Source organism: Artibeus jamaicensis, unplaced genomic scaffold (assembly GCF_021234435.1).
Source record: "Artibeus jamaicensis isolate MK-2021 breed Jamaican fruit bat unplaced genomic scaffold, CSHL_Jam_final scaffold_660, whole genome shotgun sequence".
NCBI classification, from domain to species: Eukaryota; Metazoa; Chordata; class Mammalia; order Chiroptera; family Phyllostomidae; genus Artibeus; species Artibeus jamaicensis.
Window position 1 is genome coordinate 10,892,010 of NW_026522052.1, and position 142,644 is coordinate 11,034,653.

The 142,644-nt window shown below is 44.1% G+C and overlaps 5 protein-coding genes and 1 pseudogene across 9 annotated transcripts; 2 read left to right on the forward strand and 4 right to left on the reverse strand.

Moving 5' to 3' along the window:
- Window positions 1-27,800: 27,800 nt before the first annotated feature.
- Window positions 27,801-41,277, reverse strand: SPA17 (sperm autoantigenic protein 17). Its single transcript, XM_037134203.2, has 5 exons — window positions 41,175-41,277; window positions 39,941-40,121; window positions 32,568-32,638; window positions 30,722-30,790; window positions 27,801-28,120 (listed from the first exon to the last, which is right to left on the reverse strand). The coding sequence occupies exons 2-5, from the start codon at window positions 40,092-40,094 to the stop codon at window positions 27,977-27,979; spliced, it is 438 nt and encodes a 145-aa protein (XP_036990098.2). The 5' UTR covers window positions 40,095-40,121; window positions 41,175-41,277; the 3' UTR covers window positions 27,801-27,976.
- A 146-nt stretch (window positions 41,278-41,423) lies between these two features.
- Window positions 41,424-83,497, forward strand: SIAE (sialic acid acetylesterase). Of its 5 annotated transcripts, none has more exons than XM_037134208.2 (10): window positions 41,424-41,530; window positions 44,382-44,543; window positions 50,426-50,601; window positions 59,568-59,706; window positions 63,095-63,272; window positions 64,641-64,750; window positions 65,324-65,457; window positions 77,072-77,229; window positions 78,309-78,504; window positions 80,372-83,497. In XM_037134208.2, the coding sequence occupies exons 2-10, from the start codon at window positions 44,420-44,422 to the stop codon at window positions 80,621-80,623; spliced, it is 1,467 nt and encodes a 488-aa protein (XP_036990103.2). In that variant the 5' UTR covers window positions 41,424-41,530; window positions 44,382-44,419; the 3' UTR covers window positions 80,624-83,497. The 5 variants fall into 5 exon arrangements, with proteins under 5 accessions (XP_036990103.2, XP_036990107.2, XP_053515403.1 ...); XM_037134212.2 differs by lacking the exon at window positions 41,424-41,530 and adding an exon at window positions 41,540-41,633; XM_053659428.1 differs by lacking the exon at window positions 41,424-41,530 and adding an exon at window positions 43,132-43,176.
- A 1,135-nt stretch (window positions 83,498-84,632) lies between these two features.
- TBRG1 (transforming growth factor beta regulator 1) lies at window positions 84,633-91,337 on the reverse strand. The gene is made up of 9 exons (XM_037134215.2): window positions 90,939-91,337; window positions 89,249-89,319; window positions 88,398-88,630; window positions 87,692-87,828; window positions 87,258-87,404; window positions 86,589-86,686; window positions 86,205-86,315; window positions 85,673-85,815; window positions 84,633-84,983 (listed from the first exon to the last, which is right to left on the reverse strand). The coding sequence occupies exons 1-9, from the start codon at window positions 91,086-91,088 to the stop codon at window positions 84,838-84,840; spliced, it is 1,236 nt and encodes a 411-aa protein (XP_036990110.2). The 5' UTR covers window positions 91,089-91,337; the 3' UTR covers window positions 84,633-84,837.
- Window positions 91,338-94,582: 3,245 nt separating this feature from the next.
- On the reverse strand, window positions 94,583-100,961 carry PANX3 (pannexin 3). The gene is made up of 4 exons (XM_037134259.2): window positions 100,781-100,961; window positions 99,403-99,545; window positions 96,933-97,147; window positions 94,583-95,222 (listed from the first exon to the last, which is right to left on the reverse strand). Exons 1-4 carry the CDS (start codon window positions 100,959-100,961, stop codon window positions 94,583-94,585), a joined length of 1,179 nt encoding a protein of 392 aa, XP_036990154.2.
- Window positions 100,962-107,075: 6,114 nt separating this feature from the next.
- Window positions 107,076-108,008, reverse strand: LOC119049885 (olfactory receptor 8A1). The gene has a single exon (XM_037146019.2). The coding sequence runs from the start codon at window positions 108,003-108,005 to the stop codon at window positions 107,076-107,078; it is 930 nt and encodes a 309-aa protein (XP_037001914.2). The 5' UTR covers window positions 108,006-108,008.
- A 31,637-nt stretch (window positions 108,009-139,645) lies between these two features.
- Window positions 139,646-140,609, forward strand: LOC119049884 (olfactory receptor 8B12-like; annotated as a pseudogene).
- Window positions 140,610-142,644: the final 2,035 nt, after the last annotated feature.

Here is a 142,644-nt window from a genome sequence, read left to right on the forward strand (position 1 = left end):
TCCTACCAGCCTATCATCCAGCACGGCCAAGATGTAGGGGAACAGGTATTAGAACTCAGCCACTGCAGGGCCCGGTGGCAGCCACCTGTAAGAGAAAGCGCCTTTAAGAGCACCATCAACGTGAAAAGCCCATCACACACCCTTGGGACTAGATTAGGATGCAGGAATTTGGTCATTTGGTTAAATGTCTTTGAGTAGTTCTACCCAGATTAACCCTGCCTCTAACCTTGGGAAGTGATGTTTGTTATGTTTGCCTTTTTTTTTTTGTCAGACTGAAGCACTGGAAAGTCAGGGGTTAATAACCATGAACTTTTGTTCTATTGTCATTTGGGTGGAGCCCTTAAGTTCAGGGAGGTAAGTACTGATGGTATTTAGGTTGATACGCTTTTGTTATTTTTGCTTTGCCTGCCGTGGGATTGTGTGTTGGAGTGGGGTGAGGGTGGGGAGTGCTGGAACATGAGCCGTTTTTGGACTGGGTTGTTAGTAGAAATGTTCCTGCTGCTTAGGGAGAAGGCAAGCCGGGTAAAACCACCTTGTCCTTTTGACCCCGAAGCCTAAGGTACTTAAACAGTCTTTCTGCAGGTGATCAGTTTTCACATATCAAAGCCAGAATCAAATATCTATCCAGCAGACATGGTCCTATGTAGTAGGTGTTGTTAACAGAGAAAGAAGACAAGGCTTGGCCTCTAAAGACGAGAACACTTTCTGTTCTACTGGAACCGGGTGGCTGAGCTCTCTCGGTTTCTGGTTTGCTAAGTGTATGTGAGCAACAGGGAAGTTCCATATTTGGAATACTATATGAAGATCTTTGTTTTTAAAGATTTTATTTATTTACTTTTAGAGAGAGAGGAAGGAGAGGAAGGGAGGGAGGGGGAAAGAGAAAAGGCAATGTGCTAGAGAAACAATTGGTTGCCTCTTGCATGCCCTCACCTGGAGACCTGTCCCGCAACACAGGCATGTGTCCTGACAGGGAATCAAACCAGCAACCTTTTTCAAACCCGTGACCTTTTAGATTGTAGGCCGGCACTCAATCCACTGAGCCACACCAGCCAGAGCAAGATGTGTAGATCTTACAACTATGAAGGCAGGCACTGCTGGTTACCTAACCAATATGCATGCATTCCATTCCCCCTTCTTGCTTGCTCAGAGAACTGGAATTTTGCTGGGGCAGTCATGCATCTATACCCGACAAAGCTTTAGAATCAGAGACAGAGCAAGCCTGTCTCCCATTTCTCAGCTTTGATGACAGCAAGGATTAGTCACGAGACCCAGATTGGCCAATGAGGTAGAAGCAGATTTCTACTGAGAACTCTTCTTCTCCAGAAGAGTTCTAGATAGAAAGGAGGCAGATGTGGCTGGCACCACTGGTTCCCCTTCTTTCTGCCTCAAATACCTGAAGTCTAGAGCTGCATCAGCTGTCTTTTGACATGAAGCGACAAGTCAAATGCTAAAATTATGAGGAAAAAACTTTTATATATTTAAGCCATCATCATTCAAGCTTTCTACAAGGATTACACAAATGAATTCCTAGTATGCCGTAATAATACAAGAGAGGTTCTGGTGCATCAGACTGACGCACCTGTTATTTTGACAAGATGGAGACTGCAAGTTATTCGATGGCAGACCCTGAACATTCTAAGTTGGAATAGTTGACGATTCAGACTAGCTAATGTGATCTCACCCTGCCTGCCTTCCTGATTGGTTGTCCTAGGTTGGCTCTGCTTAATTGGAGGCACCAGTGTAGGATTCCAAGTGACCATTTGTGGTTCTTGTAGTCATGTGCAAAGCCTTTGTCCCCGGTCTCTCTCAGCCCCTCTATCCCATCAACCTCACCCAGCTGTTACACATCTGGTGTGCAGGCTTGCTATAATTAGATACACTGATGATTAAGGAAGACCTCTTTAAGTCACAGGTAAGCCCCGGCTGCTGTGGCTCAGGTGGTCGGAGCATCATCCTATACACTAAAACGTTGGGGGTTCCATTCCTGCTCAATGCGCATACCTAGGTTGTGGGTTCAATTCCCAGTTAGGGCACATGTGGGAGGCAACCAACTGATGTTTCTCTCACACATCGATGTTTTTTTCTCTCTAACTTCCTCTCTAAAATCAATAGACATATTTTTCCTTAAAAAAAAAAAGGCAGAGATAAGGACTCAGAGGCAGATGAGAACTGGGTGGGTTTGGGCATTTTATCTCTCATCAGATGACTGATCTATATTGGTTTTTAAAAGCGGTGGGTGGCAGAGGCTCGATCCCTTACAAAGGGCAGTGGCGGCTGGTCTCCATCCACCCAACACGTAGGCAGGAGTCATTAACACATAAACCTATTCAAGGCAACTGGGATGAACCCCATCAGACTACCCAGTGAAGAAACTTCCCACCTCTTTTAATAAAAGTAAAACCCTCCCAGGTTAGTGATGGAAGGAGAAGAGTCAAGGCAGAGCAGATTTTCATCCGGAATGCCTCGCTGAATAGCCTTCCGGGTTCTTTCAGGGCGTGGCTCCCCCCTCCATCACTCCTCAGAGAGCAGGTCAGGTCCCCAAGCAGTTGCCCGTCCAGTCGCGCTGATGTTCTGAAGGGTTAGAGAGATATACTCAGGACAAAGATTTTCTGCTAGTTCTTTAGTTAAAGTAGGCTTGTCTCCTTTAATATTGTCATTACTTCTAACCCCGACATGGAGTTGGCTTGTCCCGATAAGCAGAAAAACCTCTAGGACACTGGGATGCTATTATTAGTACTAATTTAATCATTAATGCTATTATTAAAGTTTATCATGATTGTAAACAGTACATATATATGAGGATTTCTGAGTTTACCTTAAATTAGACCTTTCATAAGCCTGGAAGACTCCCAACCATTTTCCTGGGAGCACCTCTGTGCCAAATTTTATTCTTGGCATTATTACGTGCTATTGGCTTCATATGATATGGGTATTGATCAAGACTGTCAGTTGTAAGGAACAGAAGCCCAACTCACATTAGCATAATCTTAATTCACGGCAGGGGCAGAGGCGGAGCTTCAGGAACAACCAGGTCCAGTTGTACAAAATCCGAGCAAGGCTCTGTTTTTCTACCCTGACCTGTGTGGTTCCACTCTGACCTGTGTGGTTCCCCCCCACCGGTGTGGTTCAGTTGGTTGGTGTGGTGTCATCCCACAAAGCAAAAGGTCGCTGGTTCCACACCTGGTCAAGGCACAAGCCTGGGATGCAGGTTTGGTCCCCAGTTGGGGTACCTATGAGAAGCAGCCAACCGATGCTTCTCTCTCTTTCTTTCTCCCTCCCTCCCTTCCCTTCTCTCTTAAAATAAATATAAAATCTTTTTTAAAAGAAAAGCAGAACTTTTAAAAAAAGACACTTTTTCCCTTTTTATCTCTGGTCTCTGCCTCCTTCTGCATGTTGTCACGGTCCCCACAATAATGGCACTGTGGCTGCAGGCAGCTCGGGGACCACAGAGGAAGGATCATTCTTCAATCCCAGCTTCATTAATAATCCTTGCAAACTTCCCAGGTGAGCCTCTGACCAACCAGACCTGGACCATGTGCCCATCCCGGCAGCAACCCCTGTGGCCCTGAGCACACGGTGTTATAGCTGACCAGCTGGTGGCACAGCTGCGTGGGCAGCCACCTTATGTGATGGGAAGTGCCCTCCAGAACCACTTGATTAGAGCGGCCAGAGAGCCGTTCCACAAAACAAAGGGGGTCGTTTCAGACCAGGTTGACTGAGTATGTATGCCTGTCTCAGACTTTCATGTCATACGAGGCTCACAGTAGCCCTTGGATACTTTTTTTTTAGATTTTTATTTATTTATCTTTAGAGGGGAAGGGAAGGAGAGAGGAGGAGAAACATCAATGTACGGTTGCCTTTCATGTGTCCCCTGCTGGGAATTGGCCTGCAGCAGGGAACCAGCCTGCAACCCAGGCATGTGCCCTGACTGGGAATTGAACTTCGATTGTCTGGTTCGCAGGCCCGAGCTCAATCCACTGAGCCACACCAGCCAGGGCTCGCCCTTGGATACTTTTATCCATGTTTTACAGGCAGGGAACATGTGGGCAAACAGAGAGGTTAAGGAATTTGAACACAGTTTCACAGCTGGTAGGCAGAAGAGCTGGGATTCCTTTGGAGTCTGTTTAACTCAAAGCTACTCCATTAACTGGCCCCCTCTCCTGCCTAGAGGATTTCTCCTCCGTCCGTATCTATTAATTAGGGTCATGAAACCATTAAGTGACCACCTTCTACCCCTCTTTTCCACTCCAGGAAAGGCCACCTTGGTATTGAGGACTCTTTTTAGGCTTCTGTTTTCTCTTGGAGGTATTAACTTAAAAAGAAAACAACGGGGATTTCTTGGGCTGCTTAACTGGGTCGGCACAGCTGAGCCCAGGGGTTCAGAACCGTGCTGTTTTGTCTCTGTCCCCGATCCACCGTTCAGCAGGGCTTCCCCCCGTGTCTCTCTGGGTTAGGCTGACCCTCAGATTGCTAAGAAGCTGGCAGACAGGCCGAAAACCCCTAAAGAAAAGGAGACTCTCCATCTCCATGTATCCATATCCCAAATTGTGTAAAAAGGGCCCAGCCCAGCCCTTCCCGGGTACGTGCTCACAAAACTGACTCCAGGACAATGCATCGGGCCAACCCTGAGACGAGCTGCTGGCCATCATAAATGCATCCATATCGGTGTCTAGTAAGTGGAATCATGACTGGGGAGAGTTGCGGACAGTCCTGTCCTCGTCCACATCCCCTGGAAGTTTCTGTGCGTTTTCCTAGCAGTTACCACACTGTCCAGTCATGGCTTACATCTTGTCTTCCTCCCTAGGCTGTGAGCCCCTGCAGAACCAGGATCCGGCCTTTCATTCTGACATCTCAGCACCTGGCGTTGTGCCTGACATACAGCAGGAACTCAATAATACTTATGGAATGAATGAATGAAAGAGAATGGATGGTTTGCAATGCTATGGCGTAGAAACACGCGCTGTCCACAGAGGTCTGACAAGCACCACATAATAAAAGTTACTCTTTAGACACTACTGCAGAATTACAAAGCAGAGTAAATGATAACTACTTTGCTGAAAATGCTTTATATGTGCATCTCATTTAAATCTAAACACAATGAAAGTATACGTACCACTTCTCATAAGCCTTGCACTTAGCTGGGTATAGAGGAGAGTGAGGGAGTTCTCAGAAGTAGAGGACGTGACAATCTAAGAAGAGTTTGGTCTTGCTGTGAGGCAAGATAACTAAGGCAAACAAAAAACCTTTCAAGACAGGGTGTGGTAAGTTCTCCCACTCAAATTGATGCTCAGGTGCCCTCTGGAGAATGTCTGAAACGGGAAAAGTCGGCGTTCTTGCTGCCTGTCACCCCCAGAACCAATAAGCAGAGGCAGGGATGGCGCTTCATCCAGATGGCCAGAGATCTAAGAAGATGATGGGTTACGTACCCTAAAAGACCATCTTACATTTCACTTCAAGCCACCCTTCTTTTTTTATAAGGAGAAGAGAAGTGTAGGTAAGGGGTTTGGAACTCAGGAAAAAGGTTAATCAGATGAAATCTGCAGTCTGGTGATTTCCCAGCTTCCTCTCATCTGTCGACCAGTGACTCTTTATCTGTCTCCTGGGCATCTGTCTCTTGGGCAATGCTTTATCTGTGTCCTGTGTCCTGGGCAGCGGGGATGTCTCTCCTGGGAGCACAGTGGCTCAGATACCACTCGATCACTTCCTGTCCCCCTGGGGCACAAAGGTGGCTGTGGTCTCCTAGAGTCAGACTGGGTCCTTCAGTTCCCGAAACAATAGCTTTTTACATGCACTAATTACTAAGTTTATTAACTATTACTTAAAGCTAAAATTTTCCAGCTTTCCATTTCCCCATCAGGTCCAATGCCTGTTCAGCTTTCAAGGAGGAACCTGGGAATATATTTAGAGCGAAGTCAGAGGAGTGACAAGGAGATGAACTAAAAACATGACACGTGTGGAAAGGTTAAAGGAGCAGGAATGACTCAGAGGCTGGAAAGGAGAAGGCCCAGAGGAGAAGAAGGGCTCTCCAGCCGGGGGGTGGCGACCAGCTGTCCTCCCGTGCCTCTGCGTGCAAGGGGAAATGGGCTTAGACCGAAGGCAGAACTAAGATTAGAGAGAAGGAAGAACTTGGCAGTGAGGGGTGTTGTATAACCTACTTTTCCAGCCGCCTGGGGACTGAGGAGACTCCCACACTCCTGGTCTGGGCCCAGTGGCTGTGGATTCGGGGATGGTCTGGCAGGCCAGCTGGGAATGGAGGAGGGGGTCCTGTGGGCCTTCTGTACATAACCTGATCTTTCTCCGGTGTCCTCAATTTCCCCTTGGAAGTTAAGTTCCCAAATTTTGGAGCTGGCAAGGCAGCACCTCCCCCACCCACCACGCGCTGCACCAGTGTTCTGGGCTGGGTAATAATGCCTGTCATTTCCTCTCCCGGGGGAGTGGGGCTGCAACCGCCCTGACAGCCCCAAGGGATTGAAGGCAACTAAAAATAGAGCTTTATATATAATGTGTCGAGGGGCACATTTGCATTGCTTTCTTTTTTTTTTTTTCTTTCGCCAGTCTCTTCATCCTTTAGGGCAGGCTAGGCCGGGGTCTAGCTCTGGGCACTGGGAATGGGTTCTGGGCTCCAAGTGCTCTCATTCAGTCCAGGAGGGTTCTCTACACAAGACATCCAAGGAAGCAAATTCATAAAGTGCAACTGAGGGCCCTCGGGGCCATTCTCTGCCTCTCCTCCTCACTTCCCATCGGGCTGCGTCTCTCAGAGCCTGGAGGTTCAGGGAGCTGGAAGTGGGGGAGGCAGCCCAGGCCCTGTTCTCCCATCAGCCACTTCTGTCTACAACACAATCGCCCTGAAATTTAATATTAATTAAGAGCAAAATGACAGCCCTGGCTGGTGTGGCTCATTTGGTTGGAGCATCATTCCGTAAACAGAAAAGTCTCGGGTTCTAGTTCCCAGTCAGGGCACATACATCAGTTGTGAGTTCGGTCCTCAGTCAGGATGCGCGTGAGAGGCAACTGATCAATGTTTCTCTACCTCTTTCTTCCCAACTGTCTCTAAAAAAAAAAAAAAATAAATAAAATAAAATAAATAAATAAATAAATAATTTTTAAAAAGAGCAGAATTACAGTGAGAGCTGGACAGTGTTACTTTCTGTCCGAACACAAATGGCTAATTTCCTTCCTGGTATTAAGTGACTTTGGCGTAGGATTGGCAGCCCAGGAAGACTAGTTGGGGGGTGGGGGTGGGAGAGGAGGTGAGGGAGCCGGGCAGCCCTGCTGCCTCAGAGCCATTCCAAAGAATGAAGAATGATGGAAGGACAAAGGTACTGAGGCTGGAAATCCAGGGGGGAGGGAAAGCGCGGGTCAGGTTGTGGAGGACGGTCACACCTCGATCCTAGTCTCTCCCCACTTTAACAAAAATGATCTAAGAAGTCAGGTGGAGCTGGCTCTCCCCAGGCCTCTAAGGCGGGATTCTTAACCCGGGTTACGTGCACTGGTTTCGGTGCTCCAGAAGCCCAGGAAGCTGTTTGCAAAACTGTGCGTGTGCACGTCAACAGCATTTTGGGGAGAGTTATGAACTTCCTTCAAAGCTGGTCTGATGGCCGACAGTGTCACTCCCAGCGTTGATGCCCATCTTTGAGGTCACCTCGTGGTGCAAGATGGCTAGAGTCTTAGCTGAATAGCTGTCTATCCTCTAGGTAGGAAGCAGGAGAAAAGCAGGGTGGGGGAGTGGGGCAACATAGCTCCGCTCCAGTTTTCTGTCCCCCTATCAAAGAGCTGTCCCAGAAATCTGCCCCACCCTACTGTCCACACCCCTGCACGAGAGGGTGGGAGATGCGGGCCTTCAGCGAATCATACTGTAGCCTCACATAAAATCAGTGTTTCTGTTCGTGAGAAGAGAAGAGAATGGCAGACAACTGAGGATTTCTGCTGCAGTCTCTGTCACAGTAAAGGTCAAGTTCATTTTTAGAGAGAGGAGAAGAGAGGGAGAGAAACATCTGAGAAACATCAATTGGTTGCCTCTCTCACACACCCAGTCAGGGACTTGGCCCACAACCCAGGTATGTGCCCTGATCTGGAATCAAAGCTGTGACCTTTTGGTTCACAGGACAACGCCCAACCCACGGAGCCACGCCAGTCAGCGCCACTCAGGGCTCCCATGGTGGACTCGTAATCCTCTTCATGAGTTAGCTCCAGGAAACCATCCTGGTTCCTCTTTTTCATACTTTATCCCAGCCCCACCCCTGCCTCAGGAAACATCTTACAATTCTGAACATGTTTTCATTACAACATTCATCACGTTGTTTCAAACTGTTTGTGTACTTGTCTTCCTCCACTGGGCTAAGAGCTCCTGAATAAGAGAGATGGTCTCATGGTTTCTCTGGTAGATACCTCTTGGTGGGCTCAACACAAGTCTGATGCAGATGAACAAAATTTAAAAGGTGTGAATGAGCAACTACTGTGAGTAGAATTTTCTAGAGGTAAGAAGGGGGTTAAAAACTAAAAACTATGTAGACACTGGCTTCTAGGAGTCTGTCTTTTAGGGGAAACAGAAAAACAGCCTGCTGATCGGAAACACAGGGACTGGGGATAAATGGGCAGATATTTTGAGAACGGGGACAGGAGATTAATAGAGAAGAGGGATCTGGGAACGTAACCGACTTGTTTGAGGTCTTGAAGGAAAAATCAAGGCCGCACCTGGGGGGCAGTGACTGGGAGAGAAGGGGCAGGGAGAAGGGAGAAACATGAGCTGTCTGTGGAGGTCCAGCCCTTGGCATGGCTGAAGAATTGCTGAAGAGTCTGGACGTTTTTCTCATTGTTTGTTTTCACGTGGGGAAACAGAGGTCTGTGTTGTTTTGTTCCTGTACTTGTAGGTGCTTGCAAAGGCGTCGGGACTGGGAGATGGTGCTGTTCAGGGAAGAGGAGGCAAGAGGCCTGAGTGGGATGAGTGTCTGGCTGGCTGCTGCCTTTGTCTGAGTGTTCCGAGGCCTTTAGGAAGGAGGTCTCATGCCAGGTGCTCCCCTCACCCTTTCCTTTTCCGTCTTTCTTAAAATACCCTGTGTTCCCGAAGCAGTGGCTGCTGATCTAAATAAACGCAGCGGAAATGCAAATGGTCAGGTTCTCCTAGCAACAGGAGCCAGCCCACGTAGGCCGTGTAGAGCAAAGTGAAACTGTCCTGGGGCTGAGATGCGGGTGGATTGGGCGAGGATCTCTGAGTGACAGTTTCACCCCTTTACCTTCAGAGAGGGACTGTCTGGTGGGCAGTCACCTGCTGTGAAGAAGAAGCCCTGCATGAACTGGACCAGGGCAAAGGACTGTGTGCTGGGGAGAAGGTTCAGGGTCGGGGAGACAGTGGCTGCCCTAGTTTAAGACGTCCCCTGATGGCAGTGGTCAGAACACTGCCTCTGAGAAGCTGACACTAGGCTTCTAACCCAGCGCGTGATTAGAGAGGGCCTGGGTTTGTGCACGTGTCTCTGTGTGTCCATTTGAATCAGCCTGTGGAGCCGTGTCCTTCCTGAGGTTATGAAATAAAAGGAAGTACACAAAAATGCTCAGATTCCTAGGTAAGGGGACCAAAATTGAGAAACTGCAAAGACTCTTAGATACACCTGGTTTAATCCCCTTCTGTTACAAGTGAAGAAACAGTCCCAGGGAGGTAAGTAACTTCCCCAGGATCCGATTAGAGACAGAGGTGAAACCAGAAAGCAGGTACACAGGCCAGGGCTCATTCCATTTTAAGTTGAAGCTGCTGTTGACCCTGCTTGCCACACAGCTAGAGAATTAGAAGCCATGATAACCTTGCTGGGCCCCTGGGGGTGGGGGGAGGAACAGTTGTCTTAGGCACATCAGATAACTTGAAAGATGTTTGAGGGACAAACGAGAGGCACCCGTGGTGTCCTATGGAGAGTGAGCACCCAAAGGTTAGAGAGCTATGGGCAGAGGGTAGAAACAGGATGTCACTCAGGATGCACACAGCTCCTGGTAGCCTCTACACTGTCTTTCCATGGAATGTCTCAGTGGGGAAGGGGAGGAACAGTGCCACCCTGTCGAGGTTCCAAGGGAGGAAACTGGAGAAGGGTTGGTGGCTAGCTCAAGGGGGCATATCTAAGTGGCAAACTTGGTACAGCACCCTGGCTCTCTGGTTCCCTGGCTTCCTGGGTCTAGAGCAGCCCGGGTCCCGGACCATGTAGTTTTCTACGACAGAAGCAACTCTTTTATTAGTCACACTCTGCTTCCTCCTGTGAGTCTCACCTGGAAAACAGCATCTCACCTGGAAAACAAGCAGAGGAAAAGGCTTCGTAGTTCCAGCCGAGTCTTGGTGACTGGAGTACGGGGTCTGTTATAAGGATTCCAGGCTAGGCAGCAGGGTGGTTACAGCCATAGGCTGCATCCCAGAAATGGCTCCTGTCCTCAGAGCTTCGTTTCAGAATCACTGACTACAAAACATCTATGCAGGCCCCTCATATGGTTTAACAGGCACATCAAGAAAAAAATGGGCCAAACAGAAGAACAGATCAAAACTCCAGAACAAATACAACTAAGTGATGAAAAGACAGCCAACCTATCAGATGCACAGTTCAAAGCACTGGTGATCAGGATGTTCACAGAATTGGTTGAATTTGGTCACAAATTAGATGAAAAAATGAAGGCTATGCTAAATGAAATAAAGGAAAATGTACAGGGAACCAACAGTGATAGGAAGGAAACTGGGACTCAAATCAATGGAGTGGATTAGAAGGAAGAAACAACCAAACAGAAAAGAATGAAGAAACAAGAATTCAAAAAAAAAAATGAGGAGAGGCTTAGGAATCTCCAGGACATATTTAAATGTTCCAACATCCAAATTATAGGGGTACCAGAAAGGGAAGAGGAAGAGCAGCAAGTGGAAAACTTATTTGAACAAATAATAAAGGAGAACTTTCCCAATATGGCAAAGACAATAGACTTCCAAGAAGTCCAGGGAGCTCAGAGAGTCCCAAAGAAGTTGGACCCAAGGAGGAACACACCAAGGCACATCATCATTACATTACCTGAGATTAAAAGGAAGGAAAGAAGCCCTGGCTGGTGTAGCTCAGTGGATTGAGCATGGGCCTGCAAACCAGACAATCGCGGTTCGATTCCCAGTCAGGGCACATGCCTGGGTTGCAGACCAGTTCCCTGCAAGCCAATTCCCAGCAGGGGACGCATGAAAGGCAACCATACATTGATGTTTCTCTCCCTCTCTCCTTCCCTTCCCCTCTAAAGATAAATAAATAAAATCTTAAAAAAAAATAAAATGAAGGAAAGAATCCTAGAAGCAGCAAGAGAGAAGGAGATAGTCAGCTACAAAGGAGTTCCCATCAGACTGTCAGCTGATTTCTTGAAAGAGACCTTACAGGCAAGAAGGGGCTGGAAAGAGTATTCCAAGTCATGAAATCCAAAGACCTACAACCAAGATTGCTCTATCCAGCAAAGCTTTCATTTAGAATAGAAGGGCAGATAAGGTGCTTCTCAGATAAGGTCAAGTTGAAGGAGTTCATCATCTCCAAGCCCTTATTATATGAAATGTTAAAGGGACCTATCTAAGAAAGAAAAGATAAAAAACACGTCTAGTAAAATGACAGCAAACTCAGAATTATTAACAACAACAGCTAAAACAAAAACAAAAACAAACTAAGCAAACAACAGAACAGGAACAGAACCACAGAAATGGAGATCACATGGAGGGTTAGCAACAAGGGAGTGGGAGGAGGAGAGGTGGGGAGAGGTACAGAGAATAAGTAGCATAGATGGCAGGCAGAAAATAGACATGGGGAGGGCAAGAATAGTATGGGAAATGTAAAAGCTAAAGAACTTATGACACATGGACATGAACTAAAGGGGATGAATGTGGGTGGGAGAGGGTGTGTAGGGGGGAGGGGAATGAAGGGGAATAAAAATAAAATAAAAATAAAAATAAAAAAGCATCTATGGGTCTGCACACCTCACTTCCCTGTGGCTCATTGGCACCCGGTGGCCAAAGCCCCGGGAAGGTGCCCTGAGTCCCCACCTTCCCAAACTACTCCACTCTTCTAGGCCAAAGCCCCAACTAAGGCAATCAGTTGATGACTAGAAGAAAGAACATGGGCTTTGGTGTCAGCAGCCTGGGCATCTGAAGCAACTTATTTAGCTCCTGAAAATTGGATTTTTAAAATCTAAACTGAGAGCAACTGTGTCTCCCTTATGGAATCAGACCTTGGTTGTGTGTGAGGCGCTCGCACAGATGCACAGCAGGCAGGGAACACACAGCACTTTCTGCGCTGCTTCTCTGCGGTTGCAGAGCTCGGGGACCAGGTGGGAACTGCAGCTGCTCCTCGTCAAGATAGGGGATGCTATTTTCCAGGTAGCCCAAGATGGAGCTCAGAATGTAATTCTCCCACACAAAGATCAGTCTGCCTTCATTATTGATGAGACAGCTTCTTAGTGAACCGATTTGGGAATGTGACCTCTAGGTCTGTTTTCACCATTGTGTTCCCAGCACCTGGTAGAGTGGGCACTCAATGAACAAGGGCTGAGTGTGTGGACAAACGCATGTTGTTTATGGGAGAGAAGGCATTTTGAATGAAAGAGAACTGGCTTATGAAAGAGTATTTGAAACATAAGGAGTTCCTAAGTTTGGTCTTCTTACAGACTGTCTTGGAGGCCAGGCTCAGAGAAGTCTATTCAGCATTCAGGGAGGGTGCCTGACCTGCTAGTGGGTCCGTCCACTCAGCCATGCTTGACCTGGATCCCAGGTCTGACAGCTTCCTGACTCAGGGAAACGACAAGCTGCCGTCCTTCATAGAAATGATTCTGAGGGGGAAGGTCTTCCAAGGAGATCTCTGAGGGGCTGTTGGGACTAGTAAAATGGAAAATCAGCTTTGACCTTGGCAACTTCATCCCTATCCCACTCTTCCAGCCGCTGAGGACACATTCGGCTGAGGTCTCCTCCAAGGAGCGGTTTGTTCTAGCCTTTTAGTTGTGCACACTGCTGCACCATCTCACTCCCTTTCTCTGCTTTTATCCCTGCACCTCTCTCTCATACGCACACACACAGGCATGCATATACATATGAATTTGGATATTAATTCTACCATTTTAACTCCAAAATCTGTTTTTAAAAGTGAAGGGGTCTGGCCTATTCATTGTTGTCTCGTTGCTGGAGTTATCGTGAAAGTCAGTTCTCTGTCGCTGAGACAGTAGCTCCTCGTGTCTCTTGGGAGCTTGGCAGGGATGGGGGCCTCCCCATTGGACCTCTGGGAAATCGCGGAGGCTGTGAGAGCTGTGGGCTCAGTCTGTCAGGGCCCCGGGGCATCAGCCCACTCCTCCTGGGGAGGGTCCGCCCACTGAGCTTGTTTGCTATCACCTGGAGTTCCAGACTCGTTGCAGCGTTCAGATCCTCTTGCTTCTTACCTCAAACGCACTGAAGACCTACGAGAGGAATCAGAATTCAGAATCCCTCAGTGAGAGAAAAAGTGTTTGGCCTTAGCTTTTTCATGTCTAAAACAAGAATCTTCACTTCCCGGAATCAGGCTGCCTGATATCATTATCTGTGATACAGGTGGAGAGTAAGAAAATTGTATTTCTCTTCATGGGTGGGAAATCAGGTCATTCTCTCCAAAGGGGCAGAATACCTTCCTGGACTGTGGAGAGCAGGCTCCGGTTTCTAACCCCCTCCCCAAACCTGCAGAGGAAAACTGCAGCTGCCTACTATTGAGTATCAGGGGGGAAAGCTGAGATATTTTTAACATAAGGAATATCAGTGAACAGAATGCTAAGGGAACTAAAAACCTTATTCCAATAAATATGAAGCATATGCTCAGCCTAAAGCAGACCCAGCTTTTGCTATATACAAATTTCATAAAGGAAAAAAAAATGTCGGAAACTACAGAAATATCTGGCCGTAAGTGGGCTACAACCACTTGCTCCAGGAGACCTGGAAGGTTGCAGAGATGGTATGGAAGAAGTGACCCAGGCACGTGGGGTCCTTGGACATCCGGTCAAGCAGGTCTGGGGATCATCCGGAGCCTTCTGGGGTCCTAGGGGCACAGGCTTTAGATGGACATCCCTCCCCCCCCCCCCATCCTTGTTTGCAGTGCCACGGTGTGTGTGACCAACCATTGAGCACCGTCATCAGCTTTACTACCCGGAGTCCTCCAACAGGGAAACCGCCCATCTCAGGGGTAGAGGTTCCTGGGAAACACCACATTGTGGGTTTTGTGCGACAGGCTCTTCCTTTTGCAAACAGAAAGGCACTTTGTATTCATCTCATTAGCTAGGTTCTAGTAATTGGGGATATTAGTTTTATTGCTAAACCTGACAAATATCTTACTCTTTCCCGTAGTGGGTAATTGCACCCCCAGCAGCCTCTCGTTTTGTGCTGCCAGATGGGAAGGATGTGGTTTGCCACTTTCATTAATACAATGAGTACCTCGGCATCGCCTCCCCTCCCCCGCAGCAGTCTCGGCGGGGATGGGTAGGGAAGAGGAGACCCAGTGAAAGCTTGCGGGGGGCCCAGGTCCCTGCGGGCCGGGTCGTGGGAGGGCTGCCCAGGGGTCCAGAGAGGGAGGAGAGGGCTGCCACGTGCTAGCCACGACAATAAAACAGCCGCCGACAACAACAACCGTGTGGTTGAGGAGAAACGTCATTATACTGCTTGATGCTCCCTTCTCCCCAAACCGCATCTCGGTCCCAAGCACAGGGTGCCGCCCTCGCTCTCCGGGACAAGCAGCCCGCCACCCCTCTGTTCCCACTATCCCTCGCTGTCACCCAGCTATCTACGCTGTCCCATCTGTCTCCCATCTGTCCTCGCTGTCCCCTCTGTCCCCTGCTGTCCCCGCTGTTCCCATGCCAGCTCTCCCTCCAGGGCGGCGGCCCCGCTGCCAGGGACCGGGACCCTCAAGGAAGAGGACCCTGCCAAGTCCGCAGGTGGCGTTGGAAACCGTGCTCTTTTCCCTCGGAGCTGGAGCTGGGAGGACGCTCAGCCACCCAGCCCCTGCTGCTCTCCAAACCCCCCACCTCCGCCCCCTCCACGAAGGGGGCGCTCTGCCAGGATTCACTGCGTTCCCGCCTCCCCGGCCATCGCAGCACCGACTGGCAGACGGGGTTCTGATCCGTTTCTCCCTGGAGAGATCCCGGCACGGGCAGGGGCGGTGTGGGGGTGGACTGCAGCTTGTGTCTCCATCCCCTTCTGCTGGTCCCGAAATGAGACCTGGGATACACTAACAGCTCGCTGGGCGCTCCCAGATGTCAGGGAGAGGGCGGGCGCCGGCCACCGCAGCAGCTGGGGGAAGGCGAAGCTAAACAGGGCGCCCTTGCCACTCTTCCCGGCTCTGGCTCGCAGAGCCAACGTTAAGGACTGGTCCAGGGAGGAACCACCTCTGGGATGGCCGTACGCTGCTCCTAGGAAGGAGTCTATTGTTATAATAGAACAAAAAAACAATTTTTAAAAATCATCCTTGGATATGTCAGGCAGGAGTGGCCAGAACCACGACACCGGGCAGATTTACCCAGGACATCACGTTCTTCCTCCCCATTTTGTCTCACGGCCTGATACCGTTTTGGCCAGAGGTGGCGCTGCTGGCAAAGACTTGCTTCAAGACAGACCGATACACCGGGGTTTGGAAGACCTTGGGTAGCGGAAGCCTGTGGTCCCTAACACTGCTGCGTCACCAGAGGACCGGCAACTTGAAGCTTCATGTAACCTCCCTAAAGTAAGAACGGTACTTCTTCCTGAGACTGGAGTTTTTGAAGCAAAGCTAATGCAAATACACGAGCTTTTCCCTGACTAGAGTGAACTCACCCGCCCTTCTCGAGGTCTGAACCCAGACCTCTTTTTCCCCCAGTAAGATTTCCTTGGCCATAGCTGTGCCAGGTAATCGTGGCGAGTGCACTACCTGTCTCATTTACTTATCACTAATTAGCGTGGTCCTGTACAATCGAAAGTGGCAGGATTGCTCCCTCAGGGGCCTGCTGCAAAGTCTTTTCTTGTTTGGACCTCACTCAAAACTGACAGCCTTCTTATGAGTTCCTGAGAAATGGGTAGAAGTAACACACTCTTATGTGGTATATGTTGCCTTTAGATCCAAAGAGTCCTGCCAAGCACTTTTTGTTTGTTTGTTTGTTTTGTGGGTAGATGCAACCAATTGTCTTCTACTATAGAGAGTATATCCTGACATGCACTAGACCACTAGGTCCTTAGGAACTGCACTAACGTGGCCAGCCCTGGAGCCTTCTACCATGGCACCAATGTAATGCACTACTTTGATGTTCTACAGGGTATCAAGACAATCGAGGTTTCTCTAAGGTTATGACAAAGAGCAGAATTAACAGGGAGGGAGTGTTGTTGTCCCTGCCATGGGAAGACAAATTGCTTCTGATTATCTCTGGCGATAGGAATGGGCAGTGGGAGAGAATTCCTTAGACCAATATCTGGTCTAAGGAAGCTGTATACCAGCTTCCAAGTGTGGTGGTTGTTTTGCTCCAGCAAAGTTACCACCCACAATCAGCTGCAAATGGCACCACTGATTAAGTGTGTGATACTCTATCTGCATCCTTTTTCCAAGACCACCTGGCTTTTGCAAGAGCCAGGAAGGAAGTTAAACCAGAAAGGAAGGAAGTTGGACTCGCTCCTCTGCCTCTTTCAAGTCTTTAATGGTGGTACTAACTCCGTGATTTCTCTAAAATAGTGGGTTTGCTGTTGGATTACTAGCTTGGCGGGGTGGGGAGTGTTGGGGTAAGGCAGTTCTAGGCCATAATTGCCCTTACTCTGTGGGTCAGGGAACCAGCATGAGGATTCTTCTAGTTTCTAAGTATCTCTATTCCAAATATATGAAATAGATCCCTAGTCCCACTAGACTTGGATGAAAACTATATCTCTTAATTGACTTTCATACTCTGACTAGTGAACCAAGGTGGCATGTCAACTTTTACAATTAGAATCAGTTCAATTTAGTTCTTAATGCCTGGAAGAATACAACAGCATCCTCTGAGACCTCCTGAGGGGATATGGCTAGGGGGAGGCTTGGCAGGTTGCTTGTAATAAATCCATTTTGTCGTTCATGTTTTTTAGCATTTAGACTTTTTGCTCTGTAATATGCTAGGGAAGTTCTGGAGTTTTGCTCCTGCTGGCTGTAGCTCACTGTTGAGATTGGCCAACCTTGCTGACTGTTAATACCATTTCCCAAGTACTCAAACCATAACATTAAAACCCAGTTCCCAGTTGTACACCCATTTAAAAATTAGCTAGTCAGCCCTGGCTGGTGTGGCTCAGTGGATTGAGTGCTGGCCTGTGAGCCAAGAGGTTGCCGGTTTGATTCCCAGTCAGGGCATATGCATAGGTTGTGGGCCAGGTCCCGGGTTGGGGGGCACATGAGAGGCAAGCACACATTGATGTTTCTCTCCTACTCTTTCTCCCTCCCTTCCCCTCTCTCTGAAAATAGATAAATAAAACTCTGGGGAGGGGGGGAAGATGCCTAGCTGAGCCAAGCCAGTTCAGCCTAAATCAACCAAGTTCTAGCAGACCTGCAGATCTAGGAGAGCAAAGGGTTGCTCTAAGATATTAGACCTTGGAGCGGTGAATATGCAGCATTAATGTTAGCTATTTTTTTATGCAGCATTAATGTGCTAGCATTAAAAAAAACCAAACAAAACCAAAAACCAGGGGGCAGAACCTGAGTTGCTGGCTTACAGGATCGAGGGGAGGAAGAGGTTAGTAGAACCAGGAGAGACTAGCTATAGGAGAGGCTGTTTGACAAGATCTGTGGCCTTTGTAGAGGATGATCCATTCCTCTACCAGAGGAATAGATAGTCCCTCCCTATGGCCCTTATTGTCAGCGCCTCAAAGAGATCCAGCTGACGGAGGAGAAACACGGTGTTCAGAGCCCGATCCCAGCATCACTAAGCCAACGAGAAGGTGGGCTTGAGGCTGAGGGACAACAGCTTAATGGGCACAGCCTTCCCTTTCGGCGCTCGGGGCCACGTGCATCCACTGAGCGTGTTAGGACTTCCACACAGCAGCAAAATCAGCTCCACGTTGCCACCTTTTTGCAAAAATCATTCTCACTTCCAAAAGGAGGAGCCATAAAATCCAAATAGCAATTGTATTTGTGGGACATAGTCTCACTATTTCTGAAATTAATTACAGATCAAATTTCGTTGTTGTCCCATCAGAATATTCTGTTTTCAAACACTGTCATTTGATCCTAATTTTTTTTCCCTTAGTTTCCCTCAGTTGGTTCAGAATTTGGGTTGGGATGAGAGGGGTATTATACATTGGCTTTCTTGAACATGAACAGTATGCTTATCCTCCACAAGTTTATCAGCCACTGTGTCAATTACATCCATTCTTAAGAGGAGTGTGAGTTCCAGCTGCTACACATCATCCACTTATATTGTCAAACTTTTAAATTTGCCTATTTACAGATGAGAAATTGTGTCTCACTATTGTTTAATTTACATTTTTTTGTATGGAAGATGCTGATTGTCTTCTATTGGATTCAGGTTTGCTCTTCTGCTCATATTTTTGCCTATTTTTCTATTTTTTTCTTCTTGATGATTTGCTGGAATTCATTCAAAAATTTTATCAAACACATTTGAAACATATAGCTAAGACTAGAGGACAACATAAAAAAATCTTAATATGCCTACCACTCAGCCTAATTAAATCGTCTTCTTCTTTCACTGTTGAATTTCCTTCAGATTTTTAAAAAGAAATAAAACATCTATACTTGATATCCTTTTGGCCCCTTTCCCCAGTTCTATTTCTCCTCCCCAGTAATCACTATCCTAAATTTTGTGTTTATCATTCCCATGCAAAGATTTTATACTGAGTAGGAGTTATATTCTGAATACTAATCCTTTGTTAATTTTATGCATTCTGAATTGCAAATACCTCCTCTCATTCTGTGCTGTGTTTTTCGCTTTGCTTATGGTACATTTTGATATATGAAAGTTTTACATTTTAATGTGACCATACTTATCAGATGTTTCTTTCGTAGTTTGTGTTTTTTGCATTATATTTTTAAAATCCTTCTTCTATCTTTGCTGCACTCTTCGTGATTGCATGTCTTCTCATCTTGCCGAAAGTCTATGCTCCCTTGGGGAAAGGGTCATGGTTTATATACTTCTTTCGTCCTCTGCAACGTTAGATCCAGTAACTCCCAATGGGTAGGTCAAAAGATCAGAGTGGTGGAGAGCCCCTTGTCTCTCTCTGCATCTCTAGCTCTAGCTGCTTCCCACTCGAGTCACTAGCTTTTGTCCTTCCTCTCTTCTCCTCTCTCTTCATATCTGTCTTTTTCCTTACCATGCAGGACTCAAGTTTAGAAGAATATCAGTTACAGCTAAGAACTATTAACAATTTAGGGGATTAATGGACTCACACAAGTGGAGAATCTTCAGACTTCAGCTTTGATCAGCAGCTCATCGACATGATCATAAAGGGACAGACATGGTGTCTCTGTCTTTCGTCCTGCTTCCTGCTGGGTCAGCTTTATTCTCTAAGCTTATCCTCCCTTGCAGCCATATTCAGGGTTTGATGCCTAATTCAGGGTTGCTCAATCTGGCAACAGTGACCTTGGGGCTGAAAAATTAGTTTTATCTAATTATCCTCACCCAGATGAGGTCCTGAGGGTGGGACCCTCACAGTGGAATTAGTGCCTTTACAAGAAGGGACTCCAGAGATTCTCTCTCTTGGGGGAGAGGGGCCTGTCCTGAGCATTGCAGGGTGTTAAGCAGCACCCCTGGCCTCTACCCATCAGTCGTCAATAACAACCCTCCTTCCCACCCTGAGCTGTGACAACCAACAGCGTCTCCAGACATTGCTGAATGTCTTCTGGGGGAAGGGTAAAGTCACAACTGGTTGAGAACTTCTATCCTAATTGCATGAGCCTACATCATCTGTCTGGTCCTGACACAATGAGGGTCTGCCAAGGTTGAAAAGTGCTGATTGGCTTAATTCAATCGGGACTTATCTCTAGAGCTGTGTCAACTTCTGGTCTGTGCTTACAAAGGGACAGAAGCACAAAAGAAAAGCTTTGTGCTAATAGAAAGAAAGAAGATGAAAGTGATACTGGATAATCAAGAAGTAGCCACCCCAGAATAATTGGATATTAGGCCCAAGGTAGCAGCTAAGTGACCACTTTGCTTCTCTCATTTTCTCTTTCTTTCTTTCTTTCTTTCTTTCTTTCTTTCTTTCTTTCTTTCTTTCTTTCTTTCTTTCTTTCTTTTTCTTTTTTCCAATACCCACTCCCTCATTCCTCTGTGAACCCCTTGAAGTAACTTTCTTACTCATTTTTTGTATCCCAGTTTTTAGTATAGTAACTGGCTATTGATAAAGGTTTTATGGATCAATAAAGTTACTGTATTCTCCAAATACCATGATCTCTTTGTCATTCTCAAATGACCTTCCCTATGGAAAAAAATGTAATAAGTAGAATTCTCCAGTTTCTTAAAAAACATTTTTTATTTAGTTAGTTTTAAAGAGAGGGGAAGAGAAAGAGAAAGAGTGGGAGAGAAACATCAATGTGTGGCCACCTCTCATGTGTCCCCCACGGGGGACCTGGCCCACAACCCAGGCATGTGCCCCGACTGGGAATTGAACCAGCAACCCTTTGCTTCACAGGCCCGCGCCCAATCCACTGAGCTACACCAGCCAGGGCTCCAGTTTTTTAAAAAGATTTTATTTATTTATCTTTAGAGAGGAAGGGAAGGAGAGAGGGAGAGAAATCTCAATGTATGGTTGCCTCTCATGCGTCCCATGCTGGGAACTGGCCTGCAACCCAGGCATGTTCCCCGACTGGGATTCAAACCTCGATCCTTTGGTTCGCAGGCCCATGCTCAATCCACTGAGCTACACCAGCCAGGGCAGAATTCTCCAGTTTTTTTAATATGTATATTTTTATTTTTCAGTTACAGTTTATATTCAGGATTAGTCTGTATTAGTTTTATTTTATTTTTATTATTGTTCAAGTACAGTTGTCTCCCATTTTTATATATGATAATCAATGAACCCTTAGCTCTTATCATTAACTCTTCATTTTAGTGGAGAGAGAGAGACAGAGAGAGACAGAGAGAGAGAGAGAAAGGGAGAAGATGGTGGAGAGAGAATCTCTGGGGTCCCTTCTTGTAAAGGCACTAATTCCGCTGTGAGGGTCCCACCCTCGGGACCTCATCTGGGTGAGGATAATTGGATAAACCTAATTATCTCTCAAAGATCTTTTATACAAATACTACCACATTGAGGGTCAGGGCTTCATCATGTGAACTCTGGAGACACAGTGCAGTACATAGTATTATTTTTGGGGATTTTGGTGAATATAATTCATTTACAGAAGAAATAGAAATGCACATTTTTCTGTTATAGATTGGCCCCTGATCCGCAGGTATTCCCATCACTGAATTTTTATGTAGATGACATTATAAGAAACAAAGAGTTTTTAAATGTGCAGGCATGTCAGAGATTTTCGATTTACCTGTTATAGGTCAGGTCCCTGGGAATGGTTTTTGAGACCAACGTCTTCGAGAGTTTGAGTAGAGGTGGTTTACTGGAGCATGCACCTCCAAGAACAACACCTGAAAGGACAGTATGGACTGGACAGCAGGACTGGGCAGAAGATGAAGTTGAACTGCATACATCCTATGGCTGAGAGTAAAGCTGTCTCCACCTGAAGCAAGGGCTCAGGCCCTTTTACGAGGCAGTGACTAGTCAGCAACTGCAAGCTGCCTCCAGGGTAAAAGTCAGCAGAGGCAGCTTCCTAATGCTGAAGGCAACTCCTAGAAAGTAAGTAACCTTTAGTCCTGGAAAAAAGGGGCGGGGTGAGGGCAGGTCTGGGCAACGCACCACAGCCTTCGTGACAATGCCCACGCTATCTAGAGTGGGGACTCTAAACTCATTCTTGGGATAGCAGGGCAGTGAGTAGGCTTCTCTACCAAACGTCTCCAGACTAGCAACTCTTCTACTGTTTCAAGGTTTCAAAGCCTTTTTTTGATACCTTTCAAAATTGGTTTAATGTCTGCTTTATCACACTGAGCCCTACTTTTTAGTAGTAGAATGTTTAGTTGGTCAGAAACCTCTGAGACGAGTGTCTTTAGGGACAGAATAATGGCAGACTTCACACTTTCTCCATTGTGTCTGACCTTTGGGGACAGGGTGTTTATCCACTTCCTGTGGTGATCTCCTGGTGCTGGAGTGTTGACCGTCCTTTGCTAAGGTGACCAGTAATGAGTGTGGCAACCCTTGAGACTTCAGTTACCGTGCCAGCAGTCCTTTATCTTTTGGCTCTGCACAACAAACCCTGCTTCTCCCAGACACATTTCATTCACAAAAATCAGTTCACATTTTGAAGTATTGTATTTTGCATGTTCGGTCTCTCTTGAGAGCTTTCCAGATATAAATAATTGTCAATCTCAGTAGCTATATTTGTCAAAAGCACATCAGCTTGCAAATGAGTTTATCCACATCATAAATTGATACAAAATGGGTCATCATGATGTGTTTATTATAGAGACAGAGGAGAGGAAACACAGGAGTAAAAATGAAGGGTTGAGTTCCTGACTCTGTGTGTGTAATGTGCTCTTTAGAAATATCCTCAGGTCGGGAGAGCTACATGCAGGAAATCAGTACCTGCCTCCTGTATAACCTTCTCTCCCTCCCAAAAGACAAGAACATGGGAATCATTTTACAGGAGAAAACCCACAGTTTATGAAAAGACGGTACCCAGTGAAATGTTTCCAAACGTTAGAAAACTCAGGACAACTTGAGGAACAGAGAGAGACTACTGGGCTAATGTTAGTGAGAAGTTCGGGAAGTCGCTGTGGAGTGGGCCTGAGAACAGCAGCGGTGAGCACGGTCCTGTGTTTAAAGGCCACAGGGCCGCAAGGGTTCGGATTCACATCTTGGGTTCACCTTCCGCTCAGGCACTGACTGAGCTGCTTCCCCAGTGCAATGGAGAGCAGGTCCCTCCACCTGATATTTGGCTTCCATTTACTAAAAAGGACTGATTGATGATTTTGACAGAAGACTCCTTTTCTATAGCAAGTGTTCATAAGAATGTTTTATGAAAAATTCACATTAAAAAACTCTCACACGTAGCCTCCCACAGAGTAAATGTTGCATAGATTTTAAAAACAGTTTAAGTTCTGCCCTGGGTGGTGTGGCTCAGTGGGTTGAGCATCATCTCACAAACGGAAGGGTCGCCAGTTTGATTCCCAGTCAGGGCACATGCCCGGGTTGCAGGCCAGGTCCCCTGGTTGCAATGTGTGAGAGGCAAATGGTGGACGTTTTTCTCCTTCTCTTCCTCCCTTCCCCTCTCTAGAAATAAATAAATATTTAAGAAACAGTTTAAGTTGTTCCTCACGTGACTTTTCATATTCTCCTAGCGTCCAAAGCTCTTTCTTTTGAGACATTTCCCATTTACACTGCCCAGCTCCACACAGTACCATTTATGTAGCAGGCTACTCAAATCTCCACAGTCCCGTGTTTGTTAACCCCTCATTTGCTGTTTTAAGTTTTTCCTTTCATGCCTAATACTTTCCTGGCCTCCGGTTCTGATCAATAATTTAACAAGCAGCACAGTATAGTGAGGAGCTATGTGGCAGGTGTTTGCTGGTGGCCTGCCCAGTATCCACCAACCCTTCCTCCTGTCTAGATTACTCTATTTTCCATAAGGAACTTTAAAGTTTCTTGACATTCGGCTAGGTTTTTTCATAGAATGGACCCTCTACTCCACAGGTGGATAATTAGCATATTCTTTCCTCCTGGTCTCAGTGATTTCTTAAGCAATGGGCATCTAACCCAACGAAGCTAATTTGATGGAAGAAGTTACTTGTTAGGGCTCCTCCCACTTCTGTATGGGCTACTAGAAATGATTCAGTCTTTCCTGCCGCATGTGAAAAAGGCGCGAGGCAGTGAGCAAAATCGCAAATCTCTGTCCTCGGAGCGTACATTCTAGGAGGAAGGAGCAGGCAGTAAAAAGATACATTAAGACCGTGTTCAGAACCAAGGAGAAAAATTAAAAGATAAAGGAAAGGGATTTGAGAGGTGATGGCAGGCAAGTTCTGCTTAGAACTTTGTAGTCCGTTACGAAGCCTTTAGCTTTTACTCTGGATGAGACGAGGAACCAGTGGGGGTTTCAAGCAGCGTGACATGGTTGACTTCAACTATAATAGGACACTCTGGCTGCTGGGTTGACAGGCACAAAGGGTGGAAGCAGGGAGACTATTTATGACAAGTATGAGGCTTTAGGATATTAAAACATTGGCTCTAATTTGTCACTCTTAATAGAATTAAATCTAGAGAGAGGGACACATATCTTGAAAGACATCATGGGTACAGCTTTTGGCACATGGAGCTGACTGGAGTCAAACGCAGGGAAAACCCACAAGCTTTTAAAAAGTCTATGGGCGAAAGCATTACTAACAATGAAAAGAGACTGAAGGTGTGCAAGATGTAAAGAGAACTTTGGGCTCTCAATTTCCTATGGGCAGGAATTGGGGTGAGAAACTCATTTATCCACCAAGAAGGGCATATTAGCCCTTTCCAAATGACTAGGGAAGATGAAGGAAAAGATAATTTTCTAGACTGTAGAACCAAGAACTATGGAGAGTAGACTGGAGAGTTATTCATAGGGAGGAGAACCAATGCTGATCGTGGAACATCATCTCCCCTCCCCACGTAGAAAAACTTGACAATCTTTGCTCAGTGGGGTTTAATGATGGTATGATCCAGTAACTGGTATTTGCTTCTATTATTCATTCCCCTTTTTAAATGAAAGAGTTGTTGTTTTGGTTGCATTGTCCCTGTCCATCATTTGTTGTGTGTTGGGTGTATGAGAAAATGCTTGCTCTTCCAATTTGTAGGTCTGTATATCAAGAACAGCCACACCTGGACCTAAGGTAGATCCACAGTTTCAAGCATTTGATGGACCTTTTAGGGGGTCTGGGGATAGGAATGAACATATTTCGCCTGTGAAAAGGATGTGAATGATTATAACCAGGAGAGCAGACTGTGGTCAGCTGAATTATTGGTGCTTCACAAATTTCCACCACCCTGTAAAAGCATCGTGCGTACATGAGGTTTTTGCTGTGATCGCATAGTAAGCAGTGTATTTCCTTACCTCTTGACTTCAGGCTTGGTCAGATGGCTTCTTTTGGTGAATAAGATGTTGCTGGAAGTGTTATGAGCAAAAGCTTGAAATATTCTTTCATCATGGCCTTCCCTGCTTGTGTTCCTGTGGCCACCATGAGAAGAGCAGCACTTTCAGCACTGGCTCTGAGTAGGATGCATGCATGAGAGGCGCCACAATTCACCCTTGGGCTCACGGCCGGAAGCAGACCTTCCCCAGCTGACCCACAAACCCTCAGCTTAGAGCAGACCTGAGCCCGAAGCGTGGAGTCTAGCCTAACTCCAGGTAAAGTGCTTCTGATCCACAGACTCATGAGAAAAAGAAATCAGACTTTGGGATGGCAATGGCTGACTGACCGCTGTAGAGGTGACTGCAATAATTCACGAGAGGCAATGGGAACTAGGACCAGGGTAGTAAAAATAGAAGTGGTCAGATTCTGTTAATAGAGCACACAGGCTTTGCTGATAAATTGTAAATGAGGTGTGAGAGAAAGAGAGGACTTGAGGATGAGTTCTACGTTTTTGGCTTGAGCAAACAGAATAGAACAGTCGTTTTCTGAGATAGGAAAGTGAGGGAATTTAAGATTTGAGGGGTAATATCAGGAGCTGTTATCTGAAGCAGTAATGTGTTATTGGACTTGTTAACTTTGAGTTGCCTACGGACATCCAAGCAGTCAGGTTAAGTAGGCAGATGAACACACAAGTCTGGCGCTGGAGTGGAGAATGGCCCACTGTGACAAGGACATATCTTGGGGTAATCGGCGTGTAGATGGCTTTTAAAGCCATGAGATTGGATGAGATCAACAAGTTAAGTTTGATTGCTTGAAAAGGAGTCTAAGGACTGGAACTGGGGTCACTTTAGCATTTAGTGGTTGGGGACTTGAACAGTTACCAGCAAAGATTGAGAAGGAGCAGCCAGAGAGAGAAGATGAAAAGCGGTGAGTGCTAATAGTCATATTCCTGTGTTGTTATAATACCACATTCATTCCTCCCTACCTTCTCCTCTTCCTTTTCCTCCTTCACCAAAAACTTCATTACTGCCACTAGGTCATTAGATGTGTGTGTGCACACATGTGTACTGGAAAGCAGTGTTAATCACTTTACATGTATAACAGAATTATTGTAAAAGTTAACTGGTTCCTTCCTCTCTCCCCACCCCCGTCCCCGCCCTGCCATGCTGTATCCTCACTTGGCGGGAAACGTCTTTTTCCCTCTGGTCTGCTTCTCAGAACTGAGGGGCTAAGTCTCTGCATTAATTCTGGGTCCTGTTGATAACCCCCAAGCAGGATGCCTTTGAGAAGTGGAGTTGGAGGCTGGCACTATGAATGCAACTGGAAATGAGCAGTGGGAATGCTGTAAGAGTTGATTTTTTTCTCTCTCCAGAACTGGAAAAATGGAGTTACAGATGGGAGGAAGGAGTCCAATGGATATTTGAGATTCGTGTTGAGCTGGCAAGCAGCTCTCGTGCCAGCAGGACCTCAGAAAGGGGATGGCTGTCCAGCGGTGAGTGGAGATTAGAGAGTGAATGCCGCTGTCTTGAAAGCATTGGCATAAGTCACCTGTATTTCAGTGGCAGTCCCTTGGGTAAGTAAACTGCTGTGGAGTCTGACAAGGGCTCAGTGCCCAGGAGGGGCGTGGGGCACCTGAAGTAACACTGCTTTGCAGAAAGACAAAGTCTGAGCTGAAGACGCAGATCTGAGTGTTTGCCACAGACCACTTGTTATGCATACACCATGGCTGCTTGTGGAAGCTCCTCAAGACCAAGCCAAGTAGACGTGTTATTGAGCTTTGGAGAAATGGCTGTGTGGCTGCGAACTAGGAGAGGTGTGATGCTAGAACCAAATGTGCTGCAGACAGGAGTTGGAACCAGCCAGGATATGACCACTGGGCTGCCTCACTGTGGGAGAAGGCATCAGCATTAAATGGTAAGAATCTACTTTCTCTCCATTTTCTTTTGGGATGGGAACTGCAGCTTTTGGTGTAAGACAAAACCCCTGCAATTTCTTGAATATTCCCTTTCTGAATATTCAAGGGTAGGAAGGCCTCAAAAGGAGAGACGGAACTTTCTAAAAATTAGGCAATAGGGCTTGAATGGCTTACAGACAAAGAAGTCTGTCAGTTTGTGATGAAGGTACTACCATTGATACATTAAAGAAACACAAGAAGTTTTTTAGCTGGAGAAGAGTATACTTGTATATGATGTTATCAAAGCTTTCATTTTTTCCAAATATATTAGTCTTATTCTGTGTCATTTTGGAGAGCAAGATAATAAAAAACTGTCAGTTGCATAAATATAAGAACAGATATTCATTACTATATCCCGGCACATGAATTCTGCACAATACATTTTTCAATAAATGATTGAATGCAGACATGACAAACGAAAACTTACAAGGAGGCAGATTTTTTGACTCAGCTCATCTAATAATTCAAGTTACTCTAAAATTAAATGGGCTACTCTCGAAAGGCAGTGGAGATCTCTCTCACTGAGTGAAATGGGAGCTAAAAGACCGCTTTACAGGTTTGCGATAGAATGTGGCCATTAGCTAACGGTTAGGCCGCATGCCCTCTGAGATCTGAGAACCTGAGGTGCTCCCGGTCCTCCCCTCTAATCCAAGGGTCTCTATACATAGACTCAGGAGAAGTATAAATAGACTGATGATCTCAGAGGCATCTTCAAGAAGCATGTGTTCAATGGCATGTTTATTAAACAAACGCTCACGACAGATTTTCACAACAGCAACAAATGTTACTTCACTACATCGAATCTCCCTTACTAAGGAAAAAAAAAAAAGACAATCACACAAGTTTGATGGATTTGAATTCTCTTTTCATGCCTTTTTGGGGGCCAAACCAGTCTCCTCAGTTGTCTTCCTGTGTTTTCTCTTCTTGAACTTCACCATCTTTCATCTTCTTCACCTCCTCTCTGGCTAAGTGTCCCCGGAAAACGGCCTGGATTTTGATAGCAGCGTTCTCCTCTTTCTCCTTATCTTCTTCAGGAAGCTCCTTCCCGGAAGGGAGCAAAAGAGACTTGGTAAACATTCCGTACAGTATTTTGATGCCATACAAAATAATGCATAACTTTAATAAATTTAGTGCTTGATGTAACAATCGAGTTCTGCTGCTTCCCGAGGAAGTTTTACACAGGTGTTATGTTATCTACACACCCGTGGTAATGGCCAAAATGGCAGGCGTTTTGTTTTGTCATTTTTTAATATGTCTCTGCAATAAATCAACATTGCCAACTTCTTCCCTCCAAAATAATTCCTATTTCAGCCCTGGCCAGGTAGCGCAGTTGGTCAGAATGTCATCCCGATATGCCAAAGTTGCAGGTTTGATCCCCGGTCAGGGGAGAATCAACCAGTGAGTGCATGGCTGGGTGAAACAACGGGTCCATGTTTCTCTCTCAAGTTAGTCAATAAAAATTACAAAACGAAATAGCTTGTATTTAACAGTTTCCTGAGCAATAACACTTTTGGGGGGTAGAGAATAAAAAAGAATCCTTGAAGCATGGTAAAAATGTTGAGAAGATAACAAATGTGCTGTTTCAAAATAATCATGACTACATAAAATGAATCAAAGTGTTAACTTCTTAATTTCTCAGTAACGAGCTAACCAAAAGCACACATTTAAAGTGGAGTGGCAGAGAGAAGCCTACTTAGTCCAATAATGTCAGAGGTTTTTTAGAAGATTTTATTTATTTATTTTAGGCAGAGTAGAAAGGAGGGAGAAAGAGAGGGCAAGAAACATCAAGGTGTGGTGGCCTCTCGTGTGCCCCCTACTGGGGACCTGACCTGGTCCACAACCCAGGCATGTGCCCTAACTGGGAATCGAACCAGCGACCCTTTGGTTCACAGGCCAGCACTCAATCCACTAAGCCACACCAGCCAAGGACAATAATGTTAGTTTTAACATGATTGGTTTAAGTTTTGTGTCTAGCTTCCTTTAAAAAAATTTTACGTATGATTTACAGAGGGTGAAATACACAGTAAGTGTAAAATTCAATAGGTATGTAGCTTTTAATATTTTAAATTATAAAAGTGATACATATCCATTAAAAACCTTAAGTATCACTGGTAATGGAAGTTTTCCTCCCCCTTCCCAAATCCTGCTCCTAAGAGGTGACTATTATTATGGCTGAGTGTACCTAATTTTCCAAAACCTCTGAAGAGACAGAGTATTCATATGGGTACCTATCTGCCTTTTTATTTTAAGAATGAGTTCTGTTACTACTTTTTCCATGTAACGATGTATCTTGGTTCTCGTCATCTATGTTATTATTCAGTAGATAGCTCTGCCCATTTTTTTCCCATGACACCATCGAATTACACTGTATTGTTGGGCTTTGATTTATTTACTCTGCCTCCTATTGACAGAACTCTGGGTTGTTACCCCCCACCCATTACAATAAAGAGGCAAAGTTAGCTCTTAAACTTTTAAATGTAAACAAAATAGTATAAAATCCTCCAAGATGATGCTCTGATATGGGCAAATAAATTGTCCTGAGGTTGGAAATCAATGAGATCTCAACTCACACACATATGAAAACCTGTGTAAGGGCAGCTATTGAAGTTGAAAGGAAACAATCCCCCCTTCTTCCCTGATCTCCCACTGTCTCTTATGTCAGGCTGACTGAGTTGTACTGATATGATTCGGGAATAATTTATAAAGTTTCTAAGGAAAAGTTATGCCCCACTGGGTAGGAAGTAAGGTGGTCCCTGAGGGCGATGTCCATTTTAGGTGTTGATTATTGGGTGGCTGCCTGGGTCATGAAAAGGAACTCAAAAGTTTGGCCTTCAGTATTACGGAGAGTTAAGTTCTTCTTTCTCATTAGGACCATGAGGCTTGGTCCTCTTGAGTCTGGACTATGAAAAATATGGGTAGTGATATGCTGGCAAATGCTTTAAAAACTGGCTCTCTTGAAAGAAAGTCCTGATTTATAGTATTTTCATGGTCTCAATATTCCTTGTGTGGCTGATTTCAAGCTACCACAGTGCCCTTACTGAGCATGGGGCTGTGTAGAGATGTACTCAGCCCTCTCCTGAGAGCTGCAAGCTGGCTCTAGCACACAGAATACGGAACCCGTGCAGGTATCTACCCAGGTTTTACTACTTAGATGCAGGCTGTCAGGCAGGAGGTCATTTTTGCAGAGGGCAATGCATGCACGGTGAGTACGACACAGCGTGTGAAGCCATTTCATTTGGTTGTGGGTCATTCCCCATGAGTTTGCTTTTGTTGTCTGAACCTTTGTCACTGTGTGGTGGTAACAGCCTCAAGCAGTGAAAAGCTCCCAAACTGGGAAGCGAATCTGAAGGATGGAGAATGGGGCTGGTGAGTTCTGCCTCTCTTCCTCTTGAGGAGATGTATCCATCTGTTGACAATCTTGGAAAATAAGATTTTATTTTTGAGGGGAAATGAGTTTTCCTTTATAAATGGCATGGCCAAAAATAATCCACCAGTTAAGTGTCTCACTGATGCTAGTTATCTAGAAAGCAAAATAATAATTTTAACAACATGGATAACAAACTGGATTTGCATTTAGGGTATAATTTTAGATGGAGTGACTTCTTTCTAGGAATCCAACAGTATATGGAAAATATAACTTACCACGACTGTGACCGGTGTCTCCTCTGTCACAGATGTCTGCGACTTTTCTTTCTCAGGTGGCTCTTGCTCCTGGAGAGAAGGGAGAGACCAAAGAGGCAACGTTTCCAAATAGTAAAGTCTTGGATCAGACTCCTTGAAAGTGATTCAACATTACTTTTAAGATATTGAGGAGAAGGAGAAATTTAAAAAATACTGATTTTTTTTAAATAAAGGAAAATGGGTGACAAAAGAAGAAATAAATGAACACTCTTAAAGGGATGTGCATAAACAAATGTTAAAAATGAAAGAACTGGTAAACAAAATGATCACTTTTTTGCTTTTCAAATGTATGAAACATTATTTTACATTAAAAACAAGTCATTGTCTTATATTAAAGGTCAGTAAGATGCTGTAATGAGTCCTGAACAAAGTGTAAAGAAGAGGTGCCGATATTTTCTAAAGCAGAAATGAAATAAATGTCATTGTGTTTTATAGTGTGAAATCAAGGTGACTTTTTAATGAAGTTTGTAGATTAAAAACTAAGTCAAAAAAGTACATTTTCTTGTGGGGAGTGATGCAAATAGAAAAGGGGAAACCAGCCCTGCCTGTGTTGACATGTTATCGAAATCTTCCTCCGAAACAGAGACATGGCTAATTCACAACTTATGGGAAGGGCTTCCTTAATCCACAAAACAGAAAGGACATACAAGCTAATGAAATCAAGTCTTTAGAATTCAAAAGAGAAGGAAGAAACAGCTGATGTCACCCAAACGTTTAAACATTTTCAACATTTTTCCTTTGATTTCAATAAAGCGTGAACACAAAGAATCCAGTTAAATGGATATAAACAGATTCTCTCCTCCTCTTATCTGGCAGGCACAAATGGGTGGAAATTCACTTTTGAATTCGGAATAAGTGACAGATATTTCCCCAGGAAATTCCCCAAATCTACTGTGGAAACACTATCAAAAGTTGAACTTTGTTAATTCCTTCTAATTCAAATGCCTGCAGGTTCTTTGTGGCTAGTGTTTTATCACAGTTGTCTAGTGTAGTGCTTTCTCAGGCTTTAAGTGGACCTAACATTTTACTTTGGGGATCTCGCTGAAACTCGACTTCTGATCTGTAGACCTGGGGGAGGGCCTGAGACTGAATTTCCACCAAGCTCCCAGCTGATGCCAGTTATGCTGGCATTTCTCAACCAGTATTCCTGATCTGGACCACAAAACAGAATACTTAGACCATTTTCCCAATTCTCCAAAGGATGATCCATAACTAGAAGCATTCTAGATGCAAAGGAGAGACAGTGACTCCTTACATGCAATGGGTGCCTTCCGCTTGGCCTTAACTACTAATATTTTGAGGAACCTTAGCTGAGAAAGACTGGTTCAAAGAATGCTACTAGAGAGAAGATAGGTTCAAGTCTCTGAACAGATCAGCTTTGTAAAGAAAACTCTGTCTACCATCTTTAATTCTACTCGGTCTTCTGTAAAATGTCAACTATAACAAAATAACTAAATTAAGTATTTATTATTTCACAAAATAAATCTATGAAATATCACTCATTAATTCAACAAATATTTACTGCTACTGCTAAGCACTATAATGCCCAATAAAATCTGAAGAATAATTATCCTATGACTTTCCATTACATTCTTCCTGTTCATCATCTAAAATTTAAACTATGTATATGTGATTCAGATATACTTTGGAAAAGAATTTCTCATCAGAAAGAACATTACAATTAAGAAGGTTTAATAAAGTATTCATGATGCCTCTCAGAATTTTCATGATTCTGGGGAGATCCCAATAATTTCTGTTCTGGAGACAGGGAGAAGTAACCAGACCCATTAGTTTCAGAGGGCCATACCTTGAATGCATGCTTGTTGTAGAAGAGGTCGTCTACCTTAGCCCCCCATTCTGCTGGATCAAAGTTGGTTTCTAAGTAATAAAATAATAATTTTAGACTTATTTTGAGTTTATTGAAGCAAATATAGAATAACACAAAACAAGTGTTTTTCAAATCCCAGGTTCATTACTGCTAGCTGAAAATCTCACTGCTGTTGAATACAGCCTAGTGCTTGCTGCAGATCTAACCAGCGATCATGAAATAGATGCTGATGAATTAAACATCGGATGAGCCGTTGGATATTTTTAGAAAGGCAGTAAAAAACCGCTAAGTGCTGCCTTCATAAAGTTTATAACAAAATGGGGAGAGAGAACAAATGCCAATACTTAAATATAAGTATAGAAACTTATAAGCATAAATTAGTAAACACAGGAAAACGTATAAAAATAAATGTTAAATAGTAAGAAAGTTTGGAAAAGTGAAGGATGGGAATGTTTTTTAAAATTGAGGCATATTATATAGGTAGTTGACATAGATAGAAACAAGTATTCATATTTAAACAAAGTTTTTAACTTCTAATTATGAAAAATTTCAAACTTAGAAAGCAGAAAATAATATGCGCACATAACTCAGATTCAACAATTATAAACTTATAATTTATCTTACTTTATCTGAAAGTTCACTCATTCTTCTGCTCTTTCTTCTGATTATTTTCAAGCCAACCCTAGGCATCATATTACTTTATCTACCAATATTTATTTCAGTAAGCATCTCTAAGATATAAAGACATAATACCATTATCATACCTAAAAATACTAACAATAATTCCTTAATATCAACTACCCAAATTTCTCTCATTGTCTAATAATATTTTTCAGTATTTACTTATTTATTTATATTGTTGATTTGTTCAAATCAGGACCCAAACAATGGGCATGCACAAACTTGTATTATGCGTTTTAATTTTCTTTTCATTGAAAGCTCCCTATCTCCCACCCCATCTTTTTTCCTTGCAATGTATTTGTTGATAAAATTCGGTCATTTTTCTTTGGAGTTTTCCATAGTCTAGATATTTTTTATTCCATTCCCATAGTGACTTTTAACAAATTCCTGTTTTTGAATTTCCTATACCCTGCTAGTTAGATCTCCAATGATTTACATTTGACTGTTTTTGGCAAAAATACAAGTAGTGCAGTGTAATTCTGTCAGGAGATATACAACACCTAGTTGTCCCTCTTTACATTTTCTATGGGCCCATTGATGATGAGGATTGCTTAGATAATTTCTTTAGGTGTTGCACAGTGGTAGTGTTCAAATTTTATCATTACTTCATCTCTGGAGCACTCAATAAAGAAAAGCTTCCCCTCATCAACTATTTGGTTACCCTGAAATACAGTTCTTACAGAAAAGGTAAGAAAACTTTCTTACAGAAAGTTTTCTTTCTTTACCAGCTTTCAGAATAATCATTTGGTTCCTTCGGATTCTCTCAAGGAGCTTCTTCTTTTTAATCATTGTGAGCTCATGAATATTTAACAAACTAGATGAATTCTGACCCATTGTATATCTTATTCTAATTGATGCCTGTCAAAAATTGGCCAGTAGGGGCTTATTAGGGTGCTCAGATGCTCTTGAGTCCTTTGGAAACAACTCAAGTAATCTTTGATGGTTTCCTTATTTTCTGGTATGGCAAGATGTTCAGGCTCATCTTTGTATTTCTTATCCAGTTTAAGGAATTACCTAGTTCTCCAAGAAGCCTGGTGCTCATTGGTACTGTGTTGGTCTTTGTTTTGAGGCCTGAAAATGTATAGAGCCCTGGCCAGGTAGTTCAGTTGGTTAGAGTGTTGTCCCAACATGCCAAGGTTGCAGTCTGATAGCCAGTCAGGCACATGTAAGAATCAATGAATGAATGAATGCATTAGTAAGTGGAACAATAAACCTGTTTCTTTCTCTCTTCCTCTACCTCTCTCTTAAAAAATCAATATTACAAAAAGTTATTTTTAAAAAAGCAGTAACTAGTGAATGCACAAATAAGTAGAATAAATTAACGTTTCTCTAAAACAAATAAATTAAACAATGTATGGAGCTAGAAAACACTTCTTTTATTTTTTTGTAAAGATTTTATTTATTTATTTATCTTTAGAGAGGAAGGGATGGAGAGAGGGAGGGAAACATCAATGTATGGTTGCCTTTCGTGCATCCCCTGCTGGGAAATGGCCTTCAGGGAACCAGCCTGCAACCCAGGCATGTGCCCTGACCGGGAATCGAACTTCAATCGTCTGGTTCGCAGGCCTGTGCTCAATCCACTGAGCTACACCAGCCAGGGCTCACTTATTTTATTTTTAAAGAGAAAATATATCATGAGGTCAAACTGATATTTTTTCAATTCAAATTGAGAATTACATGATTTTATTAACTATTTTTATATGTGTAATTTTTCTCACACTAAACATCTTATTCCTAATTACAGCAGGATACTTATTTGCTATGTCCTACAATTTATAAGCAATAATTACAGAATAACTATACTACAATGTTAACAGTAATTGCTAAAAATAATGTAAGATCTGGACTTTTGCCAAGATGGAGGCGTAGGTGGAAGCACTGCACCTTCTCGCACAACTAAATTTAAAAACAACAAAGTTTTAGCAACAAAAACGCAGCCAAACCACAGAAAATTGAACTACATGGAAGTGTAGTTCAGCCAAACAGGTAGGAGGGGCAGAGCCAGCTGCAGAGCTGGGTCGGGCAGGAAAGATCCACCGGACTGACCCGGGCGAGGGACCCAGGTGTGCCAGCAGCCGTGGGCTGATCCCAGGTGTGGAGAAGCGGGCGGACCCGCTGAGGATGCAAGGCGGTGGACCCACTGAGGGCTGACCGCGGTCACACATTCGCGTGCAGATAAACCGGTGAAGGAGCTAGCACTGAGACAGACCACATAGGCCCCAGTGGCAGGAAGTGGCAGGGGGAACTGCCATTGTCCCTCTCTGACCCCGCCTCCACATACAGCGTCACAACCCAGTGACCTGGGTGGCCCCACCCTGGTGAATATCTAGGGCGTCTCTCCTCATATGTAACAGGCACGAACAGATCAAAACATGGCTCAAGAATAACTCAGAGCCCCAGAGCCGATAAATCTAAGCGATGAAGAAATAGCCGAAGTTTCAGATGCGCAGTTCAAAACATTGGTGATCAGGATGCTCACAGAACTGGTTGATTTTAGTCATAAATTAGAGGAACATATGAAGGCTAAACTAATAGAAATGAATGGAAATACACAGGAAACCAATAGTAATGGAAAGGAGACTGGGACTCAAATCAAAGGAGTTGCATCAGAAAGAGGAAAAAAATGACAAGACAGAAAAGGATGAAGAAACAAGAATTCAAAAAAAATGAGGAGAGGCTTAGGAACCTTCAGAACATCTTTAAATGTTCTAACATCCGAATTATAGGGGTACCAGAAAGGGAAGAGGAACAGCCACCAGTGGGAAACTCATTTGAACAAATAATAAAGGAGAATTTCCCCAATTTGGCAAAGGAAATAGACTTCCAGGAAATCCAGGAAGCTCAGAGAGTCCCAAAGAAGTTGGATCTAAGAAGGAACACACCAAGGCACATCATCATTATCATTACATTAGCCAAGATGAAAATGAAGAAGAGAATCCTAGAAGCAGCAAGAGATAAGGGGACAGTCACCTACAAAGGACTTCCCATCAGACTGTCAGCAGATTTCTCAAAAGAGACCTTACAGGCAAGAAGGGGCTTGAAAGAAGTACTCCAAGTCATGAAATCCAAAGACCTACATCCAAGATTGCTCTATCCAACAAAGCTTTCATTTAGAATGGAAGGGCAGATAAAGTGCTTCTCAGATAAGATCAAATTCAAGAAGTTCATCATCACCAAGCCCTTATTATATGAAATGTTAAAGGGACTTACCTAAGAAAAAGAAGATACAAAAGAGAACAGTGAAAGGACAGCAAACTCACAGTTATTAAGAACAACACCTAAAACAAAAGCAAACTAAAAGGACAGCTAGATCAGGAGAAGAAACATAGAAATGAAGATCTGAAGGAGGGTTAGCAACAGGGGAGTGGGAGGAGGAGAAGGGGGGAGAAGGTACAGAAAATAAGTAGCATAGATGGTAGGTAGAAAATAGATAGGGGGAGGGCAAGAATAAATAGTATAGGAAATATAGAATCTAAAGAACTTGAGACACGTGGTCATAAACTAAAGGGGGGGAATGGTGGGGGAGGGGTGTGCAGGGTGGAGGGGAATGAAGGGGGGAAATAGAACTGTAATGGCATAATTAATAAAATATATTAAAAATTAATCTAAGATCCTTTTCATTTTGCTTTTAGGCTATATACATCAGGGGTGTACCATCAGATTACTTCCTCATAAAGTCACTGGAAATAATTCCAGTCCATGGTTATGCTACCCATTCAATGGATTTGTATGATGCAAATTTGCTTCTAAATTTTAGAAATTGTTTACCAATTTTAAAATTTTATCCTATAACTGTTAACATTTATGATTTTGAATTCAAGATATATTCAGAGAAATCTAGCTTCTATTTTGTTTCCTCCACTGTTCCTTCTGCCCCAAGAGGTATTTAAAAAAATTATTCCTTCATTAAAAAAATATAAATGAACATTATGTATTCATAGCAACACCCCTTCATTAGGCAATGAGTAGCATACTAACCCTAACGTATGCTTCCACCTGTTTTCACCTAATTTATCTGGAAGGTCACTCTACAGCATCACATAGAGACCTTCCTCTCCTGTTTTTTAAACACAGTATAATACTCCATTAAAGTATTAAGTAAATACTATTATCTAGTCAATAAATCCATATTATGGATATTTGGGTTGCTGCCTCAAATAACAATGCAGTGAAAAGTGAAGTAGTGGAATTTCTGGGTCAAAGGTTAAAATATATGTATAATTATGGTAGATGCTGCCATTTCCCCTCCCTGGGGTTGTATCATTTTGTACTTCCTCCAGCAATATACACAAGTAACTATTTCCCTCTAGCCCTGCCTGGAATAAATCGGCAAGCTTTTGGCTTTTTGCCAATCTGCAGAGTGAGGTTGGCGGTGGTGGTGGTCTCAGTGTCATTTTGATATGTGCTTCTATTATTATGGGTTAGTTTCAATGTGCTTTAATAGGTCAAGGGCCATTTGCATTTATCTGTGTGGGAACTGTTGGCTCAGATCACTTGCCTGGTTTTTTTAAATATAGCATTGTTAGTTTCTCTCTTTACTGTTTTACAAGCTCTTTATTTATTAGGTTGATTGACCAGCTGTGATATTAATTGCATACCTTTTTTTTTTCTGTTTGTCATGTGTAGTTTTATTTCCCTTATGGAAACTTTTGTCATGTGATATTGTCAATTTTATCCATCTCTTCCCTGATTGCTCCTCGATTTTTAAAGGTATTATAGCAACTTAGCTAGCCATCTTTCCTTTTATGTTACGGAGAAATTTATCCATATTTTCTTCCAATATCTGTATGGATTCATTTTTTTAAATATTTAAATCTTTGATTAATTTGGAACTTGTCCTGGTGAACCATGTAAGGAATAGATCAAATTTTATCTTTTTCCATCTTTATTATATATCTTTCATAAAAAGCCCACCTTTTCCCAATGATATTGAGGTAACACTTATTTCACTTGCCGGCATGTTTCCTGTCATAAATATCAGAATTAAGACTAGTGATTACCTATGAGGAATGCTGGTAAGGAGATTCTTGCCTTGTGTGAGAGACTGGCCCAGAGGACTTTATGCTTCCCTTTTGGAGAGACTAAATTCTAACACTTGTATCAGTTGAATAACTCACCTTTGGTTTATAGGAGTGAAAATGGGTATGATGCTTACAATCTTTTCATATAGTTTCAACCACTTAGTTAGAGAGCCAGTATTCCGACACTATCACTCTGAGTCACTGATTACTTTCATTGTCATGAGCCAGTAACAAAGTTTTTGTAATGAGATGTTTCTGAGGTCTAAAATTGAACAAATGACTAAAGACATTTTACTCATGAATTTGTAAAATAAAGTTAAAATAACAAAATTAAATTAATGTTCATTACAATTCACCTCTTACCCTAAAGGATTTCTCTTAATAGCTTTTTAGTGGCATTTAAGTTTTAGATTCTGTGACAAATACTCACAGTGACTGGATAGGGGGAAGATCAGCAACATTCAGGAAACTGGCAGAGACCTTGAGCTCTGCCAGGGCAGAGCAAGGAAGACAAGGGGACAGAGAGGTCTGCTGTCTCTGTGGGAGTTGCTTCCATCCAGGCTTTGCAGGAGGTTTTCTCCCTCTAAGTCGATTTAAAATGGAAGGTTTATTTACTTGTGGCTACTTCTAGGCACCTTTGCCCCTTGATTAGAACACTGTAACGAAAAGTAATAGTAAAGGGGTGGAGAGGTAGGTGGAAGTAGCAAAGCCAGGGGGGTGGGTACAGAAAGAGGCCTTGTTTGGTGCAGATCATGTTTTATTGAGTTGTACACTAGAAATCTGTATGGTTCTGTGAACCAGGGTCACTCCAGTAAATTCAATAAAAGTAAATAAATAAATGAATAGAATATGCTGAGATTTCCACATCCTCCCCTATTAATGACAAAAGCTTATGTTAAAATGGTTGCTCTAGTTATACGTTTTTTTAATAGAAATTTACAGCTGTGATAACTGCCATTTTGACCATTAGGTCGGGTCTGGATAGTCGTGAACCTTCAAGGCTGGAAATTTGAAAACCTTACTTTTGGAAGTGAAGAGACTGCTTTGGCTCTCAACGAGAGCCACTGTCGGCCTGAATCTTAGTCTCTGAGCAGGATGGGGCCTTGCAGGTACAGAAGCAGAATAAACATCGCCTTCCCAGGCTGAAGTTCACTTTCAGAGCAGCTTTTCTCTGTGCCTGTACTGCATGTAGACCAGTTTCATATCCCTCAGTGAATAACAACAACTCATTCAATCTAAGGAGTTTTGAGTTATTTTTACAACACTTATAATACTTTCAAATCAAAAGAGCAAACATATAAAGAAAACCACAAAGTCGCAGTCAACCGTCCCGGGGCCTGGAAGCGGCCCTGGAAAACAGAGAGCCACCCGGGGGGATCTCTGAGGTTCCTTTCCACCCCGTGGGTCCCTGAGGAAAGCCACGGACAAGGTCTGGGGAATGAACTGGCCACCTTCGCTGACCTAAAGTAACGGGATCTAAGAGACCCTGCCCAAAAGGCCCCCACTATTTCCAACGGCAAGAACTGTCATGAGGTGCCGCCTGCTCCATAGAGGCTGTGTCTGTGGAACAGGGAAGGTCTTAAACAACTTTCACCATAACCGAGGGCTCAGTCTCTTATGTACTGAAGTGCCTATTTTTTAAAAGCTTACTCTCTCTTTTCTCTAGAAGCTTCTCAAAATATGCTGCTGCGAAAGATGGTATATTGTCCGGTTGCTCCCTCAGAATCTCACGCGTCAGCCCTTCCAGAAGATTCCCAAATCCTTGTGGAATTCGGTAGTGGGTGTTGGAGAATGGGATCGACATCTTCTTGGAAGGAACTGCCTACTGTACCTGGAAATTTATTAAAGAGCGTCGTCTTAAATGTGTCCGATTTTACTCACACGATCACAACTACGGCCACAATATTACTGAGAACGAAATTTCCTGGACTTACATATTTTTCCCGAACACAATCCCAGCCCACCCATTTGTTCCGAAGACTCTTGAATTCTCCATTATTAATTAGACTGTTACAAATACAGGCCAATTGAATAGGTTGGGTCATTCTTTTAATTTAGTGAAAATCAGAGATTTTCCACTAAAACAGTACTTTTTCTATCTCGATGTCTTTCTGTATTTAAAAGGTGAGGGTTCTTTTTGCTATCTCACAGGGATTTAGAGAGAATGATTGTCAAAACTTCACAATAAATTGCTGAGAAGATCCGTTTTAGGGTCTCAAATTTTTTTTTAAAAAATTAAAGTCAGAACCAGTCCTGGTTCTAGAAATTACTCTAATTTTTTAAGTTTCACACTTTTAAAGCATGACTTATAATGCCTTATAATACCTATATATGCTGGAAGGGGCGGCTGGGGCGGTAGGACGGGCGAGGGGCAGTCCTAATTTTGCAGCCCCAGCCTCCAAAGTCTTGGGATTCTTATTTCTCCGTTTTGCCTTGACCAGGTCTCGCCTTCCTCCCCTGGCACACGCTGCGGCTCGATGGAGGACAGCTGCCAGGGAGCGGGCTGCGCGGCGGCGGGGTGAGCAAAACACACTCTGGACCCGGCCTGTTGTGAGTCAACGCCGAATAACCGGACTAGACGGTTTCCCGAGACCTAATCCGTCAGGGTTATTTTTTTCCCCTTTTCGAGGGCAGAGGAGATGAGGTATTACATCCTGTTCGGGGTGTGAAACGGACTCGTGAGCCCTCGAGCGGATCCTAGGAGCTGAGGGCCGAGGGAGGGGGCGGGACGTCGAGGAACCGGGCTTCACAGCCAGGCGGCTGCTTGGGTCCCCCGTCTGCCCGAGGGTTCCCTGAATGTGTCGGGGACCCTCAGCAATTATGAGAGGCGAAGGGAAAAGAGGAGGTCTCGGTTTTGGATGGGAAGTGGGGTCAACAGCCTCACCTCTTCTTTCTCCTAGAGCTGGTGGCGATGGATCTAGTTGTTTTTTCTCGTTGCTGAGGAACCGTTTATTCAATCAACTACGGCGGCCGAGAAGGCCTGCCCCTTCTCGCGGACCACTTAGCGGACGACACAGCCTGGAAGGGTGGGGCCAGGCTGCCCCGCCCTATGGCCCCGCCCCACACAGGCCAGGCCCCTCCCCGTCTGGGCTCCGCCTCCGCGTCCGGGAAGTTCTGCTCCTCCTGGTGGTCGTCGTCCGGAGGTCCGCGCCGGGAGGCGGGTCTTAGCAAACGTGGTCGCGCAGGGGTTTGTACTGGGACTGTTGCTGCCCTTAATCCTGCAGGCTCGCACCAGGGCAGGTGAGGCGGCCTGGCTCGACCCGACCCCCCCCCCGTCAGCCTGGGGTACAGCATCTGTGGTGCTCGGACCGCCCCCTCCACCTGCTCCCACACCCTTCTCAAGGTCGGGAAGGCGTCTCCAACTCAGGCCTGCACTGCGGGTGTTGTTGGGCTCCCACTCTTCCGCTTCCTCCCTCTTGTCCTGCCGTTAGGATGCAGTGCTTTAGGCAGACGCGGAGTTGGGTTTATCTGAGTGGGGAGGCTAGCAGAATTACTGCTGCAGACCTGGAAGAGGAGGGTCAGAGACAGTTAGGTAATATTTGGAAACAGGTGCGTGAGTCATCCAAAACATTTGGAGTCCTCTCAGTGGTACCCTGGGGGAGGGTTTGCTTCAGACAAGGAATTAAATCTTACTAGTTTAATTGGGCTAAAAAGTACAACCCCCTCACTAGCTCAGAATATTTCAGGCTCAACTTTGGTTTCTGGTGCAGCTTACAGATACTGATGGTGGGATAATATGCGTGGCACTGGGGAGGAGGGTGACTCACTGACTATTGTCCAAGTCAGCCCTTGTCATTTGACTTCACAAGGCTGGACACTGGGTCACAACAATGGAAAAACTAGAAGCTCTGCCTGCTAATGCAAAGTTAAAGTGGTAATGCTGGGCCCAGTTTTTCCTTCAAACACTCAAATAGTGGGCCACAAAAATCCCTGTTAAGAAATGAAAGTTGAGGTGGGAGGACAGTTGGACTGCAGAAATACGACCACTGCTCTCCTTAAGAATCCAAAAAGGACCCAGATGCAGACAAACCACAGTGCATAGGTGGCTTTTCTGGGTTTAACTGAAGTGTAAACGAATCTTTTTCTCTCATCCTCATATGTCCCCTGTAACGTATGAGGTGAGGAGAAGACAAAGAGAAGACCAGGGCCATTATTTTATTAGTTTCCTCTGTTGAAGGCTCATTTGATATCAGTATTTGGAAGGTACTGTGCTAAACAACCTGCAGATACTAAGTTGAACTGCAGGGTGTTTAGCACAGGGCCTGCCGCAAGTAAACCATCAGTAGCTCCCTGCTGGCAAGGTTTTTGTGTGTTTGTTTTTTTCAGTGCTTAACATGGTGCCTGGCACATAGTAGGTATCAATAAATATTTGTTGAATTAATTCATAAGTATGCAAGCTATTTTAAAAAATTACCTAATCTCCTTGGGTCTCAGTCTGTTGATCAGTAAGTAATGTGTTTATACCGCAGGGTGTGCACCATCCTTCCTACCTCTAAAATTCTTTGATTCAGAACAGAGCCATGCACAAAGAGGTTCAGTAAGTGTGTGCTGGAGAAGAAAGACTGATTTGGGAAGGTGTTTCCCCCAGCCTCCAGGATGGTGGCTGAGCACAACTAGAACGCTCCATTTGCACCGGCTCCTATGCCAGTGGCAGCCAGATTTTCTTCACTCCATTCCCTCTTTAGGCCTTTCGTTTTCAGTTTTGTTCCATAAGAAGCACCTACCCAAGACAAGGCCTTCCCACACACATGCTTTTCCCCTTCTCTCCAGCAGGCTGCCAAGGTGCTTATGCAATTCCCCCTGGTGTGATACTAATCTCTTAGAGCATTTGCTCCAGGCAGCCATGCATCTCCAACCCAGTGGGCCTTCTGGATGAACTTTGGCACGTAGGTTTCATGATGGAACTAATTCTTAAGAGAGAGCTGAGGCTGTTTTTTTGGGACTGGGGCTGTTTGAAGTGCGGGACAAATAGGCCACTGAGTCTGTGTAGGAGGCCCCATTAGCTGTGTGTTCGGGAATATAGCCTGAGGGGCCATCATCATTTGTAGCTTCTAGGGAAGGAAATGTCAACCTTGTTAGGTCTGGTTCTCTTTCCTGCCTATCATTTTTCAAAATCTTAATTGTATTAATTATTTTCTTCTAGGATTTTTGGGTCTGTTTAGACAAAGCTTAAGGTTTTCCCCCACCTTTTAAGTCTTGATAAGGAACTCACCGATAATTTGGATAGATGCTGGTTATTAATAAAATACTTTGATATAGGCTGGATGTTAAAAATAGGAATGATCTTGTTAAAATGAGTTGTTATTCAGTCTTGTTAGTGACTCTAGAATAGAATTCACAGTTTCAAGTGCTCTTCCTCTTGTTCTTTGTGCATAATTTCGCTTGTGAAATGGGTAAAATGATGACAAAAGACCTTTGTTCAGACAGCTTGACTTTCTAACTTGCACTGACCTTATTTTTTGCACCTTGATTTATCTGAATTTACCTTAGAAGGAAGCAGACTTATTACAGATATTTATCCATGCTTATTTAGAATTTTCAGTGGATTGTCAAAAAACCACAATAAGGGGAATTACTTGAGGGAAATTCATACGGGTAGGGTGGAAAGGGGGGAACGATTTAGAGAGGGCTGGCTGGAGAGAGGCAGTCTTCTTAATTCCCAGTTACTCGGGAGTGGGAGTGGTAAAGGAAAGGAGGGGAAGGAAGTGGTTTATTTTTCTCATAAACACCATCTGTAGGGTGCATAAAAGGAGCATTTTGGTGATTTGGGAGGAGAGAGTGAAGCATTCGGGCCAAGCCTGAGAGCAGAGGCAGATCAAGGGCTCTGAAGGGGAGGAGGTCTGTGGTATATCGGCCGCCCTAGGCTCTTGGAGTTTTCCTTCTTGGTCTTGTACTGTGGTGCATATTGTTGGAAACTGTTTTTGTGATGTCACTTACCTAATTAGGAGGAATAAGATCTAGTTTTAGAAGATTAAAAGTACTGATTATATTCAAATTCTCTGGTATAAAGACAGTGTGTTCCTTGCTCATTAACTAGATTCTGTCAGTGATGAGTCTTCCTAGTGATCTCTTCTGTTTGCTGAATTTCCAGCTGCTGATTTTCGATTTGCCTCACACATCCATAATCACATGGTGCTTCAGAAGGAGCCCGCAGGGGCGGTGATTTGGGGCTATGGCACACGGGGAGCCACAGTGGCAGTGACTCTTCATCAAGATCAGGAAGTCATCATGAAGAAAGTGACTCCTGTGAAAGGTAAGGCAGCTCCCATTCTCTGTTCAGCTTTTATCTTCTTCTGCCACCTGCTGGATTGTCTGAAAATGAAAGCTTCCTCTCCAGCTCAGGCTGTCCATCCACCCATCCACCCACCCATCCACAGAAGTTGAGTGTTTACTGTGTGTGCTGGGCACTGAGGATACAAAGGAAATGAAGACTGAGCCAAATGGCCTGTTCTCAAGGAGCTGATAGAATAATAGGAGTAGACACCCAGTTACAGAGTGTGATAGCTGCTGTGGTGGAGGTGGACTTGGGGTGCCATGGGGTACAGAGGAGCAGCATCTGCCTGAGATTGGATGGTGAGGGTCAGTTTACACAGGAGGTGGCCTTTGAACTGAATCATACATCCAGGAGGGGCAGTATGTAGGAGTGGTTACAAACCTGGGCTCTGGAATTTGCTATCTGGGTTCAGGTCCTGACTCTGTTGCTTAATGGCTATATAACCTTGGACATGATATTTAATACCTCTGTGTCACAGTTTATTTATTTGTAAAGTGAGATGATAATAGTTTTTGAGATTGTATGGATTTTAAATGAATGAACACATAAAGTACTTTACAACAGTCCCTGGCACACATTAAGTACTGAATAAATGTTAACTGTTGTTATTGTTATTATTTTATCCAGTCACTCTAATATTTATTGAGGGTCTACTATGTGCCAGTTACTGTGTTAGGTGCTGTGCCAGTTACTGTGTTAGGTGCTGGTGATACAGTAATGAGCAAAACAGATATGGTTTCTCCCCTAATGAAGCTAATGGGTTAGGCGAGGAGACAGAAAAATAGCAAGCAATTACCGTTAAGTGTGGTAATAAGTGCCACAGTGGGGAAGTGCAAGGTGCAGTGGGAGTGCTTAGTAGGGATAATTAACTTCATCTTAGGTTTGCCTTGAAAGACAAGTAGGACAAATCAGGCAGAGGGAAGAGCTTGGGCAAAGGCAGGGAGGCACCAGTGAGCTGAGCTCAGGTCACTGGAGAAGCAGCAGGCTGGTGGGTTTGTCTGGAGCAGTGGGGTATGTGACTGGTGGTGAATGACAGGCGCCACAAGGTTGGAAATGTCCGGGGCTCGTTTGTCACTGTTAAGAAGTGAGTGCTCTATTTTGGATGGATGAGCTTCAAGCACAAAATAACACAATCAGATTTGTATTTTAGATTGCTCTGGCAGCGCTGGGGAAGAGTGATTGCAGATGGGTCTGACTGGAAGTGGGACCTGTTAGCAGGCTGTTACGTGTTCAGACAATGGACAGGGGAGGCTTGCCCCAGGGTGGTGTCCGTGAGGATGGTCAGGAAGGTGAGACTTAGCAGCCTGGTGGAGGAGCCCCTGTCTGAAAGAGATAAAGGCGCTGGGGGTGGGGGGCCAATGTGTTTGTTAGGCTTTGGTTTGTGTAGATCCACAAGCCTACTTCACTGGGCATCCTGCTCCGTCTGCCCATGGAGCAAACTGAGTAAAGTGTTATTTGGAATAAAGAAGGACAGAAAAGAAAATGTTTCTCAAAGGAGACACTATAGGGTACATTGAAGGGTTGGCTTCTAATTCCACATCCATGAGGACTCTGGGAATTTTTCAGCTAGACTACCTCAGCTCCCCACTCTGTATCTTTCTGTTAATGTTTAACTTATTACTTGTAACCCCTTAGCTGCCCACAACAAAGTGGAATTTAACAACGTAAGGTTTTTACCGGGGAGACCGACACTTAAACATTGGGAAAATTGAAACCCGGCGGGTGACTGGGCGTATGGTCAGGCCCTGGGCCCCTCAGACCACATCGTCAGATGACGCCGGGTGGTTCAGGCACAAGGAGTGGAACTGGGGGACAGGGCGCGGCCTCTCGCTCTGACACACAGGGATGCGCATGTGCATGACGGGAGGAGGCTGTGTCTGCCTGGACTTGTCAGCCTCATTGAAGTAAACAGATAATATTTAACTTAGAAAATAAAAAGTCCCTGGTTGCAGTGTTAGCCTGCACACTCGTTTTCTGTGCTACATAATAAATGACCACAAACTTAGGTGCCTGGAACTGCACACTTGTACTGTCTCACAGTTTCTGTAGGTCCGAAGCCCAGCCATTGTGTAGCTGGTGCTCTTCTCAGGGTCTGCCGAGCTGAATCCCAGGCGTCAGCAGAGGCCCAGCTGGGGACCAGTCCACCGCCAAGCTCCGTCTGCTGCTGGCAGGTTCACTGCCTTGTGCCTTAGGGTTCATGGCTGCATCATGGCTGCTTCCTGCCTCTGACCTCTAGGTCCTCTTTTGAAGCCCTCACCACGTTAGGTCAGGCTTGCCCAGGGTAATCTCCCTTTTTATTAACTTCAAGTCAGTTGATTTAGGATTTTAATCACATCTCCGAAACCCCTTTATCTCTTTCATACAGCATAACCTAATCAGGAGAATGACATCTCATCCCCTTTGCCCTGTTTTGTTAGTTAGAGGCAGATCACAGGTTCTGCCTGCACTTGAGGGGCAGGGGTTAGACCAGGGTGTGACTTGTTGGGGGTCATCTTAGGGCGTGTCTGCCACAGCATGCTACAGTTGAAGTGACTTGTATAAACAGTTGTATTAACAGACAAGTACTTGAGGTTTTTTTTTTAACATTTATGTTTGGTGGTGGTGGAGGTGGACTTGACAGAGAATAAACGTAGGCTGGAAAGGGGCAGCTTGGCCTCTGAAGCTTTCTTTACCTCCCAGTCACTTCCACAGGTCACTGAACCCGTTTGCAGCTGGTGAATGCCAGGGCTCTGCGTGGGAAGTGAACAGAGTGGCTTCTTTCAGCTCGAGGTTTTTCCTCGTGGGAAGGGAAAGGTTGTGGATAATTTTCCCTTTTCTGTTCTTGGCATCCGAGATTTGGCACAACAACCTGAAAAATAATTAACATCTGATGTGAATAGCAGAAAGAAAAAAGAAAGCACTTCATGAGTAATCATGTCTTTAGACAAATTATTTTGATATTTTTCCCTTTGATTGTTCGTTCTTCCTATTTTTTAAATGGGGATTGGGGAGGGAGATGCAAAGGAAATGGAGATAGAGTGATCTTTACCTATGTCTGCGGCTGGAGTGTGAGGAGAAGAGAAACAGTGAATAGGCCACAAGGTAGGCTAACTGTCAGACAGGGAAACACGAAGCCCTAGGTAGTTTGCAAGGCTTTCTGGTCAGGGTAGCTGAGGGCGGGGTCTTTTTGTCTTTTACATGATGGAGCTCCTGGTACACTCTAGCTGTGTTATGGAGGAAGGGGATGAGCCTTCCCAGATGGGAGGAGAAAGAATGTGCGGAAGCAGAGATGGGAACATGGTGAGCATCTACAGCAGCCTGGGCCTGGCCTGGGAAAGACGTTACAACATAGCACGTGGTTAGGGCCCAAGGGAAGGAACCAGAGCAGCTGCTGCTCACGAAGCCCACCGGGGTCAGCAGGGGCCCAGCTGGATGGTGAATTTCAAACTCTTGTGGTCAGGGACACAGTTTTATTATTTGGATTCAACCCGTTGGACTTGGTGGGGCAGCACAGTTTCTAAAGACTGTAACTTGGACTTTAGCATCCTGTGGTGAGGTCCGTTTAGTTCTAAACTGACAGGCTGAGGACCGTTCACTTCTCCTTGTGAAAGTAGGTGGCTTCTGCCCATATAATCCCACCCCTGCCTTTGATCTAAGAAACAGTCTTCATGGGGGGCTGCTCTCCTTTGAGCATACTTAGAAATGTAAATTCTCATTGTTTTAAGTGGATTGTTTCTGAGTAACTCTGACCCTAAGTAACCTCTCTGTAGGAGATCTGATTTCCCCCGCTTTGCCTGGCAGTTAACTTTTTACTCAACACTCACGACTGTACCAGAGTTTATTTTTCTATCAAGTGGGGAAAAGCTGGACACTGTAACTTGAGGACTAGAACAGAAGAAAGTTCTTTCAGGTCTCCAAGCGATGTGAGAGGTTGCCTCCGAACAGTTCTTGGGAATACAGCTCAGGCCTTGATGTGGAGTCCTCTCCACCCCTGTAGAGAGAGCTCATCCTCCTGCGGTGGTAAGATGGTATTGTCATGTTTTGCCCAAATGTCTCCCTTCTTTTATTTGTCTTTTTATTACTGGGCTACAAAGCTTTCAGAAACTCTGGTGAAGGCAGTCTTCTTGACCAGCCACACTACCTGGGTTGAGGTGCAGGGTAAATACCGCTTGACATCAGTGATGAGGATGGATTGTATAGCCGTAGAAGGCTAAAAAATTGCCAAGTTTGGTTTTTGGGGGGTTGAACTCATCAGTATGAATGAGTAACGGTGAGAAGGACAGAGCTCTGGTGAGGTAAGTCAGTGCAAGAAGCCTAGAAAGACCGTGGCAAGACTGCAGTGGGGACAGATTGGAGTGTCTGCCTGCTCAGAAGTGCGAGCTGTGCGGACACACGGAGCGTGCACACCTGTGCGACACAGTCTGCTCCGGCTGCCCACCACTGCCAACACAGTGGGTTTTCTGCTTTAGGGGAATTACACACTTTCTCTGTTGGTGTCTGGCTATCAGGGGTATAAAAACTGTAGCAGACTTGTGGTCCTGGGCCTGACTGACCCCTTAGGGCTGGGAGGAGCAGACACGCATCCTTTCACTGACGCCTTGGCGGTTTTGGACGTTCCCTCCCCCGCTCCCCGACTGAGCAGTGCTTTATGGTCGGATCTTTTACCGATCGCCTGCCTGTCATGCGTCCAGACTGCGTACGCTTCTGCTTAGCTCTTGCTGATGGCAAAGAACTGAGCACACTGTCCAGCACGTAGTAGTCACTTGGGTAGTATTTTTATACTTATTAATTTTTTGCAGGCTGGCATAATAACTTTGGGATGCCTCACTTTCAGTTTTTACTGTTCTTTTCCTTTGAATTTACGTTGATCCAAAGGGCACAAGTTATTAATCACTTCGTATTCTTCGGCATCATGCCAAGAATATTTCCTTTTAAATGCTTATTTCTCTGTTTTATCTATTTTCTCACTCTCATTTTTCCACTTTGTTCATGTGGTGTAGCTCTCCTGTGCATAATTTAGCCACTTTGAAGATATTTTTCTTAAGTTTCTGAGTGTGATGTTTGCACGGGTGGCAGCGTGCGAGGGCGAGAGGTAGGAAGGTGGCAGGGAGGTGGTTCCCGAGGAATACGCCATGAGTCTCCGAAATAGGGGCTTGGGCAGCTTTTTCATCTCTTTAACTCAAGTGTGAAAACCTTAAGTCTGGTGAATAACTCTGGGAAAGCAATTAATTGGGCAGATCTGAGTATCTTCTTCACAGAGCTACTAATTTATGTCTCCCACTACTTCTTCATATGAAACTTTCTCACTCACCTTTTACCAGTTCTGGGACAGGAGGACCCAGAACGACTGCTAAGTATTGATCCTTAGTAGCACGTGGGGAGGAGGTGGGGTGGGGTGGGGGTGGTAGGGGGGTGGTGGGTGATGACAAAGATGATACCATCAGGCAAGGGAAGGTTTCAGATTACAACTGATTTTTTTTCTAAACCATGCTCACATTTGGGGCACTGTGTCAATCTATTAGATTATGATTATGTTAATGTTGACAGTTAGATAGTATAATAAGAATTTCTATTTTGCTTTTAGTAAATGCCCTCGAATTTTAATTTCTCTGTATTTTTGTCTCTCCTCATCTAGAATTATAACTAGCTAATGTATTTCTCTTGAGAACACCTCAGTTAAAAGTAAGGAGGATAGAAGTTTTACCTCTGTTGTTATTTGCATTTGCTAGTCTGAAATTTGGCCAGTTTTTACAGCTTTGACTTTAGTCGCTCACTACAGCTGGGAAAGGCTGCCAATGAATATGATGCCTGACAAGATTGGGCTTTAATTTCATTTTAATTAACTGACCGGTGAATTCCTTGGAGCCTTGTTATTATTTCAGCACCCTCTAATACCTGGATGGTGGTGCTGGACCCTTTGAAGCCTGGCGGACCTTATGAAGTCCTGGCACAGCAGACTTACGGGAGAAGGAACCTGACTCTTGGCGTCCGTGATGTCTTATTTGGAGACGTCTGGCTTTGCAGTGGGCAGAGTAACATGCAGATGACGGTCTCCCAGGTAATTTGCAGAGTCTCAGTGGTAATAAGAAATGTTGATGTTGAAGAAAAAGGAGGAGGAGGAAGGGGCAAGGGAGAGAAAGCAATAAAAACCTTTTTTGCCATGTGCTTTGCACATTTGATTTAACATCTTTATGAGGTAAGTATTCTCATTTCACAGACTAGGAAACTGGACTACTTAAGTTAAATTGCCTGCCTCCGGTCACAGTTAGTAGGGGAGCCAGGATATGAGGTGGTACTTCGACTCTGGAGCCTGTGTTCTTAGTTAGGGTAAGTGTGCGGTCAGTGGCTAGGCACGCCTTGCCCACTGTCCTGGGCTACAGGCAGAAGCTAGAGTGTATCCGCTAGTAATGGAGATTTCATTAAAAAAAGTAAAGAAGAAGTAACTGACTCTTTTTCTTGACTGGTCTTAGAAGATGATCTTCTGGAGAAAGCCCAGGGAATCAAAACCATTTGATTTTGCTTTAGTGTTGAGCAGCTAATACACTATTATGTCTTTTGTTGTCATGGAGATTGAAAAATTAAGATTGAATGTTGGCTTTGCCATTTTACTAGGGTATGGCTCAGAGAGGAAATCACTTGATACTTTTGGGACTTTGTTTTTAAAACATCCTTTTAAAAATGTGCTTAAATTAATATAACATACTTATCCTTTTACTGGTTAAATGCACAGTTCAGTAGCATTAAATATACAGGGGAGGGCAAAAATAGGTTAACAGTTGTTTGTGTGGAAAATAATACAATAATTCATAAATAATAAGACAAGAATAAACTGTTTTACGTACTCACCTGTAACTCTACTTTTGCCCACCCCCCCATTCACAATGCTTTGTGTACCCATCCCCTGTCTATACTCAAAACTGTTTCATCATCCTCAGCGTAAACTTGGTATCTGTGGAGCAGTATTTCCCCCTTCCTCCTCCTCCAGCCCTGGTAACCTCTGTTTCTGCTTTCTGTCTGTGAATTTGCCGATTTGAGTTCCCCCGTGTCAATGGAATTGTACAATGCTTGACCTTCGGCACCTGGCTTATTAAGCATAATCTTTTCAAGTTCCCCCCATGTTGTAGCATCTATCAAAATATTACTACCCCCTTTCACGGCTGAATGTATTCTGTTGTATATGCCCATTTTGCTTAGCCACTCATCTGTTGATGGACACCTGGGTTGTTTCCACCTCTTGGCTATTGTGAATAATGCTCCTATGAACGTTGGTGTGCAGACACCTGTTCCAGTTCCTGCTTTCCATTGTTTTAGAGACATACCTGTGGATGGACTTGCTGGGTCATCTGTTCCATGTTTAACTTTTGAGAAACCACCGAACCGTTGTTCACAGTGGCTGTGCCATTTTTTATATTTCTACCAGCAGTATGCCGAGGTTCCAGTTTCTCTACATCCTCACTAACGTGTTACTCTCCTTTTTTTTAAATCATAGCCATATTAGTAGATGTGAAGTGGTATTTCATTGAGGTGTTCATTTGCATTTCCCTAATGATTAATGATATCGAGTATTTATTGGCCACTTGTAAAACTTCTTTTTACAATATTTTTGTAAAAAAATATATTCTAGATATTAATCACTTCTTGGGTGTATGAAACTTACTTGAAAATATTTTAACTTATTCTTTAGGTTGTAATTTCACTTTCTTGAGGGTGTCCTTTGATACACAAAAGTTCCTTATTTTGATAAAGTTTAATTTATTTATTTTTAGTTGTTGTCTCTGCTTTTGGTGTCATAGTCGTGAAACTGTTGCCAAATCCCATGTCATGGACATTTTCCACAATGTTCTAAGAGTTTTATAGTTCTAGCTCTTAAGTTTAGGTCTTTGATTCTTTGTGAGTCAGTTTTGGTAGATGGTGTAAGGTGAGGGTCTAACTTCATGCTTTTGTGGGTGAATATCCAGGTCTCCCAGCACCATTTGTTGAAAGGACTATCTTTTCCCCATCGAGTGGTCTCGGCACTCTTGTCAATAATTAACCATACACATGAGAGTTTATTTCTTGGCTTTCTTTTCTATTTCATTGGTCCGTAGATCTCTTCTTGTACAGCACCATACTGTTTTAATTACTGTAGCTTTGTAATAAGTTTCAAAGTTCAGAATTGTGAGCCTTCCAACTTCATTTTTGTTTTTCAGTATTGTTTTTGGCTAGTCAGGGTCTCTTGAAATGCCATATGAACATAAGGATATGCTTTTTCATTTTTTAAAAAATGGCTATTGGAATTTTGATAGGTATTGTGTTTGAATCTGAATTCTTTGGGTAATATTGATATTTTAACTTCTATAGTGAACATGAGTTGTCTTTCCATTAATGTCTTTAGCAGTGTTTCATAGTTTTTGGTTTATTTGCAAGTGTTTAATTTTTTAGATGCTATTATTTCTTAACTTTCTCTTAGGTTGTTCATTGCTGATATATAGAAACAAATAATTTTTGCATATTGACCCTGTACTGTGAAACTTTGCAGAATTCTTTTATTAGCTCTAACAGTTTTCTTGTGGACTGTGGGGTTTTCTCAATATATAGAGAAGCATATCTTGTAGAGACAGAGATAATTTTACCTCTCACTTCTTTTCTTTCCCAATCTTTTTTTTTTTGTCTAAAGCTCTGGCTCACAGTTGCAGTACAATGTAATAGTGGTAAGAGCAGAGATTCTTGTCTGGTCTGGTCTCAGGGGGAAAGCTTTCATTTTTTTTACCACTGAGTGTGATGTTACCAGTAGGCTTTTCATAAATGACTTTTATCACGTAAAGGCATTTTCCCTCTACTCCTACTTGTCTAAGGGGTTTTGTCATGAAAGTATGTTGAATTTTGTTAAATGTCTGGGGCTTCGTTTTTATGATATGGTGATTATATTTGACCTAACTAATTTACAGGGTTCTTAGGGAAGAGTAGATTACATATATTTTTTGTCTCCCAAAGGCCCTTATGAATTGAAAACTGCTGTCTAAATATAAGATGTCATTATTTTTCAACATTTTATTATAAAAATTTCAAACACACACAAAAGCTAAGACACTTACAAAAACCTATATGCCCATTTCCCTGGATGGACAGGTGTTAATATTTTGCCATATTTGGTTTATCTTTCTTTTTATGGTGAGCCACCTCAGGGTAAACTGCAGACGTCTTAGCACTTCAATTAGGTGTCATATATCACATATATATATATTCATATATCAAATTAATTTGTTTATTATATATATTTTTTGTTTTCACAGAAAGAAGAAATAAATAATAGGCCAATGATGACTTTTTTTGCTCAGCATTTTCCTAGCCTATGATCTCTTTTGTTAATGTCAGTTATTTTTCCTGTATTACAATCATTAGCTTTGGAGACGAACTGTCCTTAAATTCTGAGACTAGAACTTTTCCTTCTTTATTAGAAGTGTGTGGAGGCATCCCTGGGCTTTTTGTGCCCGCCAGAGCGTCGGGAGCACGAGCACTGTGTAGGCTCCTAAGGAGGGGGGTTGGCATGTGCGGCACATGCAGGATCCGGTGGACGGGTCGGGAGGATGCTGACTTGCCAGTATGTGGGTCAGTGATGAAATGCATCTCGAAGCGTTCCCATCGCCACTGCTGCTGGAGAATAGGAACCCTCTGATAGACTAGGAGTGAGGTCTTTCAAGTAACGCTGGGTAAAAAGGACATTGAAAAACTTATCAAGGGAAGCAAGACTTGTAATACCTGTATTGGTGTTCTAGCAAGGTGACCGTGGCAGTGCAAAAGCTGTAGTGCTGTAAGTCTTCGGCACTCAGATTTTTGGGGGGGGGGATCAACTCTGTAGTTAAACACAAAAACAGTCTAGAATAGAGAGAGTGGATTTCGGGATAGAGTGTGGTGGGGTTAGTGCTTCAGACCTCCATTGTCCTTGCTTCATTGGTTTGGTGGCAGCTGTCCGATTTCAAAAAAGTAAGGAAGACCGTTGTTTCCTTTAAATTAGGATCAGGGCTGGACAGTGTGAAACCAAGTTCATAGACACATTTAAACTAAATCAGCTTTTAAAATATTTCTGAAAGATTAGTAAATGTATTTTACTCAGAATCGGCCCTCCAGAGGAATTAGCGTGAGTTATTTGGCACATTTGAAATTGGGATTGATTTTTTATCTGTATTTTCTGATTTTTTAAAATATGAGCATGAAATAAATAAGTATAATTTTTTTTAAGTTTAAAAAATAAGTAATTGGTATTGACTTAATCTCTGGACTATCTGTCAAAGGCTCAGTTTACAATAAAAAGTCATGTTACTTAACTAAAAATCTTAGGAATAAATAATTTCGCATTATTGATTGGCATCAATCTGTTCTGTATACTTTTTTTAATAGATTAAGAACCTGAGATTATATTGTCTTCCCTAGCTCTTTCTCTAATACTCAGTTTCTCCTCAAGCTGATTTTTATTTTCCTGCCTTTCTTGTATTATCTGCTTCTCTGTCTTTGAGAAATATTCAAATTTGAGATTTAAAAATCTCTACAACGAGACCATGATCTGTTTCTTTTTTTAAAAAAGTTATAAAATCGAGTCCTTTCACATACTTTCTGATTTCTTATTTTGCCTCTATTGCTTCTACCCCTTATAGTTTCTTATTCTTTCCCCCCCCAACTAATTACTAAATGATGCTACTAAGAAGAGTCTACTCTGGACCTGTCTACTTCATTTCACTATTAGCTTTCTAATTCAAAATCTAAGTTCTTGCATTTGTGTCTTCTTAGCCAGTATTTTATTTCCTCTTGCTTCCTGCCCTACTTAAATATATGGAAACCTTTTGAATATAAATGTTTATTGAAATGAACTGTAACTGGACTCCCTTTTAACATAAGTAAATGGAAGCAAAACGGAAGTTTTAGCTCTTACTAGAAAGCATGGTTTCATCTAGAAGTGCTATTGCTGTTAACCCATTAATGAAGACCTCTCTTTCCTAATACTTTAATTGCAGTTCTCTGTTTGCAAAGAAAGGCACGGACCAGATCTGTTTTGATTTACACAGTCAGGCTCTCAGTAGCAGTCTATGCCAGGGGATCTCATCCCATTTTCTGTTGAGCTAAATCGGCTTTTGATTGTTAAGAGTGAACACATTCTCTCTGCCTAGAATTTACTCTTTAGCATCTTCCATATTAAATGAGGGCTACAAGCTCTCCGATATAGGAAATTGGAAAAAAGATTCTACCTGACACAGCCAAGTGTTAATTTTTTAGTTTTTGGTTTTAAATCATGCACTTAGTTTGTATGACAGCTTTAGGCACTGACAGCACAGTAAGCCAAGTTTTCTAGTCTCTTCACACTCTGTAGAACTTTATTTTTGATCAAAAGGATGTAGTATGTGACTTCTCCATTATTCCTTTTGCTCATTTCCCCCAAACGCCCCCTTCCCACCACACACACAGTGTGTCTGTCTCTTTCCTCCCATCCTCCATGTGACCTTTCTGAGGAGGTAAGATTTCCACTATAACCTACCACTCTTCACATTCAAATGAAGGAAATGGCAGATTGTATGCCCATCTTGTTGTTAGGGTAAAGTGGAATTTTTAAGTTGAGTGTTATTTATAACACTGAGTGAGATGTTTATAAATGGAGAAAAGTCTAAATGTTCATCTGTCGCCTCCTCAGACAGGGTAGGTCTTAAGACTTGGGTATTTCTAGTTGAGCCCAGAAGAAGATGGCCAACAGTAGGCTGCACACCCGCTTTTCAATATCTTGGCAACCCTGACAGTCCCGCTCCACGAGTAGAGAAATTAAAATCCAGCTCCGATAACACATTACAATAAAAGAGACACAGAGGTCATGATGGGTAGCTTATTTACAGTTATTCCCTCAACTTTTAGAACTGCTGTTATACTGTAGTAGAAGGTGAAATACACCATGCACATGTACCCCCATCAGACACACACACGCACACACACAGCCTTGCTCCCTATGCACACCCTGTGCCAAGTGCTAAGATTCTCGGAGGAAACAGATTCTTGATGTTTCTTCATTAATGCAAGAATTCGGTGTAAAGGTCACAAATTGAACCCCCGTGACCAGCTGCTTTGATGGTGATCTGCCCGTCCCCAGAGAGCCCGCGTTGCTCCCTCTCAGCCGCAGCAGCCTTAATGACTTCAGATACCTTGGTGTTCATTTACATCCTCATTAAAATACTTGGTAGAAAAATAATTACACTGAGGTGTTTGATGAGATGAAATTTGATCTCAGCAGATGGAGAAAGGCTTCCCCTTTCATCAGCAGGGAAGCCATGTGTCATTTAAATGAAAATCTTCCTGAAATCTCTTTATTCCTAAATTTGTTGCCAATATCCCTAAGGAAATTGCATCCATCACAAAGGCTTGGTGATATTGGGAGAGGAGACCAATTTCAGAAGTAATTGTCATCAGGGACAGCAAGAATTTTCTCCCACCCCCATTTTTTTCCAGCTCTCTGTGGCTTTCAAGTTTTGACTTGAAATAATACACAAATGTTGAGCTTGAAAATGGAAGCTTTTCAGCCAAATGATTTAGATCCAGTTCTGTGTGCTGGTAACAAGGTGGGAGAGTGCCAGCCATCCCGACTTTGTTGGCCTCGTAGTACTCTAAGTGTTAGCAATGGGTCTGAAAGACGGGGAGCATGTTCACCATGCTGCCTCCCCAAGCTGGCATCTCCGGCAACGAGGCACTTGAGTTCCCAGTCAGTGCGGAAGCTGGCGTGGGTGGAGGGGAGGGAAGCAGTCCCATCCACTGTTTCCATGGGAGCAGCAGCCTCAGCACTTCACAAAGAACTGAATTTCAGGAGAGGTGACTCTTTACAGATACTTGCTGCTGAAAAATAATTCCCCTGCCAGGATATACTGTGAGTGCATTCGCCTGCCCTTAAACTCTTTTACAGTTTTATTTTATAAACTGGCCAGGCAAGATCCTGAACAAACGGACCTGATTTTCCAATGGAATTTTCCCGAGACCATATGTAATCTGTGCCCCGATAGTGGGAAGACCAGTAACCCTGGCAGGCTAGAGCTGCTGCCACCCAGGGAGCATTTCAGGCTGTGCTTCCATGGTGACGGAAAGAGCCATTTGCGCCTGGCCATCTTACTGACCACAGCAGGTGCAGTGGCAAGTCACGAGGCGATTCAGGGGGCAGCACATTTCAGCGAACTGGCCTGTGGGGGCAGTCTGGCAGCTCCCTCTTTCTCTTACAGCGTGGGCTGGAGGGCCAGCTGTATTCTCCATGGTGGGCGGGAGGGAAGGCGAGCCAGCTGCGCACTCTGCGGCTCGCGGCCAATGGCAGGTATCCAGCCTCCTGGGCTCCTCGCTGGGCAGTCCTGCCTCAGCTGGGGCGCCTGTTCCCTGAGGCCAGCGCTAGCCGGGGCTTCCTGACACTCCTGTTTGCCTTTGTTTTGGGAAAACCAGACTAGTCCAGGGGCATAGAGACAGGACAAGAAAGAGCAAACACACAAATAAAGCAAAAAATGTATTTACGTTACATCCCTCTTAAAATAAGAAAAATAACCAAAAAATCAGGATTAAAGGAAATAGCACTTATGCGTAAACTCAGAGAGGGCTGTTGCCCAACGTGAAGCAGTGCAGACCCCACACATTCTTGTCCTGAAAATCTCCAGTCCTTCCCACTCTCCGGGCAGTGGGTGAGGGGTCACACAGTGGTTTGGGGGAAAGGGATGGGTCTTTGGATGGACCCTTTTCTTGTTTAGTTTCTTGGAACTCTCCTTAGCGGTCACCCCAAACCCTGCTTTTGAAATTGCCATGTCTCCCTCGCTTTTCTTTGGTGGTTGGCTAAGAGCCAGATGAGGACATAAGCGTGTTGAGGCTGATTTCAGTGTGCTGCAGCAGTTCGGCAGTCATTTCTCAGATGTTTCTTTCAAATACACTTCTCTTAGGTGGTATGGATTACACAAATCCACCTCCCCCCGGCCTTTTTGGCTCCATTAAAAAAAATTGAATACCATGGCTTCATGTTATCAGGTACTTTTCCTGAATAGAAGTATGTTTGCGTCTCAGCATGTCACAGTGGTTTCATTGACGGTTTGCTCGTCTTCAACCTAAATCGCTCCATTGCTCTTCTCACCTAATACAGACTCACTCCTCGAGACCTCAGGTTTTACTGCAGTTCTGCCTTCTTTGGAGACATTACTCTTCATGATCTCTTTTGGGCAAGGCGGGTCAAGGTGACTCCCACCAGCCCCTTACTGGTTTTGGTTATTGGTTTGATCTCGGTATGCTGAAGGCTCAGAAAGAGCGCAGAGGGCGGTGTTGACATAACAAACATCCAAACCTGTAGAGAATTTTAATGAGTTTATCTGAGCCAAACTCACAACAATTGCCAGGAAGCGAAGTCCCAATGGATTGAGAAAATGCTCCGGAGGATGGCAGTTTTGCAGCTTGTTTCATACATTGGAATTGAAGGAGGAGATGTCAGGAGGGTTACATGAAATCCTCCGTTGGTGGTAGATTGAAGGCAAAGCTAGGGAGAACCTGGAATTGGATTAAAAGTACAATGAAGAGACACATACTTCTTTTACATTGGTGGGTCCGTGATAGTTGATTGACGTTTACTGAGATTGTACACAGATGACAAGATAAGGCTTCTGTGGCCTCTCTCCTGCTTTGGCATGATGGGTGTACCGTGAGAGGTCTAGAGAAGATTAGTCTGACTTTTCAAAGGTCCGTTATCTTCGATGCAAAAAGACAACAGACAGGCTCAGTTAAGGTCAGGATTGACCTTTGTCAAGAAAGTTACAGGCCTGGGACTGGACTACCCGTCCCGACCTGCTTTTAGTTAGGAATTTCTATGTTCAGATCATCCTTTGTGGTTACTTTCTGCCTCTCGAGTTTGTAGGCCCTGCCATGGGGGCCTCCCCTGAGCTTTTGAGGCTTAGCTGTGGCCCCTTTTCTGTCCACAATTGGTAGTGTTTAAGAGGCAGTCAGACAGCTGAACCCCTGCTGAGTAGATTGGCGTAAGAAATGACAGCCCTCTTCCTGTTGTAGATATTTAACGCTACGAGAGAGCTGTCCAACACCGCTGCCTACCAGTCAGTCCGCATCCTCTCTGTGTCCCGGGCTCAGGCGGAGCAGGAGCTGGAGGATCTTGCTGCGGTTGATCTGGAATGGTCAAAGCCCACCGCGGGTGAGTTGGGTGCTGGAGCACGTGCCATCTCTTCTAGAAAGGGTCAGTGACCCAGGTGGGATCTGTAATCCTGAATTTTCTTACCTATTTATTATGATTCAACCATCCCTTTTTTCATTTCTGACTCTCCACCCCATTCCTGAAGGTAGCCACTCCCTAAGTTTATTCCTAAGACCCCACTGGTGAGTCTGCTTCCTTGCCCCGCGCAGATGCCCTGCCTTCAGCTTCCCAGATACACGGAGGCCATCGGCATGACCTCGGCCAGCGTCTCTCATCAGCGCTTCAAGGCTCTCCTCGTCTCTCTCCTCCTGTGTTTCCGGGTCTGAACACCCTGGCTGGTGCCCTCTCACGGCTACCTCTGACGCAGGCTCTTACTTCCTCCAGGTTCTTCTTACCCCCATAGCTCCGTGTTTCCATTCCACTGCCCGTTCAGCAGGAAATCTTCATTTCCCGCCTGCTCTGCGTGGCTCTGTGCTAGGCACCAAGGGGACAGCCGTGAGCAAGACAGACGCAGTTCCTATTCTCAAACCTTAGCTTTTCTTTTATTATAACAAATAAAGCAAAATCGAACATAACAAACATCCTTCACACACTCCTGAATTCTCCCCTCTGCTTTGTTAAACCTTCCTAGAACATCTTCTTTTTCATTCTTTTCGCTGCCTTTCCATGTGTTCATGCTTTAACCCTTCATAATGTGTCTTCTGCTCCCATCTCAACAACTTCTTTGCCTTGACTTGACTACTGTGTTTCTAATTGTACATTCTGGATACCTCGACAGCCTTCAACACTGCCGACCACCCCGCTTATGAACCACGTGTTTCTGTCGGCTTGCGTGGCCCTTCCCTTCTCTGCTCTTCTCCTCTGTCTTCTCCCTGCCTGTGTCTTGGCCTTCTTTGCCTCCTTCCTCCCGCTGTGGTGTGCTCTTAGTCCCATTCCTATTTTGTCCGTCTGTTCTTTGCTTTGGTAACCTCGATTGCTCCTACATTTTCAAGTATTAATAAATTCAGCAAATACTTGAGTGCCCACTGTGTGCTAGCACTGGTCTTGGTTCTGGGGGTACAGCAGTGAATAAAACAGTCAAGGACATCTGTTCTCATGGAGCTTGCCTTCCGGAGCAGCGGAAGGAAACGTACTCATTAAATTAGTAAGTTTTGTAGGGAGTGTCTGATATTGTTCAATATCACACTGTCTGAACTCTCCCTTTAAGAAGTTAGGAACTGCCCTGGCTGGTGTTGCTCAGTGGATTGAGTGCTGGCCTGTGAACCAGGCGGTCGCTGGTTTGATTCCCAGCCAGGGCACATGCCTGGGTTGCAGGCCAGGTCCCCAGTAGGGGGCGTGTGAGACGCAACCACCCATTGATGCGTCTCTCCCTCTCTTTCTCCCTTCCTTCCCATCTTTCTAAAAATAAACAAATAAATCTTTAAAAAAAGAACTTAGGAACTAAATTTAGTTTGGTAACTTCTTGGATGAATCTTTTGCTTTATGAATGTTCACCACATGCTATCCCAAACCTCAGGAATCACTCGGGCTTGATTGGTGTGTTTATATTTTGCTTTCACCTCCCTTTCATTCTCTGAGCTCAGAAACCAAATAAATCTGGGGGCATCAAGGGAGAGATTTGATGGTGATGCGTGCCAATGAAACAAAGTAAGTAAAATTTATCAGGGAAGGGGAGCAGTAGGGACTCTTGGGGTGAGGGTGGGTAGTGGTTCCCAGTTTGAATGGCCAGGGGAGAAAGGTGATGCTTCAGTAATAACCTGAAAGAGGTGAAACAGTGCGGATGTCTGAGGAAGAGCGCAGTGGGCCGGTCCGTCTCACCTTTCCATTCGGTCCTGCTTCCCTCCTTGTCACCCCTCTGCCTGCAACTGGGAGGGTTTCGTGATTTTAAGGACTCTGTGATTAGATTGGGCCCCCCTGGATAATTTAGGATTATCTCCCTTCTCAGGTTAAAGGCATTCGGTGTGGGCATCTGCAGGGACTCTTCTGCCTACACACAATCGCATTCTTACGCATTTCCAAGTGGCTTTCCCTCTTCCAAACCCCAGGGTGCGACTTCAGCCTCCCCTCCAGTCTTCTCTTCCTTTTGTAACCTATGCTCCAGTCAAGCACTTTGAAATTTTTTCCCTATTTTATGTGCCTTTTTATGGATTGCTTTTTTGCGCCTTGAATGCCAGCTCTGCTTATTAAACTTCCATCTGTCCTCCAAGGCTCCCCCACCTCTCTCCCTGTCCCTCTTGGTTGCCTTTTCTCTCTACCTGCGCATCAATGAGTCCAGCTTCACACCAGCCACCCGCAGCCACCCAGCACCAGCCGACAAACATCTACCAACTCTCTGTCCCGTGTCTGGGGTCCAGACACTGAGTGGGGGAAGGGAAACACTGTGCAGTGGATATGATGGAGGCAGCGGGAGGAAGTCAGTCTTTATTAGGCTTTTTATGATCTGTCTTTCATTTTATATTCATTCTTTTGCTGTTAAAACCCCTTAATACGCGTTAGTGCCTCTTGAGGCACTTAACCATATTTTGCCACATGTTTTATTCAGCTGAATAGATGCCTTATTTTGTAGAATATAAGACCTGTGAGGAGAGGTTGCATGCTTCTCCTTTTTATTTACTGTCCTACCGCCACCTAGAAGTGCCTGGCACCTACTAGGTGCTCCACCAATTTTAATTGATTTCAAATTGATTTGAATTCCCTCTATGACACCATCAACTTTTTGAGGGCCAGAACTACCGGTACATTGAATTTGCATCTTTGATAGCGCCAAGCCAGCGATTTACACAGAGTAGTTCTTTAATAAGCATTAGGTTGAATGTTCCTGTCCATTGGGTGTGTGTGCACGTGTTCCCCTCTTCTTCCTCTTTCTTCTGACGTGGAAGTGGCCCACTCCAGTGCGTGTGGCAACTGGGCCGTGTGGACAGATGGCTCTTGTTGCCCTTCCCTTTCATCCCAACCTCCCATTACTAATTCGTCCATGATTTCATCACTACAGCTGTAAATCTGGGTATAATACACATTTTTTCTCGACATGCTCCCTGCACGCTCATTCCCTTCCACAGAGCCACCTGGGAACGAATGCAGAGGTGCGGTGAGGGTAGTCTAGGGGCCCAGTGGCCTTTCTGCCCCTCACCTGCTGAGTAGGACTGTTCGTATTCCTGGGTTCTCAGGAGCCTGGAAGTGTTACAGGAACAGGGGGTCTGCTCGTCTGGCTTGGGAGCTTCACTCTCTGCTCATGAGACGGTCGCCTTTTAGTCTTACTCTCCTTTTGGAAATTCTTAGCAAGGAACACAAAGGGTGACCCGCACCTGCTCCTGTCACTCGGCCCTTCTGCACCTGCAGTTTGCAGCTGTCTACTCTTCCCTAACTCTTTAACCATTTCTCCAAACAGACAACTTAGGCCACGGAAGTTTTGAGTACATGTCAGCCGTGTGCTGGCTCTTTGGGCGTTACCTGTATGACACGCTGCAGCATCCCGTTGGGCTGATCTCCGCCTCGTGGGGTGGGACCCCCATCGAAGCCTGGTCACCTGGAAGGTCCCTGAAAGCCTGTGGGGTCCCTAAGCAAGGGTAAGAAAGCACCCTCTTGTCCAGGAGCAAGCTTGCCAGGAGGTTATCCAAGAGAGAAGGCCCATCCAAGGGCTCCGCTGGGGAGTCAAGCATGTGTTGAATGTCCAAATATGTATCTACTTACTCCGTGCTAGGTGAGCTGTTATTTCACTGTCGTCACCACCACAGGCACCAGAGAATGTGACAAGCAATTGTGATTCTTTTTCTTAATAATGCTTATAGCTAATGCTTGCCAAAAGCTTTATGCTGGAAGATGTTATAAGCAGTTTATATATAGCAACTCACTTAATACTCACAGCCACCTCTTGAAATGTGGACACTATTAACTTACTGTAGGTAAAGATACTGAGTCCCATAGCACTTTGGTGACTTGCTCACGGATGCTGAGTCGGTGGTGCAGTGTGGCTTCGGTGTCTGTGCTCTGAAGCACCGTGCCGTATTACCGGTAAGAACGTGCGGAGTGACTGGGAGAATGTGTGTAGCACACTGGTTGTGAAAGCACACTCAGGAAGAGATGGACCGGGAAGGATGCTTGGTGGCGGGGTGGGGGTTGGAGTCAGGCTCATGGAGGAAGCCTGGACACTCCCTCGAAGCTGGAGATGAGCAACATGTGAACTGCTTTCGCAGACATTGTCCCATCAGTTCTGGGAGGGCCTCTGGCAGAGGGTGGACTTGCGTGCTTGGGCAAAGGTGTGCCTGTGTGAACGTGTTTGGTTTTGGGGCAGAAAGAGTCACCTGTGGGAAAGTAGGAGGAATCTGAAGCCAGGCCTCCAGCTCGCCTGGAAGGGACAAGTCCAAGGGTGTAGGGAAGTGTGCATTCTCACATACAGCGGCTGCAAGTGTGAGTTCACACAAGTATTCTACAGAAAGATTTAGGAGCATGTTGAAAACCTGAAAAATGTGCCTTTTGACCCAGTAATTTCATTTCTGGGAATTTAAGAAAATACTTAAATCTGTATGTAATAATTAAGCTATAAGAAAGACAGTCATGGCATTGCTTATAAAAGCCAACAGCTTAAAATAATCTAAGCATCCATCGAGTGTGAGTTAAATAAATGTATTGTCCACATGAGAGACTCATAATAAAACACTTCTCTCTGTGGTTTTAATGACCTCAGCTGGAAGCTGGGGTGGCCCTCTCTGAACCCACAGCAAACCGGCTGATACACTTATCCTGGGAAGAACCTGGGGGTGAAATTCAGAGACTGTTTGCATGTTCACCTGTGAAACAAATTGGTTCAAGTTAATTCTGTGTTGCTTTCATCGGAAGTTAGCCCCAAGGGAAAGCCGAATGGATGCCCAGCTTTGGGATCTGATGCGACCAATCACTAGCTCTCTCGTGACACTCGTGCATCTTACTGATTTCAGGTTCGTCCCACCCGACTCTGTGACTGGCCCCAGTAAGCCCTCGGTTCTCTGGAACGCCATGATCCATCCCCTGTGCAGTGTGACTCTGAAAGGCGTAATATGGTACCAGGGTGAGTGTTTGATGTGCTTTTTGCTCACTGAGTCAGTTCGCTGTGCTGCATACCACACCACTCTAGAATTTAGTGCCTTAAAATAAAAATAATTTTGTTTTAAGCCCACTATTCCGTGGGCTAGCAGGGTAGTTTTTGTGTCTGAGTTGCTGCAGCCGATTTGTGCTAAAATATGTTACGTGTTTCTGGCCACCTTGGCAGGTTGTCTGATGTCTGGGAGACTTAGAACGGCCTCTCCCTTGTGGGTGAGGACTAGGAGCTCTGTCCGCTGGGCCCGTGGTTCTCCTGTGGCCCCAGCCTGCAGCAGGCTGGCTCAGACTTCTTTCTTGTTTACACAGCAGTCTCAGGGTTCCAGGTGTATCCGGAGAGAGCAAACCCCTAAGCTGAAGCACTTTGCAAGTCTCCACTTGCATCATGTTTGCTTCTGCCATATGGGCCCGAGCAAGTCACAGGCCAGGCCAGAGGGCCTGCAGGAAGGCCCCCTTCCTAAGGACATGGGTGGAAGTTAGGGGGGAATGTGCGGCCATTTTTGCATCCACCCCCAACTCCTCTGACAACTCGGTCTGTTTTCAGGGGAGGCCAACGTAAATTTTAACAGAGACCTGTACAACTGCACGTTCCCCGCACTCATTGCCGACTGGCGCCAAACCTTCCACCTCGGCTCTCAGGGGCAGACAGAGCGTCTCTTCCCGTTCGGTTTTGTTCAGGTTCGTGTTAAGGGGACAGGCGTGGGCCTCGCTGTGCAGACGTGCTGTTGAGATCTCTTTCCTGGACCCCTTGTTTCTTCCTCTTTCACCCTCACAGCCACCGGTCAGGAACTGAATATAAGACTTAATTCATCACCGTTCACTGATGGGACAATTAAATCTTTTGAAAAAGTTAGTAACTAGTGTTTGTTCCTATTAAAAAAGCATTACAGAGAAGGTGGAGGGATTGGCTAAAGAACACACATGTGTAACCCAGAGACTCAGACGGCAGAGTGGCGATGGCCGGAGGGAGAATGGGGACATCTGGAATAGTGTCAACAATTAAAAAGGAAAAAAAGTGTTACGTGTTCATTAAAGAAATATTAAAAAGATAAGCGAAAAACATTCATAATTCCACAATCCGTGAATAAGCAGACTTTGCTGCTCATTTTTGAAGTAGGATCCTCACCATAATGCTGTACCATGTCTCTCTTTCCTTTCTCACAGTGTCATATTGTGAATATTTTTCACACCAATAAATATTAACCTCAGGCATAATTGATAATGATTACAGAGTATTCTAAAATAGGGTTATATTATAATTTATTTAACTAGTCCTCAGTAGATTGGCACTGAGGTCGTTGCTTTAAACATTTTGCTTTTGTAAGTAGTGGCATATTTATATTCTTTGTAGCTAACTCATTGCATACATGCTTCATTATTTCCATAAGAGAAATTCCCAGAAATTAAATTGGTGGGTTAAATGAAATACTTTAAGGCTTTAAACATGTTCCCACATTTCTCTGTCAAAGTCTATGAATTTGTATAAATTCATACCCTTAGCAACAGCGTGTGAGGACGCGCACCTCCACACACCCTCCCCAGCCTGGTGTCACCCTGCCACTCCTCAGAATGAGCCTCGTTTCCTCGCTCCCAGCCCATTGCGCATACCCTGCGCCTGAAATAATCTCTCTCTCCCATACTTTCCTAGCTCACTTTTAATGATCCTATAGGTCGCAGCCTGGGTATAAGTTAGGAAGCCTTCTGGGCCTATTCAAAATCTGGGTTAGGGACCCCCTTTCCCCAGATGGGTGACTCTGTAGCACCTTCTGCTTCCCTGTCTCCTTGCATGTAGATTGCTCGCATGACCATATTTTCCCGGGTCACTTGTATGTCCCCACTACCTAATTAGTTGACACTTGTATGTGACCTAACACATGAATAAAATACGCCTCGAGAAAATGTGCTTTTACTTCGTGATAATTAGTCAAAAAGATTCTGCTCCCAGCCTTGTCTGAAAGGAATCGCATGTTTAGCAAAATTCATAGTTGCCTTGTCTCACCGGTTTCTAAGACCTGGACCTTTTAGTAGGGTGGGAGTTCTGCCTTTGCTGGAACTCAGGAAATGAAACAGGTGAGGTGTTTTGAAAACAAAGCCGGACTCGCAGCACGTGATGGAATGGGCTCTAGTGTTTGAACTGGACACAGTGCCTGCAGGCAGCTGCCTCCAAAGGCCCGCGAGTCCCTCCTTCCTGCCCTGCGCCATCTCTTCTACCTTGTCCTACTTCACCACACTTTTTTTGGATGAAGATTTTTATAGATACTCCTCGCACTTATAATTACTTTAAAATCATTTTTCTTACATTTATTTTGACTTTGAAACAAGATTATTCTGCTCATTATTATCAAAATAGCAACTCCTGTCACCAGCTCTGTGTTACTGTTGGTGGAAACTACATTTAGATTAGAGGGACTTTTTTTTTGGCTCTTAGCCTGTGTACGTGGTGATTTAAATATGACTTCAGCCACTTCAAACCAGAAGTTTGTATTGAATGCTACTGATGTGCTAGGAACTGAGTGAGGGCTAGAAACACCATGTAGCCCAGAGACCTTGGCCTTGCACTTAGGCCTGACGGTTTAGCAGAAGCCCCTTAGCCTCTGAGCTTTCACTTTGCATCATCAACAAAAATATGTAGCTTGCCTGTGGAAGACCGAGACTGCGAACATCTGCCTCCAAAGGGAAATGTCAGACTTGATGATGCAGCCGTCCTGAGCATGGGTCTGAAGCCGGGCTGCCTGATTCAAGTCCCAGCTCTGACACTTCTTCAGCTGTGTGATTTCAAACAAGACCTCAAACTTCTTTGTTATTAAGTGTCAAGTGAGTCAATTCATGGGAAGCCTGGCACATGACAGACAGTGTTAGTGTTTGTTTTTAATCAATGAGAGAAGGCAGAACTTCTGGAGGACAGTTGGTCTACAGGGAAGCATGAGGTTATGGGTTTGACCTGGTGGTTGCAGCAGCTGGAACGATGGGAGATGAAGGATCAAGCTCAGCGGGTAGACCAGGCCCAGACACACGTGTCAGAGAGTCATTCGTAGAGAAATGACCTGAAGCAGGGAGGGGACAGGAGCAGGAGGCTAGGGACTGGAGTCCTTGGGACTATACTTTCTTAAAAGGGGTTTGGAGGACCAGTGGAAGAGACTGTGGACTTTAGCATATTATTCGTAAAGTTCTCTGAATGTGCCACCTTTATATTCTTGGCTATTGTTTGCCTTCATAAGCAGCAGTATTTCTACTAATCACCATGGGAGATTGAACTGTATCTCCCACTAGGAAAAACCGTGTAGTTGCAGAGTTTAGTTTGCTGGTGCCCCCATGTGGCCAGTGTGCACTAGTGCAGTCACCAAAATGGAGTGGAGAACGGGGCAGGACTTCTCAGCAAGACTGCCATTTTGAGAAAACTTCCTTGGTGTGAGTGACTGTTGTTAGCATTTCTCCCTGTTGTGTTTCAGGCTGGTACTTATTCTAGATCTTTCTGGTAGCTTGTTGCTATGCTCCCCATCATGGCGTTGACTGGGTGACCATGGTTCCACTTTCAGTCTTCTGGGAGTCGTTTGGGAAGAAATGGGTTAACTCGCCAATCTTTCTATTTCATCTTCTAGTTTTCATGAGATTCCATTGTGAAATGTCAGCATCTCTTACTGTACAGATTAAAGCCAGTTTGCATAAGAGCTTTTATTAAGAGAATTGAAATATCCTCTACATTCCCTAGCATACCTGTCAACGTAAGAAACATCCAAACCTGTAGCCCAACTGAAGACAGTTGCTGGGAAGCAGAATCTCAACAGATTGAGATCTGCTGCGGAGAATGTCGGTTTTGCAGGTTATGTTTACACTAGACTCAAAGCAGGAGATGTGAGGGGGTTACATGGGATCCCCTGGTGGTAGATTAAAGAGGTGGGAGACAGCAAAGCAGGGAAACCTCTAAGAATGCATAAAAAGTAAAATGGAAAGACACGTACTTCTTACATCGGTGGGCACAGGATAGTTAATAACTAACATTTACAGCGCACAGAGATGGCATGGGGGGAACCAGGTAGCAGTGAGGGTCTCTGCTATCTTCTGTGGTCTCGTGCTCTGGTGCAGAGGTTGTGCCCTCAGGGGTCTGGAAAAGGGGGTTACTCTGACCTTCCAGAGGTCTGTTATCTTCGATGCAGGAGGGCAGTGGACAGGCTCATTCAGGTAAAGACTGACCTTTGTCAAGCAATCTACAGGCCTTGGACGTCACTACCCGCTGTGACTCGCTTTCAGTTCGGGTTTGATGTTCAGACCCTCCTGTGTGTTCACCTTCTGTGTCTGAGTTGGTATGGCCCTCCACGCGGGCCTCTCCTGAGCTTGTCAGGGTTAGATACTTTTCATACCATATCCCTTCTGCTACTGCTGCTTCCTTTTCTCCCCCTTTAGGATATTCTCAGTATGTCAGTTAAAGCGGTCCTTTGGGATGTACGTCACATGAGAAGGCTCCATTGGTCCCTCCGCACCAGCCATACATGGTCTGCCCCTGCGTCCGTGACCCTCTGACCTCATCTCCTGATTTTCCTTGCCTCGCTTACGCCACTAGTCACAATGGCTGTCATACCTTTTTCAGTCATACTAAGTGTACTTCCACCTCAGGGCCCACCATACTTTTTCCCTTCTGTATGGAAAGTAATTTCCCCGTATATTAGTTTTCTATCACTACACAACAAATTACTGCATGTTTAGCAGCTTAAAGCAAGGCCATGCTGTGACCCATCACAGTTTACATGGGTGAGGAGTCTGGGTAGGCGTACCTTAGGTGAGTCCTCTGCTCAGGGCTGCAGTGAAGGTGTTGGATGGAGCTGGGGTCGCATCTGAAGCCTAGGGTTTTCTTCCAGGCTCATGAGGCTGCTGGCAGAATTCATTTCCTTGAAGCCGTAGAGGTCGTGGCAGCTTACTTCTTGAAGGCCAGCAGGAGAGCATCTCTGACCCCTGGGTTAGCTTCACCACGGTACTCTAGCTTTTGATTATTTTGAAGTCAGCTGTGATAAGGGACCTTACTTACATCTACAGAATCCTAAGCAGACAATTCAGATGTTATAGATTCTGCATGTTGGGTATTATCCTTTCTCTTATGCCCCCGCATTCAATTGGATGCCTGGTTCTGTCAGTTTGTCTTGTAGGTTGCCTTATTTCTAACCATCCTCTTCCCACTATTGTTTTAGATTAGCCCCTTCTCTTCTGCGTCGAGAATATTATAGTACCTTCTGAACTAACAGGTCTCTTTTTTTTCTTCACAGATCATTTGTATGACCACTATATGAATCTTTTGAAGTATCTACTTATCGTGTTAATAATTTCAGTGTCTCTTATTTTTAAGGTGAGGTGAATTTCTCACCTAAGCATTTTAAAGTGTTCAGCTCCGTCTCATTTAGTACATTCACAGTGTTTTGTGACCGTCTCTCCAGGTGGTTTCTTGTTGCTTATAAAGTGTAAGCTCTGTCCAAACACTTGCCTGACTGTCTTTCCAGCCTTGTCTTTCCCACGTAAATTCTCTACTCCAACTGGATTGCTCTCTCTCTCTTTCAAAACCACCTTTATCTTTTACCTTTGCATTTCATAGGGTTCTTTTTTTTATTAAAGTTTTTTTATTGATTATGTCATTACAGTTTTTCCATTCCCCCCTTCATTCCCCTCCACCCTACCTCCCGTCCCCACCATTACCCCTTTAGTTTATGACCATGTGTCTCAAGTTCTTTAGAGTCTATATTTCCCATACTATTCTTGCCCCCCCATCTATTTTATATCTACCATCTATGCTACTTATTTTCTGTACCTTCTCCCCCCTTCTCTTCTTCCCACTCCCCTGTTGCTAACCTTCCTTGAGATCTTCATTTCTATGTTTCCACTCCTGCTCCAGCTGTCCTTTGAGTTTGCTTTTGTTTTAGGTGTGGTTGTTAATAACTGTGAGTTTGTTGTCCTTTCACTGTTCATGTTTCTTTAACTTCTTTTTCTTAGATAAGCCCCTTTAACATTTCATATAATAAGGGCTTGGTGATGATGAACTTCTTGAATTTGATCTTATCTGAGAAGCACTTTATCTGTCCTTCCATTCTAAATGAAAGTTTTGCTGGATAGAGTAATCTTGGCTGTAGGTCTTTGGATTTCATGACTTGGAATACCTCTTTCCAGCCCCTTCTTGCCTGTAAGGTCTCTTTTGAGAAATCAGCTGACAGTCTGATGGGAACTCCTTTGTAGGTGACTGTCCCCTTATCTCTTGCTGCTTCTAGGATTCTCTCCTTCATTTTAATCTTGGGTAATGTAATGATGATGTGCCTTGGTGTGTTTCTTCTTGGGTCCAACTTCTTTGGTACTCTCTGAGCTTCCTGGATTTCCTGGAAGTCTATTTCCTTTGCCAGATTGGGCAAGTTCTCCTTTATTATTTGTTCAAATAACTTTTCCACTGGTGGCTGTTCCTCTTCCCCTTCTGGTACCCCTATAATTTGGATGTTGGAGCGTTTAAATATGTCCTGGAGGTTCCTAAGCCTCTCCTCATTTTTTTGAATTCTTGCTTCTTCACTCTTTTCTGTTTGGCCATTATTTGTTTTTTTCTGGTCCACTCCATTGATTTGAGTCCCAGTTTCCTTTTCATTGCTATTGGTTTCCTGTGCAATTCCATTCATTTCAATTAGTTTCGCCTTCATATGTTTCTCTAATTTGTGACTGTAATCAACCAGATCTATGAGCATCCTGATCACCAGTGTTTTAAACTGTGCGTCTGAGAGTTTTGCTATTTCTTCATCGCTTAGATTTATAGGCTCTGGGGCTTTGAGATCTTCTTGAGCCATTTTTGGTCTGTTTGCTTCCGTTAAGTGTGAGGAGCGGAGCCTTGGGCTCCCAGGTCGCTGCGTTGTGACGCTGTATGTGGGGGCACGGTCAGAGTGGGGAAATGGCGACCCCCTCTGCTGTTTTGCACCGCTGGGAGAGGAGCAGAGTCTTAGGTGGTTCACCAGGGCAGGGCCACTCAGGTCACTGGGTTATGATGCTGTATGTGGAGGCAGGGTCAGAGTGGGGAAATGGCGGCGCCCTCTGCCGCTGCTGGGGCCTGCTGGGTCCTGCTGGGTCCTGTCTAACTGCCCACTCCCTCGCTGGTCTATCTGTGCATGAATGCGCGACCACAGTCAAATCTCGGCCCTGCTCCCTCACTGGTTCCCCGTGGTCGCTCGCTGGGTTGCTCACTAGGTCCACCCGTTGCAACCCTGCACCTGGGTTCCGTGCGTCTGACCGAGTTTTCCTGTGCAACCCCGCTCCGCCAGCTGCTGGTTTCGCCCCTCTTATCGGTCAGGCTGAAGAATTTGTTGTTATCAGACTTCTGAAAAGTTTAATTTTCTGTGTTCTGGCTGTGTTTTCTGTTGCTAATATTTAGTTGACTCTAAACTCGGTTGTGTGAGAAAGCAAGGTATCTCCACCTATGCCTCCATCTTGGTGGAACTTCATAGGATTCTAACACAGGACATGTGAGCAGTCCTGTTTGCAGTGACTTCTCATATTTTCTGTGCCCATTCATTTTTTAAAAATATTTTATTTATTTATCTTTAGAGGGGAAGGGAAGGAGAGAGGGAGAGAAGTATCAATGTATGGTTGCCTTTCATGCGTCCCATGCTGGGAAGTGGCCTGCAGGGAACCGGTCTGCAACCCCGGTATGTGCCCTGACTGGGAATTGAACCATGATTGTCTGGTTTGCAAGCCCGTGCTCAATCCACTGAGCTACACCAGCCAGGGCTGTGCCCATTCATTTTTAAAATATATTCTGAGGTTATGTTTTCTTGTAATAATAAATGTTGCTCTAGGAAACCACCTGCCACTTCCGGCCAAGATGGAGGTGTAGATGGAAATACTGTGCCTCCTTGCATAGCCAAAATTGACGACAACAAAGATTTTGAAACAAAAACACAACCAGAACAGACATAAAATTGAACTGTACAGAAGTCTGACAACCATTCATCCATACGGATAAGAGGGGCAGAGTTGGCGTCCAGCAGAGAGGGGTTGCAGAAGGAAAAGTGGTGGCTGGCAGACCCAGCTGCACAGGCAGCGTGGGGCTAGTAGACCCTGGGTGCGGGGAGGAAACAAGCAGACCTAGTGAGGGCGCAAGGCCACTGGCTGACTGTAGTCACACATTCACGTGCAGATAAACCGGACAAAAATGAACAGTGAGACAGACCACATAACCCAGGGCCCCAGCGATGGGAAATAAAGTCTAAAAGCACCAATTGAAAACACTTGTGGGGGCTGAGGTTCTGGGAGAGACTCCCAGCCTCACAGGAGTGTTCATTAGACCCATAGGGTCCTAGAACATACACAGGCCCACCCACCTGGGAACCAGCACCAGAAGGGCCCAATTTGATTGTGGGAAGTGGTAGAGGGGAATGACATTTTTCCCTCTCTGACCTCGCCCCCACATACAGCATCACAACCCAGCCACTGGGTTGACCTGCTCAGGAGAACACCTAAGGCTCTGTCCCTCATAACTTTTGGTCAGGCACGACCTGACCAAAAATGGCTCAAACAGAAGAACAGTTCAGAGCCCCAGAGCCAATACTTTTAAGCGGCCAAGAGATAGCCAACCTATCAGATGCATAGTTCAAAACACTGGTGATCAGGATGCTCACAGAACTGGTTGATTTTAGTCACAAATTAGAGGAACATATGAAGGCTAAACTAATTGAAATGAAGGGAAATGCACAGGAAACCAATAGTGATGAAGGGGAAACTGGGACTCAAATCAAGGGAGTGAACCAGAAGGAAGAAAAAAATGGCCAAACACGAAAATATGAAGAAACAAGAATTCAAAAAAATGAGAGACTTAGGAACCTCCAGGACGTCTTTAAACGCTCCAACATCCGAATTATAGGGGTACCAGAAGGGGGAAAGGAACAGCCACCAGTAGAAAACTTATTTGAACAAATAATAAAGGAGAATTTCCCCAATCTGGCAAAGGAAATAGACTTCCAGGAAATGCAGGAAGCACAGAGAGTCCCAAAGAACTTGGACCCAAGAAGGAACACACCAAGGTACATCATCATTACATTAGCCAAGATTAAAATGAAGAAGAGAATTCTAGAAGCAGCAAGAGATAGGGGACAGTCACCTACAAAGGAGTTCCCATCAGACTGTCAGCTGATTTCTCAAAAGAGACCTTACAGGCAAGAAGAGGCTGGAAAGAACTATTCCAGGTCATGAAAGGTAAGGACCTACATCCAAGATTGCTCTATCCAGTAAAGCTCTCATTTAGAATGGAAGGGTAGATAAAGTGTTTCTCAGATAAGGTCAAGTTCAAGGAGTTCATCATCACCAAGCTTTTATTATATGAAATGTTAAAGGGACTTATCTAAGAAAAAGAAGATTAAAAATATGAACAGTGAGAGGACGGCCAACTCACACAGTCATTAACAACCACACCTAAAACAAAAGCAAACTAAGTGGACAGTACAACAGGAGCAGAGCCACAGAAATGGAGATCACCTGGAGGGTTAGCAACAGGGAAGTGGGAGGAGGAGAAGGGGGGGAGAAGGTACAGAGAATAAGTAGCATAGACAGTAGGTAAACAATAGGGGGAGAGCAAGAGTAGTGTGGGAAGTGTAGAAGCTAAAGAACTTATGACACATGGACATGAACTAAAGGGGGGGAATGTGGGTGGGAGAGGGTGTGCAGGGTGGAGAGGAGTGAAGGGAGAAAATGGGACAATGGTAATGGCATAATCAATAAAATACATTATAAAAAAACAAAACAAAAAAATGTTCTAAATGTAGAGCACTTGCTATCTGTGCCACCAAGGCTGCATTTAGTCCATACTATTTTATAAAGTTTTTATTAACATTTCTTATGTACAGGTCTGTCCCCCCAGCAAAGCTGTGAAGTACTTGCACTAGTTAGTTACTGCTAGGTAACAGCACTGCAAAACTCCGTGACTTAAAATAACAGTTATTATTTTAGCTCATGTGCCTGGGTAGCTGGAGGTTGATCGATCTTGGCTGAGCTCCCTTGGGCAGTTACACTTCTCTGTGGGTAAGCTGGGGAGCTCGCTGCAGTCCAGGCCGGGTGGGACTGCGCTAGAGGAGCAGCTCTGTTCCGCAGCTGTCATCCTTCTCTCAAGAGTAGTAGGCCAACCCGGGCATGTCATTTTCATGCTGACAGCAGAAATGCAAAGAGTAATGCAAAAGAAGCCTAGTCTAGGAATTGACCCACTATAACTTTCTGTCTCACCGATTGGCCAAAGCAGGCCACATGGCTGAACTCAGAATCAAGGGGTTGGGAGGTAAATGTACTTTTCCTCTTCATAGGGAGCCATAAAGTCACATGACAAGAGGGTGTGGATATAGGAATGTGCAAAGAACTGGGATCTTTTTTTTTTTAACTTTTCTATTTTATTTTATTTTATTTATTTTCTTTTTTTTCCATTTCATTTCATTATTTCATTTTATTTTATTATTGTTCAACTACAGTTTTCTTTTACTCCCATCCCAGCCCACCCCCTCCAGTGCTCCCCACCTCCCTCCCATCCCCCCTGCCTTAGTTGTTGTCCATGTGTCCATTATACTTGTTCTTATGAATCCTTCCCCTTTTCCCCTGAAATTCTCTCCCCCGTCTCCTCTGGTGCCTGTCAGCCTGTTCTGTATTTCAGTGTCTTTGGTTATATTTTGTTTGCTTGTTTGTTTTGTTGTTTAGGTTCCTGTTAAAGGTGAGATCATATGGTATTTGTCTTTCCCCACCTGGCTTATTTCACTCAGCATAATGCTTTCCAGCTGCATCCATGCTGTTGCAAAGGGTAGGAGCTCCTTTCTGCTGCATAGAATTCCATTGTGTAAATGTACCATAGTTTTTTGATCCATTCATTTACTGATGGGTACCTAGGTTGCTTCCAGCTCTTGGCTATTGTAACTTGTGCTGCTATGAACATTGGCGTGCATTGGTTCTTTTGGATTGGTGTTTCAGGGTTCTTAGGATATACTCCTAGCAGTGGAATTGCTGGGTCAAAAGGCATATTCATTCTTAGAAAATTCCATACTGTTTTCCATAATGGTTGTACCAGTCTGCAATCCCACCAACAGTGAACTAGGGTCCCCTTTTCCCCACAGCCTCTCCAACGTTTGTTGTTTGGTGCTTAGAACTGGCATCTTTGATGCAGCTTGCACACACACTCCAGGGCAGATGCCTCTTTGCTTTCCTACACCGAAATTGGAAAAGTCAGAGTTCATGCTATCTGTCGCTACCAGAACCAATAAATAGAGACAAGGATTGAATTTTTATGGGCACTTTGTTCTGATGGTTGGTGGAATTCAGGGAAAAGGTTAATCAAATAAAAACTGCCCTCCAGCAATTTCCCTAGCACCCTTTCCTCTGCTGGCCGGTGACTCTTTATGTCTTGGGTGGCAGGACGTCTCTTCCCTGGAGCACACACGATGGCTGGCAGTCCTCCAGGCACAAAGGTTGGGTCGCCTGTGGTCTCCTGGAGTCAGGGTGGGTGTTCATTCAGTTCCTGAAACGATAGATTTTTACAGGCATTAATTATTATATATAGTTAATAAGCTTATTAACTGTAACTTAAAGCTAAAATTTTTCTAACTCTTGAGTTCCCCATCAAAACAGTGCTCAGCCCTGTGTTGTACACGGGTGTGTCCATTACTCATTGCTTTGCAACAAACTACCCCAACACTTGGTGTCTCAAAACATCAGCCATTGTTTGTGCTCATGATTCCATGGTGGTCCCAACTGGGATGGTTCGCTCTGCTCTTGGTGGTACTGGTGGGCTTGCTTATGTGGCTGCAGTTGGAACTGAAGGCTCTAGAATTCACATGACTGGCCCCTCTGCTGGGATTCCTGGGGCATTAATGCCTGTCTTCTTTACGATCTTCCAGTTTCCAGGGCTCCTCTATCTGCATCATTCCTCCATCAGGGTAGCTGGACTTGTTCTGTTAACCCGAACAGCTCAGGGTTCTAGGAAAATGAAATCAGAAGGCACAGGCTCTTGAGGCAAAGGCGTGGAAGCTACACACACTTATGAGCATTCCATGGGTCAGAGAACGTCACAGACATAGCTTAGATTCCGTGGGAGGAGACCCAGAGTCCCCCTCATGATGAGAGGGGTGGCAGAGCAACACTGTGGCAGGTAGGACAACAGGGATTCTGCCACTGCGGTGTGGAGCTCAGCAAAGACTTGGTGAATGAACATTTGGGCAAATGAGGGAAGCACAACCAGGGTTTGCTGGTTGAAAAAAATCCCAGTGCAGGGTTGTGATGCAATCAAATTCTGATGCAATAATCTCTTTCTTTTTAGTTGTCTTCTGTTTTGTCTGGTGCAGCCTCGGATGACGGATTTTCCCAGATCCGCTGGCATCAAACGGCAGATGTTGGCTATGTCCCCAACCTGAGGATGCCCAACACTTTCATGGCTGTAGCGATGGATCTCGGTGACAGGACCTCGCCTTTCGGCAGGTATGGGTGCTTCTTGGGTTTTGCTTGAATAATAGTGTATGTTCTTTGTGGCCTTCACCGTGACGTTCGTTCACTTGTGGGGGGGAGAGAGTAGATGGCCCGAGGATCGGACTGTAGAAGCATTATTTGCAATCACTTACACTGGGATATGCTGCAGTAATAAAAAAAGAACCCTCAACATCCCAGGGTTTCGATGCAACAGAAAGTTTTTCTTGTTCACACTACACGTCCAGAGGTCGACAGAGACTTTCCACTATAGTCACTCACAGATCCAGGGAAACAGAGGCACCACGTTGGCCTGTACTTCCAGTCACCATAAAGCGCCACGGTGGCCATAAAGGGCTCTCCCTGGAACAACACTGGTCACTTATGCCCACTCTGCTTTAGCCAGAGCAGCCCTGTGGCCATGCCCGGCTGCAGGGAGTGGAACTGTGAATCTGCCGTGGGCTCAGAGGAGGAGCAACGGTGTACTTGTGTGTGACTACCCATGACTACCACGTGCTGTCGGACACGAGGGGGTTCCAAAGCAGCAGCCCAACACACAGTGTCTGGATACTAGTAGGAGCTTGAACTAATATTCATTTATTTTGGAATGAATAAATATTTATTGAACCAGTAAAACCTGGAGGGGACCAAGTCATAAACAGCTGATTCAGGTGGAGACACAGGATATGTTAGTTGGAATAGTCTGTTGAGTTAGCTCACCTAGGTCAGTTCCAACATCCTCCCTGCCTCCCTTTATTTCTTCCTTCCAAGTCATCTGTTATTTCAAGGTTCCCAACCCACAGAAGGTCCAGAGCGCACTTCTGACTGCCATTCACTGTGTCTCTCAAGCTGACTAGCCATTCATCACTGGCTATTAGATTGAGTCAGCTTTATTCTCACCTTCTTAAAGGGTGCTTTATATATTATTTCTTTTTATGTTTATTTATTTTTATTGTATTTTCCCATGAACATGTATTTCTCCCCCTTATCCCCTCATCACCCCCCACAGTTGCCACCCTATTGTTCTTCTTCTTTTTTTTAGTGTAGTCATTATGGAGCTCAAACCCAAAGTTCTCTCCCTGTTTATCCCACAGCATCCACCCTCGAGATAAACAGACCGTGGCCTACCGGCTGCACCTGGGGGCCCGCGCGGTGGCCTACGGTGAGAAGCAGCTGACCTTTCAGGGGCCGCTGCCTGAGAAGATAGCGCTCTTGGTGGACAGAGGGCTGCTTAACCTCACGTATTCCCAGGAAGTCCTGGTGCGAAGGCTGGATGACAGGATCTTCGAGGTGCGGACGGCAGAAACACCGGGGCTCCTCCTGTCTGGGGCGCAGGGTTTCCTCCAGTGAGGCCCGTCTCTGATGTGAGATGACTGTGTGGCAGGGCTCCGTTGGTGGCGGGCTTGTCTCAGAGGGGCAGATAAGCCGCTGTTAATTCACTTGCTTAGAGCAGCAGGTTCCATCCTTTTTCACCTCACGGCACACGTAAATTCGTAAAATCCTGCAGCACACCACAAAAGAATACTTTTGCCAGCCTGACAAAAAAGTGGGTGTAATTTTGATTCATTCACAATGACACACTGGACAGCTGTCCATTCACACTGGACAGCTGTAGTTGTGTTGGCTGTTGTCATTTTTTTTACCTGACGGTCTAAGGGAAAAGAGTCAGTGCCCTTGACTAAATAGTCAGGTATTGCGTGTTTTAAACATTCTTGTGGCAGGCACTCCAGTTGAAAATCGCTGGCTTAGAGGCAATTTCTATAGTCAGGACAATCAAGGAAGGGAAGAGGCGTCCAAACTAAAATAATATACCTTTCGTGTTTTCCCTCCCAGAGCCACCATCTTTGCTGTGGGCAAGGCTGCCGCTGTATTTGTAGGTTGCATTGAAAGGACCCTTGTTCCAGAATATTTCCCTCATCCTTGGATGCCTCTTTTATCCTAAATCTGAAACTCTTTTGACTTTGGTGTCTCTTTTTTAAAAAAAAACTATTTATTTATCTTTAGAGGGGAAGGGAAGGAGAGAGGGAGAGAAACATCAATGTATGGTTACCTTTTGTGCGTCCCCTGCTGGCAACTGGCCTGCAGGGAACTGGCCTGCCACCCAGGTATGTGCCCTGACTGGGAATCGAACCGTAGTTGTCTGGTTCGCAGGCCTGCGCTCAATCCACTGAGCCACACCAGCCAGGGCTAGTGTCTCTTTTAAGAGGCGTAAGCTTCGTGCTTTGTAGCTCAGTGTGAATTTATATAGTGAAACGGCTTTCTTCTAACAACTAGCAAGGATCACCCCACTGTGGAGCTGGGGCTGTTGATTAAAGAGGTTCCTTGAAGAGCCTTCCATCATTGGGAGTTGGATGGGGGCATTTCTAGATGGAATGTTTGTATGAGTGCCTGGGAACCAAGAGGCCATTAGGCTGGGGTTGGCGGGGTGTGAAAAGTGGGCCCTGGAGGAGATGAAAGCATATTGAGAACAAACTTTAATGACAGTTTATCTGGGGCAGCTTCTCCTCTGCAGTCCCGACTTCAGTGTCCACTTGCCTCCAGTGCTTGGCCAGCACTGTGCCACTTAGACTCTGGACTCCGGGTTGTAGGTAGATTCTGCAATCTGTTCTCCACTTCTGTCAGTTGCTGGCAGTCTGTCCATCTCTTGGACCCAGAAACACAGCTGTGGCCCGGTCAGCACTTAACCTTTGGGTACTGGATCATTCGCATTGCCCTCCCTGGAGTGCTTTCTGACCGCAGAAAGGCGGGTATCCTGTGTCTCCGAGCCCCCTTCATTCCTCAGCTCCTGGGCAGGGCCTGAGGGGAGCAGCAGTGGGAGTGCTCTGCTCGCTCGGACTTCTGTTTGGCAGTCTGGAGGGTGACAGCCAGGGTGACAGCCAGGGTGCTTGGGGACCCTTCCTCACATGCTGGATGTCATTGTGCTTCCTGTCTCCCTTTATAATTCATGCTTTAGTGATTTAAGTCACTTGTTCATCACATGGACATTTTTGTCAGCCTGTGGCCATGTTCGACCAGACCCAGACTCAGGTTTGCTCTGGTCACCGGAGGAAGTGGGTTCTTGGCTGAAAGTAGGTCTTTGTGTCTGAAAGGGCAGTTCCCAGCCTCTAGGAGCACCGCTGCTGCACCTGACCCTCCCTTTCTACTGCTCTCTCATTAGGTCTCATGTTGTGGCAACCGGCGGTGCACGTGGCTTCCGGCTCCCATGAACACTTTCTCCACCCGGACGCTGGCCCTGAATACCAGTTCGTGTTCTGGCGCTCTGGTTGCTGTCCGCTATGCCTGGACCGCATGGCCTTGTGAATATAAGCTGTGTCCCCTCTACCACCCCAGCAGCACCCTGCCAGCTCCTCCCTTCACTGCTTTCATGGCAGACCAGATGCCTGGATCTCACAGCAGGGTTGCTAAGTGATGCAGTATGACCACAGGCAGAAGTACGGATCCCTTAGAAATGGGCATTTAGGAGTTTAAATGATGACAACACAACAGTTGCTTTTATTTTTTTTATTTTTATAAAGATTTTATTTATCTTTAGAGGGGAAGGGAATGAGACAGGGAGAGAAATATCAATGTATGGTTGCCTCTCATGCATCCCTTGCTGGGAACTGGCCTGCAACCCAGGCATGTGCCCTGACTGGGAATTGAACCACGATCCTTTGGTTCACAGGCCTGTGCTCAATCCACTGAGCTACACCAGCCAGGGCAACAGTTGCTTTTAAAGAAAATTAATAGAAACTTGTTGGACAGTTCCCAGCGAGCACCAGGCTGTTTCTGTATTTTGAGCTGAGTCAGGCCTGGTAGATAATGAAATGCCTGCCTTCTGTCCTCCAGTTCAGGTCTCCCCAACCTCCGGGCCATGGACCAGTACCAGTCCCAGCCTGACTGGTCAGTACCAGGCACTGGGCCACACAGGCGGAGGTGAGCTTGAATGTCATGCGCTTGAAAACCATCTTGAAACCATCCCCCTCCTGTGGAAAAATTGTCTTCCACGAAACTGGTCCCTGGTGCCAAAAAGGTTGGGAACAGCTGCTCTGGTTAGGCTGGTTGTCCATAGTGGTCTCACGCCAGACTACAAATAAATCAAACCGCAGTGTCATTCACTTCCTTCCGGGTGAAACATCTGGCTGGCCCACAAGGCCTTGCAGGTCCTCCCAGCACTGTTTCTGCAATTCCGGGTGTGGGGGGACGAAGTGTTGGATGTTACACTCCACGCCAAAATCAGTTCTGCTCTTTGAGTCTGAGTAGCGGCAGTGTGAATGCTGAGTTAGCAAGGCAGAACCACGTGCATGCATCAGGGGAGGTGCAGAGGGCCGGCCCCAGGAACAGAGAAAAGGCGAGGCCATGGTAGCAAAGACACCCCGGTTGCCAGCAGCATGTCTGGGGGGATCACAAGCTTAGGAAGAATGCGACTCTGGAGGTCACTGACGGGCAAACAGGTCATTACAGTTAAATAGAAATCTCAGGCTCTTTAAAGTTAAGAGTTTTAACTATAAAAACAATATCCAGATGGAAGAAAAAAGGGAGGCTGAAAGTAAAGCTTCGTGATGAGCATTTAGAGAAGTAACCCTCATGGGACAAATGTGAAAGAGGGCTTTTGTGTGAGCTTTTAAGAATCGTATTTATTGGTTTATTAAAAACAGTTAACAGCACTTGGTAATTGTGTGTTGTCTACTAGAAGTTAGAAATGTAAGTATACAGTCACAAGCTGCTTGACAGGGACAGTGTGTGCACCTCATCATCTGGCGGTTTTGTCACGAAAACATCACAGGTGCACTCACACAAACCTGGGTGGCACTGCTCATCTGCTGCACCTGGGCTGTTACTGTCCCAAAGATTGCTGGCAGTTTACAGGGGTGTTTGTGTGCCCAAACATATCTAAGCACAGGAGAGGTACAGTAAAGTCATGGTATGAGATAAAAACGGTGCACCTGTAGGGGGCACTCACCATGCATGGGGCTGGCAGGACCGGAAGTCGTTCTGGGTGAGGCAGTGCAGGAAGTGGTGCTGTGAAGGCTGAGGACATTCCTGCTCACTGCTGTTGAGGTCACAAACACTGTGCTCTTACGATACTCTGAATTTATATAAAAATGTTTTTCTTCCATAGTGAATTAGCCTGGGCTTACTGAAACTTTTTACTTTATAAACTAGACCAAGTCAAGAAGCTGAGGTTCCTTTCATCTCCAATAACCTAGTGCACAGTGTGAAAAACGAGGTTTAGGGAGTGGACATATTAATGAAAAGTCATGTAAAAGTTGACTTATTTTTAATGGTTGAATAATTTATTTTTAATGATTGAATAATTTAAAACATTTTGTGGGAACTCAGCTTGTTTCCCAAATGAAATAACATTTTACTGTTTAAAAATGATATTTATAATCACTGTAGATGATTTGGACACTAACAAAAATATAAGTAAAAAATAACCCCAAATCCATCATTTGGAAAGTAACAGTTATTTTGGTGAACAGTCACTTGATTTGTCTGGGTTGTACTGTACACACTACACTGGGTATTACTTTGTAATCTGTGCTTTTCATTTATTCCAGGAAAGTAATTTTCCTGTTAAACTGTATACAGATTTGAGTGTTTTGTTTTATGGTAGCCCCACGCTTTAACCAATTGCCTATTTGTGGACTTAGAGGTTTTCTCCCACTTTTTTACTATTAAACGAACAGTGTGGTAATTGTTACTTGCAAACATCATACCACACTTAATTTTCTTAGGACCCTTAATGTGCAGTAACAGTTTTAAGGATAAATATGTTTACAGCTGTGATACCTTCTCAGGAGTCCAACAGTTTCGATTCCCAGGAACAGTGCTGTTCTTTACCTCATTCTCACTGACACTGCACGTGGTAAAACTCAAAAAACCCCTAACAATCCAGCAGATGACAGATATATGGTACTGTTTTTCAACTTTTTAAAAATGATGATCCATAAAAAACATTTGATATTCCATGTATCCCCATACATGTGAACGCATGTCTGATATTTATATAAATACATACATACACACTATATTTGATAAGAGTTTTAGCCTTTTGGCACATGATGCATTTCAATACAGTCTGATTAGTTTAAATTTAAAAGATGTACATCTTGACTCCCTAAGTTTCAGAACCACAAATGGGTTCTTTCTGTTCTAGGAAAGCTACTAAGTGAATATTTTTTTTCAAAGATTTTATTTATTTATCTTTAGAGGGGAAGGGAAGGAGAGAAGGAGAAATATCAATGTATGGTTGTCTCTCGTGCGTCCCCTGCTGGGCCCTGGCCTGCAACCCAGGCATGTGCCCAATCCACTGAGCCATACCAGCCAGGGCAAAAAGTAAGTATTTTTAAATACTAACCTGTCAAAACATTTTTAAATGGCTTTCTTAAAATGAAGCTTTCTTTTAAGATGTGATTTACTCAAGCTGTAACAGAATGGAAAAGTATTTTCTATGTGATAAAGGCAGCATATATCATTTCTGTATAAGTACAGGTATGTTCAGGCAACTTACACAGAGAAAAAAGAAAAATATTAACAGCTTTGAGTAATACCCTTTCCACCCTTGATTTGCCATAATCCAAATCATAATAATGTTTTTGCACTGTAAAAGCTTACAGTTATAAAAAGACTATAATTAAAAGTCATAAAATTAATGTTACTTCAGCTTCTGATACTTTATAGTGACCAGCGTGGGGTGCTCTAAATGCTGCTGCCTGAGTCCCTCCCCAGGCCGGCCAGATTCATGCCTCTGAAACAGCAATCCCATTCGCATTGTCCCCAGCTGGCAGTTATAAGCTGTAGCACACAGTGACAGTCCAGATCTCACCTCCCCTTCCCCATTCTTTTCCTGGGGCCTTCTGTCACGTCCCATTGCAGCCAGGCCTGGTACTGGGGTGGGCACTCCCTGCGATGCCCTCACTGCCCGTCTAGCCAGCGGCTGCGGAGTGGTCAGGATTAGGCGATGTGGTAAGCCTCCACCTTAATGCCACACACAGGGTCCAGATAATTCAGTTGTACTGAACGCAGTTGTCACGTGGTTAATGAAATGACAGGGTGAGCCGTGAGGGAGCCTGGGAGCTGATGCCCAGTCCTATCTAAATTTGTCATCATGCAGTTTCAATGTACTTAGTTAACAGCACATCTCTGATAAGAAGCCACAAAGAAGATGTAGAAAGTGTTTAGAGAACTTTTGCTCCCCTTGGAGGATTGGTGAAATGTAAATGGACAAAGTGTGCCTCCAGCTTGGGCATGAGCAGGATTTGATTTCGATGATACTGACATAGAAATAAATCAGCTGCTTGGGATACAGAGGCTGGGGCTTACCAGTCTTCTAAGTAGGATCAGAATCAAAGGTGAAAGGTGTGAGAACTGTACTGACTCCTTCCTGAGTCAGCACTAAGCAAAACAGATTATACCTGATGACAAAATGAAAATAAGTAGAATTGTTAAGAGAAATTTATTACTAAAAATAAAGCAGGTGAAGTTTTTCTCAGGGAAAACTGTCACCATGGGAAGCTCCACAACAAAACGTGTTAATAATTTCTTCTGAACTGCTGCCTCCTTCCATATATTCTAAGTTTTAGATTAAGTTAAAAAATCGTCATGATGAAAATGCGGTGGTGTCTGAGCCCTTCTCGTTCAGTCTAGAGACTGTGTTGGGCTGCACTGCGCTGGAGACTTCAAGTGCTCCAGGTGGTTTTCTACCAGGGGCTCGTGTGTCAGGAACATGGGTTGGTAAGAAGACACAAAGGCTGCAGGCTGAAGCTCCGGGAGGTCCAAGGATCCTGGGGAAAAATTCCTTAAGTTCCAGTGTTGCCTGGGAATCTCAGGAGACTGATCAGATACACGTATGTTCTTTCAAATCCTTAACACCCTTGCATCTGCCAGCCCAATTTCACCCTTGTTTCATGAGATAGGACAATTCTTTTGCAATGAAGATACTTACTTTCACTGTGTTTGAAGTAGATTAAGTGACTTGCCTAGAGTTATGTAGTGTATCAGGCAGAGAGTGGGAATTTTAATTCTCATTCCCAGTTCAGTGCTCTGCTGATATGATCATCGTGATGATACCCCAGCTACCCTATCCATTTACAGTAGGGAATCTGTGAGATACAGGCGGGACTGAGAACGTGACCTGATCCCCTTTTCCTCACCGGGAATCTTAGTCCTGCACAGCAAATTTGCCCCTGGAGTTCCACTTAGGTCTTAACTTCAGGAGAAAATGTGAAACCTTAGTTTCTCAGTGGGCCCTGCCTTACTGTTAAGATCCCAGCCGTGCCCTGTGACTTCTGTGAGGACTGCTGGAGAGCCACGCAGGGCAGCAGGTTCTCTTGGCTCGGGACTCTCCAGGATCAGAGCAGCAAAAGCTTGTACCTCTGCCCTGACATCTGGGGTACTCAGCTTAATGGATGAAGAGGGGAGGGCAGCCTAAATATGGTCAATTTTCAAACCAGAAGATAACATTAAATGATACCTTGTAGCATGGGATCAGTGTGATCTTCATCAAAGGTCTGTCTCTGAAAGGCTTCAAAGCTTATAGCTGCCTCACTCTCTAGCAGGCCTTGGGATGGCTGCCCATCTCCAGGTTTACACACATCAAATTTCACCCACTGGTAACTGCAGGACCAAAGGGAACTGTTATCAAGAGCTGCTAGCCACAACCCATTTTTTTCTAGAAAGCTCTCCAACATATACCTAAAAACACATTAGCAACAACAACAAAACCTTTAAAAAGACAGATAGGCTTCTTTAGTGGCACATTATTCTGCAGGACTTCCTTTTGCTGTCATGGGGCACACAGAAAACGATAATTATGGTATAGTGGGGAACTGGCTTCTGCTCGCCTGTGCAGAGGACTGAGGCAATACGCAGGCACAGTGGTCAAGAAACAAGCATGCTATGCGCACAGGAGCAGACCAGTAAGCATAGGAATGAAAAGAACAGTTGTTGTCCCTGGCCTGCAATTGTATAGCATCTCTCAAGGGAGCGGACCTGACCACACTTACTTGACACATTTTCGAGCTCCCGGGCAACTCTGGATCAGGTTGTGGATGGTTGGATGAGAAAACCCAAAAAAGTCAGCTCCAGATGGAAGCACGTTAGACACTGGTTTTCCCCTGGATGGGAGAGAGAGAATTTTATTTTGAAAGCTCAGAGGGAGATGAGAATGGGTTTTGGGCTGGAACATGGGCATGAACATCCACAGCAAGCCTTCTTGGCTTGGATCCTCTTGGAGACTTCAGTTACTACAACAGCCCAACAGCCGGGCGATGAAAGAAAGCCTTCTATACAGTAAGAGATCTCCGCTCACTGCAGCAGGAGAAAAGGTCTCACTGTAACTGTACCCAAAGTGGTCTTTCTGTCTGTCTTCAAGCTGTTGGCCAACTTACGCAGTAGCACTTACGGCCGTGAGCAGTTCTGCATGACAGGCCTCTGCAGAAGAACTGACGATGGCGTTCTGGGGGTCGTCTTCAGGAACAATTTCAAACTGAGGAAGACAAAGGAGCCATGAGAGCAACCTTCCAGGAAGAAGTAGGAGACAGGAACTCATACTGTCCTGTAACTGTTCTTTACTCTGGAACGTGAAGCTGATGTATACCACACTAGCAGGTAGGTACAGTTTCCTACAGTGCCATTAAAAATTCAAATAAATCCAAGAAAACAAAGTCCTCTGACTCTTTCAATTCTATATTCCTGGCCTGACTGCTCTCCAGAGGTCAACACTGAACCGGTTCCATGCCCCTCCAGACCCCTTTCGATCCACTTACTTATGTCTCTAAATACAAAAGCAAATGGTATCTTACACACCAATGAGATCATTCTCCATGTAATCTCGGGTTAACCTTAAAATATCTCATGGGCCATTCTGACTGCAAATCCCCTTTTCAATTCATTTTCTGCATTTTTTGACTTGCATAATACTATTTATAAATGATTTAATCAAAATTATAGTGAGAAATTTTTGCCAAGAAAGTTTTTGTAGTAAGTGCTTTCTAGCCAACTTAATGCTTTGACCAGTTTTCCATCAAGTTCAGTAAGATTTTTGTGAAGAAAAATACCTGAGGTTGCACACCACCATCCTTGATCTGACAGGTATACAGACACTTCTGGTCTGGGCGTTTCATGCTGGCATAGATTCGAGTACTGCAGTAACCCACTGGGTAGATGGCACTCTCGTCATGGAAGCCAGGTCGGTCGGTGATGATCTACAAAAAAGATTCCCCCAACCTGCAGATGAAGTCACCGGAGAATCCAGAAGCCCCATGTGCTACAGGTAGCCTTTGAAGCCACTTGGGCTACAAAGAGTGACGCAAGTCACAGAAAGTGTGCAGGCTGTATGGCAGACCGAACTGACCTGGTTCCTAGGGCCTGGAGATTTCCTGGTGTTGGTCTGGAACAGCGAGTGCTGCTACTACTGGGAACGGGGAGGGAAGGCTCAACCCCATCCCCACCTTTCTGAAGCTCCTCTCTCTGTATCACTGGTCTCACTCACCTCCCCCAGGCTATATACTGTTAGACCCCCCAGTCCGATGGGGAACACAGGCCGTCCTGAGGGATCCAGGGCAATGGGCTGAACCAGCTTGCGAGCACCTCCCTCCATTTTCTTTTTCTTGGATGTTTTCTTCAGAACTGAAACGCAAATCTGGGGTCACCCACTTTAGGCCCCTCCCAATGCTAAGGGGAAGGGGAAATTTTACATGTAAATGCTAAGAGCAATAAGCCAACCCTGGCTCTACACACACTGAATGGGCACACAGGACTTTCCCCCAAAGCCCTGAGTATCCTTCTAAGCCACCGACCCAGCAATAACCAATTTGAATATTACTGCTTAGGACCCAAAAGTCTTACACTTTTTAAGGCCTCTTACTTCACACACCAGAAATTTCCCAAGCCAGCAATATGCTCCCAAGGCCACCTAGCTCATTTTCCTGCCTCTAGCAAAGAGTGAACTGAAGGCAGCCTAGAGAGCTGGGGATAGGGAAGGTGGAAGCCTGAGTCTGCTCCCTGCACATTTAACCAGGTCTAACTGGCATTCCTCCACTCAAAATGGCTCTGACACACTTGTTTTCCAAGGGCTATTAGGGCTGCTTAAGGACCAGCTGAGAGTTTAAGCATGGCCACGAGTGTCCACCAGTTAGTATTAGGTCTTTGTCAACAGGCACTGAGCCACCAGCACAACTGATATCCCCTCCAGGTACCTTCCAGTTTGTTGTTCTCTTTGCCTTTTTCTTTTTTCTCCTTCTTGGATTTCTTCCCAAACGGCTCCTCGGGCCCAGTGCTAGGCCCAGAAATAGGCCCAGCTCCCTGCAGAGTCCCCACAGAGCTGGCCACACCATAAGCCAGGGGCAAACTGGAGCTGTGGGGAGGAGCTGTGGGCTGTACTTCCCCTTCAGTTAGAGCCTGAAGCTGGAGGAGCTTCTTTAGCAAGTACCTGAGGTTGGGAAGGAAAGGAAGCAGAGGTGTGAGCTTCCATTTTATCTCAAGTCAATGTTTACTTAAGTACTGGGAAAAGTCAAAACTATGTACAAGATTATTACACTTATAATAACGTTCTTATTGGACCCTGAGAATAATGAAGGTCCACAGGGTAATACTCCAGAGATGAAGGATAAAGAATTGCAGTATGTCTCTTTGCACCTGGAGAATGGCTGTAACTTGAGGCTGGAAGGTGTCAGACTTCTAAAAGACGTGCACCATGAACTGCATATGCACACATACCCTTCGGCTTTGCACAGACTAGGACATACTGAACACAAATTTGCAGGATGAGAGTTTATTTTATAACTGGGGAGTTATATTATTAGATTACTTATTAGTTGTGGCAAGAGGGCTTCATCAGAGAGATGAATAGAGAGCTGTCTCATCACTGATCTAACGCAGCTACGATAAATGGGAGCCGACACCACAGGCTGTTTCTCTGTGCTTGACCAGCGGTCAGCAGGCTGTGCAGTGCACAAAAACCCACTGGAGAGCAATCCCCAGAGCAGTAACAGCATATCGGTCACCCAAACTGTGCCTCTAAACACAAAACAAAATGAACTCAGCTCACCGTCTTTCTTCTTTTGCTTTAAGAAATTTTTCCTCAAGACGAGCAATTTCATCACAAATAGCAGCATTTTCCTTTAAGGAAAAAAATGGAATCAATATAATCACATAAAATGAATAAAAGAGCAAAATATTATGCTGGGAAGATGAGTCATATTTCAAACCAAAGAAGTCCTTTGTTGCTAGATAAGAAGAAGAACTAGTCTACCGTGCAAACTACAAAAGAACCTACAGGTAACAGTGGAGTCCAGTTTGACTGTGCACAGGGTAATTACAGAATTTATGAAAACTGGGCTACCTCTGAGTAAAAAAGGAGTACTATTAGTGATGATTGCAGAACAATATGGTGGGTTAGGGCTGTTCTAGGCAAACCAAGATGTGCAGTCATCCTAATTAGGGTCACCTTCGGCAAGGAAAAGGGCATCCGGCTTAAATCCATGGATGCTTAAATTCAATCCTTGTGAATATGAGGACCAGCCATGCCCAAGTACCTTGACTCTTGGGGGAGCTCTCAAAACCAGCCTAACCGGAAGCATCCCACGCAATATGAACCCTAGAGAAAAACTGGATGGAACAAAATCAACCGTAATATGTAAAATTCTTAGACTTCCTCATCTACTTATTCAAGCACTGTCTTTCTTTACTGATGATTCAGTCTGTCTCCCAAGCAGCAGTCCTAGGGAAATGCTGCACTCCGGGTGGTCCATAGGTGGGAACTCAAACTCTGCCTGTGAGTCGAAAACAATAGCCCTTTTCTTCACAAAACCTTCACCTAATACTGAATGGAACCAAAGTCCTTCTAACAGTACAGGCTCCAAGCTTCAAGTACCTTTGACATGTAGGAAATAAAAGGTATCAAATCCTCTTAATCATACTTTTTGTGTTTCTCTTCAGTGCACACAGCAAGTGCTAAATAAATGTTTCTGGAATGAATGTGCCCGTTCCCGAACTTTCCCTTATGCTTCCCCAAAAAGCGGAGAGATGTTCAAGTGTGGGGTAGAAAGACGAGGTGAGGTGGTGATTCAGACGTGGGAGGACCTTTGGGGACTCCACTCTCTATTGCCCCGCACTGAGGCAAGCTCGGGTGAGTCAGAACATGTTAACATGGAGTGTGGGGCTGGCCAACCAGTTCATTCATTCAACACACCCAGTGACTCTGCAAGAGAAAAAATGGCAGAAATACTGGGGATATTCAAAAGGAGTTAGAAGGCAGTAAATTATTGAAAGCTTCCTGTATATGTCTGTTTAGGGAAGGGCACTGGGTGAGTGGAAGTAATAAAGAAACTAGAATCGAAGAGTCTAAATTGGTGTCAGGGCTGACACTTTAAGCAAATCATCTTTCTGGGATTCGGTGTTATTTTTAAAATAGTGTCCCATTCTCAGGTTCTCTTGAGAATCAAACGCGTTTCCAAGAGTTTTGCAGTTATAACGAAAATGGCTAAAACTTTTAGACACCAAACACTTTACTCTCCTCATTTAATCTTCACAACTCAGCAAAGTAAATATTAAGTCTCACAGGTAAGAAAAAAAATTATAGAAATACGTCATCTGTCCAAGGGTACAAGGCTACCGAGAAGCGATGTATAACTGCGAAAACTAACAGGACACTACCATTGCCACTCTGGGAAGGGGGACGGTTTGGGGAAAGATTTCGCGAATTCGGAGTATGGAGACAGGGAAAGACCGAGACTCACAAACACCGTGGCTTTGGCGGCTTTGCGCAGCCGCAGGTACTTGAGCCGGTACTTCTCGTTCTGGCTCCGCTTTGGGGGCTTTTTCATCCTGGCCTTGGCGGACTGCGGCGCGGCCCGCGGCGACGGGGTGAGGCAGCCCAGCAAGCTCATGACTCGGGCCCACTGCGGGGCCTCTCGGGCGCAGCGGGCATCAGCGCCCGGCCGAGAGGCGGCGGGACGTCGGCCCCGTCGGGTCCGTGCTGGCGGAAACGGGCCCCGAAGAACCGACCTCTCCGAGAACGCTGCCAAGAAGAGTGGCTGGAACAGAATTCACGCAGTGAAACCCCGACCTTCTGCTACTTTAGCCTCTGCCGGGAAGTTACCTCCCGGCGCCGACTAGCGAAACATCCGGGTGCTGAGAATCACTTCCTGTGCGTCCGGGGGCAGGCACCCTTGTGACACTAACTCACGTGCCCCTGCTTAAATTAGTAGTGTGATTGCTGGGCGGAGGAGCGGACAAAAACCTTCGCTGGACTGTGACGCGCTCCTGCAGGCCACTGCGGCAGACACCAGCTTTATACACTCGGTACTCAGAGTCCTCGCTGCGCTCTATGCTGCGCTCGAACACGAGCTGTGCGCCTGCCGTCTTCCTGACTTCCTTACCTTACGGCAGCTCGCGTAAATGTTGCCGTAGTGCTGTGATTTTAGTACAGGTCCGGACTACAGGGCTGAATAGCAAAGTGTCTGGTCCCGCAGGTTAGAACGTAGCAGGAAAGGTGGAAGAATTAACAGCTTTAATAATACGCAAGCACAAATAGGCACTCAGTCATAGTTTGTCTGATGGCGCCAAAAGTAAGTTTCTGTACCTTCACGTTTATTTATGTGTAATCCGGGTCTATCTAAAAATCAAATGAAGAGGGAAACTCTTTAGGATGCAGTGTTGGTGAATGCGCCCATTCAGAAGACAGAGGCTTCCGTTCTTTCTCACAGCAGTGCCTCCGGCTAGTTGAGTGAGTCCCTGGGCCAACAGGGTTTTCCTCTGAAAACTGACTATACTGTAGAGTAATGATGGATGGGAGCGAGAGTTCTAAGCTGTAAGGCACTATTTATATGAAATAGAATTACTGTTGCAGGTTAAAAATACAGACTTCTACAGTGGCATATGGGAATTAAGGAAAATATATACATAGTTAATAAAATTTATTACTGGGGTAAAATCTAATACTGAATAAGTAACATAGTCAGAATTCAAAAGAGAGGTTGAGAATCGATGACCCAGGAATTTCACTTCTGAAAATTGTAAAAATGGCGACAGCGGTCTTGACAAAAATAGATTTAACAGAAGTCCCTTTATGCCAGTCCATGTTGTAAGCGGCCCTTTGTAGGGCCTGCCTGGGTTTTAGCAGAGCAGCCCCTCCTGGTGTCAGTGTGCCTCAGCAAACACACTCAAGGCAGCCACACAAGTTCATGTTTTGAAACTGCCAGGAATTTTGTCAGCCTGCAAACTATCCACACTCATTCGTTTGATACTATGGATTGGCACTTTACCTTGGACCCTGAAAACAGATAGTTCTGGTTGATCAGAAGAGGTTCGGGGGTATTTTTCTTTTCTTTTGTAAACCCCTATTCCCTAACTGCTAGGTTTACTGGCTGCCTAGCTGTATTTTGTCATTGCAGGTTTTGTCCTCTGACTTTGTTTTCATTATTCCTCTTCACACCTGGTGGGAGGAAAAGTGCTATCATTTGCCTTAGTCTGCAAGTTGTTCTGGCCAATGGATTTCAGTGGAATTTTCATTAAAATATTTATTGTTTGTTCTTCATTAGAAACACCTCATTACAATAGGTAAAACAGTTCATGCAAATTTTTGAAAATATAGTACAAGGAGTTTAAAAATTCCTTATGCTGCCACATGGAATGAACCATTTGAAACATGTTGGTATGTGTGTCTTCATGCATCTTTATACAGGGTATATCATTGAATATTTTCATGCCTCTTTATGTACTAAACACAATGTTTTCTTTTTGTTGACTTACCAATATGTCATTTTGCAATGTTATTATGACTTCTTTATAATTTTAAATGGCTGTTTAATAGTTCAGTTATGGCATAGTCACTTTACATGAGTATCTTCAAGTAGTTTGACTTTTTGGTCATCAATTGCTGCAAAGTGCATCTTTGTGCACAAAGCTTTTTCCACATAGGATTGTTTAGAGGCTGGATTTGTGTGCCCCAATGTAATATTCCTGAACAACTCATTGAGTCACTTACTCATTCAGAAGAATAGTGTTTATTGTGGAAGAACGTTTAGGAGACCTGTTTAAGAGGGAAATGGGGGGCCATATTAACAGAGTGTAGTGTTTTATCTCAAAGGTAGGTATTGGATGATAGGGCAGCACCTACTTAGGGAAGGGGGAGGAGCTAGGGAAGGCTTCTTGAATGAAATGTGCCTACACTTCCCCTGAAGGAGAGAAGAACAGGAGGGCATTTTGGGCATTGGGAACAGTGCATCCAAAGGCTTAGCATCACAAGAAGCATAGGAACTGCAAGTAGTTGATTAGAGTGAAAGAGGACCTCTTGGGAGAGGCCCAAGAGGACCAAAGTGGCAGGAAGTATTTGGATAGCAAAGGGTCTTGTGTAGCAATCTGAAGAGGCAGACCTTTACCAAAGACAATAAGAAGCCATTAAGGAATGTTTACTTATGAGCCCTGTTGCTTGTTTTAGGTAAACTTACCCAGATTTGTCAGGAACGACATCATTTTTCTACATACCTGTGCAAAGAAGGGTATAATATGCATCTAGAAAAAGAAATACCAGTTGAGAAACAGTTGGTATTGTGGGCGAGCGTGGCTTTTGGAGCTGAATCAACTTTTCATTAAATACAGACACAGGGATGGGAGTTACTGCATAAGATGGGCGATAAGTCAGAGGAGAGAGAGAAGGGGATCACCAGCACTTTACTTAAGTGGTTGCTCTTCAGTGATTGGCTGCAAGTGGATGTGTAGCCTCCCCTGGGCTATTAAAAGCACATGTGGGCCCACTAAGAATTGTGAAGGGGTCCACAGCTTGTAATCCCAGCCCTTGATTAAGTGCATCCCAAGAGCATATCACAGGTTCCTGCCATCATTTTCTCCTGACCACTTTGCAGGCTACAGAGGGCCTGGGCAAGGTTGGTGTCTTCCACAAAGCAAGGTGGGCATATTCCTAGGATCTGAGGCCACACCAAAGGGTTTTTAAGGTTTTCATATCTTTATTCTCTTACCACATTAACCCGCTTGCTCTTTGGGGTAAGCTGAGTATGTATCCTAGAAGGGCCATGGAGTATTAACTATAGAAAGAAGAACGTGCCTCCATAAATAGCCTTTAGAACCTTCCTTCCTTGTAAAATGTCTAACTTTAATTTTAGTCGTAGGGTTTTTTTCTATCATATTATGCTCTAGACCTAATTTTTTAGTTCTTTGACTCCTCAGCTTTAACTTTCAAATTTGTTTTCCACTTGTTGATTGTGTCTTCTCAGCTTTAGGATAACATGGTACAGGATATATCATTCAGCTGAATCCGAGCTTAGCAGTTATAAAGTGGATTTTTTTTAGTGTTAGTGAGTGAGGCTTGGGAGGAAGGAGAAAGACTTTTACCCATAAAATTTCCCACCCCATGTTTTCTTAACTATGGGTTTTCGTCAGATACCCGGTGAGTGAGGTGTTTAGGTTTTGCAGGTTCTAAGCCAGCTAGTAAAGTCATGAAATCGATCACAGTGTCAATGTTGTGCTTCTGGGTGGTTGTGTCCTTCAACACACATAAAACGTTCAGCCAGCTAAAAGAGATGAGCTCAGAGATGTTGGCTCGGAGGAAAAGAAGGATCACATTGAGGTCATTGATGGGGCACCCCAGCATCTTTCTGCTGAGGAGGTCAAACGCTGGGAGCATCTCATAGATGGATAGGAGTCGCTTGTCCCACTGACATAGCCGTGTGAGGTTGTAGATGATCACTGGAACCAGCAGGGTGTATACTGCTATAGTGGAGAGGCTAACAATCTGGAAAACAGACAGGGAGGTCAGCCTGCATGTGATGAGATCAGGGATGTGGGTCTCATTGCTTAGCAGCCCTGTCTTCACAGAACAACTGAATTCCTTTAAGAAGAAGACATCCAGGTGGAAGTGGCCAAGGTACAGGTAAGTGGCCGAGGTGAAGAGGAGCAAGAGGGAGTTCCTCAGGAGGTAGGTAGCCACTAGTGAATGTGAGCGCTGCTTACATGCCAGGTACCGCTCAAGCAAGGGGAATTCAAAGTATCGTTCTTTCCGAGCCCTGGGTGGGGAAGAAATGAGGCAAGGTTAGGAGGGACCATTTAGAACCATATCCTAATGGAGCCATGTGAGAAAGTCACAGAATCTGCCTGTCCAACGTGGCATTCTCAACTCCTGAAAATCCGCCTTCTCTGAGCATAACCACCCCCTCCCCAAAAGGAGGCAAGGAAGTATATCTTCATTCTCCAAGCAGTGAGTGCAATGCAGTAAACCCAGTGAATGATCAATGAACAATCAGTTGTCACACTGGTTTATTTCTGCCCAGCAAGGCAGAATAAACCTCTAAGCAGAAGAAGAACCTCTTAGGAAGCCGTAAGGCTTATTAAATTAGCACTGGACGGGGAGTTTAAATAAGCATATTCTGGTTTATGGTCTGTATACTCTGTATGACATTTAGGCCAATCCAGTTATTTTATAAAAATAAATGTGCTAACAAGTACTTGTTGAGAGCTGTGGTGTTCAGGTACATATAAGCCAGTCTCTGTTCTGAAGACATTTACAGTCTGGCTGTGGGGAAAGGACAGATAGGATATGTAAACATAAAGTAAAAATAGCGCTCGGTTTGTTAAAATGATGAGTGCAACCCGTGGTAGCTGTAAATGAGGAGAGGGAGGATGACAGTGTGGGCTGAGTGTTCAGAAACCTTGAGAGAAAACATCGTTGCAGAGCTGGCCTTCAAAAGATAGAGTTCAGAAGGGGTATGTGCACAAACATGAGACAGAATGTGGTTTCAGATCTTAGCTCGACTGCCCTCTTGGTGGGGCCCACCCTGGCCCTTCTGTGTAAAACCGCACCACTCCACAGCCATCCAGCTCTCCTGGTCACCCCACCCTTACCCTGCTTGACTTTTTTTCTTCAAACCACGTACTGTCTACCACATAATTTACGCATGTGTTATGACCATTCATGTCTGTTTTCTCTCAGTAGAGTATAAGCCCCACATGGGTAGCTGTAGTTTTGTCTCCTCCCCACCTCTGCCCCCCACTGCACGCTCAGACGTGTGTTTCTAAAGCACCCAGACCAGTGAGTGCCTGGTACTCATAAACGGTGGCTGACGGACCTGTCAGGAGAAAAGGAGACTCCCTAGGTAGAGTGGAAAATTTCTGTCTCTTGGTAGTTAGAAGTTTGAGAAAGTGGTCGGTGACAGTGTGTGTGGAGGGCCTTGGAAAAACACTTGGAAGATCATGGATATTCTATATGCATGAGAGGAGCAATTGGAGGTTTCTGAGCAGGGGAGTGGCATATGAAAGAAGTAGTTCAGAGCATTTAATCCCTTGGAGACTCTGTGTCACCTGTAAACTAGAGGCAGAGCCCTTTCCCTTCTCCCTGTACGCCAGTGATAGCAAGTGAATGAGAGGGTGTGTCAGTCTGCACCTAGGAGAAGGTGGGTATGCAGGGGTGTCTGACCTTTTGGTGTCCTGGCCACACTGGAAGAAGAGTTGTCTTGGCCACACATTAAATACATTGTGACACATAATCACACACGCAAAAAAACCCTCATAATGTTTTAAATAAATTTACAATTTTGTGTTGGGCTACATTTACAGCCATCCTGGGCTGTGTGCAGCCCGTGGGCCACAGGTTGGACACCCCCGGTAAAGGATAGTTTAATTTAAACCTTACTCTGGAAGGAAATCACATTGATGTTTGATGGAGTTCTTCAGAAAGAAAGAACTTTTCTTCCACTCTCTGAGTGGAAGAGACAACTCACTGTTCCAGATCATCCCAGAAATCATCGGGGTCCGAGCTCTTGTGCTGGATCTTCAGCATGTGCTGCACCAGGCGGATGGAGCGGTTGTAGGATTTGTCCAGTTCACTGATGATGAACAGCAGGTCTGAGCTGAGGGCCGGCACAGCGGCATACTGCCACAGCAGAACTGGCAGGTACATGACCATGGCCAGGGCCAGCAGGGAGTAGGGGAGGGCCTGTGGGGTGAGAGTGAGCTGAGGAGGGAGGCCCAGGGTGTTGGGGCCTTGTGGAGAGAGCTCTGACTGTGGGGCTTCTGCCTCAGAAGGGGAAAGAGCTGCCACAGGCCCAGGTCCTTAGACTCTCTTTATTGACTTGGCTGAATACAGTGAGGCCCAGGAGAGAAGGAACAGTAGATCTCCACACTCCCCAACTCCACTTTTCTGATCTGGGGTCTGTGTAGGTTCTCCAGGAAGGAGAGAGGCAAGAGGCAGAAAGAAAGGGAATATGGAAGGGAGAGAGGAAGAAAGGAAGGAGGTGAGAGAGAGATGGGGGATGGAGCAGGGGGGTGGGTGTGTAGAGAGAGCAAGAGGGCTCCCTGTTCCCCATGCATGTGAGCCGGGACAGCTAACCAGAAGTCAAGGCCAACATGGTCACTGCATCCCAGGGGAGGGTGTCTTTATTCTCAGTCTTCCACTTTTCTTTCTCTGTTTCAGATTCTTATCACCAAACACTTAGAGTCCATTAGCTAGGTCCAGTGAAAGCCCCCAACATTGCTGACTTGCATTTAGACTCTCCAGAGAAGAGGTCAAATCCCATTTCCTTTTCTTCCCCCTCTCATGAGCTACCAGAGATAAGGGACTTTTCCTTGTTTCTTCATCATACTTATCATACCTACCAGGTTGGACCACTATTCTGCCCACAGTAAAAACTACCTATAAAGGCTTTTAAAGCTACATTTGTGTTAGGTGCATAACATGCATAGTTTCACTTCATTTTCACAGGGGTGCTATCAGGTAGGTACTGTTAGTATCTCTGTTTCACAAAGAAACTGAAATGTGAAAATATTAAGTAACTTGTACAAGTTTCACATGTAGAAGGTAAGCGAATGGGAATTGGGACTCAGCAGTCTGGTTTTGGAGTTTATTCCCTTATGACTGCTTAGCTACAGCTTCTCTGCACCAGGGCGCTTTGATTTTGGGGGAGAGTTTGAAGAATAAGTGGGAGGATGAATATTTGGTTGCATCTAGATAGAGGGGCATGGGGTGTGTGTGTGTGTGTGTGAGTTTTAGAACTAAACAAGAGAAATGTGTTGGAAAAGGTACGTTAGACTGAGAGAAAATTAGAACCTTTTGATGCCTGTTTAAAAAATGACATTTCTTGAAAACAAACTCTTCACCCCTAGAGATTTAACTCTTTTCTGACACAAACTCCCTCTGTACTGTCCTGAACCTGTCACCTTCCAGATCCTGCTCAAACACTTCCAGTGACAGAGACTTCGTGGCCTCTTTGCATTAATTTTCTGGTTTTGTCTGGGTCCGAGAACTGCTGTGTTTTGAGACCTTGTAAACTTGTCATAACAACAAAATGTTATGAGTGACTTCTGACTAAATATTGCGAACTGGACACGTAAATGACTTCTGCTCCCGAACAACAATAAAGAGAATTAAGAGACATAATCCTGCGAGGACAAAGAAAGCAGGAGAAGACACAAGAGCAACAAAACGCTGAAAACTGAAAAGCAGTTGCGTGAGCACGGACAGCAGCCTGCGGGTGGATGGGGAGTTGAGGCAGGAGCAAGTGAGCAAGCTCTTTTGCACCACAGACCAGAAAGACTTAGGAGTTAGAGACACCAGGTGCCTCTGAAAGTGGGGCTGAGCAAGGAATATTGAAAATGCAGCCCTGCAGAGTCTTTCTGCAACAGGACATACTCAGTGACTGCCCTGTCCCTCCCCTGGCAGAAGGCCACTGTCTACTCCTCAGATACATTAAACCAGGGAGATTCTGCAGTTGGGTCCATCGAGGGTGGGGGGACCACACTGAGAACCTGGTGGGAGTTAAATGAATACTGAATGCTGATACCACATCTGAGTTCCCACAGGGTTGGCAGCTCAGCCTGACATCCACTCCACCCTGCCCTCTCCACACAAATTAGGGATTGAGTCATTCTCCTTGGGAAAACTGACCAGCCCGAGAGAATGAATTACAGATGCTGACATTTGAAGTTTTCCCAATGCAATGGCCCAGGGCTCTCCTTAAACTGAAGGCTGCTGGCCAGCAAGCTTCATCCATCAGCACAAAACTTCCAAGCAGGTACCAGTGAGAAACCAAAGATGACCAGGCATTCGAAGAATGCCTGAAACATGAACATCAATGGCTAACATGTGAAAGGGGAGGGTTGGTGAAGAGGAAGAGAAAATGTGTATAATGATGCAGTCCAGGCCCACCCCACTCAGCCATGAAGCTGGCCTGATTGATTCCGAGCCCACTTTACCTTATGAGGCCAGAGGGATTTCGGCTTGTACTGCCCAGGCTCACCCTGTTCGTGGTGAACCAGTGAGTCCCAACAGGAACTGTCCACATAGGCTGCCTGCCGAACACTGAAGTTACTGGGAGAGAAGCAGCTGATGGGAGACCCTGGAATAGGAATACACCTTTGAGGGAGCCCTTGGAGTCCAGAGGACATTCAGCTAAAAGCTTTCTAGGAGCCGCCTCCACAGCTCTGCCAATTTGTGTACCTGGTAGGCACTTTCTTCTTCCCATGCCCAAGTTTCTGGGTCTGGCAAGCCCGTGTCACCGTTGGACGGGCATGACAGGATAGCGCTCTTCTCTGTGACTCAGGCCTGCCCATGTACTGACTTCCCTTTAGTGCCTGCCAGTTTTTTCTCTCTCTGAGCTCCCCCTGGACTCCCAAACAGGCAGGCAGCAGGGAGTCACAGGGTGGGAGGTAGGGGTGTGTGGGGGGGGGAAAGGGGAAGAGGCTCCCTGCAGTCTTATGGTTTGGCATCAGAAGGCTTTCAGTTTCATGGTGAGAGAGCTGACACCCTGGGTTCTAAAATTTAGAGGATTAATTGCCTGGATTCTTGATCCTAAAGAGAAAAGGTGGACAAACAGTGCTACAAGGAAAGTGGGCTTGGAGGGAGACTCTCTCGTTTTTGGTTTTCCCATCATTGTCTAGAAAGAGGCAGAAATGGGAACCAGCTCACTCCTCTGTGGGTCAAGGGAGAGGCAGTGGGAGGTTGGCACACTTCTTTGGGAAATGTAGTAAGCTACTCACACAGCTGGGAAAGAAAGCCAGAAATTCCAGTTCTCTTTAAGAGAGGGGGCAGATTTACTGAGTTAATCTTTCCCTAGGACACTACATACACGTGTGTGTTAATGTTAGTCTATGGAGAGGAAGGAAAGGGCTTACTCACCCTCGATGTGCTAAGCTCTGTTGGGCACTTAACGTACATTCTTAAGTCAGCAATCTGGGAGGTAGGGAGCAGGAAGAAGGCCCCAAGAACGTAAGAGACTTATCCAAAGCATGGAAGACCAAGACCTTTTGAAGTCCTGGGTCCTCAAAAGATTACGGGGCCCCAATCTCCTTCATCCATATAAAATAAAAAGTTTAATTATTGCAATGACATAAAATACATGTATTTTACTGCAATTTAAACTAAATCTTTTTTTTTCAAAATTTTGGAAATGACTTTCAAAAAATTTTGGTGCCTTTGCTGATACTCTAAACTCATGCATGGTCAGCCTTTTGGGTAATGCCCAGGTAGTCATAGCACCTAGATGATGTGGGAACGGCCTCGTTTCAGAACCCATGATGTAAAGAGAGAAACAAGGTAGAGTCTCTTATACACTGGGTCTTGGGAGCCACTTACCAGAGGAGAACTCCTGGGCAAACGCCAGGGACATCAGCAACAGGGGGAAGCCCACAGCTACAAACTTGACCATGCGATCCAGGGGTAGTTCTAGGCGCAGTCCTTTGAGGTGGGGGCCTCTGCGGTTGGGCAGCAGGGCATCTGACAGCATGTACTCTGCAGCCGTGTGTGCAAGCGACATGATGCTGCTCAGTTTGGGGGTGCACAGGCAGCAGGAGGTGTCCCGGTTTAGTGAAGCGAGGAGACGACAGCTTTAAGCAGCTGGTCTTGAGCAGATAGTGCCTGCAACCCCAGTCTCATAGACATGTGTGCCAGGAGCAGGAGTTGGTTCTCTAAATAAGTGGCCAGGCCCTGGGCCTGACACCTGGTAATTAGAGGGAGGCATAGCTTAGTGGGTCCTCGCCAGAGGAGGGTTGGGTGTCAGCCGGGGTTGGTGCCAGGCTGCTCTCTCTGGACTGTCCTTGAGCAGATGGAGGCCATGGCTTTATGCTGCCCTCTTATTAATAAAGTATTTTTGTTGGGGTGGTGGAGAGAAGGCGGGCCGTGTGGCCAGGCCACCCCCCATGTAATTGGTGCAGAATTTGGGTGGAGATTGCTTAATTGTGTTGAAGGTCCTCATTTTGTGGTTTGGGGTGGGGATGGGGACTCAGTTAGGACTGCTACACCCACATAGTATTCTTTGTACCAGTGATGAGATTTGCTTTGGACTCAACACTCTTTCTTGGAAAGGAGTCTGTTTGGTGTTAAAGTCCCCTCCCCGCCTCATATTTACCAGTTCCATATAGTTATGATTTTTAAGCCCCCATTTGTTCTTTAGAAAACTGAGGAATGGGTGGCAGTGTTGAATAGTGGAAAGAATGTGACCTTTGACATTGAGAAGGAAAAGTCTTTGGCTGGAAACCTGGCAGTACTCTTTTTTTTTAATTGTGTGACTTCAGGAGTCACTTTGGCCAAGTATTGTCATCTATCAAATGATATTGTAATCTTACCAGATTGAGAGGATTAAGAGTATTCTATGTGAAGGTATTTTGCAAACTCTGAAGTGTAGGGCAAATGTCAACTTATTTCCATCTGGTGGGGTTGAATCAGTGGGAAAGCACTGGGACATAGGGCATCTGCCCTGAGAGGCCCTGACCTTGGTCTTCACACTGGTCCCCTCTGCTGTGGCCTTCCACAAAGTGAAGAGTCCATGGGGCCAAAGGGATGTACCCACTTGGAGACTATGTGTCTGCTCTAGACCACTCCTGGTACCTGGGGTGCTGTAATTCCATGCCCAGGAGGCACCAGCCTGTTTTCAAGGCCTGCGCGGGCCTTTTCCTTGGGTGCATCCTCACGTAGGCAAATCTGGTTGCTGGTGTGCACCCCTGGGACTAAGGCATGGCTCCTTGTGGGAGTTCGGGTGGAATCAAGAAGTCCTGGGATGCCCATACATGCAATTATGAGGCTTCTTGCAACGTGGGGACTTTACTGGGTTGGGTAGGGACCCTGGGAGTCTGAGAATTCTAAATTTAAACCTGGCCTCCCTGATCCTTATGAAGGGGTGTGTGTGTGCGCCTAAATATGTCAAGGTGGGCAGATAGAACATATTTTATTTAACAGTTTGCTAGCTTTAGTTATAGCATTTAATTTTTTAGATAACTGGTATGTGGGCCTCTATTTGAGCTGTTTTCCCTGGGCCCACAAACATTTGGCCTGGGCCTGCCTCTCCCCCCTTCCCCCAGGCTAGGGGCCAGCTCTGATTCACGCTGCCCTGCAAGCACTAACTGCAGTGATCCGGCGTGGGGGCAAGGGCAGGAGCCTTCATTTCCTTTCACTTTAGCCTCTCCATACTCCATTTCTGGATCTTTTCATTATATGTGTTTTTGCCAAATGTTTATTGCTGATTTGTATCCATGTATTTTCTTTTGATTTTAAAAAATAGTTTACATTTTTACTGAATGAAGTATAAAACACATACATTCATAGACACATAGGTGGACAGTTCAATCAGCTTTCATCTTATCAGGAAACAGAATGTTACTAACACCCTAGTAGCCCTCTTTATGTTCTTTTCTAGTAATTATCACTCTCCAAACGGTAATATCACCCTGACGTCTAACAGCACGGATGAATTTTGTCTCATTGCACTCTGTTGAAGTGGAATCGCATGCACGTATGCTTTTGCGTTGGGCTTCTCTTGCTCTACATCATATGCATCTTTGGGTGGATGTAGGAAAAGCAATTTTTTATTCTGTTTTTCTTTTTATCCCTGCTTCCATGCATCTGAGCTCTATAGGTAACCATTGTAACCTGCCTAATGAGCATTTTATTAGTTATTTTTTTAATATGCTTTTTTTCTGGTGTGTGTGTATGTAACTTTACATAGATGAATAACATTGTTTTATATCTCATTATTTTTCTTACTTTTCTCACATGTCATTATGGCTCTAAGGTATGTTGCCTGTGGCTAATCCTTTGCTTCTAACTGCTGCAACGTCTCCACTATACTTTATCTACTTATTCACCCCATGGTGAGTGTGAAGATAGATCTTGTTTTATTTTGTACTTCTCTGATAGCAATAGGTTTGAGCATCTCTTTGTATACTGAGTGGCACTTCAGGGTTTCTATTCTATAAATTGTTCTACATAGTGTGCCCATTATATTTTTTGTTGATATTGAAGTTCCTAATAAATACCAGTGAGATGTCTTCTTCCATTCTGTTGCATTTCTATTAAGTCTATCTCCGGTGTCCTTTAGTGAACAAAAATCTGAATTTTTGAGTGTTATCATATTCACCAATTTATTTGGCTTTCTGGTTTCTCATCCTTAGATAACAAAGATATTTTCCTACATTTTCTTCTAATTAGAGGGGATCTATAGTGGTAGAGGACTGAGTTCCTGCTAGAAGGAGGTCAGGAAAAAAGGGCAGAATAGCTATTAAGCAATAACAGCTCTCTCAATATCCCTTCCACCCTCCTTATAGTCAGGTCAAAAAGCTAAAAGTACATATCCCAGTTTCCCTTGTAGCTGGAGCCCTGTATGTGAAGCAGTTTCTAGTATCTACACACACTTGTGTGAGATTGGGAAGATGGGGGCATTGGGAAGAGTGTGAGGTGGCTCTCACACTTCAGTACATATCAGAATCACTGGAGGGTGTTGGGAACTGCTTTGCCTGGTTTCAGGAATTGTAAACTGTCTCCCATGCCTAAGGTTGAGTGAGTGACCTCTGGAATGCGAGCCACAAAGAGACAAAGCTTGTCTCTGATAGCAAACACTGCCTCTGCTTCATCTCCCTGTGCCCAGAGTATGGTTGGATGGTGAGAGACAGGTGAGACCCCTCAGAGGAGGGGCAACCTAGGCCAGACACGATCACTTGGGAGGCCATCATGGAAGGACTGGGCGGGGGTGGGGGGGCGGCGGGGCTGTGACAAAGAGGGAGTGATGGACCCTCGCCCCCTGGCTTTGATGAAGCCCAAGTCCCCAGATCCTCTGGGAGAAGGGTTCCTGGATCTAATCCCCTTAAGCCTAAAGACCTGTGACAGGAAAGACGGTGTAACCTTTTACCAGGTATCTAGTGCCCGGGTAATCTGGCAAGATAAACAATTCTTAACAATCCTGTGAGACCTGTGTTGCTGAGTATGCTTTTAGTTAAATGATAAAGGCCCAAGCAGAACGTGAGTTTATGTTCCCAAAGTTCTGTAGCCTTTTAGCTGACAGACACTGACTTAGGAGAAGCCCTAATGGTTCTTTGTATACTATCTACTGTTTACTGCCTGACAATGATTATTAAGTTGTACCTGAACTCCTATGCAAAAAAAAAACAAAAACAAAAACAAAAAAGCCCAATAAAAGGCTGTCTAGGTAAGGGTCAGCATGCTCTCTCTCTCCTTGAGAGAGAGTTGCCGGGCCCCTCCAAGCCGCTTTCCCCTTGAGAGAGTGGCCAGACTGTTCGGAGGCTCTCCCCCCTTGAGGGAGTAGCTGTGCCGGCCCTTTTCCTCCACAGGACTCAGTAGTCCGTGTGAATTTGTCTCATGTCTCATCCATGACACTGTGGGCACTGCTGGTCAGTGCACACATCAGGAGGGCCCCACCTGGTATTCTGTAGGTGTGGAGCAGAGCCCTCAAATTTTCATTGCCAGCAAGTTTCCATGTGATACTCAAACTAGGGTGCAGTTGTTTACTTACCAGCTCTGTGAGCGTGACAGGCATTTTTCCATGGTGGCAGGGGTCAGAGTGGCAGCAGAACTTCCTGACCTCTGAGTCATACCTATTGTGGAGTCAGTTTGGAGGCCCCTCACCTCTTCTTCAGATATTAAAAAAACTGTAAGCAAGTTATTCCTTATACGCAGTCTCTTTCAGCTTGAGAAATCTAGTTCTCTTTCTCATAATAAACCACTGATTGATACAATATTATACCAAAAAAATAGCTAGAAATGACAACAGGGTGTCCACAGATACTTCACACTATATCAGGCTGCTAATTTTAAAACAAGCATCTTTGATGTCATTATAAACAAAGGAAGAAAGTCTGTCCCATGGCCACTGGATTTGCTGAGTGAGCTTGGCAGATCTATCAGTTATTTAAGCACAGCAAGAGATTCTGCAACATGTGTAATGTGGGATGAGCAGCAGCTGGGTTTGTTTGGGGTGGAGGGTTTCCCAGGATATGGTGGGACTTTCAGTTCTAAAAGTAGGATGATTTGGTCACTCTAGTGTAAGCTTTCCTTAGTCATCTTGGTGAAGTTTCTCATGAATGGGAAGAGGGTAGGGCAGATGGTAAAAGGTGAGAGTGGGGGAAAGTAGGAGGTCTTCCCAGAGTGTATCCAGCCATGTAATACAAAAAGAGACATTTACTGAAGAAGATACAAGGAACATTGAACATAGAACAATGACACCTCAGTCCCCTTCAAAGTAGGCCCCTTGGGACCTCACACAGTTCTCCCAGTCACCATCAGGTGTCCTATGGTATTTTCCTGAATCTCATCAATGGCCTGAAATCTCCTCCTTTTCAAAGGTGATTTTAGTTTTGGGAAATGACAAAAGTTGCAAGGCTCCAAATCTGGGCTGTAGAGGGAGTGAGTCATCTGTCTGATTCGATGTTTCTCAAAAATCTCTGCACAATGTGATGATTGAGCAGATAGGTTGTGATGAAGCTGCCAATCACCAGTTGCCCATAGCTTTGGCCTTCTGAATCTTTGGAGTAGTGTCCACAGAACAATGTTGAAGCTTAATGCAAAATTTGATGCAGATTTGTTGATCTTCTTGCTCAGTCATTTTGAATGCAATGGTCACACACTACATACACATACTCACTCAATGGCATCTACTGTCCCCACTGACTAGTACAGTGAAGTCGTCATTGTTCACACATGTGCATTCCACTCCAGTCTCCTTGACTGCCAGGTTACATCCATGTCACAAAAATTATTCTCATTTTATTAACAATGGTTGGACTTTTTCTGGACAGACCTTGTATTTTCAGGGGGCATTTGAAATGAGAAGAACATAAGTAGGCAGACTTAATAGGCTGTTCAAAGGGAGTGTTCACCTATAGCAAAGGGGGTAATGATTGAGAGCCAATAGTGTGGGCTCTAGAGTCACTTAGGCTTCGGTGTAAATCCCAGTGTCTTTGTTTACCAGGTATGTGACCTTGAACAAGTGACTAAACCATGTTTCCATATCTGCAAAGTGGGATAACAAAAATACCTCACTATTGTAAAGTATAATGAAAATAATACATATAAAGCATCGAGAAGAGTTGTAGACCCAGAATAAGCACCAAAACCCATGTTAACAGCTAGTATTATTGTTACTAAGAAAATTACATAAAGAGATCAGGTAGAAATTCTTGTGCAGGAATGACTAGAAAGGAGAGTAAGAGTCAAAATGATAAATGGCCTGTGTTATTAGGTCCTGGTGGCTTTCAAATTCACCTCTCTTTGCTTTGTGTACTCCTAAATATGAGAGAGAGAGACAGACAGACAGACATACACACACACACACACAAATTGGGTTGAGTAATATTTTCTGTCTAAAGATAATAAAACAATGATGAGTCTGAAAATTCAATGCAAAAGGCTCAGGATAGAGAAAATGAACCCTAAATGAAAGAATACTTGAACTTGAAAACATGAACTTCAAAAAGCAATGACAGTAGTGAGATGGGTGCAATGAAGAGGGAAGAAGCAAAGGAGGTATTTACCCAACCTTGCAGAAAAGTGATTGCTCCCCATTGTTGGATGGGCATTCAGAGGACTTCTTGTGGGTATCTATAACAATTACTTTTCAAATTAATGAAGAATAATAGCTTTTGCATCAAAACACTTTTCTCCTCAGTGTTTTCTGCATGGCAGCCTTTACCTCCTTGTTCCTCAAACTGTAGATGAGGGGGTTCAGCATGGGGATCACTGTGGTGTAGAACACAGAGGCCACGTTCTCCTGGGCCAGGGAACTGGCTGTAGAGGGTTTTAAGTACATGAATGCAGTAGATCCATAAAATATGCCCACAGCTGCAAGGTGGGAGCTGCAGGTGTAAAAGGCTTTGGACCTTCCTTTTGTAGTGCTGATGCGGAGTATGCTGGAGAAGATGAAGGCATAGGAGACAAGGATTGCTAAGCCAGTGACTGTGATGTTGAATCCAGCCTCAAAGTAGACTATCACCTCAACATCATAAGTGCTAGAGCAGGAGAGCTTCATGAGGGGGAGGATGTCGCAGAAGTAATGACTGATGAGGACCCCACAATAGGGCAGTTGTAACATGAGGCTGGTCTCTATTGTTGAGCCAATAAGCCCTATTACATAAACCACAGCCACCAGCAGGGAGCAGACATGATGAGACATGATGATGTTGTAAAGCAAAGGCCTGCAGATGGCAACATAGCGGTCATAGGCCATGACTGTCAGCATGTAACACTCAGCAATGACGAACACTAGGAAGAAGTAGAGCTGTGACATGCACCCTGCATAGGAGATGATGTTTAGTTCTGACAAGAAGTTCACCAGCATTCTAGGGATAATGACAGAAGAGTAGCAGAGATCCATGAGTGACAGATTGCTGAGGAAGAAGTACATAGGGGTGTGAAGCTGAGCATTCAGAGCAATTAATGTCATCATGCCCAGGTTCCCTATCACGGTGACGGAGTAGATCCCAAGGAAGACGAGAAAGAGGGGGAGCTGGAGCTCTGGTCTCTTGGTTAATCCCCCGATAATGAACTCCACCACTGTAGAGTGATTTTCTGCAGCCATTCTCCTTTGTTTGGGAGCCCTGTGAGGGGAAGAGAGAACTCCATGAGAGGATGCATCTGGGACTGCTTGGTGAAGCTAGTTTTGTGTATTTGGAACCAGCTGAATGATTCTGGGTTCTTTTTGAATGCATTCTTCCCTCCTCTTGCTGTCTCTGAGAGAAAGTCTAGATCCTGGGTGTTCCAAAATTCAAGGAGGTGGGAGGGAAACAGGGCCAAGATTGGGTCTTTTCACACTTGCATGTTTCTCAGATATCCTAGGGCAGTTCTTCTTAACGTGCAGTCCAAAGACCAGCTGCATCAGCATCACCTGTACATTAGAGAGGCAAACTCTCAGGCCTCAGCCCAGACTTACCAAGTCAGAAACTCTGGGACTGGGGCACCTCAGTCTGTTAGGAACTGCCTTGACTGGCTTCAGGAGTTGTAACCACCTCCCATGGCTAAGGCTGAGTGAGCGACCTCTGGACTGTGAGCCACTAAGGAGACAAAGCTTAATCTCTGGCAGCAGTGCTGCTTCTGCTTCATCCTCTGCCCCCAATGGTTGGTCGGTTAGTCAGTGATGGGTAAGACCCCTGGGGGGGGGGGTGGGCAACCTAAGCCAGACACAATCACTAGGGAGGCCCACAAGAAAGGACTTGGGGGACTGCAGCAAAGAGGGGGTGATGGACCTTTGCACCCGGCTATTCTGACTTAGCCTTAGTCCCCATTTCTGTCTGGGAGAAGCACTTCCTGGCTCTAATCCACTTGAGCCTAAAAACCTATCACAGGGAGGCAGTGCAGCCCTTTGTGGGCTAGAGAGAGTTCTGGGGTGATTGGGTGTAAGAAAGAATTCCTAAAGTCCTGTGAAGTCTGCTTTGCTAAGAGTGCTTTCATTCACATGATAAGGGTCCTATCAGGAAATGAGTATGTCTCCCAAAGTTTTTGCAACCCCTATATCTGACAGACACTGACTCAGAGTAAGCCCTCAGATTTCTTTGAAATGTTATCTGTTGTTCGATCCTTGTTACCTGACACTGATTGAAGAGTTTTACCTGTATTCCTGTGTGTTCTGAACCTAATAAAAGCCCTTAAGAAAGGGGTTCTTGGTTTTTCTCCTTTGAGAGATTGGCCACCTCTCCTCCTCAAGCAGATCATGTCTTGGTAGTATTATTTTCATCTGTGACAGATGGGGGTACTTTTGGGCAAAGTTGCCCCCATAGCAGTCTAGGCTTACCCTTTTTTCCAGGCAATGCCAATATGTACTAGAGATCGAGACCCCCTTATCTGTAGGTAATAAGCAGTATATTTTATGTTTTGTAGCTGGAGATGTACTTAGCTTCAAAAATGAAATAAAAAAAATAAATTTAGCTGTAATCTATGCAATTCCTAAGTATTTACTGCATATGAATATATGAATGCCCATCTCAAATTTATGCAGTGTCAGGATGATATAGTAGTTAAATCTGTATCACTGAGTACAAATTGATTTTTGTCTCTGAAAGATGAAGAAGTTAGTGATATCAGTTCCAAAAGTGGTTTTAAAAGTAATATTGGCCAATGCGCCTTCAGAAAACTTTTTGAAGCATTCAGCTGCTATAAAAATGTGAGTTGTCATTAGGTTATTAGAATCGTTTCTTTGTTTTTCACTGAACTTGAGGCCATGAGACAGAGGATCTTAACACTGACTATATGTTATAACTACTTGGAGCCTTTAAAAGTAAAGAATGATATGTGGGTTCTACCAACAGCAGTTGATTTCATTGATCTGTGTTGCAGCCTGGGCCCAGGCACATAGTATACTCCAGATTAAGTGCTCAACAGCCATTATTATTATTATTACTACTACTGTTATTATCATTATTCTCAGACAATAATATTGAATAAACCATGGCCCCATTATCCACCTACTGGCATAGTACTCAAATTGTAGACGTGAACCTAGGAAGCACGGATCTTTGTTGCCGCGTATGATACCTATGGACAAATTGTGAGATGAATTTCCTAAGGTAAAAACCATAAACCCTCAGTATTTTCATGCTTCCTTGTATAATTACTAACTCTTTCATAGTGCTCTTTTAAGAGCTCTTTTAAGGGCACTATCAAAGAATTATTAACCTCTGCTACAATTTTTGGGTATGAGGAGAAACATGTTTAGAGTAGGCTTTTTATTCCATTTTTTACACTGAGAAAACTGAAGCATCATACTCAAAATTACTGGGACTTGGGATGCAGACTGCTTCCCTGGTCTTTGGCTTCTCCCCTTGGCCCATGTGTGCAGCCTTATGTACCTGCACACCTCCAGCTCTAAGGAATGCTGTTCAGCGTGGTTTCCACCTGATGTCTTAGGTTGTGCATGGAGTAGGAAATAAGGGCAATTTCTATGATCTTTCCTTCTCTAGGAAACTGAAGCTCTAAAGGTAAATATGTTATCCTATCATGCAGTGAGCAAGAGGCAGAACTGGACCCCAAACCAAGAACTTCTGGCTACCAATTCGTTTTGTTCCTCTTAAGCTCTGTTGTTTTGCTGTAGCTTTTCTTTGTGTAGAAATTTGTTATCATTCACTAAACTTAAGTTATTGAATTTTCGTAGGTAGAGGAAAGAGTTTATTGGTAATTTTAGGTACATTGAAGAAAACTAACAAGGTAGTAAGTATATCTGCACTGTAGAAAATGAGAAATACAAATAAGGAAAATTAGTAAATGAATAAATAAGAAAGAAAAGAGAAGGAAATAAATATAAAAAGTAAAAAAGTAAAAAGTTAAAAAGAAGAAGAAGGAAAAGAAATACAAACAAGCAAAAATAAAATGCCATTTTTTGCTCCATGGAGATCAACACTGGCAATGACCACCTTCTACATTTTTCAATGCATGTATGTATTTACATAAGTAAGTGTAGAAATAGCTTTAAAACACTGTAACCTGTTTTTTAATGTAGCAATTGAAAATCCTTTGTCTCATTTGGGTCCTATAATAACAACTTTGTCACTCACTGTTTTTTGTTTACTTAGGTGTAAGACTCTTTGAATCCTTAGGATGTAGTTAAAGAGAAGAAAATCTGCATTGCACCATGACCTTTACTTGTTCACTTATCGGAAGTGGGGCATTAAGAGGTATTTAACTTCGTAATAACTACTACCAGAGATAGCTAGGATTATTTGACTATTATTTCCACTTATTACAAAGGAGAAAATAAATTTCCTCTAGATAAAATAGATTAAAATTTCTCACATATTCTCTTGTACCTAATTTCCACCTCTGAAGACAATCAGAAAGACAGAAAATCCACCTGAATATACTGTTCCCAGAATTCAGAGTGGTTTAGAAAGCAGTACAGAGTTGATACCATTCACCGAGCACAGTGCAAATGGGAAAATCCTAGATAGTATTGCTTTAATTTTTGCCCCCACAGTCATCTAATGACATAAATAGGGAGATGTGGCCCCCACATTGGATATAAATTATTACCTCCAGTTTCACCAGACCATCATTGGAGGCTTGTGGCTACTATTAAGAACACAGCACGCAAAGAAATAAACACAGAGATGAAGGTGTTTGGTTGGAAGATGAACCTATGGTTGGAAATATCCTGCATTAAAAACAGGAGTTAATGAAAGAAATATTGTTTTCATAAAATTGCTTTAAATCTGTAAGTACCTGTGCTGAGGCAAAATGGACAGTCTCCTGGAAGTTTAGAGGATATCCTTTGTTTCAAGAATGAGGAAGTAATCTTGGTTGTAGGTCCTTGGATTTCATGACTTGGAATACCTCTTTCCAGCCCCTTCTTGCCTGTAAGGTCTCTTTTGAGGAATCAGCTGACAGTCTGATAGTAATGGCATAATCAATAAAAACAAAAATTAAAAAAAGGAAAAAAACAAAACAAAAACAAAAAAAAGAATCAGGAAGTAAATATCAGAAAATGCGAGGACATACAGTTTTATTTCTAGTTCTACATTTACTTAAAGGGGGTATCACAGCCATAAAAAGGGGGCTCACTGAGATCGGGAGGCCTGGGTGTCTTTTTATATGTACCTGGGCAAAAGCTCTCATGGGATGAAGTCACTGTCGAGACTGGAGGAGCCCTTACTACAGGGGCAATTAAAGTGTTGGTGTACACCTCTGCTCTGAATCAAGTTTTTTCTCCCAGGTATGGTAATTTTCCTTTTACTGAGAGAGTCATCTTGCAGGTTAGAAAACTTAGAATCTAATGCCAGCTTGTAAATAATTCACGGACAACAACCCAACCATCCCCATCATCACCCTCCCCATCATCACTATCACCATCATCATCATCACCACCACCACCACCACCACAAAAACCACCTCAGTCATTACCATCAAAATCATCACCAGTTACTACCACATGCTTATTCATCATTAGGCACAATCGACTTGACTTAAAATGATAATTTTGAGGGTTCTTTAAGCTAATTCAAAAATTTTCTAATGCCTATCATACAATTTTAGCAAAGGGATGTGAAATCATAAGGTACATTAAATGGTCAACCTGCCACCATACCTGCACACTGACAGAGACATGAGAAGATAGACTTATAAGAACTCCTCAGACACATATTCTCATTCATAAGTGAAATACGTTCATAAGCAAATGTACTTTTCAAGAATATATTGTGTAATATATAATCCACAACATTTGCTAATGAAGATTTTTAAGGCTATTTTGAGGTAATTATAGATTCACATGAAGTTGTTAGAAATATTATATAGAGATCCTTTGTATCCTTTATACAGTTTCCCCCAGTGATTTGCAACATTATATGACAACACTCTCTGGAGAGTGTGCATATGCCAAATACAATTCACTGATCTTATTCAGATTTCCCCAGCTTTGCCAATACTCATCTGTATGTGTGTGCATACATTTAGTTTGATGCAATTTTATCACATGCATAGGTTCCTGTATGCACTACACAGTTCAAATAAAAATACATCATTTTGGTTTTCTAATACTCAAAATAATATTTTGGTTTCTTATGATCCTGCAAGGGTGACTAGTAATTTTTCTTTAGCATCTTTATACTCTCACTAACTTAAACATATTTTATGTGTCCCAGTCCCTTGCAATTATTATCTTTTGGTTGCTCACAATTTTCCCTTTGGCCTGTGGAATTCTCTTCCATTTTTCTCCCGAGAAACAATGCTGTTAGTCTCTAATACCTCCCTTGTTCTGATATGACAAGGTGTTCTGAGCTCATACCACACATTTCATTCTTCAGACCAGGAAACAACCGTTTCCTCAAGAAACACGCTTTCTTTCCATGGTAAAATGGTGTTTCGAGGCCAAAAACTGGGTACCAGAGAGGCTCGTTGCTTCCGGACTGCTGTTTCTAAGTCCTTTTGAAGAAGAACCAGGAAATGCGGGCTGCATGGTCCTCAAAGGATCGTTTTTAAATCTGAAGTAAGAAGGACCGATAATTTTACTAGGATATGTTGTGTTATTTATTCTTAGGCAATTTCCTCAGGTATGATGTTTCTTTTCAGTATGTCACTTTGAATCTTTTTTTTAACATTAGGAAAATTTTCTTAAATTGCACATTTTGTTGTTGGTTCTGTCCCTTGTGTTGGTTTTCCTCTGTAGGGCTCCTGGTCTAGGTGAACTAGATCTTCTTTGGCTTGTATCTACATTTGTTACTTTCCTATAACTCTTCTTCAGTTTTTTAAAACAACAGTTTATCCCTCTTTTTCCCTCATGTTTTCCTTAAGGTAGTATCTGAGGTGTTTATTTGTTCTCTAACTTCTAATTCAGTCTTAATTTCCTAAATTACTTTTGTTTTATTTCTGACAATTTACTGAGTTCTATTACCTATATGAGTTTTTAATTCTGATTTTTCTTTCATAATGTGTATTATTGTTTAAAATTGATTTTAAATAGAGAGAGGAAAAGAGGCAGGAAGAAAATAAGGGAGAAACATCAGTTTGTTGTTCTGCTTATTGATGCATTCACTAATTAATTTTTGCATGCGCCCTGACGGGACATGGCACCCTCAACGTCGGTGTATCAGGGAAAAACTTCTAACCAATCGATCTACCCAGCCAGGGCCTTGTATCATTTTCAAAAAGTCTTTTAGCTCATTTTGAAATAATGTAATAGTATTCATTTATTTGTGGGCATATTCTACGAACAAAATTGTGTTCTTTGGCATAAGCCATCCCAAATAAATGATTAAAAGACTGACCAAAATATATAAAATAATTGTTTTCAGACATTTGACAACAGGTGTTGCTGAATTATGATCCAGGATAAGAGAGGAATAAATGAGATGAACCATGTATTCACCCAGACCTTTTTTGTCTGAACATACTTTCTAGATCATGTCCCAAGGAATGTGTATGCAAGCACAGCATAGCATTTTGGTCAGATGAGAAGAAGCAGTCCAGAGTTTTTGGAGTCCGAAGTAGCTGGAACATGTAGAGAAGCATATAGGAACCATACAAAGAAGTCCAGAAATCTGGATAGTGGTCTCCTTGTGCCTTTGAGTACTAAGCTATGCATTTCTAAGATAAAACTCCATTAAGTTAGGCCAAGAACAAATACTTGGGAACTTTAAGCCAAATTAATTATTGGAGCTTACGAAGGAATGTGAGATGTTTGTGTCAACAATGGTTCGAGAATGCAGGTCCAGCCTCCTGCTGCAACAAAAGCCAAACTTTGTGAAACAGATGCTGGTGCAGTACAGGCAGAAGTTTGATAAGGAGGGAGAGGGAAGGCAGAACAAATAGATCAAGGCAGAGGGTGTTGAGAGTTCTCTATTGAGGGGACTATGTGCAGACCAGTGTTAAAAAGAATACTGTCCCATCTGACTCTTATGTAATCACTTTAGTTTATGGTTTAAAACCACTTGAAATAAAGATCTCTCTGCTGCCACCTTTTCTGTCCAGCCAGTCTCCATGCCATCTTCTTCCTGGAATAATGTGTGTTCTTGTGTTTCTCTGGTGGACAGTGATGAACAACTGACTGCAGGTTATACTAGTGCCATTTGCGGGACTCTGAGACGTATATGTAGACACTGTATGGAACATGCACTTACATTACACATGATAAAACATAAATATACATTAGATATGAGCTAGAAGTAACTAAAGCATTCATTAAGCAGAGATTCAGGTTTTGTCCCATAATGAACATGGTCAAAAATATCTCTTTCTGTACTGCTGCCTGCTTATGTGAAAGCAAGTCAGTCATCTTTGAACTTGATCCTGGAGAAACCCTGGGTGAAAAGCATTTGAAATCCAGTTTTCATGGCCGTGGTCTCTGAAGTGACATCAACTCGGAGGAAGTTTTCCTGGTGTTGCATCATGCAGACAAGAATTCTCTAAGGCTCCTAGAGAAAAGTGAACTTTTAATGAACCCCCAAGGTCTTCTTTGCAGTTGCACTCCTAAGAGAGTTGACGATAGTTCATTCTTTTTCTCCATTTGTAACTTAAGTGTAGTGGGATTAAAGTCATGCTTTGGGATTCATTAGAGTCACAGGAGGACACAGCAAAGCTCTAAGTGTAAAACAGCAAATAAAGCACTTTAATTATGGAGTATTAGCGAAACATGCCTCTCAGAGGTGGGTAAGCCAGCAGGCGTCGATGTGTGCACACACATCAGTGTAGCCACAGGGGCAGTGATTGTAATGGGACTTGACAAGAAGCTTGGTTTCTTCCTTTTTGGTATGATTTGATAAACTTCTCATGGGATGTCCTGATCCAAAACATAGCTTAGTTGTTTGTTCACTGTGGCTTGAGTTTCTCCACAGATTCCCCCCTACTTTGGCTAAAAACATCATAAATGCTATGTGATTGTGTCTGGAGTAAAGGTAGCTACACGTGAGCTCAATCAGTCCCTCTACAAAGGAGTTTATCAGATTCCTTCCTGAGAGCCAATTTGAAAATTATTGGAATCTAGATTAGCTGGTGCTGGGCTATTTAAAGACCAGAAATATGTGTGGGTGGGGACCTTCATTCTGTCACTTGTGATTTTATAAAAAGCTTAAAAGGTTTTCTTGGCTTCTCTAACTTGTCACTACATGGAAGATTTCCTTCACTTAGAGCCATTGCTTATGGTGAAGCAGTTGACTGAAGCCCAGGGAAATAATGTGTTGGGGAGTGACATGTTCACTGGTTGGGCCATTAGAGTCATTGATGCTAACAGCACAGCTCTGACCATGGTCTTTGGAGACTTCCCTCAGATGGCCTCTTCACAAGGACACCTACTCTACATCCAATTTAAACATACAACCCACAACCGACGCCCTTCCTTTGTTTTTTATAGCCACTATTATTTTCTAAAATATTACGTACGCTACTTGTTTTATGTAACAAGTAACCTGTCTTCCCCCCCATTGGAGTAAAAGCTCAGTGAGGACAAGAGGCTCTGTTTTGTGCAGTGAAGTCCCTAGAACAATTCCAGACACATAGTTTCTTGGTAGTTTTTGAGTGAATCAATTAATGTCATTCTGTTATTCAAAGACTCTTAGAGCTTACTCGTTGGCTAACAAACTTCCTTTGGGCTCAGCATTCTATACTTTCCTTAGTGTACTCTTAGTCTGCCAGACTGATTTCTTATTTCTTTCAAGAGTCACTCAGGTTGCCCTGATGGTTGTGACTCAATGGTTTGAATGCTGGGCTGTGAACCAAAGGGTCTCGGGTTCAAATCCCAGTCAGGCCATATGCCTGGGTTGTGGGCCACATCCCTAGTAGGGGGTGTGGGAGAAGCAACCACACATTGATGTTTCTCTCTCTCCCTTTCTCCTTCCCATTTCTGTCTCTTAAAATAAATTTTAAAAATCTTTAAAAAGAAAATGGGCAAAGGACTTGAACAGACACTTCTCCAAGGAGGACAAACAGAGGATCCAGAGACACATGAAAAGATGCTCAATATTGTTAGGTATCAGAGAGATGCAAATTAAAACCACAATGAGATAGCACTTTACACTGGTGAGATGGCCATTATAAACAAAGCAACAAACAAGAAATGTTGGAGAGGTTGTGGGGAAAAGGGCACCCTAGTTCACTGCTGGTGGGATTGCAGACTGGTACAACCATTATGGAAAGCAGTATGGAATTTTCTAAGAAAACTAAAAATGGAGCTGCCTTTTGACCCAGCAATTCCACTGCTAGGATTATATCCTAAGAACCCTAAAACACCAATCTCAAAGAACCTATGCACCACAATGTTCATAGCAGCACAATTTACAATAGCCAAGAGTTGGAAGCAACCTAGATGCCCGTCGGTAAATGAATGGATCAGAAAATTGTGGTACACAGACACAATGGAATTCTATGCAGCAGAAAGAAAGAAAGAGCTCCTACCCTTTGCAACAGCATGGATGGAACTGGAAAGTATTATGCTGAGTAAAATAAGCCAGGTGTTAAAAGACAAATACCATAAGATCTCACCTTTAACAGGAAGCTAAACAATAAAACAAATAAGCAAAATAAAAACAAAGACACTGAAATAGAGAACAGGGGGACAGCGATCAGAGGGGAGAGGGGAGGGAATTTCAGGGGAAAAGGGGAAGGATTCACAGGAGCAAATACAAAGGACACATGGACCAAAACTAACAGGGTGGAAATGGGAGGGAGGTGGGAAGCCCTGGGGGGGGTAGGGGTAGGGTGGGCTTGGATGGGAGTAAAAGAAAACTACTTGAACAATAATTAAATAAAAAATGAAAAATATTTAAAGAAAAGCGTCACTCAGGTTATTGCATGCTATCAATGGTCTATTATTTTTTGTTACTGAGTTGTATGTCATTGTGTAAACAAATCATAGGTTACCTTTATCTACTTTCCTCTTAATCTTTATTTGGATTGTTTTTCAATAGGGGAAATGTTTTGGCTGTTATGAATAAAGCAGCTATGAACATTTGTGTATAAACCATTTTGTGGACATATGCATTTGGGGGGGGTGGTATCTGACTAGGTTTGGAGTTTTTGGTTCACAGGGTAGGTGTGTGTTTCACCTTACTAGGTACTGACAGTTGTACAAATAGCTCTACCATTTTACATTCCCAGTAGCAATAAAAGAGAGTTTTACTGGCTTCACATTCTTGCCAACACTTTGTATCATCAGTCTTCCAAATTGTAGCTATTTTAATAGGTATGTTGATAACTCATTGTGGTTTTAATTTTCATTTCTCTAATGCTTTGAGCAACTTTCCATATGCTTATTGTGCACTTGAATAGGTTCTGAAGTGTCTCTTTAAATCTTTGTCCCATTAAAAATGTTAATCTTGTATTAATTTATTCATAGGAGTTATTTATAAAATGTAGATGAAACCTTTGACAGATATAGGCATACTTCATTTTATTGCACTTTGATTTATTGTGCATATTAGGTGTTGTGTTTTTACCAATTGAATTCAAGACTTTCCACCAGCAAAAAAGGTTAGGACTTGCTTTACTGCAATACTTGCTTTACTGTAGTGGTCTGGAACTGAACTTGCAATATATCATAATTCATCCCGTACTTGTATTGTGACTATTTTCTTCCTATCTGTGGTTTGCCTTTATACTTTCTTAATGCTGTATTTCAAAGAGCAGAAGTTTTAAATATTGATAAAATAGAACTTCTGTTTTTTTAAATGGTTAGTACCTTTATGTTGAAGAAATTCTTTGTACTCTCAGGTCTTGAACATACTGTCCTATTTTCTTCCATAGGCTAACTTTTATTTTTTATTTTTCAATTCAATTATTGGGCTGATATTAGTAAGATTATATAGGTTTCAGGCTGATTGTTCTGAAATTTAGTTGCAATTTCGATGGGGTCATGGGAAGAGGTAAGGGTAGCTTTCACCTACTCTGCCAGCTTGAACTCTTTTTTCATTTTTTTTTAAAGATCAGTAATTTTATTAGAATATGGTTTATTTTTCATTCTGAGTCAGTAGTTCTTGGTATGCTGTGTTGCTTTTCAATATGTGCTTTAATCCTTTTTTTATCTCAGGAGAATTTTCTTGAACACTAATTACTATTTGTTCTGTTCCCCTGCTTTTGTTATCTTTCTGGGTCTGCTGTTCTCTGCATATTGGATCATCTTTGTCTAGCTTTGAAGTTAAAATTTTCTCTTGAATTCTTTCTTTTGATCTTAAATTGTCCCCCCTTTCCTACATACTGTTTTTCTAATGGTGCCATTTATTGTGTTTATTTTCTCTTCTATAACTTCAGTTTAGTTTTCATTTCTAAAATATTTTGCTTTAGTTTCTAATTATTTTCTGAGTTCTGTTGCCTAATTTTTGAGTTTTTGTACATTCCAATTTATATTGTTCTTTATATCTTATTTTATTTAAATTATTTTAGTGCACTTTGAGAAAAGTTTTGAGTGTTTATGTATTTTTTAGGCATATTTTTCAGCCTTGCTTTTCTTTCTTTTTTCCTTTTTTTTGGTTATAGCTGTTTTTTTGTTCTATGATCTCCTGCCTCTCACCTTCATTTTAAAGGATATTTTTCTACCTCATATATATATTTTGTCACATAGTAACTTTATATTGAACTTGAAAACCTAGATACCTTTGCTTATTTTAAGAATCTCTACTGTCCCTGTGCTGTGTAGTTTGTATTATATTCCCAGAAATTTCTTATCAGTGTGGGGCTTTGTTCTGGAGAGGAGTTCTGGATGATTAGATTTGCGGTTTGTAAAGCACAAACTGACCTCACCTTGAGCTTTGATACTCACCTGCTGTTAGTGTGTTAAACTCCTCCCAGTGTTTGCTGTTACTCTCAGTCTGGCCTGCCAATCCTTCCTGTAAATTAAAATATAATAGATTGATCATGGAAGAAAAACACTCAACATAATAAATGCCACATATGGCAAACACACATCTAACATAACCAATGAAGAAAAATGGAAAGCTTTACCTGTAATTCCAGGAGTGAGACAGGAATGCCCACTCTCCCCACTCTTATTCAATATATTGCTGAAGTCCTATCTAAAGCAGTTAAGCAAGACCAAAACATAAAAGACATTGAAATCAGAAAGGAAAAACAAAGACATCAATATTTGCAGATATGACTTTATATATAGAAACTCTCAAAGACTCAGCTAAAACTTTTGAAACAAATCATTATTTTCAGTTAAGTTGCAGGATATAAGATCAGCATATAGAAATCAGTTGCATTTCTGTATGCTAATAATGAAACATCTGAAGAAGAAATAAAGAAAACTATCTCAGTCACAATAGCATCAAAAACAATAAAATATCTAGAAATAAATTTAACCAAGGAAGTAAAAAATATGTACAATAAAAACTGTGTAAGTCAAAGAAGATACAAAGAAACAGAAGAAGAGCTTAGGTTCATAGATCAGAAGAATTACTACTGTGAAAGTGTCCATACTACCCAAAGCCATCTATAGAGTCAGCAAAATCCCTATCAAAATTCTAATGGCATTCTTCACAGAAACAGAAAAGACAATCTTAAAATTTGTATGGAAATATAAAAGAATGGATCTCAAACTCTGCCAAATGGAAGGAACTTAACCCCAAAGAAGACATGCTATATGATTATACTTCTCTAAAATTCAAAATAGACAAAAATAATAAATAGTGACGAAAATTAGGCAGGACCTCTATCCCGCAGCACCAGGGATAGAGGTCATTCATTTGTACCAAGGAAATTTTTAGGGTAATGAAGCTTTAATATTTCTTGATTGAGTGATGATTGCATGGGCATATAAATTTGTCAGCATATACACATAAACTGGGCTCATTTTATTATGTCAACTGTACTTCAGTAGATTTATGTACTCAAATACAACATGTCAATGACCAAGGCCAAGAAACATGAAATCAAATTGCTGAAGCCCAACAAAACTTGTAATCAAAGAAATATAAGTTAAAGTAAGGTGATGGTAATTTTTAGCATCACACTGCCTCAATTTGTTATGAACTTGTAAGGAAAGACATGGCAGGAAAGGCACGCTTATACATTACTGGTAGAAGCATAATTGAAAAAGCCTTTCATGAGGACACTTCAGCAATATTCTTAACAGAGAGCATGTGATTAGACTTAGCAATTTAACTTCTGTGAATTTATTCTCAGAAAATAAATCTGCAAAGATGTACATTGAACTCAGCAGTGTTTATCTTAGTGAAAATTGTACATAATGAAGTGTTAAGCAAAAAAGAAGTGAGAGGGCTTCTGGTCAAGATGGCAGCATAGGTAAATGCTCTCACAATTACATCAAAAGTACAACTAAAGTACAGAAAAGCCATCATTCAGAACCACTTGAAATTTAACTGGACAGAAGTCCTATAACTAAGAATTTAAAGAAGAAGATTCATGAAGTCTGGTAAGGGGCAGAGACTTGGAACAGGCTGGTAAGGGGCAGAGGCTGGTCCCACACCCACATGTGCCAGTGAAAAACTGGAACAGATATCTCAGCAGTGGAGGAACCCCAAGGAGTAAGGAGGTCCTAGCTCCATACCAGGCCACCCAGCCCAGGGGTCCACTGCCAGGAAAAGAAGTCCCCATAACTGCTGGCTGTGAAAACCAGCAGGAATTGGGACTGAATGAGACAGAGGGCTGCAGAAGTCCCAAGTGTTCCCCTTAAAGAACCCAAACACTGACTTACTCTAACTTAGTCATTCTGAGCACAGAGACACATGAGGAAAAAGTAAGTTATCTGGCATTAGGGTAAGAGCTGGAGGGGAAGTTTTCTACCAGACGGAAGTACTGGCAGAGGCTGCTTTTCTCTTACTGAGTCCTCCCCCCATGGAGCCTGCAGGCAATGCCATATCTGAGTCTCCATCAAACTGGCTAACACTGTTAGCCCTGCTAGTGGTTCCCTGAGACTCTGCCCTACTCAGCGTTTGGGCCCATCCAAGTTGTTTCCACTGGCTTTTCCATGCAAATGGCCTGTCTTGCTTCACACTGTAGACTTTCCTCAAATCTCTCAAAAAAGCAGCATCTGGCTTTGGTATGCCCTGTACCTATTCTTAAGTGGCTCTGGGCCTGGCACAAGAGGCAGCCAGCCATGGTTAGCAGCTTGTCTTCTCCTGGGCACTTCCAAATCCAGCACAAGTAGCTCAGTCAGCTGGCCCCAGGCAAAACACAGGCAGTGTCTGACCTTGGCCTGCACCTCATGGGAGGCTCCAGAGCCAGTGGATCCGGTGGACAGCTTCAGACCACCACCCAACCACTTCCACAAGTGAAACACTTAAGGGGCAGACTGAGCAGGCATCAGAGCCCTGCTGAAGCAAGTCCTGCTCTGTAGGGTGGGGCCCTGCACAGCTGATCCTCCATGGTGGTCAAAGCCAGCCCTTGTTGAACTGGGGGTAAATCCCTCCCATGGACATGCCAACAGCAATAAAGGCTCAACTACAACAGGGTGGTGTACACAACCCACATGGGGAATCATGCTTTGAGTGCCCAGCTAAGGTGATTGGGAAGGCCCTGCCACTGAGCCCTACAGGACACTTACTATATAAGGCCACTCAACCAAGACCAGGAGACATAACAGCTCTACCTAATACATGCAAACAAACACAGAGAGGCAACCTAAATGAGGAGACAAATGAAAGAATAGAATAAAAATCCATAAAAAGAACTAAATAAGATGGAGACAAGCAATGTAGATCAGAGCTCAAAACACTGATTATGTGCAATGATTTCAATGAGAACTTCAACAAAGAGAGAGAAAACATAAAAATGAAGCTAGAACATACAAAAATAGCCAGTTGGAAATTCAGATTAGAATAACTGAAATGAAGAATACATCACAGGGAATCAACAGTAGAGTAGGTGGCAGAGAGAACCACATTAGCAATTTGAATGATAAGAAAGCAGAAAACACACACTCAGAACAGAAAAAATAAAAATGAATACAAAAAAATGAGTTTCTGTAGCTTCAAGCATAACAACATTGTCATCATGGGGGGTACTACAGGAGAAGAAAGACAGATGAAATTGAAAACCAATTTGAAAAAATAATGACAGAAAACTTCTCTAACCTGGTGAAGGAAATAAACATACAAGTACAGGAAGCCCAAAGAGTCCCAAACAAGATGAACTCAGACTCGCACCAAGACACATTATAATTAAAATGCCAAAGATTAAAAACAAAGAGAGGATCTTAAAAGCAGCAAGAGAAAAGTAGTTACTTACAAGGGAGTTGCCATAAGACTGTCAGGTAATTTCTCAACAGAAACATTTCAGGCCAGAAGAGATTGGCATGAAATATTCAAAGTGATAGAAGCAAAGAGGTACAAATATTATCATAAGCAGTTAGTTAGACATTAACCAAAAGGGAGAGAGTGGACCAATCAGAAGGAGATAACTGATTAAAGCTGCTTAAACTTTACAGTCACCCTGGGGAGTCTGCCCCACCAAAATGGGAAGGCTGAAGATGGTGCAGGGCAAAGTCATTTCACTGGGTGCATGTGTAGTAGAGGCCAAAATGGTAACCATAAATGGGAGGAGACTAACCTGCAAAAATCTGGGGGAAAGAATGGATAGGATAAGGACATATGCCTGGAAAATTCAGGAGAGTTTGAAAGAAAGCCTGCTCTCGTCTAAGACCAAGGAAATATCAGGAAGCTGAACTAAGGCCCCAGTCTCTTTTCAGCAGCTGCACAGACAAGAACACAGTTGGAAGCAGAGACCGAGCTGTACTACTGGGTAAGCTGGACTACTGGAGCCTTGGATGCTGGGTAATGACATGGCAACTCTGGGCCCTAGCCCTCTGGTTCTGGTGGGCATGGGTATAGGTTTGCAGTGCTGGAAGTTGAACTTCTTCCACAGCAAGATGGAGCTGCACCACCTGGTCTTGGATGAGGCATTTGGCATGGTGTAACTAGGCAGTTGGCTTTGGAATGCAACTACTAACTGAGTGCCAGGAGAGTGCCTCAGAAAGTGTGGCATCCTCTTCAGAGGTATCTGTGCCCTGCATACCCTTCCTCCTCTCAGGCTGTACTTTTGCTTTTTTTTCTTTTAAGCCCTAAGGGTCTCCATGACACAACCAAGGAAGTAGTGGACATTAAAGACTCTCCTTTTTCCCTTTGTAACTTTCTTTCCTGAGTCGTGGCAGCCCAGTGTAGGCCCACTCTTTTTGCTGTGATCCTACCTTTTCTATCCTAAGCCCTTTCTTTGTTTTCACTCTAATAAATCTTGCCACTAGTGCTTACAATCTTTCTATGTGTGTTTCCCTAGAGTTGATTTCTTGCAATGCCATAAAAGAACCTATTTCCTCAGTAACATAACCAAGATTATTTTATTCAGCAAGGTTACCACTTAGAATCAAAAGAAATAGAGACTTCCAGCCAAGATGCAGGCACAGATAGATACATTGTGCCTCCTCACTCAACCAAAAGAAGGACAACAACAAATTTAAAAACAAAAAATAACCAGAACTGCCAGAAAATCAAACTGTATGGAAGTCTGACAACCAAGGAGTTAAAGAAGAAACATTCACCGAGACTGGTAGGAGGGGCGGAGACCAGCAGCCAGACGAGAGGACTTGCAGTAAGGTGGTGTTGGGAACAGCCCTGCCTGGTTTCAGGAATTGTAACTGCCTCCCATGGCTAAGTGAGCAACCTTCAGAATGTGGGCCACAGGAGACAAAGCTTATCTCTGGCAGCAAGTGCTGCTTCTGCTTCTTCCCCTGGCCCCAAAGCATGGTCAGTATACATGGTGGGTAGGACCCCTCAGAGAGGGGCAACCTAGGCCAGACACAATCACTTAGGAGGCCATCATGGAAGGACTCTGGGGGCTGCAACAAAGAGGGAGCAATGGCCTCTCGTCTCCCTGGCTATTGGGGCATAGCCTGAATGCCCCTTTCCATCTGGAAGAAGTGCTGCCTGGCTCTAATCTATTTAAGCTTAAAAACCTATGATGGGGAAGGCGGTGCAGCCCTGTGCTGGAAAGGTATCCAGGGTAAATCAGGCCTAAGAAAGAATATGTAAGAATCCTGTGAAACCTGCTTTGTTTAGAATGCTGTCATTTAAATGATAAGGGTCCAAGCAAGAAGTTGGTTCCTCAAAGTTTTATGGCTCATTAGCTATCTGACTCCGACTGAGAATAAGCCCTCATAGTTCTTTGAATGCTATCTATTGTTTGATCCTTACCTGTATTCTTGTGCAAATAAACCCAATACAAGCCCCTTGAGCAGGGGGCTCTTGGCCCTTCCCCTTTGAGGGATCAGCCACCTTTTCTCTCCAAGCAGATCATGTCTTGGTAGACTTATTCTTATCTGTAGTGGCCAGAGGGGCCCTGTGGGCAGAGTCCCCTCACAGGGTGGGTAATAGAAAACCCAAAAGATACTCTGCACACACACACACTCCCAATGGCAACGACTCTAGAGTTTATAAAGGCACCACCTCACTGCATTCTCATGTTCACATGAAGGCCATGCATGATGGGGGTACCTACATTGCCCCCACTTTCCAGAAAAGGGATTGAGTCTAAGCAACATTAAGGATTCAGATGGTGGAACCAGCAGCAGGTCCCATGACCTGGTACCCTGTTCACCCTGCTCAAGGGTTCCATTGTATCATTGAGTCCTCAGAGGGCTGGTACACTGTCCTCACCTCAGGAACCCCCATGGTCTGCAACTCACTTGAATCTGAGGAAATTATGTAGGTGAACCATCCGTGAGTAAGGACCAGGTCTGTCTGATGCACTTCATAATCCCAGAGTCTGACGTGGCACCTGGCACAGAGGAGGCTCATGGTAAATTCTTGGTGAGGAGTGGGGTGGTACAGTGGACTGCATTGAAGGTTTAGTGAATTAGTGAATGAATTAATGAGTTAAAAATATAATAAATAGACACAGGGTTAGGTGAATAGGTTCATTCGTTAATGTAAGGGCACTAGGATGTTTGGGTGAAATGAAAAATATATGGATGAATAATGGAAGGATGCAGGATTAGTGGATGATGAATGCACAGATAAACGAACAGATTCATTCACCAGTATGAAGGTGTGGGATGGATAAATGAATGAATGTAGATATAAATAGAGATGTAAATAATCCATAGAGAGTGGGCCAATATCTGACTAGGTGCCTCTCTTTCTGATTGCCAACAAGCAACTTGGTGGTGTTTGGTTACCACAGGCTGAGGTGCCTAGACAGGTGCTATGAACAGTTGTGTATGGGTTTCTATGTAAACCTAAGTTTTTAATTTTCTGAAACAAATGCCCAGTGATGCAGTGACTGGGTTGTATGATAATTGTTGGGGACTGCTCTGCCTGGTTTCAGGGGTTGTAACTACCCCCCATGGCTAAGGATGAGTGAGCGACCTCCAGAATGGGAGCCACAGGAGACAAAGGCTTGTCTCTGGTAGCGAATGTTGCCTCGGTTTTCTCACTTTGCCCCCTAAGCTTGGTCGGAAGTCCATGATGGGTAAGTCTCCTCACAGCGAGGGGCAACCTAAGCCTGACTCTATCACTTGAGAGGCCATCATGGAAGGACTTGGGGGGCTGCAACAAAGAGCTAGCAATAGACCCTTGCCCCCCAGCTATGTGACATAGCCTGAGTCCCCATGTCCTCTAGAAGAAGCACTTCCTGGTTCTAATCCACTTAAGCCTGAATACCTGATGGGGAGGGGTGCAGCTCCTTGCCTTGCTAGAGAGGGTCTGAGGATAAATCTGGCATCACAAAGAATTCCTAAAAATCTTTCGAAACCTGCTCTGCTAAGAGTGCTTTCATTCATATGTAAAGGGTCAGAGCAGGAAACCCTAAAGTTTCTGCAACCCCCTTTCCTGACAGACACTGACTCAGGCTAAACCCTCAGATTTCTTTGAAATGTTATCTACTGTTTTATCTTTGCTGCCCTGTATTCCTGTGTATTACAACCCAATCAAAGCCCCTGGAGGAAGGGGCTTGAGGCCTTTTTCCTCTGAGAAACTGGCCACCTTTCCTCGCCAAGCAGATCATGTCTTGGTAGTGTTTACTTTAATTCGTGGCAGCCGAGGGGACTTTTCGGGCAAAGTTGCCCCCACAAGGTGGCAGCTGGAGGACCAAGGAGGGACAGGCGTCAGCTGGCAGACTAGGTGAGGTGGCAGCTGGTGGAGCGGGTGGTCCCACATTTGCATACAAATAAACCAGGAGGAACAACTGGGGAGTGAGACAGACTGCACTACTCAGGGTTCCAGTATGGGGAAATAAAGCCTCAAAACCTCTAACTGAAAAAATCTGTGGGGGTGGAAGGGGCAGGAGAAACTCCCAGCCTCACAGAAGAGTTCTTCAGAGAGACCCACAGTATTCTAGACCAAACACAAATCCGCTCACCTGGGAATCAGCACCAGAAGGGCCTAATTTGCTTGTGAGTAGTGGAGGAAGTGACTGAAAACCAGCTAAGAGCTGAGCAAGGGGCATTGTTCCCTCTCGGACCCCTTCCTCACATACAGTGCCACAATTCAGCAAAGTGGGTGCCCTGCCCTGGTGAATACCCAAGGCTCCGCCCCTTACTATGTAACAGGTGTGCAGGGACAAAGACATATGGTCCAAATGAAGGAACAGATCAAAGCTGCAGAAAAAAAAAGCAACTAAGCCATAAAGCGATAGCCAACCTGTCAGAGGCAGAGTTCAAAACACCGGTAATCAGAATGCTCATAGAAATGATTGCATTTGGTCACAATATAGAGGAAAAAGTGAAGGCTATGCAAAGTGAAATAAAAGCAAAATATACAGGGAACCAACAGTGAAGGAAGGAAACCAGGACTCAAATTAGTGGTTTGGGACCACTGAGGATTTGGGACCTGCTTCGACCAGAGGCTATGAGCCAACATCAAGGATGGCACAGGTAGGAGGACGGCAATCAGCGCTTCATCCCCAGAGGGACCAGGGGCACCTCTCAGTAAGGCCCCCAGGTGTGTTACAGATAAGAGGAAAGGTACTGTTACCACCCCTTGAGTGGTTTCCTTTTCATTTCTCTCCCCTGCACTCTCCTTCATATTAAGAGCCTTGCTTTCTCCCCCAAAGCGTTCGCTGCACCCTGCGGGCATGGGTCGGGCAAGTAAAATCTGACTGGGCGTCCTTCAGGAGAAGACTCCCATGACAGGCAGGAGTTGGTGGTGGTGCTGGGTTAGGACATTAGGTTTCCCGCCACGTGCAAGAAAACGCCCATGCAAGGAGAGGCACACTGAAAAGCATTCACAGCCCCATTCCCTGCAATGCAATCCCCGGCTGGGTTTTTAGGCTTGGGAGGAGAAAGCAGAGACTTCCCCCCTTTATCAGCTTTAGTAGCCATGTATTTTATGAGCGTTTCAGGTTTTTGCTGAGGCGTGGCAGAGGCACTTCCTCTCTCCAGCTGGAGATTTCTGGCGTCTCTCGTGGTGAACTGGGGCCTCGCGGAGGTGTCTGGAGTCCAATCCCTAAGATGTGCAGGGGCCTCATGGGGAATCCATCTCATGTAAACCTTTGGGCTCCACCGGGGAGCGCGGGGTAGGGCTGGTCATCTGGCGCCCCGAGTCCCCCACGCCCCCAGCTGGTTTAGGCAACTGGAAAGTGAACCCGAGACCCATAAGCAGGACTAGGGGTACCCGAAATGTTCGGTGCCCCTTTCCCAGACAGTCTTTCACCAACAGAATATTTCTGACCCACTACACTCTGCTTGCTAGCAAGAGATAGGTTCTAAGAGTGCAGGTGGAGTAGAGGGACTAAAATCACTGCCCCCTGTGGCAGAAGGGATTTTAGAAAAAGATTCTTTTGTTTGGGACTGGGCGGGAGGCGCGATCCCGTCTTCCGCATTTTCCAGGGGGGTCCCCAGAAAGACAGCGCGGGTCCCTCCTCTTCCTCCCCGCAGCAGAAGTCCCCTCTTGGGTCTCTCCCCGCATCCAGGGCAGGGTTTGCGGCCATAGGGCACAGCCTGAGTCCCGAGCTCCAAGAGAGATTTGAGAGTTGGGGGGGAGGGGCGTAGGAGCACTAAAACCGGTTTTGTAAGCACTGCGTCGTGTGGCGGCAATAATTTCAGAAAAAGCTCATTCATTTGTTAAAGAATTTCTCTAAGAGACATGGGCACCGGGCCTTCTAAATATCAGAAACAATACATTTTGCAAATCCAGCAGCTTCTCAAAGTTTCGGGCAGTCGTGTTAAAAAGCAGAACTTAGTTAACTTAATTCGTATTGTTAAAAGATATTGCCCCTGGTTTTCCGATAAAGGGATTTTAGATTTAGAAATACGGGGAAAAGTAGGACAGAAACTGAAGTGGCACCAGGAAAGCAGCGCCCCTGTCGGGCATCAGAATCTTTTTACTTGGGGGATGGTGAGGACTGCTCTAACGCCCCCTCATATTCGCAACTCAGATAGGAAGGCTGAAGGGGCGGGTGAAAATCCCGGTCCGATGAGGGTGGAGGAAGCCGCCTTATTGCCTCAGGCAGGGAAGGCTTAAGTCCACTCCTTAATAAAAAGGAGATACCTTCCCCACCTCTGCTCCCTCCCTCCGCTCCTGACTGGAAAAAAACCCTTTAGGACTCAGGATCCCCTTGTTGATTTTCCCACCCCGATGGTGGCACCTACTCAAGCCCCTTTGCTGGTAACCAATACCATCTATCTGTGTCTTCAAGACGTGGTTAGGGACAGGGACTGGTAGTCCTTTGCCACCTTCCCTGTCATTACCCAGTAAGGCAGGCAAAATTCGGTGTCTGAACCTCTACCTTAGGAGATGTTCAAAGACTTAAGGAAAAGTATAAGGGACAGTGGGCTCCAATCCCCTTATACGGTAGGATTATAACAGCTGTAACAGAAGCATTTGGAATGGCTCCCTGTGACCGGGTTGCCTTAGCCAGGGCAGTTTTAACCCCAGGTCACTTTACTGTCTGGCACTCTGAGTATATGATAAGATGCCACCTTCAGGCTAATGATATGCTTCACCTCAGGATATGCTTTTAGGGCTAGGGCAATATACTAGATCAGATCAGCAGGCATGTATGGACCCTCAGACTTTTCCCCAATGCTCTGCTGTGGCCCTTTGAACCTTCAAGACTGTACCTGATGCTAAGCCTCACAGCTCTGGGTCCTATATTAATGTTAGGCAAGGAGCCAACAAAACAGATCTAGATTTTATTGACAAGATTGAAAGAAACAATTCAGACACAAATAGAAAATCGGACTGTTGCAGATCCACTCCTACTGCAGTTAGCTTTTAAGAATGCCAGTAATGATTGCAAAGCTGTTCTTCATCCTCTTTGGCTGACTACTACCGATGTTGGTCAGTTCATAAAGGCCTGTCAAAATGTAGGACCAGGACATCATAAAGCAGCATTGCTTGCCCTAGCCTTGAGTGGTGAAATTAAGTGTTTCAACTGTGGCAAGGCTGGACATACTCGGAGGGAGCGTTATATTAAAAATAATAAACTTCCTATAAAAGATTGTCCTCAGAGCCATAAAAGCAAATATTGGGCTGATCAGTGCAGGTCCACCTATGATAAGGATGGAAACTGACCACCCCCAATCCAGGGAAACAAGGAGTGAGGTGCGAGGTCTGCTGCCCCAAACCCCAACAGGAGCTGCAACAACAGCAATCAATTGTTGTGGACTCAGGAAGATGCCAGGTCTCTGACCTCCAGGCTGTCACTAGGGGGAGCGCAGGGTTGGACTTGGTCACCATCTCCAAACTTTTTTTTTTTAATACATTTTATTGATTATACCATTACAGTTGTCCCATTTCCCCCTTCATTTCCCTCCCCCTGCACACCCCTTTTCCCACATTCCACCCTTTTAGCTCATGTCCACATGTCACAAGTTTATGTCCATGTGTCACAAGTTCTTTAGTTTCTATATTTCCCATACTGTTCTCGCTCTCCCTCTATTTTCTACCTACCGTCTGTGCTACTTATTCTCTGCACCTTCTCCCACCTTCTCCTCCTCCCATTCCCCTGTTGCTGACCCTGTAATCCATGTGATTACATTTCTATGGTTCTGCTCCTGATCTAGCTGTCCCCTTAGTTTACTTTTGTTTTAGGTGTGGTTGTCAGTAACTGTGAGTTTGCTGTCCTTTCACTGTTCATCTTTTTTAACTTCTTATTTCTTAGATAAGTCCCTTTAACATTTCATATAATAAGAGCTTGGTGGTGCTGAACTCCTTGAATTTGACCTTATCTGAGAAGCACTTTATCTGCCCTTCCATTCTAAATGAAAGCTTTGCTGGATAGAGCAATCTTGGCTGTAGGTCTTCGGATTTCATGACTTGGAATACTCCTTTCCAGCCCCTTCTTGCCTGTAAGGTCTCTTTTGAAAAATCCGCTGACAGTCTGATGGGAACTCCTTTGTAGGTGACTGTCCCCTTATCTCTTGCTGCTTCTAAAATTCTCTCCTTCATTTTAATCTTGGGTGATGTAATTATGATGTGCCTTGGTGTGTTCCTCCTTGGGTCTACCTTCTTTGGGACTCTCTGAGCTTCCTGGAAGCCTATTTCCTTTGCCAAATTGGGAAAGTTCTCCTTTATTATTTGTTCAAATAACTTTTCCACTTTCTGCTTTTCTTCCCCTTCTGGTACCCCTATAATTCGGATGTTGAAGTGTTTAAAGATGGCCTGGAGGTTCCTAAACCTCTCCTCATTTTTTTTGAATTCTTGTTTCTTCATGCTTTTCTGTTTGGTTGTTTCTTTCTTCCTTCTGGTCCACTCTATTGATTTTAGTCTCAGTTTTCTTTCCATCACTATTGGTTCCCTGTGCATTTTCCTTCATTTCACTTAGTGTAGCCATCATTTTTTTCATCTAATTTGCAACTAAAACCAACAGGTTCTGTGAGCATCCTGATCACCAGTGTTTTGGACTGTGCATCTGATAGGTTGGCTATCTCTTGGTCACTTAAAAGTATTGGCTCTGGGGCTTTGAGCTGTTGTTCTGCTTGAGCCATAATGTTTTGGTTTGTTCATGCCCGTTATGTATGAGGGCCAGAGCCTAGGTGTTCACCAGGGGAGGTTGACCCAGTGGCTGGGTTGTGACACTGTATGTGGGGGTGGGGTCAGAGAGGGAGCGATGGTGCTTGTTCATCTCTCTCTTAGATTTCAGTCCCCTCTGCCACTTCCTACAAGCCAATTGGGCCCTTCTGGTGCTGGTTCCTGAGTGTGTGGGCTTGTGTACGTTCTAGGACCCTGTGGGTCTCTCCAACGAACTCTCCTGTGAGGCTGGGAGCCTCTCCCAGCACTTCAACACCCACAAGTGTTTTCAACTGGTGCTTTTAGGCTTCATTTCCCATCCCTGGGGCCCTGGGTTGCCTGGTCTGTCTCACTGCCTGTTTTTTTTTTTTTTGCCTGGTTTATCTGTACACAAATGTGTGTCCGTGGTCAGCCAGCCTCCTTGCAAGCCTTACTGGGTTTTCATCCAGCACCCGCCCAGGTCTGCTAACCACCACATTTTCCTGCCAGGACCCCTCTCCCCAGCCACCGACTCCACCCCTCATACCTGTCTGGATGAATGGTTCGTTGTTGTCAGACTTCAGTACAGTTCAATTATCTGTCTGTGTTGGTTTGTTTCTAAATCTTTGTTGTCCTTAAATTTTGTTGTACGAGGAGGTTCAGTATTTTCACCTACGTCTCCATCTTGGCCCTGAACTCATCTTAAAAGAGCAAGATGAGGTGGTCACTGCTCCAACAGGAGTATGGGGCCCATTACCCCCGGGAATAGTAGGGCTGATTTTGGGATGGTCTAGTATGACCACTAAGGGCATCCTTGTCCAACCTGGAGTTGTTGAGTCTGACTATCAAGGACACTCAGGTATTATATCATTCCAGCTCAGACCCACATCGCCCAGCTCCTCCTTGTACCTAACAAGGTACCAAACACTCAGGAAGTAGTTAGGGGGGAGCATGGCTTTGGTGGTACTGATAACCAATCAGTATTTTGGACTGCCTCCATTGATGTATAAAAGCCCATATTGAACATTAATGTAAAATACAGAGAATTCCATGGCCTCTTAGACACTGGAGCTGATGTGTCTGTCATTTCCAGCTAGTCCTGGCCCCCAGAGTGGCGGTTAATTGAAACACATTTCTATAACTGGAATAGGGGGCATTTCTCAGCCCTGCATGTGGATGCAAAGTATGTGGATGCTTACATGCTTTGGTTCAAATGGGCAGGTTGAACGAATCCAACCGTGTATCCTCCCCGCCCCACTTAATATCTAGGGCAGGACCTCCTCACTCAGTGGGGAGTGCAAATCACTCTGCCGCCTTTTCCTTAGCAGCACTGACAAGGCTTCTCTTTTACCCCTCACTTGGTTGTCTGACACACCTGTGTGGGTTAATCAGTGGCTGCTGAAGAAGGAGAGGCTAGAAAAACTTCAAGAGCTTGTACTACAACAATTAGAGGCAGGGCACATAGAACCATCCAGTAGCCCATGGAATACTCCTATTTTCATAGTTCCCAAGAAAACAGGGAAATGGAGACTTATACATGACCTTAGAAAAATTAATGAAATCTTATAACCCATGGGAGTCCTTCAGCCAGGAGTTCCAAATCCAGTATGCATCCCTAAGGAATGGCCTCTTATTGTTACTGATTTTAAAGGCTGCTTCTTTATCACTCGCCTGGAAAAGAAGGACCAAGAGAGGTTTGCCTTCTCAGTCCCAGTACTTCATAACCATTAGAGAGGTTCCAGTGGAGAGTCCTGCCACAGAGTGTGTTAAATAGCCCCACCATCTGCCAACATTTTGTTCATCAGGCCCTTCAGCCAGTATGAACTCAGTTTCCTCAAAGTATTATTTATCATGGATGACATCCTCATTGCTGCAGCATCTCAGGAAGAGCTAAAGCAAGTTTACCTCTGTCGTGAAAGCAATGTCTCCTCAGCGGGACTAGTAATAGCCGCAGAGAAGGCACAGCATTATCAGCCTTGGCAGTATTTAGGACACATCTTATTTGAAAGACGTGAACACAAAGCTATTGTGTTTCAATTCCCTCAGGTCCACCACTGTGGCTCCTGGCCAAAAAAGAGTGAAACCATACCATACCAGACCCACCACAGCAACAGATGTGGCAGCTCATCAGGATTTGATAGCTTGAGCAGAAAGCAGACTGGCTGAAGGAAGAGATGAAGCAGATGTCCCCAAGGACCATGGCAGAAGCATCCCACCACCAGAAAACACAGACTCATAGGAGCAACTCCCCAGATCAACCTCAGGGAGTAATTTGGGGTGACCTAAAAACCTTTAAGACAAGAGCAGAGCAGATTATCCAACGGGTGAGAGTCAGGAATGGTCCAAAGAATAGGTTCGTAGCTTATTTTTCAGCTGCTTTTTCAAACTTCACCAAGGTAGCCCTAATCTTGGGCCTGCCCACCTGCCTTGGAGAGCTAGGTTTAGCCTCTGAAACTGAACATATATATTGGAGCCATGTTATAGACCCACCTATGTTTAAACTCCATACTTGGTGGAACCCAGAGCCTCCTTTATCTAGTAATGATACTGAGTGGCTCTGGATGGACCCGTAGAGGAAAAGCATCATTGACTGTCCACTCCTTACTGAATCCATTCAAACTGTGCATGCAGTTGATGTTCTTCTCACTAATACTACTCAGCAAATGATTCAACACAGCCAAATTGGTCAGGAAATTCTTACTTGGCTCTCTGCCACAGAATCTGCCATTGTTTGGCCTGGAGAGCTATAGGATGCTCTCACCTTCAGGCAACAGCTTACTTGTGATCCTGGTTTTTCTACACTCTGTGTCACTCCATTAAGGTGGAATTCCAGTCAACATTCCTGAGCAGATATTCGTCACTGCCTACAGGGAGTGTTTTCTAGCAGTCTCAAAGGACAAATTGATCAACTCCAGCTGGAACTCCACCAGCAGCTCGGCCATATCAAACACCTAACTGAACAAAAGGCATTCTAGACTCTGAACCACAATCTACAGTGGATGAACCCTAAGAACTGGTTTGGTGGATTTACAAGTTTGGGTTATGGCAGCCCTTTGGTGCCTCCTTGTTTTAATCCTTATTTGTGCTTTACAATATATATGGAAGTTGTTTTTCTCATGATTGTATTCAAGAACAGCAAATAGTAGGTTTCAGAGGCCTAACAGCTTCAATTGATTTAACAAACAAAAAAGGGGGAGATGTTTGGGACTGCCCTGTCTGGTTTCAGGAGTTGTAAATGCCCCCCATGGATAAGGCTGAGTGAGTGAACTTCGGACTGTGAGCCACTAAGGAGACAAAAGTTTATCTCCCTAGCAAGAGTACTGCTTCTGCTTCATCCATCTGTGATTCCCAATGCTTGGTCAGTTAGTCAATAACGGGTAAGACCCTTCAGATGGGGGCAACCTAAGCCAGACATGATCACTTGGGAGGCCCTCAAGTAAGGACTTGGAGGGCTGCAGCCAAGAGGTGGTGATGGAACCTTGATCCCCGGTATTCTGACATAGCCTGAGTCCCCATTTCTGTTTGGGAGAAGCACTTCCTGGCTCGAATCCACTTAAGCCTAAAAACCTATGACAGGGAAGGTGGTGCAGCCCTCTGTGGGCTAGAGAGGGTTCTGGGGTGATCCGCCATAAGAAAGAATTCCTAAAGTCCCGTGAAGCCTGCTTTGCTAAGAGTGCTTTCATTCATGTGATAAGTGTCTTAGCAGAAAATGAGTATGTCTCCCAATGTTTTTGCAACCCTCTTCCCTGACAGACACTGACTCAGATTAAGCCCTCAGATTCCTTTGAAATGTTATCTGTTGTTTCACCCTTGCCACTTGACACTGATTGATGGGCTTTACCTGTATTCCTGTGTGTTCCAAACCTAATAAAAGCCATTGAGGAAGGGGCTCTTGGTCCTTCTCCTTTGAGAGATTGACCACTTCTCCTCCTCAAGCAGATTATGTCTTGGTAGTTTTATTTTCATCCGTGGCAGACGGGGGGCGGGGGGACATGTGTGCATCCTCCACCACAACAAATTAGGAGGAGGTTAAAAATAGTATGGGAAATGGAGAAGCCAAAGAACTTATATGTATAACCCTTGGATGTGAACTAAGGTGGAGGAATGATGGTGGGAGGAGAATACAGGGTGTAGCAGAAAAAAGGAGAGAAAAAATGGGACAACTGTAATAGCATAATCAATAATATATATATATTTTTAAAAGGATCAAAAGGAATAAAAAGCTTCCCAGATGAGAAAATACTAAAGGATTTTATCCCCACTAAACCAGTCTTACAAGAAATGTTGAAAGGTCTTCTTTAAGAAGAAAGAATGAAAAAAGGTAAAAAAATATGACTAATAAAATGTCAATAAATACATATCTATCAACAATTAATAAAATGACTTGTTAGTGAATTAGCTTTTGTGAACTAATTTTCAGGGAAATGGCATGACTTCTTTAGTTAGAATCAATTTAACTTTATTACTGATAAAGTGGAAAATGTGTCACATTAAAGGAGGGAATATAGGAGGATAAAATTTTTGAAGAAAGGAAGTGGTATAATTTTTTAATGTGTGGAACTTTAGTTGTCTGCTGGGTGGTCAGATGTGGATAGAAATAGATATAGATGTAAATAGATGTGGATAGAAGTTTGGAAGTAGTCAGTAGAGGGTAATTCAAGACATGGGAGTGAACAAGATCCTTCAGAAGCTCATCGAAGCTGTTTTCACATGAAGGCCTCTCAGCTGCTATCTCTTCAGTTCTCTGGGAAGGTGGGTGCTTTTCATTAAAGCTGGGAATACTGTGATATGTAGGGATTGGTTTGGTACCATACTTGTGCAACTCCGATTATCTACCATAAAGCTGAGACCTAATGTGTATATGTAAGACATATATGAAAAGGTTTTATAGTACGTAATACTTCACATGCCCAATAATGTGGCATGTATAACATATAGTTTAAATTAGAAATAGAAGGAAGCCATATTCCAAAGATTGAAGTTTTGGAAAGGCAACAGTACTGCACAGATGGAAAGACAAAATAGCTTTTATGGTTCTCTTCTTGTGTTGCAACAAGTCATCAGGTAACATGGCTTTACAGAAGCCCTGCTTACAATGAATTAGGATATTAGGTTGTCATGGAAACTCTCTGAAGTCAAAACTCCCTGCAGAGCTTTCAGAGAACCTACATCATCTTCTTTGCACTTGGTTATCAAGTACAGCTTATTTTAATTTCATTTAATGACTTATTTTTCTCCTTTTGTTTAGTGGAATTGACAAGAGGCATGGGGATCCATTAGATTACTCTGAGCAGTGGACAATTCTCAGTGTAAACAGAGTAAATAGAAAGATGAGGCACCATCTCTGCTGAGCCTTAGCCTTGGGAGAACAAGTCCTCACTGTGGTATGTGTAACACTCAGAAACACATACAGGCCTGTGTGAAGTGGTTTTAGTTGGACTTGCCTAGAGGAAGATGGGTTCTGCCTTTGTGTTTTGATTTCCTAACTTCCCTGAAAAGACCTGCCATTCACACAGTATCAAAACCAATCTAATCCACCAGCTATAAAAAATCTTTCATTTTTAATATATACAAGACCCGGGTAAGGAGCATAGACTGCAAGTTGCCATATGAAATTTTATTAGTCTCTATATAAATGAAATGTTTCAGAGACAATTTCACAAAGTGTTCAGTTTATACTAGCCAAAACTTTTATCTGGACACACAAGGGTGCTACAGATAACACACATTCAGGACCCCTGTTTGTTTAAAGGGGACCAGCAAGGTTTTGGAAACTACAAGCTGTGTGTGCTCCTTGCTTTTTTTTTTTAATTTTATTTTATTTTTCAAGTACAGTTTTTTTTGTCTATTTCTCCCATCCCAGCCTCCCCTGCCCCTTGCTCCCCACCTCCCTCCCATTTCCACCCCCCCCTTAGTTCTCATCCCTGTGTCCTTCCTATTGGTTCCTCCAAATCCCTCCCCCTTTTTCCCCTTAACTTCCCTTCCCTCTCCCCTCTGGTCACTGTCCTCTTGTTCTCTATTTCAGTGTCTTTGGTTTTTTTTTTTTTCTGCTTGCTTGTTTGTTTTCTTGTTTAGCTTCCTGTTAAAGGTGAGATCATATGGAATTTGTCTTTCAGCACCTGGCCTATTTCACTCAGCATAATGCTTTCCAGTTCCATCCATGTTGTTGCAAAGGGTAGGAGCTCCTTCTTTCTCTCTGCTGCATAGAATTCCATTGTGTATATGTACCACAATTTTTGGATCCATTCATTTACTGATGGGCACCTAGGTTGCTTCCAACTCTTGGGTATTGTAAATTGTGCTGCTATGAACATTGTGGTGCATAGGTTCTTTGATATTGATGTTTTAGGATTCTTAGGATATTATCCTAGCAGTGGAATTGTTTGGTCAAAAGTTAGGTCGATTTTTATTTTTCTGAGAAAATTTCATACTGTTTTCCATAATGGTTGTACCAGTCTGCAATCCCACCAACAGTGAACTAAGGACCCCTTTTCCCCACAACCTCTCCAACATTTGTTGTTTGTTGCTTTGTTTATGATAGCCATCCTGACTGCTTCTTGCTTTTGAAGTGGAGACTAATAGGTCTGCCTACGAGGTTGTTCTGAGGGATACACATGGTAAAATTATGCATTACTTTGGATTCTTGAGTTGAGGGTGCTGACTCAGATACAGTCTCTGGTGTACAGTAAGTGCTTAATAAATGTATAAGACATATTATCTCCACAGTGCTTTGCTCTTAATTTTACCTCAAAGGGTGTAACCAGAATGAAAGGAAAGGCCATTAAGAGCCACATCAGGCACCTTCAAGGGCATAAACAAACATTTCTTCTTCCTTAGGGAGTAGGGATCCTGAGGGAGCCCCTGTATCTAGGTCACTGTGGTCCCTAATCCAGAATAACACTGTCTGGATTTTATAAAGGTACTCTCCCATCCCTGGAAGCTGGACTGGAGGCTCAAGACAAAGGAGGTCAGAGACCATGTTCTTCAGCTCAACAGGAAAACCAAGACAAACTAAAGGCTTTGAATTTTAAAGCAGAAAGGCAGAAGCAGAGCACTCTGAGCTCTGAGTTGTCCCCTTCTTGTCACCAGGGCCATCTGAGTCTCTATGAGAGAGATAGGTGAGAGCCAGCAGAGTCCAGCACTGTGAATGCAGGCAGAAGGAGGGTGAGTGCCTGCCTGACCTGGTCTGTGCTCTAGCAGAGTGGTTAGGGTATGAAGCTCAAACCCCAGAGCCAGACAGCCTGAGTTCCCCTTCTGCTGCCAATTAGAAGGACTGGGACTTGTGCCCAGTGTCCTCACCTGTTCAATGGGTTTAACCAAAATGCCCCAGAGCACTAGAACAGTGCCATTAGCATAGTTAGTGCTCGGCAAATGTTTCTTTTTTTCTTAGGTTTTGTTAATAACTTTACCTTATTACTGCAGTATTTTTTACACATGGTATTTCCACAGCTATTCCTGCTAAAGACTCAGGGAAACACAGCTTCATCTTCCTGTTTTGACCAGCACTGACCAAAGGTGGAAGGTCTAGGGCAACCAGCTTCTGCTTCCCAACAGCACTGCAGAGAAAAGCCCAGGTCACATAAAACTTGGCTCAGCACTGTAGAGGACAGGCAGTACCAGAAGAGGGTCACTGCAAGGTTGCAGGGTCATCCCAGCTGAGCTTTGTGGACTGTCTCCTCAGTTGGAAGAGCCCTTACTCTGGAGGCAAATTTCACCCACCAATAGTTAATAGGATGCTTGAAGCCATGTGGGGACCATAAAAACAGAGATGCAGGAACAAGGAGATGCCATCTCAACTCTAAGTTTCACAGGTTTCTGTTCAAACACCAGCCTCAGGAGTGGGTTGTTTTTCTCTCTCTGTGTGAGCAACTCTTCTTTTTTTCTCCCAGACAGTCCAGGAGGAGGATGGCTGCAGATAACACCTCCTCTGTGACAGAGTTTATCTTTGCAGGCTTAACAGACAAGCCAGGACTCCATCTCCCTCTCTTCTTACTGTTTCTAGGCTTCTATGTGGTCATTATAGTGGGGAACCTGGGCTTGATAACACTGATTGGGCTGAACTCTCATCTTCATATTCCCATGTACCTTTTCCTCTTCAACTTGTCCTTCATTGACTTCAGTTACTCTTCTGCCATCATCCCCAAAATGCTGATGAGTTTTGTCTCAAAGAAGAACATCATCTCCTACACAGGGTGTATGACTCAGGTCTTTTTCTTCTCTTTCTTTGTCATTTCTGAATGCTTCATCCTGTCAGCAATGGCATATGACCACTCTGTGGCCATCTGTAAACCAGTGTTTTACATGGTCACCATGTCTCCTCAGGTGTGTTTATTTCTTTTGCTGGGTGTGTATGGGATGGGGGTTTTGGGGGCTATTGCGTATACAGGTAATATGCTGTTTCTGATCTTTTGTGCAGAAAACCTTGTCAATCATTACATGTGTGACATCCTTCCCCTCCTTGAGCTCTCCTGCAATAGCTCTTACATGAACACTCTGTTTTTCTTTACTCTTGTGGCCATTGCCATTGGGGTGCCCATTGTGACCATTTTTCTGTCTTATGGGTTCATTCTTTCCAGCATTTCCACATTAGTTCTACTGAGGGCAGATCCAAAGCCTTTAGTACCTGCAGTTCTCACATAATTGCAGTTTGTCTTTTCTTTGGTTCAGGAGCTTTTGAATACCTTAAACCACCTTCTATTATACCCCTTGACCAAGGCAAAGTCTGTACTGTATTCTATACCATTGTGGTTCCCATGTTGAACCCAGTAATCTACAGCCTGAGGAACAAGGATGTCAAATTAGCCATGAAGAAAACCTTGGGCAGAATAACTTAGTCTTGAAATAAATGGGAAATTGAGAAAGAGATGAGAATTTTTTAATTAGGGTTTCGTTATTATTTTATCATCATCATCATTAAGGGATTCAAACTTCATGCTCTTGTATGAAATAATATTCTATATTTAAAGGAAATTTTAACTTCCAAATTAATTTATTCCCTCTCACCATCAGTCCAACTCTCTCTTCTTTATTTTATGAAAATAGTCTTTGCAATCGTAGAGTATGCAGTATTTAATGGGGCTTCAGAATCATTTCATCTAGTCCAAAAATATTAAAAAACTACCCAGTGGCAGAGCTGGGACTGAAATCCCAGCTTGAATCTCAATTCAGTTTCTTTTCCTTTAGGCCATGTTTTCTTGCCTCATCTCTTTCTTGGAAGATGTCATTTCACATGTTAGTTGACCTAGTACATCTAAATTAAAAATGGATTGACAGTAATTTCATGCTACTTGCACAACACACTTCTAATACATCACATTTTGCAAGAAAATAGGAGGTGAAAAATTTTGTTGAGTAGGTCTTGGCAAAATGACAAGATCAGTGTCTGATGAGCTTTTTAGTGTGTAAATGGGTAGTGTGTTAGGTTTCCCAGAAGGCAAGTGTGGTGACCACTGACTTGGTGAGTGAAGCACCTGGGACCTGGGTTAATGAATTAGGACTTCCAGGGAGAGAAATGGCATTTTATAGGGTAGAAAGATGCTGAGTGGACGCGTCATATTATTTCAAGGCTGAGACAGAATATGGAGTCTCATTTCAAGGGTTATCTTGGTTGTGGTCCAAAGTCATTGGGAGCTGTGCTATTTGATCTGGTAGTCACTGGTCATGTAGGGTACTGAGCAACTGAAATGTGGACATCTAAATGGAGACATACTGGAAGTAGGCAAAGTAAGTGTGATATACACACCCAATATTTGAAGAATATGAAAAACAATCTCGTGGATACTTTTTTTTTACTTGATTACATGTTGAAATGATAACATTTTGAATATATTGTGTTAAATAAAACATGTGATTAAAATGAATGAATGTTTATTTTTATAGTATCTACTAGAAAGATTAGAATTTACATTTGGCTTGCATTATATTTCCATTGGATGACACTGGTCTAGAGGATGTAAGAGAATACTAGCTGGCCCTAAGTCCACGTTCACCTCCCGGGCAGCACCAAGCTGCTGCTTATTAGGAGAGGCAACTGCTATAGAATTTTCAGGCATTCAGATAGCCTCCAGATTCTAATAATAGAGGCATATGGGTAAGAAATGGTGATCTCAGGATAAGTTCATAAAGCCACCATATTATGAAATGGAAAATAGAGCATTATATTAAAAATCAAAAGAACAATTTTTGTCTAAACTCACTATTATTGGTAAAATTTCTTTGAGAAGCAATGACAAATGAAGTTCTGGGGAAATTATTTTGACTTACTGGTCTGTTCTTTTGGAAAGTCCATTTCATTAGGATGTAGGGGAAATTTGACTAACTGTTGAGTTCTGGGTTTTGATTCTGTTCAATGCTGCCAAAAAGAAAAGAATAAGCTTATAAAGAGAGAATTGAGATGAGATGAAATACAGGGACCAGCAGAAGTAGTGCCATTGAGTGTGTTTGTTAGGGTACGTGACTGTCTCACATGAGATGGACAGCAATGTGAACATTTTGCAATAGGGTGTGGTGGAGTGTGATATTATTATGCTACAGAATTACATGCTTATTATTTTGTAATAAAATATTTGTTATAAAAGGGGTATTTTTTGCATTTTTTCTTTTTTTATTAATTAATTTTATTTAGTTATTTTTCAAGTACAGTTTTTTGACTATTTCTCCCATCCCAGTGTCCCCCCCTTGCTCCCCACCTCCCTCCCATTTCCACCCCCCTTAGTTCTAGTCCCTGTGTCCTCCCTATTTTTTCCTCCAAATCCCTCCCCCTTTTCCCCCCTTAACTTCCCTTCCTTCTCCCCTCTGGTCACTGTCCCCTTGTTCGTTATTTCAGTGTCTTTGTTTTTTGTTTTTTTTTTTCTGCTTGCTTGTGTGTTT

Coding starts and splice junctions, on each gene's coding strand:
- SPA17 (XM_037134203.2), bottom strand. CDS start 40,094: ATGTCGATCCCATTCTCCAACACCCACTACCGAATTCCACAAGGATTT. Junction 32,639..39,940: donor GCTTCTAGAGAAAAGAGAGA/GTAAGCTTTTAA, acceptor TTTATTACTTAG/AAACCAACTTTGATCCAGCA. Junction 28,121..30,721: donor AGACACCGGTCACAGTCGTG/GTAAGTTATATT, acceptor CCTTCCGGGAAG/GAGCTTCCTGAAGAAGATAA.
- SIAE (XM_037134208.2), top strand. CDS start 44,420: ATGGTGCTTCAGAAGGAGCCCGCAGGGGCGGTGATTTGGGGCTATGGC. Junction 50,602..59,567: donor TGCAGATGACGGTCTCCCAG/GTAATTTGCAGA, acceptor TTCCTGTTGTAG/ATATTTAACGCTACGAGAGA. Junction 77,230..78,308: donor AGGACCTCGCCTTTCGGCAG/GTATGGGTGCTT, acceptor TTTATCCCACAG/CATCCACCCTCGAGATAAAC.
- TBRG1 (XM_037134215.2), bottom strand. CDS start 91,088: ATGAGCTTGCTGGGCTGCCTCACCCCGTCGCCGCGGGCCGCGCCGCAG. Junction 87,829..88,397: donor AGAGAACAACAAACTGGAAG/GTACCTGGAGGG, acceptor TTTGCGTTTCAG/TTCTGAAGAAAACATCCAAG. Junction 86,316..86,588: donor ACGGCCGTAAGTGCTACTGC/GTAAGTTGGCCA, acceptor TCTCCCATCCAG/GGGAAAACCAGTGTCTAACG.
- PANX3 (XM_037134259.2), bottom strand. CDS start 100,961: ATGTCGCTTGCACACACGGCTGCAGAGTACATGCTGTCAGATGCCCTG. Junction 99,546..100,780: donor TGCCCAGGAGTTCTCCTCTG/GTAAGTGGCTCC, acceptor TTCCTATTCCAG/GGTCTCCCATCAGCTGCTTC. Junction 97,148..99,402: donor AATCCCTCTGGCCTCATAAG/GTAAAGTGGGCT, acceptor CTCACCCCACAG/GCCCTCCCCTACTCCCTGCT.
- LOC119049885 (XM_037146019.2), bottom strand. CDS start 108,005: ATGGCTGCAGAAAATCACTCTACAGTGGTGGAGTTCATTATCGGGGGA.